Source organism: Panulirus ornatus, chromosome 6 (assembly GCF_036320965.1).
Source record: "Panulirus ornatus isolate Po-2019 chromosome 6, ASM3632096v1, whole genome shotgun sequence".
In the NCBI taxonomy this organism is placed as follows: domain Eukaryota; kingdom Metazoa; phylum Arthropoda; class Malacostraca; order Decapoda; family Palinuridae; genus Panulirus; species Panulirus ornatus.
Genome location: NC_092229.1, coordinates 40,719,841 through 40,864,019, shown reverse-complemented (window position 1 = coordinate 40,864,019; position 144,179 = coordinate 40,719,841). Strand labels below are relative to the sequence as shown.

Below are 144,179 nucleotides of genomic sequence, written 5' to 3'. Positions count from 1 at the left end.
GGGGTGTCTAAATGTGTGTGGATGTAACCAAAATGTGAAAAAAGGAGAGATAGGTAGTATCTTTGAGGAAAGGAATCTGGATGTTTTGGCTCTGAGTGAAACGAAGCTCAAGGGTAAAGGGGAAGAGTGGTTTGGGAATGTCTTGGGAGTAAAGTCAGGGGTTAGTGAGAGGACAAGAGCAAGGGAAGGAGTAGCAGTACTCCTGAAACAGGAGTTGTAGGAGTATGTGATAGAATGTAAGAAAGTAAATTCTCGATTAATATGGGTAAAACTGAAAGTTGATGGAGAGAGGTGGGTGATTATTGGTGCATATGCACCTGGGCATTAGAAGAAAGATCATGAGAGGCAAGTGTTTTGGGAGCAGCTGAATGAGTGTGTTAGTGGTTTTGATGCACGAGACCAGGTTATAGTGATGGGTGATTTTAATGCAAAGGTGAGTAATGTGGCAGTTGAGGGAATAATTGGTATACATGGGGTATTCAGTGTTGTAAATGGAAATGGTAAAGAACTTGTAGATTTATGTGCTGAAAAAGGACTGGTGATTGGGAATACCTGGTTTAAAAAGCGAGATATACATAAGTATACGTATGTAAGTAGGAGAGATGGCCAGAGAGCGTTATTGGATTACGTGTTAATTAACAGGTGCGCGAAAGAGAGACTTTTGGATGTTAATGTGCTGAGAGGTGCAACTGGAGGGATGTCTGATCATTGTCTTGCGGAGGCTAAGGTGAAGATTTGTATGGGTTTTCAGAAAAGAGGAGTGAATGTTGGGGTGAAGAGGGTGGTGAGAGTAAGTGAGCTTGGGAAGGAGACCTGTGTGAGGAAGTACCAGGAGAGACTGAGTACAGAATGGAAAAAGGTGAGAACAATGGAAGTAAGGGGAGTGGGGGAGGAATGGGATGTATTTAGGGAATCAGTGATGGATTGCACAAAAGATGCTTGTGGCATGAGAAGAGTGGGAGGTGGGTTGATTAGAAAGGGTAGTGAGTGGTGGGATGAAGAAGTAAGATTATTAGTGAAAGAGAAGAGAGAGGCATTTGGACGATATTTGCAGGGAAAAAATGCAATTGAGTGGGAGATGTATAAAAGAAAGAGACAGAAGGTCAAGAGAAAGGTGCATGAGGTGAAAAAGAGGGCAAATGAGAGTTGGGGTGAGAGAGTATCATTAAATTTTAGGGAGAATAAAAAGATGTTCTGGAAGGAGGTAAATAAAGTGCGTAAGACAAGGGAGCAAATGGGAACTTCAGTGAAGGGCGCAGATGGGGAGGTGATAACAAGTAGTGGTGATGTGAGAAGAGATGGAGTGAGTATTTTGAAGGTTTGTTGAATGTGTTTGATGATAGAGTGGCAGATATAGGGTGTTTTGGTCGAGGTGGTGTGCAAAGTGAGAGGGTTAGGGAAAATGATTTGGTAAACAGAGAAGAGGTAGTAAAAGCTTTGCGGAAGATGAAAGCCGGCAAGGCAGCAGGTTTGGATGGTAATGCAGTAGAATTTATTAAAAAAGGGGGTGACTGTATTATTGACTGGTTGGTAAGGTTATTTAATGTATGTATGACTCATGGTGAGGTGCCTGAGGATTGGCAGAATGCATGCATAGTGCCACTGTACAAAGGCAAAGGGGATACGAGTGAGTGCTCAAATTACAGAGGTATAAGTTTGTTGAGTATTCCTGGTAAATTATATGGGAGGGTATTGATTGAGAGGGTGAAGGCATGTACAGAGCATCAGATTGGGGAAGAGCAGTGTGGTTTCAGAAGTGGTAGAGGATGTGTGGATCAGGTGTTTGCTTTGAAGAATGTATGTGAGAAATACTTAGAAAAGCAAATGGATTTGTATGTAGCATTTATGGATCTGGAGAAGGCATATGATAGAGTTGATAGAGATGCTCTGTGGAAGGTATTAAGAATATATGGTGTGGGAGGCAAGTTGTTAGAAGCAGTGAAAAGTTTTTATCGAGGATGTAAGGCATGTGTACGTGTAGGAAGAGAGGAAAGTGATTGGTTCTCAGTGAATGTAGGTTTGCGGCAGGGGTGTGTGATGTCTCCATGGTTGTTTAATTTGTTTATGGATGGGGTTGTTAGGAGGTAAATGCAAGAGTTTTGGAAAGAGGGGCAAGTATGAAGTCTTGGGGATGAGAGAGCTTGGGAAAAGAGTCAGTTGTTGTTTGCTGATGATACAGCGCTGGTGGCTGATTCATGTGAGAAACTGCAGAAGCTGGTGACTGAGTTTGGTAAAGTGTGTGAAAGAAGAAAGTTAAGAGTGAATGTGAATAAGAGCAAGGTAATTAGGTACAGTAGGGTTGAGGGTCAAGTCAATTGGGAGGTAAGTTTGAATGGAGCAAAACTGGAGGAAGTAAAGTGTTTTAGATATCTGGGAGTGGATCTGGCAGCGGATGGAACCATGGAAGCGGAAGTGGATCATAGGGTGGGGGAGGGGGCAAAAATCCTGGGAGCCTTGAAGAATGTGTGGAAGTCGAGAACATTATCTCGGAAAGCAAAAATGGGTATGTTTGAAGGAATAGTGGTTCCAACAATGTTGTATGGTTGCGAGGCGTGGGCTATGGATAGAGTTGTGCGCAGGAGGATGGATATGCTGGAAATGAGATGTTTGAGGACAATGTGTGGTGTGAGGTGGTTTGATCGAGTAAGTAATGTAAGGCTAAGAGAGATGTGTGGAAATAAAAAGAGCGTGGTTGAGAGAGCAGAAGAGGGTGTTTTGAAATGGTTTGGGCACATGGAGAGAATGAGTGAGGAAAGATTGACCAAGAGGATATATGTGTCGGAGGTGGATGGAACGAGGAAAAGTGGGAGACCAAATTGGAGGTGGAAAGATGGAGCGAAAAAGATTTTGTGTGATTGGGGCCTGAACATGCGGGAGGGTGAAAGGAGGGCAAGGAATAGAGTGAATTGGATCGATGTGGTATACCGGGTTGACGTGCTGTCAGTGGATTGAATCAGGGCATTTGAAGCGTCTGGGGTAAACCATGGAAAGCTCTGTAGGTATGTATATTTGCGTGTGTGGACGTATGTGTATACATGTGTATGGGGGTGGGTTGGGCCATTTCTTTAGTCTGTTTCCTTGCGCTACCTTGCAAACGCGGGAGACAGCGACAAAGCAAAAAAAAAATATATATATATATATATATATATATATATATATATATATATATATATATATATATATATATATATATATATCTTTCTTTTCTTTCATACTATTCGCCATTTCCCACATTAGCGAGGTAGCGTTGAGAACAGAGGACTGGGCCCTTGAGGGAATATCCTCACCTGGGCCCCTTCTCTGTTCCCTCTTTTGGAAAATTAAAAAAAAAAGTGAGAGGGGAGGATTTCCAGCCTCCCGCTCCCTCCCCTTTTAGTCGCCTTCTATGACACGCAGGGAATACGTGGGAAGTATTCTTTCTCCCCTATCCCCAGGGAACATATATATATATATATATATATATATATATATATATATATATATATATATATATATATATACATATTTTTCTTTTAAACTATTCGCCATTTCCCGCGTTAGTGAGGTAGTGTTAAGAACAGAGGACTGTGCCTTTCTTGGAATATCCTCACCTGGCCCCCTCTGTTCCTTCTTTTGGAAAATTAAAAAAAAATAAACAAGAGGGGAGGATATATATATATATATATATATATATAGCTACCTTGCAAATGCGGGAGACAGCGACAAAGCAAAAAAAAAAAATATACATATATATTTTTTTCTTCTTCTTCTTTCGTACTATTCGCTATTTCCCGCATTAGCGAGGTAGCATTAAGAACAGAGGATTGGACCTTTGAGGGAATATCCTCACCTGGCCCCCTTCTCTGTTCCTTCTTTTGGAAAATTAAAAAAAAAAAGAAAAAAAAAAACGAGAGGGGAGGATTTCCAGCCCCCCGCTCCCTCCCCTTGAAATCGCCTTCTACGACATGCAGGGAATACGTGGGAAGAATTCTTTCTCCCCTATATATATATTATTTTTTTTTTTTTTATTATACTTTGTCGCTGTCTCCCGCGTTTGCGAGGTAGCGCAAGGAAACAGACGAAAGAAATGGCCCAACCCCCCCCATACACATGCATATACATACGTCCACGCACGCAAATATACATACCTACACAGCTTTCCATGGTTTACCCCAGACGCCTCACATGCCCTGATTCAATCCACTGACAGCACGTCAACCCCGGTACACCACATCGCTCCAATTCACTCTATTCCTTGCCCTCCTTTCACCCTCCTGCATGTTCAGGCCCCGATCACACAAAATCTTTTTCACTCCATCTTTCCACCTCCAATTTGGTCTCCCTCTTCTCCTCGTTCCCTCCACCTCCGACACATATATCCTCTTGGTCAATCTTTCCTCACTCATTCTCTCCATGTGCCCAAAATACTTCAAAACACCCTCTTCTGCTGTCTCAACCACGCTCTTTTTATTTCCACACATCTCTCTTACCCTTACGTCACTCTCTCGATCAAACCACCTCACACCACACATTGTCCTCAAACATCTCATTTCCAGCACATCCATCCTCCTGCGCACAACTCTATCCATAGCCCACGCCTCACAACCATACAACATTGTTGGAACCACTATTCCTTCAAACATACCCATTTTTGCTTTCCGAGATAATGTTCTCGACTTCCACACATTCTTCAAGGCCCCCAGAATTTTCGCCCCCTCCCCCACCCTATGATCCACTTCTGCTTCCATGGTTCCATCTGCTGCCAGATCCACTCCCAGATATCTAAAACACTTCACTTCCTCCAGTTTTGCTCCATTCAAACTCACCTCCCAATTGACTTGACCCTCAACCCTACTGTACCTAATAACCTTGCTCTTATTCACATTTACTCTTAACTTTCTTCTTCCACACACTTTACCAAACTCAGTCACCAGCTTCTGCAGTTTCTCACATGAATCAGCCACCAGCGCTGTATCATCAGCGAACAACAACTGACTCACTTCCCAAGCTCTCTCATCCCCAACAGACTTCATACTTGCCCCTCTTTCCAAAACTCTTGCATTTACCTCCCTAACAACCCCATCCATAAACAAATTAAACAACCATGGAGACATCACACACCCCTGCCGCAAACCTACATTCACTGAGAACCAATCACTTTCCTCTCTTCCTACACATACACATGCCTTACATCCTCGATAAAAACTTTTCACTGCTTCTAATAACTTTCCTCCCACACCATATATTCTTAATACCTTCCACAGAGCATCTCTATCAACTCTATCATATGCCTTCTCCAGATCCATAAATGCTACATACAAATCCATTTGCTTTTCTAAGTATTTCTCACATACATTCTTCAAAGCAAACACCTGATCCACACATCCTCTACCACTTCTGAAACCACACTGCTCTTCCCCAATCTGATGCTCTGTACATGCCTTCACCCTCTCAATCAATACCCTCCCATATAATTTACCAGGAATACTCAACAAACTTATACCTCTGTAATTTGAGCACTCACTCTTATCCCCTTTGCCTTTGTACAATGGCACTATGCACGCATTCCGCCAATCCTCAGGCACCTCACCATGAGTCATACATACATTAAATAACCTTACCAACCAGTCAACAATACAGTCACCCCCTTTTTTAATAAATTCCACTGCAATACCATCCAAACCTGCTGCCTTGCTGGCTTTCATCTTCCGCAAAGCTTTCACTACCTCTTCTCTGTTTACCAAATCATTTTCCCTAACCCTCTCACTTTGCACACCACCTCGACCAAAACACCCTATATCTGCCACTCTATCATCAAACACATTCAACAAACCTTCAAAATACTCACTCCATCTTCTTCTCACATCACCACTATATATATATATATATATATATATATATATATATATATATATATATATTCTTTCTTTCTTTTAAACTATTTGCCATTTCCCGCATCAGCGAGGTAGCGTTAAGAACAGAGGACTGGACCTTTGAGGGAATATCCTCAACTGGCGCCCTTCTCTGTTCCTTCTTTTGGAAAATTAAAAAAAAAAAAAACGAGAGGGGAGGATTTCCAGCCCCCTGCTCCCTTCCCTTTTAGTCGCCTCCTACGACACGCAGGGAATACGTGGGAAGTATTCTTTCTCCCCTATCCCCAGGGATATATATATATTTTTTTTTTTTTTTTTTTTTTTTTATACTTTGTCGCTGTCTCCCGCGTTTGCGAGGTAGCGCAAGGAAACAGACGAAAGAAATGGCCCCCCCCCCCCATACACATGTACATACACACGTCCACACACGCAAATATACATACCTACACAGCTTTCCATGGTTTACCCCAGACACTTCACATGCCTTGATTCAATCCACTGACAGCACGTCAACCCCTGTATACCACATCGCTCCAATTCACTCTATTCCTTGCCCTCCTTTCACCCTCCTGCATATTCAGGCCCCAATCACACAAAATCTTTTTCACTCCATCTTTCCACCTCCAATTTGGTCTCCCTCTTCTCCTCGTTCCCTCCACCTCCGACACATATATCCTCTTGGTCAATCTTTCCTCACTCATTCTCTCCATGTGCCCAAACCATTTCAAAACACCCTCTTCTGCTCTCTCAACCACGCTCTTTTTATTTCCACACATCTCTCTTACCCTTACGTTACTTACTCGATCAAACCACCTCACACCACACATTGTCCTTAAACATCTCATTTCCAGCACATCCATCCTCCTGCGCACAACTCTATCCATAGCCCACGCCTCGCAACCATACAACATTGTTGGAACCACTATTCCTTCAAACATACCCATTTTTGCTTTCCGAGATAATGTTCTCGACTTCCACACATTTTTCAAGGCTCCCAAAATTTTCGCCCCCTCCCCCACCCTATGATCCACTTCCGCTTCCATGGTTCCATCCGCTGACAGATCCACTCCCAGATATCTAAAACACTTCACTTCCTCCAGTTTTTCTCCATTCAAACTCACCTCCCAATTGACTTGACCCTCAACCCTACTGTACCTAATAACCTTGCTCTTATTCACATTTACTCTTAACTTTCTTCTTCCACACACTTTACCAAACTCAGTCACCAGCTTCTGCAGTTTCTCACATGAATCAGCCACCAGCGCTGTATCATCAGCGAACAACAACTGACTCACTTCCCAAGCTCTCTCATCCCCAACAGACTTCATACTTGCCCCTCTTTCCAGGACTCTTGCATTTACCTCCCTAACAACCCCATCCATAAACAAATTAAACAACCATGGAGACATCACACACCCCTGCCGCAAACCTACATTCACTGAGAACCAATCACTTTCCTCTCTTCCTACACGTACACATGCCTTACATCCTCGATAAAAACTTTTCACTGCTTCTAACAACTTGCCTCCCACACCATATATTCTTAATACCTTCCACAGAGCATCTCTATCAACTCTATCATATGCCTTCTCCAGATCCATAAATGCTACATACAAATCCATTTGCTTTTCTAAGTATTTCTCACATACATTCTTCAAAGCAAACACCTGATCCACACATCCTCTACCACTTCTGAAACTGCACTGCTCTTCCCCAATCTGATGCTCTGTACATGCCTTCACCCTCTCAATCAATACCCTCCCATATAATTTACCAGGAATACTCAACAAACTTATACCTTTGTAATTTGAGCACTCACTCTTATCCCCTTTGCCTTTGTACAATGGCACTATGCACGCATTCCGCCAATCCTCAGGCACCTCACCATGAGTCATACATACATTAAATAACCTTACCAACCAGTCAACAATACAGTCACCCCCTTTTTTAATAAATTCCACTGCAATACCATCCAAACCTGCTGCCTTGCCGGCTTTCATCTTCCGCAAAGCTTTTACTACCTCTTCTCTGTTTACCAAATCATTTTCCCTAACCCTCTCACTTTGCACACCACCTCGACCAAAACACCCTATATCTGCCACTCTGTCATCAGACATATATATATATATATATATATATATATATATATATATATATATATATATATATATATATATATATATATATTTCATTCTTGTTATTTTCAGTTCATACAATTTGTTACTGTTGTTGGGTCTTTTAAAATATTACGATTCTCTCTCCATTTTTTAGCTTTGTTAAAATTAAGAAATTCTTTTTGTTTAATTGGGATATGTAACTTTGATGATTTATTCAGTTTTTATGGACATTGTAAATTTTATAACACCTTCCTTGTGTATAGTCATTGAATGTTTTTTAATTCATTGCTGTTTGCTGGACTTTGTAATTCACTTCCTTTTGCTAGGCCTTGTTAGTTTTATAAGTCACTCTTGGTTGATGTGCCTTTCTTGTTTTACCAAATAACTTTTTCCACCCTAACAAGATAGAAGTAGAAACAAGTCTCACATGCTCATGTATGTTCTGTAGCTACCTGTTTGATGCACCAAAGCCATATCCTACCATCCTCAGTCAAGCATCTCAGACATACTACATTGTTTACTTTGCTGCAAATATTCTGGTTCAGCATATGGAAAGATTGATTCCCCCTGGTACCACATTGGTGCATATCATTCTGTTCAGTGCATGCCACACACCCTCTCTAATTTTCAGGTCTCAGTTCTCCAGGACCTCCTTCATTTTATCTTTCCGTCTCCATCCCTTTTCTGCCTCCACTTTTGACATAAAAGACCTTTTGATCAGTCTTTTGTCACCAGTTCTCACAATAGTCAAACTACTTCAGTCAGACTACTTGGTACCACACCTCACATGCACTGTCATTCTTATATAATCAACTTGCCACAAATGAAAAATTATAGGCCTTGTGCATAACTTAGTACTATCTTTATAGTTATATCTTTGATGCCTGTTCCCTCTGGGAACTCCCACCAAGAAGGTGACTACGACAAAAGAGTCTCCATTTTTTATTACAAGTATGTTATCAGGATTAACAAATCCAACTTTACATGAAAGGCCATCTACAAATTCATTTGCACTAGTTGTCCCAGAAAATGGTTGCTTTGACTGTTCTGTCACATGCATGAATGAATAGGATATTTGCAGAATCTTAGGGAAGAGGATGCAATGGGTGAACCATGGCATATTACTTTTCATTTTTCATGTTGTCTAAATATACTTACACAACCAACTGCCGGTATCAGTCAGCAACTGATTCACAACAGGGTCAAATAAAGTTTCACAGTCACCCACAAAACGAGGCCACTCCATTAACATGGTGCACATAACCTTGCACAACATATATGTGATGGATTTAACCAACCACACAGTACTTGTGGCAATCGATGTCAGCAAAGCATTTAACATTTTTCCTCATCACTTCCATACACAGAAGATACATGACACCTTCCTCAACAATAAGTGACAAAAATGGTTACCCACAAAGGCTTCACCTCCAAACTCCTCAAGGTCTGACATGCATACCATAGTATGAAAGTTTTCTCCTCCGCTAATGACCTCACAGTAAGAGATACAGCACCCGAACACTACTCATGCACCAACAAACATTCAAAACTGTGTCATGCAAATGGAATATACCTGAAATGAAGTTGTGGAGCACATGTACACAAATCAAAGGTCTGAATCAGCCTGTATTTACTCTTGAAAAAAAGTTTTAAGATGCATCACTTACTTGTACTGTATATTTTTTTGGGATTACATAAATTTTATGTGAGAATTACATTGAGAAATCTTTCCTATGAATGTAAAATCCCTTTCTCCCCTTGACTTGGGTTTCACTATATGGAGATTTCACTGTGTAATGTTTACCAGGAATGTATCTCCAATGTAAAGTGGTGACCAGAAATGGTTATTTTGAATGGATCAGAAGAGACTATAGATGCCCACTAAATGCTGAAGGAAATGATAAGAGCACATTTCCTAATTATCATGAGGAATGAGTTATAAATGTAGAAAAAGATTTTTTATATTTAGAAGTAGATTCAGACATGATATAAATACACAAGGGTAAGCTTTGGATCCAAAAGTAGTTAATGCTCTTTTTGCTCTAATAATTCATGATAACGAAATTTTATACCTGTGAAATGTATCTTCAGGAAGTTCTTTTTTATTTTTAGAAGATACTTCAAGACATTAGTTTTGTTATATAATAAACTATCTCAATCTGTCTGTATCTTTGACACCTGTTCCCTTCAGGAACTCCCTCAAAAGAGTTTTCATAACTGGTGAACTCCAGTGCCTCACCCTTAACAGGCCACTGGCAGAGAGTAACTCAAATGTAGTGTTTTTAGAGGCTCTTATCTAATGAGTGTACCTAATGTTCCAACCTATTACTTTTACATAATGCTCCCACCTTCTGTACCTGCTACTTCTACCTAATGCTCCTGTCTAATGTTCCTACCTACATAAGTTAGTTGAGATTGATAGATTGTTAAAAGTTTATTTTGCCAAAATCATGTGCTATTAAGACTAGGAAAGTTCAGTTAGTTGCTAGAGATGGTTTATGTGCTCTGCTTATAAGTCTATGATGGATGAATGTTATGTAGTACATGAAAATTATTGTATATTTTTATCCTTAATTCATATATATCAAGTACAGAAAACAACAAACTTCTACCTTGCTTGATCTTTCATACTGTCTACTTCATCTTCATTGCTGAGCACCTTTATCTCTTTTTGCTGACTGAAGAGGAACTTGTTGAAGATATGTTAGTGTTTTTGCCCTTCATTGTGCTCCAACATATGATAAGAAGGCAAGACTGGAGGCAATTTACATATCAATTTCATTAGCATCAGTTAGATCAAAACAAACCTGTTGGCTAGCTCACAAACTACAGGGGTTCGAAAGTTGATGTACTTTTCTGATAAGTTTTAAAGAAGTTTATGAATGCACAGAATGTTTTGCAAAGTTGATTTCGGGTTATGAAACACTTGAATGTCCATTGATATTTGGCTTTACTTGGTAGGTGTGCAATGCAGCATGATGTCATGACCTTTAGAAGGTGCTGTGCATTAGGTTCCATATTCAAAAATAATTAGAAGAGGTCATATATAGTTTTAAAGGATTTTATGGTCCCCTAGCTGCCCCCCTATTTTTCATGTGTGTAGAAGGAAAGCGTTTTGAAGGCTCTTATACAAGTATTTCACTAAATATCAAGTAAGTGTTAGTCCCATAAGATGTTAATATAATGAATTCAACTGTATTAAGTATGTAGATATTTGTGTTTTATATTGTGTTTGTTCCTTTCAGCTGGCAGATTTTGGCTTGGCACGAGCCAAATCTGTGCCAACCAAGACATACAGTAATGAAGTTGTCACGTTATGGTACCGACCTCCTGATGTCCTTTTAGGTTCCACAGAGTACTCCACACAAATTGATATGTGGTGAGTGGTTGGTTATGCTTGAGTATATGATCTGTCTTTTTATGGCATAGTGAACTTTACCACAATACTTTTTGTCATGATTTTGTGTGCCAGATATTGTAATAATTTTTCATGATGGATGAATTGCCAGCTGCATAACAATCTTCATAGTGCCATGTCTCGTAAGATGCATAAGAGTTCATTCCTCTTTAACTGACTGTATACATAACCCCTTACCCCTTGAACTGTGCAGTTAATTCTAAGGGACCCTCTTGTGTGGAAAAAATTCAAAAAATAATATCAGATTTTTTCTTTTAATACATTTGAATTTTATTTTCAAATAAAAAAATATCCTAGAAAAGTTGTATACATTCTTTTATGTTGGTATGGTGGCAGGTGCTTTTCCAGGATTTGGTTGGGGGGTAGGAGGAAGTGATCAAGTTAACAGTGAAAAGCTCAAAATAAAGAGGGATATGTAAGAATACTTTGTACTGTTTAAAGGTGAAAACTTAATGCTTTTTGAATTATTTGCATGTTAAATGAAACCACATTTGTCAAATTTTGATAAAAGTCAGTTAGCTTTTATACAGATAGCAATAGTGAAGGGAGTTATGGCTTATGAACCAAATTAATATGCTTTTGCAATGAGCGAACATCTTATTGTTATAAACAAGTCATTATTCTAGGAAGGTGAAGTAACAGACAACATTTTTCCCGATCAACATCACATGAGCAAAACATGCCCGAGATTCCATTTCAGTGAAACAAAAAAGGAAAAGAAAATGAAAGTAGAAATTAGTCAGGGCTTTGCAGATGTTTGTGGACATGACTCTTTAAGAAAGAAAGATTATTTGAAGAGGGAAAACATAAGAAGGAAGAAGGAGGTTTCATAACCACCAGTCTCAGAGTGGCCAGTCACTGCACACAAGCTATGGGAAGCAGCAGCCAAATGTGTACCTTGTGGGTGGGGACACATACGGATAGCTCATAAAACCAGTGGCCAAGGTAATACATGTAGGTTAGAGTGAAGAGCAGCATTGTGGTGTACAGTGGCTAAGATGATATCTGTAGATCAGAGAGAGGGGAGCAACATTGTGGCATAAAGAAAGGAAAGGTTGAAGAGAGTAGATGTGAGGAGAATTAATAAAAGGGAAGGATTTTGATACCATCCTTGTTGAAAGGTGGAGGATGAACCACCCCAGGTGTGTGAGCAGTACTTCATACTTGTGCAAATAAAATCCATTAGATATGAAATGGCTACTTACGAGAAAAATATTTGAAAATAGTTACAGCTTTTGCAAAACAGAGTTTATGATGCTGATTTTGTGGGGTTTCCTTATAGATTGGTGAATATAGTTATCACCAGCATGCTTATGATATTACAGAATTTAATTGTGGTATTTTGAAACTGAAAAGGAGGAAACGAGATATTCTTAAATGGAGATGTATGGAGAAATTTCATTTTAACTATATTGAATTTCACAGGTTTATTGCTTCCCTTCACTGAGATGCTGCACATGTCTGAAGTAAATAAGGAATGAGAACAAGTATTTAAGGGAGAAGGGAAGGGAAAGTGAGATGAAATATGGAAAGTGGAATCAATAGCATTAGAATGAGAATGGTTAAAAGTAGAAGAGGTGTCATATGTTGAGAGAATAAAGAGAGTAGGCAGTAGGACAGAACCCTGAGGAACACCAGTGTTTTTAGAATAGGAGGAAGAAGTGGCCCAGAGAAGAAACTGTGAGTCGGAGAGTTGAGAGAAGCAGAGAAACCAAAGGAAGGAAGTTATTGCAATGACTTATGCTGCACTACATTAGATGTTTTAGAGATGTTGAAGGCTTTGACAAAAGTTTCACCAGTATCTCTTGAGAGAGGAGGGCCAGAGATGAGTCACTAGTAGACTTAGGACTGCAAAATCCATGTTGGTGATTAGAAAGAAGGGAATGGGATTCTAAGCTAGAGAAAGTGAGAGTTTCATAGACTTTGGAGACGGCAGAAGTGAGAGCAATGGGGCTATAGTTAGAAGGGTTAGAGCAGCCTCCTTTCTTAGGATATAAAGCCCCAAAGCATGCTTCAAAGGAGAAAGAAAGTTCTGGATTTTTAGATTGTAACTAGCTCAGAGGCATACTTCTTTAGAACTTGAATAGGTATGTCATTTGAATTATACACCTTCACCACTTGGAGCAGGAAGACTACTTGTAAGACCCTGCACAATATGATCATACAAGATTTCACTGTTTCAGTGGGAAGGTACAGGGGCAGAGGATTAGAAGCATCAAAAAGGTACCTTAAAGAGAGGCTTTTTCAGTTGTAGAGTTAGTGATAGATTGATCAGGTTAGAAGGAAGAGGAGAGGAAAGCTTGAATCACAGAAGTTGTTGGTGATGTTTTTGGGAAAGGGACTAAATGATTTGTCACTAAAAGTCATGTCAGCACCCTTCATTTTTATGAAGGTGTGTTTGACTTTACACAAACAACTTTGTAGTGATTCCAGGCAGAAATGAAAGTGGGGTGGGTTTCATGGGACAGAAAGAATTGAATGGCCCAGCGTTCAGTTAATCTGATGTGATAGGCATCAAAGCAATTGTGAACAAGCAATGATTGGGAGGAAAAGGATTCAGAATATGGGATGTAGGATGTCTTCCATGCGTTCAGCAAAACCCATTCCAATAAAGAAGCTGAGTATAGATAACCACTTCGCTTTCCCAAAGTGCCAAAGCTGGCATTTTGAAGGAGGGATAGAGGATGGGCATACCCTATTAGAAGTAACATAAATGAGAATGTGGTTAGAACCCCTAAGGGGGCAGAAATGGAGCATGAATAGTGGGAGGATTTAGAGGTAAAAAGAGATGATAAAAACAGACTCAGGGTCCTACATTATGGGTAAGAAGTATGGGATTTGAATACTATCACTTTATCAGTCCTTAACACTGAAAAATCCCAATATATTTTTCATAACTTGGACATACTTTGTCTGCTTTGCACCTTTCAACTAATTCTGTTTTACTGCCAGATGTATGAGGCACTCCAGGAGGCCTTCCAGGCATACTGGTAGGCATTATGGACTTAGGTGAAAGGGAGGCAACTACTCCTTCAAAATCTTGGCAGACTTAGTCATTTTGGCAAATTTTTTCTCAGATTTGGGAAAGATATGGAAGCAGTAATTCATTTTAACAATTTGCAGTGTTCACTTGCCTCAGAATTTGATTTACTTGTCTCTTTCTGTCTATCTATATCACTGATGCCTGTTCCCATGGGAGTTCCCATTCTGCCACCATTTCTCTCCCTCCTTCTCTACCCTCTTTTCCCATGTCACAGTTGGCCTTCTGCCTGCACCAACACCTTTAAGTATACTATCATACATTCTCCTTAAAAACTCCCAGTCTTGCATTCTTTCCACATTCTCAGACCACCTCAAAGTATTACGTTTCACCTATTCTACCACTCCACAATTCCTTTGCTCAACTTCCACTGGTACATTCCTATTGAGTAATCTACCATATGCCTTTTTCTTTTCTTGCACAGCATTTCTGATCTTTCTGTCCACCATGTAATGCCCTTTTATTTCTTTATCTCAATACCATGTATCCAGCTGGTGATCCTGCAACCTTTAAAAGTATTTTTCTAAACTTTTTAAACATCTTATTCACACATGACTGCATTCTTACATTAACTGCACTTCCACCTAAGCTTTCATTTACATTCCTTTCATACTCTTCCCAGCATTTTTCTAATTAATCTTCTTGCTTCCCAACACATTTACCTTTCCATTCTTCCTTACACCATACCTCTACTTCTCCCTGATCCTCATCCCTATAAGAACCGCGAAATGGTCAGTCTCCAAAGAATCCTCTCTCGACTTTAGCATCTAGCACGGCATTTTTCAATTTTTGCATCCACTTTCGCATAGTCACTCAAAGCCTTTTGCTCTTCTCTTCCATGATTCCTCATCCATGTATATCTGTGGATCATCTTGTGCTGACAAAAGATGTTTGCAAGGAATAAACCCCTCTCAGCACAAATATCCACAAGATAACTTCCACTCTCATTTTTTCCAGGCTTTCTCCATTTACCAACTACCTCCTCAATCTCATCACATCCTTTTTTTTGCATTCATATCGCGTGATATGACTACGTTTCTCTCATTCTCAAAACCATTTATGCAGTCATTCAAATTTCTCCAGAAAAGCTTCATTTCAACCTTACCTTGTATAGTCTTCATATTCACAGGTGCATATACACATACCCATACGTACTTCACAATGCCAATCTTTCCTTTCACCCACACTATTCTTGATCTATTCCACCCATGCTGTGTAACACCCTTACTCTTGGTGATAGCAGAATTGCACATCCTTCTTTTCCTCTTCCCTGATAATTTTCACTTATTCCTCTCTGTACCACACCTTCCATGGCCTACTATAACTTGTATTCAACATTTCCTTTTTCACTCCACAGACACTGCCCAAGGATATAGGTTGTTTCATCTATCCAGATATCCTGATTATGCATGACTCTTTTGTAAAATGGGCAACTAAGGTTTAAGGGCTGTCTATACCCTGTTCTTCATGCTGTAAGTCAGAAGCAGGTGCGATATGTGATAAAGGTTGTACCTCTCTAACCTGACACTCTGTGGTCTGACAACTTCCATGGTCTGGCTTATTTTGAATCTGCTGCCATTAGTTTGTGTATCTGCTACCAGGGCAGCACTTTTAGCAGTGCTAAGGTACCATAATCAGAAAATGAAAATGAAAATAGCCAGAAAGTTTTTAAATTTTGGAAAACTGAAATGTGCCAGAAGTACAGAATTAGACAGTGCACTTATAAAGTGGTTAGTGCTCAGACATAATGAACGTATAAACATTTCTGGGGAGATGCTTATCGAGTAGGCCAAAGTTTTCAAAGAGAACTAAAGCTAGACTATGACTGAATATTTGTAAGGATGTTTACACAAGATTAAGTGGAGACAAAATTTCAGCACTTAGTGTGTATGGAGAACAACATTTTGCTGACATGGAAGCTTTTAGTGTAAAGTTGTATGAAAAGAATTGATAAAAACTCTAATTCTCTATGAAACATCTAACAGCATTATGTACAGGGCGATAGAGAGTGTATCAGCTGGCTGCCTGGCTGGAACTGATGCAGCCTTGATGATAATAAAATAATAGTAGTAACAAGAGTCGACCAAACTACCAACCTATAGTCGCTCATTACATTCACTATTTGTCATAAAGCTGCGACAAAGTCTGTGAATGAATTTGCAAAGTTAGTGGCAGAAGAAAACAGCCCCTGAACAAGTGTATAATGTTAACAAATCTGCCATTTACTAGCGTTGTATGCCACAAAAAAATGTTAACAAATCTACCCTTTACTAGTGTTTTCTGCCACAAAAAACCCTTTCCCAAGATATTGAGGGGTCTCCATGTGGGGATACTTCTGATGCAAACTGATGTAACAATAAAAACCTTGTTTAAAAGATTTGACAATTGTATTATTTTCTATTTTAAGCTTTCTTCTACCTTTGATAATACAGCAATATGTATGTGGATTGAGCTGCATAGTGGGGTTCCCTTAGGTGTCAATTTTTGTTTTCTAGCATTTTCTGCGGTCTGAAAATGGCTGCTGGACGAAAGAGGTTCAACCTGTATTTTTCTTTCACTTTATTCTTGAGTCATTTTTCCACTTATATTTCTCATTCCATTTTAGTTATTTTCACATTTTCAGGCTGAGCATCTTGGTTGTTACATGTTATACCACTTGTGCATAGATTGATTAGTATTATTATTCTGATTTGGCCGTTTTTGTCATGTTGAAACTCACGCAAGTTTTTGCTCTGCCCCCAAAAAAAGGAAAAAGAAAAAGAGAGAGAGAGAGAGAGAGAGAGAGAGAGAGAGAGAGAGAGAGAGAGAGAGAGAGAGAGAGAGAGCATATGCATGTTGGCATATATTGCAAGATATGTGGTATTTCTTGAAGTGTTTTTGTTGGAAACAAACATACCAAGGGTTTTCATTACTGATACCTGTGATAGTGTTGGAGTTTTGCAGATTTATACATAACATGAGGTTGCAGGCCTTGTATTGGCTTCCTTCACATTATGTGCTGGTAAATATATTTAAAAAGAATTGGACTGTAGCATCTGGTAATAATGCAGAGGTAGATGTTTCAGCAATTATTAACATATGCATATACTACAGTTGAAGTAGACAGAAAATACTACTGAGGCATATAAGTTCCAGCCACATTTAAAGGGTTCATTAAGTTTTGATACTTTCTTGGACCTTAGAAGAAAAGGGAATCCAAAATATTAGGAGGAAACCAAAGAGCAATAATAACTCTTCTCATGCTAGTAAAATACTCTTGAATACCAACGGAGGTAAAATGATGTAGAGAGGAAATGAATTACAAACTGATTTGCTAATTCAAAGAAGAAAAAAGTCAGAGCCAGATGATCTAGAGATTGCGATCTTAACTGAAGGATTTGACTATTTTCCTCTGCTGAAGTGAATGACCTCTAAGAGACCCTGACTTTGTAACACCTGATTAGAAGCTTTTAATGCTGTTTTAACCTCCATACATATGTAACGTACATCAGTAATGGATCTGTAAATATTATTTGAGCAGATATTTGCACTACCTCGCAAACGTGGGAGACAGCAACAAAGCAAAATAAAGTAATATAATAGTATTAGAATGTTGAAACATTTTTTTTGGAGTGATCCCACCCATTGAACTTCTGTAAGGTATGAGAGAGCATGAGCAAAAGTTCAGTGTTCACCGTAGGGAATGGTTCCTCCCATATAGAGGGTGGGGGGAATGAAGCTCTCAGGTTCTCCATTCTCATTGATCGAGAGCAAATTACCCTACCCATGTTCCTAACCAATTTAACCATTTTCCTAATATATTGGATTTGTTTTTCACCTCTTATCCATCCCATTGTTACTACATAGTCTTGCTCCAGTTGGTTCATCTGATCACACACTTGTAAATGGATCTATTTTAGTGGCACCTCCCTCTCTAGCAGCCCCTTCTAAGCATAAATATTGGTGCCTCCATAAAATTTCTTTTTTTGACTTTCCTTGGGTAGATTACTCTCTCTTATGTGGAGATGATTCTCTCTCTGCCAAATGCATAGCAGAGGTTATTGTTTTGGTAATGGAAGCTTTTGTCCCCTCTTCCTCTAAGATAACCTCTTCTGCCAATCCATGATTCAACCATTCCTGTTCTAAGGTCATTTAGGCAAGGGATTAGGTTTATTGGGCTTGAAAAAACTTTCCTTCCTCCATTTCCCATTCAGCATTATTGGCTTCTTAATTAATGCATGTACATTATCCATGAGTTATAGAATTGCTTTATACAAAGGATGTGCAATAACCTCTCCTTGTCATCCACTAAATATGTCTTTCCAGTCTTTAGCTAAGGGCATCGCTAGCAATTTGCTTCACTCTACCTTTTCTTCACTTTTCCGTTCTGACATTGCTATAGCTGTCTCTCCCATAGACAAAACAACTCTCTTTGGTTCCCATTTCTCCTCAAACTTCCCCTTGAATGACTTCAACACCCCTGATGCTCCTTTTACTAATTCTATGCCCTTCCTCATAATCTCTTTTTAGACTGTCAGAAAAGCACTTCTCTCTCTGGACACAAGCAAGACTTAATAGTCCTGATGGCATTCATCCCCATGTACTGAAAAAGTGCATGCATTGGTACAACCCATCCCAAAGAAGTATGTTCTAACTCTTCAAACAATCTTCTTGTTGCTTTGACATATAACATTTCCAGTCTTTGAATCCTTCCTCAACTCCTATATCCTTAAACATTTTGAATCTTACAGCCATCTCTCAGATCACTAGTATGGCTTCCATAATGTGAAATCCACTGTTGATATTCCTTCCCATTTTACTAATGTCTGGTCATCATCCCTGGAAGATTTTGATGAATCCTATCTGGTTGACCTTGTTGATGGATCAGCGTTTCCCATTTCTCTATCAACAGTGGTGTCCCTCAAGGTTTTCCTTGTCCCCTAAACTATTTCTCTTTTCTGTCAGTGATTTCCTTTCTTTTTGCAAATAACCAAACACACTCATATGCTGACAGCTGTACACTGCATTCCTCCTCGTGTCCTTCAATTCTGCTCCTTCTTCTCTCACTTGATCTTTTATCTTGTTTCGACACAACTTCCTCAGTAAACTCAGACTTGGACAGGACATCTTAGTGGGTTAGACAGAAGCTTGTAAAGTTTAATGCCTCCAAGACCCATTTTCTACCCATCCCTCTTTTGAAAACTCCTCAACATTCTTCTCTCCTTTGACGGTTCTGTAATTCCACCTCTTGAATTGGTGAACATACTGTAACATCCACTCTCTCTTGAAAGCCCCGCATTATGTAAATAGCTAAGTCTGCCTCTAAGAAATGGGGAGTCTTGTTTAGATGTCAGAATGTCTTTTCTTTCGAACTATTGCTCAATTTATACGAAGGATTGATCCATCGTTGTATGGAGTACTGCTCTCACATCAGGGATGGTTCTTACTTGACAGAAGTAGTTGAAAGCATTGTAACTTATAAACACTTCCAGGATAACTGCAGAACTTGATCAGCTTGCCATAGGTCACAATGTTGGTTCACTTTCCTTTTTCTGTAGATATGATTTTGGATTTTTGGTGTCAAGAGCTGGCTGCTTGTGTCCCACCTCAAGTTAGCCCCTGCAATACTCAGCAAGCTGCCACTCACATGATTGCTGTATGGCCATTGACAGCTTTAGGTTGGGCTGTTTTGATAACCGTTTCTTTCCCTACAACTCTAAGCTTTGTAATTCTCTACCTCTATCTCATGTTGTTCCCAGTAACTATGACCCAGCACATTTTAAAAGATAAGTTTTTCACTTCCTCCAAAATTCATGAATACTTTCCTTTGTCTCTTGTTTTTCACTTTCGTAATCCTCTTTATATTTCAAGTAAGGCCCAGCCTTGATGTGCACTTTTGTCCATGACTGGAACCTCCAAAAAAAAAAAAAAAAAAAAAAAAAAAAGACGTTTTTTTGATATTGTGAAAGGGATGCAAATTTTGTGAAAGAATTTATACTTGTTGACTTTGTAAATGAATTGTGAAATGACAAATAACTACAAGATTACACAAAGGGCCAGTGGTAGTAGGACCTTGAAAATAGACCCCATAATTCTCAGCTCCATAATTCCTCAGCTGAATTATGTGATGAGAGAAATAAGAAATTGGTGTTATGGAAAAGGCATTATCTTTTCTAAGTGAAAAGAAAATTGAAAGGATTCCTGGTTTTTATGTAATCTTTGTCCTGTTTTTTAGAGGATCTACCCCTATGAGAAAGACTAGGACGTACCTCTCTGGGAGAGTCTGGGCCCTGCCTTTCTGATTGAGGTTAGGACCTACCTCTTTGGTAGAGGTTATGACCAACCTCTCTGGTGGAGGCTTGGGCCAACCTCTTTGGTAGAAGCTAGGACCTACCTTTGAGGTAGAGGCTTGAACCTACTACCTCTCTGGTAGAGGCTTGTAAAACTGAATTTTCGCTTATCTCTCCCATCCTCTGTCCATACTGAATTACTTTGCATAAGTAATTACTTGATTTCTCATATTTGATACTGTACAGTATGAAGCATTTTGGGGAGTTATGTGCTTTTTCTTTTTTTAATGGTGGATCAGCAGATGTTTCCATTATTAAGAGGAACAGTTTTGGCTTTTACTTGGAATACAAGGATGGAATGGCCACTTTTAGTTTTGTCCACAAATTGTTTCACTTTTTTCATGATCAAGCATTACCTCAGGCATTTTTCATATTGTAAGAATAATTACTTGCACTTTCTTCAAATGGCACTGGTATGAAGATATGTACTGCATAGCTGAAATTTGTTCAGCTTGCTCTTACTGTGCAATTTAAGATATTACATTAGTCATGAAACAGTTAAAAAGACATGAAGTACTAGTTGAATAAATGCTTTACTCTTTCAGGGGAGTTGGTTGTATTATGTACGAGATGATCAGTGGACGACCGTTATTCCCTGGTGCCACGGTTGAAGATGAACTTCACCTAATTTTTCGTACTTTAGGCACTCCTACTGAAGCTAATTGGCCTGGCATCAGCGGCAATGAAGAATTTTCTCAGTATTCATTTCCCACTCACACAGGAGAGCCACTACTGGCACGAGCATCCAGATTGGCTCATGATTCTGCATTGGGACTTTTAACAAAATTTCTATTAGTAAGTCATTGATACAGTGATTTTTTTATGATGATGAAGCAAACCTTTGGAGTAACAAAGTATTGTGCATGAAGGAATGATTAGTGTATCAGGAACAGATGCTAGTGTTGCATAAGAAATAAGATTTTATTGCAGATACCAACATAGGCTGAATTTATGGTGCAACAGTAATAGATCAGTTTGAATAGGGTTATTATAGATTTTGTTCAAAGTTATTTTGATTCATTTGTTGTTCTTGTACCTTTTCAGGTATTAAAGAAACTCCTTGTTTATTTATATGGCTCAAAAGATAGTGTTATTTGAGTTTTTGTGATTATGTTATGATATGGGTATTGGATATTTTGTTTTTTAGAATTTTCTTTTGCAACATATACATACAATAGAGATTGAAAAGCAGCTCCATAGTGATTCAATGTATTTCATTCTAGTATGAAGCTAAGAAAAGGATCTCAGCAGCAGCTGCAATGAAACACCCATTCTTTGAGTCTTTAGGACATACCATACACACGCTTAAAGACCGTAAGTAGTGAGTTAATTGTGTTTTATTCCTGTAAAGATACATATGAAATTTTTATTTATTTATAATTACCCCAGGACCAATTTCTTAGAAAGAATCCAGAGTCTTCTCCCATGGCCCAGTTGTAGGGAAATGTGAACTCCTGTGGAGAGAGACGATCTTTGACAAAACTGTACTTCTAGTGATACAGTCTCACCAAAAGTGACTTTTCTATCATGGTGTAACTTCAATCAGGTGGAGTCTAGTAACACCTTAAGGCACAAGGGTTGGAAAAGAATGTGACCAAGAGTTGGGGTGAGTGAGTATCAATAGATTTCAGGGAAAATAAAGTTTTGGAAGGAGGTTAATAGTGTTAGAAAACCAAGAGAATGAATGCAAACATTGATGAAGGGAGCGAATGGGGAAGTGGTAACGGGCAATGATGAGGTGAGGAAAAGTTGAAGTGAGGATTTTGAAAGATTGTTGAAGGTGTTCGATGATAGGGTGGTAGATGTAGGGTGTCTGAGTCAGGGAGTTATGCAAGGTGAGAAAGTCATGGAAAATAGTTTAGTGAAGAGGAGAAATGGTGAAAACCTTGCACAAGATGGAATGTGGTAAGATGGCTGCAGTGCATGGTACTGCAGTTGGATTTCTTAGAGAAGGAGTGACTTTGTTGCTAATTGGTTCGTTCTAATTTTGAGTGTGTGTAGATCATGGTGAGGTACCTGAAGATCAGCAGAATTGATATGTAATGTTACTATACAAAGGCAAGGGGCACAAAAGTAATTGATAAAACTACAAACTACAGAGGAATAAGTTTGCTGAGTATACCTGGTAAGTTGTATATGAGAGTGGTGATTGAGAGGATGAAGGCATGTAGAGAGAAGCATATGAAGTTTTTTTATTTAGAGGGTGAAGGTGTGTAGAGAGAAGCATATTGAAAAGTTTTTTGATTTAGAGGGTGAAGGCATGTACAAAGAACCATATGGATAAAGTTTATGATGTGGTTTATAGAGATGACTTATAGAAGTCTTAAGACTTGAGTATATAGTTTAGGAGAAAAGCTGCTGAGAGCAATAAGAAGTTTTCATTAAGGGTATAAGGCATGTGTCTGAGTAGGAAGAGAGGAGAGAGAGTGGTTCCCAGTGAAAGTTGGTCTGCCGCAGAGTTATGTGATATTCCCATGGCTGTTTAATTTGTTTATTAATGAGGTGGTGATGGAGGGAAATGCAATGGTCTTTGAGAGAGGGGTGAGTTTTTAGTTTTAGGTGTTGAGAGACATGTTAGCTGGGGTGTGAGTTTGAATGGAGCAAATTTGGAGTAAGTGAAGTGTTTTTGATACCTGGGAGTGGATTTGGCAGCAAATGGAACCATGGATGTGGCAGTGAATCATAGTTTGGGTGAGTGGGCAAAGTTTCTGAGAGCATTGAGGAATATGTGGAGAGAGAGATTGTTATCTGGGAGGGCAAAAGTAGGTGTGTTTGAAGGTATTTTGGTCCCAGCAATAGTGTATACATAAGGATGTGATGAGGAGGGTGGATGCATTAATAACTAAGTTGGTATTACTTCAGTCAGTACAATGATCATAATTTTTAACGTTATTAAACAATGCATTTGATTCTTGTCCTGGTCTTATGCAATATTTCTGTTGCTTAAATCTGAAATCAGATCCATACCATTCTGCCCAACATAAAACATTTATATTTTATTTATTTTACTTTGTCGCTGTCTCCCGCGTTAGCGAGGTAGCGCAAGGAAACAGACGAAAGAATGGCCCCACCCACCCACATACACATGTATATACATACACATCCACACACGCAAATATACATACCTATACATCTCAGTGTACACATATATATATACACACACAGACATATACATATATACACATGTACACAATTCATACTGTCTGTCTTTATTTATTCCCATCACCACCCCGCCACACATGGAATAAGAACCCCCTCCCCCCTCGTGTGCGAGGTAGCGCTAGGAAAAGACAACAAAGGCCCCATTCGTTCACGCTCAGTCTCTAGTTGTCATGTAATAATGCACCGAAACCACAGCTCCCTTTCCACATCCAGGCCCCACAGAACTTCCCATGGTTTACCCCAGACGCTTCACATGCCCTGGTTCAATCCGTTGACAGCACATTGACTCCGGTATACCACATCGTTCCAATTCACTTTATCCCTTGCACGCCTTTCACCCTCCTGCATGTTTAGGCCCCGATCACTCAAAATCTTTTTCACTCCATCTTTCCACCTCCAATTTGGTCTTCCACTTCTCCTCATTCCCTCCACCTCTGACACATGTATCCTCTTGGTCAATCTTTCTTCACTCATTCTCTCCATGTGACCAAACCATTTCAAAACACCCTCTTCTGCTCTCTCAACCACTCTTTTTTTCCACACATCTCTCTTACCCTTACATTACTTACTCAATCAAACCACCTCACACCACATATTGTCCTCAAGCATCTCATTTCCAGCACATCCACCCTCCTGCGCACAACTCTATCCATAGCCCATGCCTCGCAACCATACATCATTGTTGGAACCACTATTCCTTCAAACATACCCATTTTTGCTTTCAGAGATAATGTTCTCAACTTCCACACATTCTTCAAGGCTCCCAGAATTTTCGCCCCCTCCTCCACCCTATGATTCACTTCCGCTTCCATGGTTCCATCTGCTGCCAGATCCACTCCCAGATATCTAAAACACTTTACTTCCTCCAGTTTTTCTCCATTCAAACTTACCTCCCAATTGACTTGACCCTCAACCCTACTGTACCTAATAACCTTGCTCTTATTCACATTTACTCTTAACTTTCTTCATTCACGCACTTTACCAAACTCAGTTACCAGCTTCTGCAGTTTCTCACATGAATCAGCCACCAGCGCTGTATCATCAGCGAACAACAACTGACTCACTTCCCAAGCTCTCTCATCCACAACAGACTGCATACTTGCCCCTCTTTCCAAAACTCTTGCATTCACCTCCCTAACAACCCCATCCATAAACAAATTAAACAACCATGGAGACATCACACACCCCTGCCACAAACCTACGTTCACTGAGAACCAATCACTTTCCTCTCTTCCTACACGTACACGTCTTACATCCTCGATAAAAACTTTTCACTGCTTCTAACAACTTGCCTCCCACACCATATATTCTTAATACCTTCCACAGAGCATCTCTATCAACTCTATCATATGCCTTCTCCAGATCCATAAATGCTACATACAAATCCATTTGCTTTTCTAAGTATTTCTCACATACATTCCTCAAAGCAAACACCTGATCCACACATCCTCTACCACTTCTGAAACCACACTGCTCTTCCCCAATCTGATGCTCTGTACATGCCTTCACCCTCTCAGTCAATACCCTCCCATATAATTTACCAGGAATACTCAACAAACTTATACCTCTCTAATTTGAGCACTCACTCTTATCCCTTTTGCCTTTGTACAATGGCAACTCACATATTAAAACATATTAAACATATTAATTTTACATGGTACTCTTTAAATTTAAATGCAACCCACAGAACTTTCTGGTGAGTTCCTGATTAAGATATTCTTTATAGTAATGTTGTTGCTGAGGGCATCAATTACTTTAAAGGATTTAAGCAACCAGGGAAGGAAATGTTGCATTCAACAACAACAATACTTTAAAGAATATCTTAATCAGGAACTCACCAGAAAGTTCTACGTCTCTTCGTTGTAAGAGAGAGATGTGCTAATAAGAAGAGTCTGGTTAATAGAGCTGAAAAGGATATGTTGAAATTGTTTGGACGTTTGGAGAGAATGAGTCAGGAGTTGTTTTAAAAGATGTATGTGTCAGAAGTGGAGGAAACTAGGATAAGGGGGAGGGAGACTAACTTGGAAATAGAAGGATGGAGTGTAAAAGATGCAGTGTTTGTGGCCTAAACATGCATGAGAATGAAAGGCATGCATGGGACAAAGTGAGTTGGAGCAATGTGGTATATAGGGGGCGATGCTATCAATTAATTGATCTAAGGCATATTAAGCAGGTGACAGAGATCACAGAAAAGTGTGTGTTTTCAGGACCATTACATCAACAGTCAGTTGATATACAAGGAAGATGCCATTGATAAACAAGTGTTACCCAAATGGTGGAAATTGGGTTGGTGCGTTTTGAGTCCATCAACATGTGTATCATAAAACTTTTTATTATGTGGACAAGAAAGGGAACTATTTAAAAATTTTATCAACAATAAAGCTATCCAATTTATATAAACCTTCACTAATATTGATGTTACAATTCTTTGTGTATTTAATAATAGAAGATTCAATGATATTTCTTGTGGTAAATGGAGTTAAGAGTTAATAACTAAGTTGGTATTACTCCAGTCTGTACAATGATCATAATTAAACAAGGCATTTGATTCATGTCCTGTTCTTGTACTGTATTTATGTTGCATAAGTCTAGCATAAAGATTCTTACCATTCTGCCCAACATAAAACATATTAAAATTTTTACATAGTACTCTTTAAACGTAGCCCGCAGAACTTTCTGGTGAGTTCCTGATTAAGATTTTCTTTATAGTATTGTTGCTGAAGGCAACATTTACATTAAGGGATTAAAGCAATGTGGGAAGGAAATGTTGCTTTCAGCATCAACAATACTATAAAGAATATCTTAAATAGGAACTCACCAGAAAGTTTTACATCTCTTTGTTGCATATCTTCTTCTATTCCTTATCGTCCTTGATGATATGATCATTACATGAAAGTGCACTTAGGAACTTATCGTGTTGTTTCATTTCCCTGTGGTAAGGACAGAATATATTTGAGCAGGAGTTGCGAGAGTATACGATAGAGTGTAAGAAAGTAAATTCTGGACTGTTGTGGGTATATTAACTGGCCATCATATTTCTTTCCCTTATCTCCTCTGATGATGTGATCATTACATGAAAGTGCACTAGGGAACTTGTCATGTGTTTCATTTCCCTGAGGTAAAGACAGAATGTATTTGAGCAGGAGTTGTGAAAGTATGTGATATAGTGTAAGAAAGTAAATCTAGCATACTTAGGGTGCAATATATATAGTGTAAGAAAGTAAATCTAGCATACTTAGGGTGCAATTAAGAATATTGATAAGATTGAAACAAAATCTTTGGCTCATTCATGTATGCTAGAAATGTAATGGATGTGAGACAGCCTGTGATTAGGGAAATGAAATTTTTTTCACGATCTGAATGGAAGATCAGAAATAGAAACAGACATATGATCTGAGGGAAGGTTTCCATTATAATATAAATCTTCTACAAAAGTAAGTGCACTCTTTTCTTTGGCAGGAGTGAAAAAGGAGGACTTTCCTGTTTTTCCTATGTACTATGAACTATTTTCCTAGAGACATCCCTGTGCATAGTAGGGGAAGGTTGTAAAGGAGGGAAGATGGCTGTTTTGGATTTTGAGGACATTGACATCATGTAATTTAAATTAATGAGAATTTTGGTTATCTTTTATATTCCTGTAATTATTTAGTTTTATAATGTATGCACATTTTTTTTTTACAGAGGATTCAATCTTCTCGTGCCCAGGGTTGATGCTTACACGTGACCACAACTACAAGGCTACAAATGGTGGCCAAGCTAAAACTCGACGCCAAAGTATGCACTTTTGAACCAACCCTACCTAAAGAGTTTTTCATACATTCTGGCTCAAGGACCAATGGAGTGTTAGAAACATATGCTATCAAAAGAATAGAATTTATACCTAAAATCAAACCAAACTGGAGTTATTTAAGTGAAGAAAAACAATTGAAAGTTTGGTATCAACTTTCCTGAAGAAACACTTATGAACATAAATGATTCATGCATTCCTCATTACAAGGAATATTGAAAATATGAAACACCTGCTGTATGCTGTATCGTGTATTGATTAGAAACTCATCCATTGATGTGTTGTCAATGGAATGATGCTTCTGTCAGACAAAGAGCCCTTTATCCATTTTGGTGAGGTGATTGTGTGGGAGGAAATTCTAGGTGTTCACTACTGTATCAGTAGACTATCTTTGCCAGTCTAGCAGGGTTTCTAGAACCTTTAGTTTCAACATTGTAGTCTTTCAATTATATTTAGAAATTTAACTCCTAAAATCTTTTCAGTTTATACATGGATTTAACTAGCCCCATGATAAAGATTGAGTATAGGGTAAATTATAACTGATGGCTTTCAGGTAATCACCTTGAAATAAACCTGGTCATGAACTTTAGGTAGTTATCTGCTGGTCAGATTTTATGGCTACCAACTTCCACGTGTGTGATTGTGTCTTCACTTACCAGAGGAAGAAGATATATGACATGATCAGGATCCCATTGTGTTGGATTTTTGTTGTAATGGATATGTCTGCAGTAACACAAGTGGAATATCTGTGATGATTCGCTCAATGTACTTTGAAAATTCAGCTCATGACACCATTCTTTTTATCAGAGAAACAAATGGCAGTTACTTTAAAAGTGGACACAGTAACATATCATTTAGGAAAAAAATGATTTTTGATTGTCTAGAAATGTGACGACTGGCTTGTGAATAAAGGGCAATAAAACACTTCTAGCTACAGCATTGAATATGCCACAGGGACATGGATCTCTTAACAGTGAGCAGGAAAATCTGTGATTGGGTTAAAATAGCAATTTGTGCCCCATTACCCTCAAGCTTCCCAACTTCATTTTAACTATGTGCAATGTATAGTACTTCATTGTCATAATGTTGGATACTTATGCAAATTCCATGCAAGTGTCTCTCATTCTTCATTTTGTATGGTTGCCATATAGGCTTTTCCTAATTAGTTAATAATATGTTGAAGATTATGTGATATATGACTTAATACTTTTTAAAGTTTTCTGTTATATGACACCTTGACAGTTATTTTGATATCTATCCTTTATTTTTTTGTCAAACTAGGTTTCCTGTTTAAAGAAAATTCCAGTTCTGTAGGTTATCTTGTACCTGAAGAAATCTCATGTGCCAGTGAATTGGTACAGTCTGACTGCTTCCTGGTTGTCATCAGCTGCACCTCATTTGCAATAACTCATGGGTTGTTACCTTACCATGAAGGTAAAGATTGAAAGTGTAAAGTAAGAACCATTTGAGTACCTCCATGCTCAATGTTAGGTCTTTAGTAACGCTAGTCCCAGATTGAGCATATGAGAAGGTTTAGTGGACTTAGTTTACAGTTGCATCCTGTGTCATGCCTGAGTGTATCTAATGAAAACTAGGTTATATAATTAAAAGAAATGGGTTTCATGGTTGGATCAAGGAGTCTGGCATGGTAGATAACTAACGAGACCATAAAGCATTCCAAACAGTAATATGAATTCCGTAATACAATATTTAAGCATTTAATTTGCCTCTTTCCATGCTCTGTTAGAGATAATTGTGAGTATTGTGTTTTCATGGTTGAGGGAGTGCTATAGTGCTCTCTCTATGCACTACTAAGCATTTCTATAATTTTCAGAATGAGAATGTCAAAATTACTAATAACAGTTAAATACCCTGAATGAATTGTATGAAATGTGGTCAAAGAATGAGTTTGAAACTGATTCCCAGAATTTGATGCTTATGCATTCGTTTTGTTAAAAAAAAATGACTTTCCAAAATTTGATGTCCCAAAACATTTGATTTATCTATTGATGCTTATTTCATTGTTGATTTTATAAAAACTGAAATAAGCATTGTTATGTAAATCTCATGAGTAACTGATGAATTCATTTTATTGTTCAAGATCAAAAACAAGGTATAGGGAATTTTACACAAAATTTTTAAGATATTCTGCAAGAGCTGCAGAGAAATTCCTGTGTTTGACTTAGCAGTCAGGTGAAGTCATCAGCACTTCGCTTTTGGGCTTGAATTTTCTATTCACAAAGAATCATTCTCCACCAGTAACAAAGTAAAGGATTGGTCCAGTAACTCTAATTGATATTGAACTTTTTAAAAATTTTAAACAAACTTCTTCAAGCAAAGAACACACCTCCATGTTAGTTTGCCATGTATGTTTAGAAGCGAACCGATTCTATTTTTGAACAGGTGTCAACTATGACTATAATGTATATTTTCAACTATTTCTATCATAGGTTGAAGAACAGCTTGACATTGTGTCAATGATGTGTCCAAAATGAATAAAGAAAACTTAAAATAAGATTATTCTTTTTTTTTTTTTGCTCCATTCTGGGTAGTATTTTGGGACTAGGCACATCAAACTAAAAGTGGAAGAGTAGCTTCCTTCACTGAATTCATAAGGCAGGCTAAGAGAGACTTTCAGGTTGTTGATTAACCTGTTCAAATTGATTTTGAATTACATTACTGGTGACTGGGAATACCTGGTTATGAGAGAGGAGAATGAGATTTTTCGGAAGGAGGTTAATAGAGAAAAACGAGAACAAATGGGAACATCAGTGAGGATGGCAAATGGAGAGGTGGTAACATGTAGGGATGAGGTGAAGAGATGGAGTGAGCATTTTGAAGGACTGGTGAATGTTTTATGATAGGGTGTTTAGGTCGGGGAGGTAGGAATGGATTGCACTGATGACGACTTAAGAAATGGGATTACTTTAACGCAGATTGGTTGGTTAGTATTTTCACTGAATATTTGGATCATTGTGAGTGCCTGAGGACTGACAGAATATATGTATAATGCCATTGTAAATGCAATGGTGAGTGTTCATATTGTAGTGATATAAGTTTATTAAGCATATCTGAAAAGGTGTAAGGGAGAATGGTGCTTGACAGCATGGCTGGGGAGGAACAATGTGGTTTCAGGATAAGCAGAAGTGTGGATCAGGTGTTTTCCTTGAAGAATGTTTGAGAAATGCAGACAAAGGATTTATATGTGGCATTTATGGATCTGGAGAAAGCTTATGGTAGGGTTAATAGAAATGCCTTTTGAAAGATCTCAAATATAAGGTGTAGAAGGAAAGTTATTGGAAGCAGAGAGAAGTTTTTTATCAAAATTGTAAGGCATGTGTACAAGTAGGAAGAGAAGAAAAGGAGTGTTTCCAATTGAAGGTTGGTCTGTAGCAGAGGTGTTTGATGTCACCATGACTTTTTTGATCTGTTCAGGGATTGAATGATAAGGGACCAGGAAGTGTCAGTTGTTGTTTGCACTGGTGGCAGATTCAGGAGAGACACTGCAGGATGAAGTTAAGAGTAAATGTGAATACAGAAAGGGTATTAGGATTAACAGGTCAGAGGAAGTTGTCTGGAGATGAGTTTGAATGGAGAAAATTTGGAAGTGAAGGTATTAGGAACCTAGGAGTGGACATGGCAGTGAATGGAACCATGGAAGCAGAAGTAAGTAATATGGCGAATGAAATGATGAAAGTTCCAAGAGCACTAAGGAATGTGTGGAGAGGGAGGTTGTTATCTTGGAGGGCAAATTTAGACGTCCCTCACACATGAATCCCCTTGACCCCCATTATGTGCAAATGATTGTTAAACACCCAGACTCATTCATGATTTGGGGTTACTTCAGTGGAGAGTTAGGATGTGTGGGAGTTCGTGTGCTTCCCAAGAACATCACAATGAATGAAGAACGCTACATTGAAATTCTTCGTGACTACGTGATGAATTTTTATGATATCCATGCCTGCAACTTCTTTATGCAAGACATTGCACCATGTCACAAGGCAAAGGTCGTGAATTGGTTGTCACAAGCAGGCGAACGTCTTTCAGTAGCCTGGGAATTCTCCATTAAGGAGCTGTGGTCTTATGAAACTTAAACTTCAAAAAAGTAACATCTCTTCAGTTCCTTGCCTTTTTGAAGCCATCAGAGACATCTGGTTGAATGATACTGACTTCATGCCATGATGCATAAAAGCTGTTTTGAAGGCACATGGGGGCCACATTGGGTACTAAAATAAAGGAAATGAAAGTTTTTGTTTTTTACCCTTTCCTCACACTTTCTGAGTAAATAACAAAAGGGTAAGAGAGATTATATTTGTTCATATTTTATTTTGCTTTGTCGCTGTCTCCCGCGTTAGCGAGGTAGCGCAAGGAAACAGATGAAAGAATGGCCCAACCCACCCACATACACATGTATATACATACACGTCCACACACGCAAATATACATACCTATACATCTCAATGTATACATATATATACACACACAGACATATACATATATACACATGTACATAATTCATACTATCTGCCTTTATTTATTCCCATCACCACTCAGCCACACATGGAATAACAACCCCCTCCCCCCTCATGTGTGCGAGGTAGTGTTAGGAAAAGACAACAAAGGCCCCATTCGTTCACATTCAGTCTCTAGCTGTCATGTAATAATGCACCGAAACCACAGCTCCAGGCCCCACAGAACTTTCCATGGTTTACCCCAGACGCTTCACATGCCCTGGTTCAATCCACTGACAGCACGTCGACCCCGATATACCACATCGTTCCATTTCACTCTATTCCTTGCATGCCTTTCACCCTTCAGCATGTTCAGGCCCCGATCACTCAAAATCTTTTTCACTCCATCTTTCCACCTCCAATTTGGTCTCCCGCTTCTCCTCGTTCCCTCCACCTCTGACACATATATCCTCTTGGTCAATCTTTCTGCATTCATTCTCTCCATGTGACCAAACCATTTCAAAACACCCTCTTCTGCTCTTTCAACCACACTCTTTATTTCCACACATCTCTCTTACCCTTACATTACTTACTCAATCAAACCACCTCATACCACACATTGTCCTCAAACATCTCATTTCCAGCACATCCATCCTCCTGCGCACAACTCTATCCATAGCCCATGCCTCGCAACCATACAACATTGTTGGAACCACTATTCCTCCAAACATACCCATTTTTGCTTTCCGAGATAATATTCTCGACTTCCAAACATTCTTCAAGGCTCCCAGAATTTTTGGCCCCTCCCCCACGCTATGATTCACTTGTGCTTCCATGGTTCCATCCGCTGCCAGATCCACTCCCAAATATCTAAAACACTTTACTTCCTCCATTCAAACTTACCTCCCAATTGAATTGACCCTCAACCCTACTGTACCTAATAATCTTGCTCTTATTCACATTTACTCTCAACTTTCTTCTTTCACACACTTTACCAAACTCAGTCACCAGCTTCTGCAGTTTCTCACATGAATCAGCCACCAGCGCTGTATCATCAGCGAACCACAACTGAATCACTTCCCAAGCTCTCTCATCCACAACAGACTGCATACTTGCCCCTCTTTCCAAAACTCTTGCATTAAACAACCATGGAGACATCACACACCCCTGCTGCAAACCTGCATTCAATGAGAACCAATCACTTTCCTCTCTTCCAACACGTACACATGCCTTACACCCTCGATAAAAATTTTTCACTGCTTTTAACAACTTGCCTCCCACACCATATATTCTTAATACCTTCCACAGAGCAACTCTATCAACTCTATCATATGCCTTCTCCAGATTCATAAATGCTACATACAAATCCATTTGCTTTTCTAAGTATTTCTCACATACATTCTTCAAAGCAAACACCTGATCCACACATCCTCTACCACTTCTGAAACCACACTGCTCTTCCCCAATCTGATGCTCTGTACATGCCTTCACCCTCTCAATCAATACCCTCCCATATAATTTACCAGGAATACTCAATAAACTTATACCTCTGTAATTTGAGCACTCACTCTTATCCCCTTTGCCTTTGTACATTGGCACTATGCAAGCATTCTGCCAATCCTCAGGCACCTGACCATGAATCATACATACATTAAATAACCTTACCAACCAGTCAACCATACAGTCACCCCCTTTTTTAATAAATTCCACTGCAATACCATCCAAACCTGCTGCCTTGCCGGGTTTCATCTTCCGCAAAGCTTTTACTACCTCTTCTCTGTTTACCAAATCATTTTCCCTAACCCTCTCACTTTGCACACCACCTCGACTAAAACACCTTATATCTGCCACTCTATCATCAAACACATACAACAAACCTTCAAAATACTCACTCCATCTCCTTCTCACATCACCACTACTTGTTATCACCTCCCCATTAGCCCCCTTCACTGAAGTTCCCATTTGCTCCCTTGTCTTACGCACTTTATTTACCTCCTTCCAAAACATCTTTTTATTTATTTATTTATTTTGCTTTGTCGCTGTCTCCTGCGTTAGCAGGGTAGCGCAAGGAAACAGACGAAAGAAAGGCCCAACCCACCCACATACACATGTATATACATACACATCCACATACAGCACATATACATACCTATACATCTCAATGTATACATATATATACACACACAGATACATACATATATACCCATGTACATCATACTGTCAGCCTTTATTCATTCCCATCGCCACCCCGCCACACATGGAATAACAACACCCTCCCCCTCATGTGTGCGAGGTAGCGCTAGGAAAAGACAACAAAGGACCCATTCGTTCACACTCAGTCTCTAGCTGTCATGTAATAATGCACCGAAACCACAGCTCCCTTTCCACATCCAGGCCCCACAGAACTTTCCATGGTTTACCCAGACGCTTCACATGCCCTGGTTCAATCCACTGACAGCACATCGACCCTGGTATACCACACCGTTCCAATTCACTCTATTCCTTGCACGCCTTTCACCCTCCTGCACGTTCAGGCTCCGATCACTCAAAATCTTTTTCACTCCATCTTTCCATCTCCAATTTGCTCTCCCACTTCTCCTTGTTCCATCCACCTCTGTCACATATATCCTCTTGGTCAATCTTTCCTCACTCATTCTCTCCATGTGACCAAACCATTTCAAAACACCCTCTTCTGCTCTCTCAACCACACTCTTTTTATTACCACATCTCTCTTACCCTACTATTACTTACTCGATCAAACCACCTCACACCACATATTGTCCTCGAACATCTCATTTCCAGTACATCCACCCTCCTGCGCACAACTCTATCCATAGCCCATGCCTCGCAACCATACAACATTGTTGGAACCACTATTCCTTCAGACATACCTATTTTTGCTTTCCTAGATAATGTTTTCAACTTTCTCACATTCTTCAAGGCTCCCAGAATTTTCGCCCCCTCACCCACCCTATGATTCACTTCCGCTTCCATGGTTCCATCTGCTGCCAAATCCACTCCCAGATATCTAAAACACTTCACTTCCTCCAGTTTTTCTCCATTCAAACTTACCTCCCAATTTACTTGACCCTCAACCCTTTTTTTTTTTCATACTATTCGCTATTTCCCGCGTTAGCGAGGAAGTGTTAAGAACAGAGAACTGAGCCTTTGAGGGAACATCCTCACTTAGCCCTCTTCTCTGTTCCTTCTTTTGGAAAATGAAAAACGAGAGGAGAGGATTTCCAGCCCCCCGCTCCCCTCCCACCCAGCTGCCCTCTACTACACACAGGGAATACGCGGGAAGCCCTCCCTCTCCCCCATCCCCCATACATATACATATATATATATATATATATATATATATATATATATATATATATATATATATATATATATATATATTATTTATTTATATTTTTTTATTATACTTTGTCGCTGTCTCCCGCGTTTGCGAGGTAGCGCAAGGAAACAGACAAAAGAAATGGCCCAACCCACCCCTATACACATGTATATACATACGTCCACACACGCAAATATACATACCTACACAGCTTTCCATGGTTTACCCCAGACGCTTCACATGCCTTGATTCAATCCACTGACAGCACGTCAACCCCGGTATACCACATCGCTCCAATTCACTCTATTCCTTGCCCTCCTTTCACCCTCCTGCATGTTCAGGCCCCGATCACACAAAATCTTTTTCACTCTATCTTTCCACCTCCAATTTGGTCTCCCTCATCTCCTCGTTCCCTCCACCTCCGACACATATATCCTCTTGGTCAATCTTTCCTCACTCATCCTCTCCATGTGCCCAAAGCACTTCAAAACACCCTCTTCTGCTCTCTCAACCACGCTCTTTTTATTTCCACACATCTCTCTTACCCTTACGTTACTCACTCGATCAAACCACCTCACACCACACATTGTCCTCAAACATCTCATTTCCAGCACATCCATCCTCCTGCGCACAACTCTATCCATAGCCCACGCCTCGCAACCATACAACATTGTTGGAACCACTATTCCTTCAAACATACCCATTTTTGCTTTCCGAGATAATGTTCTCGACTTCCACACATTCTTCAAGGCCCCCAGAATTTTCGCCCCCTCCCCCACCCTATGATCCACTTCCGCTTCCATGGTTCCATCCGCTGCCAGATCCACTCCCAGATATCTAAAACACTTCACTTCCTCCAGTTTTTCTCCATTCAAACTCACCTCCCAATTGACTTTACCCTCAACCCTACTGTACCTAATAACCTTGCTCTTATTCACATTTACTCTTAACTTTCTTCTTCCACACACTTTACCAAACTCAGTCACCAGCTTCTGCAGTTTCTCACATGAATCAGCCACCAGCGCTGTATCATCAGCGAACAACAACTGACTCACTTCCCAAGCTCTCTCATCCCCAACAGACTTCATACTTGCCCCTCTTTCCAAAACTCTTGCATTTACCTCCCTAACAACCCCATCCATAAACAAATTAAACAACCATGGAGACATCACACACCCCTGCCGCAAACCTACATTCACTGAGAACCAATCACTTTCCTCTCTTCCTACACGTACACATGCCTTACATCCTCGATAAAAACTTTTCACTGCTTCTAACAACTTTCCTCCCACACCATATATTCTTAATACCTTCCACAGAGCATCTCTATCAACTCTATCATATGAGAGTTGGGGTGAGAGAGTATCATTAAATTTTAGGGAGAATAAAAAGATGTTCTGGAAGGAGGTAAATAAAGTGCGTAAGACAAGGGAGCAAATGGGAACTTCAGTGAAGGGCGCAAATGGGGAGGTGATAACAAGTAGTGGTGATGTGAGAAGGAGATGGAGTGAGTATTTTGAAGGTTTGTTGAATGTGTTTGATGATAGAGTGGCAGATATAGGGTGTTTTGGTCGAGGTGGTGTGCAAAGTGAGAGGGTTAGGGAAAATGATTTGGTAAACAGAGACGAGGTAGTGAAAGCTTTGCGGAAGATGAAAGCCGGCAAGGCAGCAGGTTTGGATGGTATTGCAGTGGAATTTATTAAAAAAGGGGGTGACTGTATTGTTGACTGGTTGGTAAGGTTATTTAATGTATGTATGACTCATGGTGAGGTGCCTGAGGATTGGCGGAATGCGTGCATAGTGCCATTGTACAAAGGCAAAGGGGATAAGAGTGAGTGCTCAAATTACAGAGGTATAAGTTTGTTGAGTATTCCTGGTAAATTATATGGGAGGGTATTGATTGAGAGGGTGAGGGCATGTACAGAGCATCAGATTGGGGAAGAGCAGTGTGGTTTCAGAAGTGGTAGAGGATGTGTGGATCAGGTGTTTGCTTTGAAGAATGTATGTGAGAAATACTTAGAAAAGCAAATGGATTTGTATGTAGCATTTATGGATCTGGATATATATATATATATATATATATATATATATATATATATATATATATATATATATATATATATATATATATATATATATATATATATTGTCCCTGGGGATAGGGGAGAAAGAATACTTCCCACGTATTCCCTGCGTGTCGTAGAAGGCGACTAAAAGGGGAGGGAGCGGGGGGCTGGAAATCCTCCCCTCTCGTTTTTTTTTAATTTTCCAAAAAGAAGGAACAGAGAATTGGGCCAGGTGAGGGTATTCCCTCAAAGGCCCAGTCTCCTCTGTTCTTAACGCTACCTCGCTAATGCGGGAAATGGCGAATAGTTTGAAAGAAAGAAAGATATATATATATATATATATATATATTTTTTTTCTTAAACTATTCGCCATTTCCCATGTTAGCGAGGTAGCGCTAAGAACAGAGGACTGGGCCTTTTTTGGAATATCCTCACCTGGCCCCCTCTGTTCCTTCTTTTGGACAATTTAAAAAAAAAAAGAGAGGGGAGGATTTCCAGCCCCCCGCTCCCTCCCTTTTAGTCGCCTTCTATGACACGCAGGGAATACGTGGGAAGTATTCTTAATCCCCTATCCCTCAACCCTACTGTACCTAATAACCTTACTCTTATTCACATTTACTCTCAACTTTCTTCTTTCACACACTTTACCAAACTCAGTCACTAGCTTCTGCAGTTTCTTACATGAATCAGCCACCAGCGCTGTATCATCAGCGAACAACAACTGACTCACTTCCCAAGCTCTCTCATCCACAACAGACTGCTTACTTGCCCCTCTTTCCAAAAGTCTTGCATTCACCTCCCTAACAACCCCATCCATAAACAAATTAAACAACCATGGAGACATCACACACCCCTGCCGCAAACCTACATTCACTGAGAACCAATCACTTTCCTCTCTTCCTACACGTACACATGCCTTCTAACAACTTGCCTCCCACACCATATATTCTTAATACCTTCCACAAAGCATCTCTATCAACTCTATCATATGCCTTCTCCAGATCCATAAATGCTACATACAAATCCATTTGCTTTTCTAAGTATTTCTCACATACATTCTTCAAAGCAAACACCTGATCCACACATCCACTACCACTTTTGAAACCACACTGCTCTCCCCCAATCTGATGCTCTGTACATGCCTTCAACCTCTCAATCAATACCCTCCCATATAATTTACCAGGAATACTCAACAAACTTATACCTCTGTAATTTGAGCACTCACTCTTATCCCCTTTGCCTTTGTACAATGGCACTATGCCAAAAAGGATAAATGTGTTGGGAGTAGATGGGACAAGATGGTGAGGGTAACAAAAAAAAATTGGAGGTGGAAGACTGGACTGAAAAATCAATGGAGTGGTTGCGGCATGAGCATGCAATTGGATGAAAGGCAAGCATGGGCTCGAGTGAATTGGAACGATGTGGTATACATGGTGAAGTACTGTAAATGGACTGAATCAGCATATGTGAAACTGCCAAGGAAGCCATGGAAAGGCTTATTGTGGTTTCAGTGCAGTCCCCATGACAGTTAAAGAATGAATGTGAGTGAATGCAGCTTTTTTTTAACTGTTCCTAACATTACCTTGCTAACACGGGAAACAAAAGAGAAGTTTGAAAATAAAATGAAGTTGTGCATCATACCCATGGCAACTATCACATCCATACTAAATGTATTTGCAGGTCTGCTGTGTGTTCACATACATGAAAATGTAAAAACTACTTACATCAGTTCCAATTAAGGAAATAACCTGAGAAACACTTGTCAATCCAGTAGCCTGTTAACAAGAATTTGGTCAAATTTTAGGTATACAGATTACTTTCTCATGTTACATTCTGCCTCCACCCCTTACATTAAATTTAGGGTGTATAATTTTTTTTTTTTTTTTTCCAAAAGAAGGAACAGAGAAGAGGGCCAGGTGAGGATATTCCCTCAAAGGCCCAGTCCTCTGTTCTTAACGCTACCTCGCTATCGCGGGAAATAGCGAATAGTATGAAAAAAAAAAAAAAAAAAAAAAAAAAAAAAAAATTAGTCCATAGGCCCACCAAAACAGATAACTGAAATAACAGCTTCTGCTAAGGGTGAGATTTGGGCTAGACACAGATTCCCTTAGCAACTCATGACTAACTGTAAGCTTAATAATCCAACTATAATCTTGTAACAAAAGACCCACCTTGTTAAACGTTGGTTTACATTTTTCATTTTATGCAAAAATGCAAGGGAATTGTGATCCATAAACACATGGATCAGCCTACCTACTCCTCTCAATGATTCAAAATGATTCAAATGAAAATCAAAGCCAATGTTTCCTTTTCAATAGTACTGTAGTTTTTCTGAGAGGATAGAAACTTCTTTGAAAAGTAACAAATTGGAAAATCAATATCATCTTTCTCCTGCATTGACTCCACCAACCCCAAAATCACTTTCATCTATATACAATTTAAATGGTCTGTCATAATTTAGAGTAGAAAGTATCTATTTCAATTTCTTAAAGGCCTCATCACATTGATTACTCCATATAAATTTGACTTTGAAAATAATTTGGTTAACGGTAAAGCAATGATTGAAAAATTCTTACAAGATGTATGATAATATCCAGCCATACCCAGAAATCTCAATAATTCTTTCTTATTTGTATGTGCTGGAAATTTTACAATACTTTCCACCTTAGCAGTGATTGGTTTTACACATCCCTAACCAATAATATAACCTAGATATTCTACAGTTGCTCTAGCAAATTCACTCTACAAGTTTTACCCTTAAATTTGCTTTGTCAAACCCATTAAACACTTCCCTCATTAAGTACAAATGTTCTTCCCAAGTTTTTAATACAATACTATACCATCTATATATACAGAACAATACTTGATTTACTAATCGTTGGAAAGTACTACCACTGTTTTTCATACCAAAAAGCATCACTTTATACTGATACAAACCATCCATAGTTACAAATGAAGAAGTTTCTTTTGCTCTTTAAGTCAAAGGTACTTCCCAATACCCTTTCAATAAGTCTAACTTAGTTACAAATTTAGCATCTCCTACCTGATCAATACAAACATCTACTCTTGGAATAGGATATGAGTCAGCTTTAGTTATCTTATTTACCTTTCTGAAATCAGTACAAAATCTGTAGGAAATACCATCAGGTTTATTTACTAACACACAAGGTGAACTCCAAGGACTATTACTTTTTTCAATCAGATCATTATCAAGCATATACTGTACTTTTTTCTCATTATCACTCATTTCAGGATTCACTCTATAGGGGTGCTGCTTGATAGGTCATGCAGTAATACATCAGTTCTAGGAACATCAGAAAACAAACAAATTCATTATTTGTATGATCTCATCTCTTCTCTCAGTTTCTAAGTGATCAAACTTCTTTTTCAAATTATATAACACATTTGAATTTTCTAACTATTTGTCTTCACATATATTCTCACTTCCATCCACAACCTCTGCATCATCAGACATAACACATGCATAATGCACATTTGTAACCTCATCATCATTTGTAGAATTTCTATCATGATAAGGTTTTATCACGTTCATGTGACACAATTGGCTTGGATTGCATCTTTCTGTAGTTCAAATCATCCACTCTTTTCTCAAAAACCCAGGGACCATGAAACCTTGCTCTCAGAGATTTTCTGTCTGAGGCAATGATTACAACAGTCAATCATCTGGTTTGAACTTTCTGCTAGATTTTTTGTCAAATACCTTCATGTCTTCTTGACACCCTTTCAAATTTTCTGTAGCAATCTCTCTAGCTCTACACAATCTGCTTTTGAAATCTGATACATACTTCAATAATCCAGGAGAATCTCTTTCAACATACTCAATAGATCTCTTATTTCACATCTATACACTAACTCAAATGGACTAAAACCTGTAGACTTGTGTACTGTATCTCTAATGGCAAACAATTCAAAAGGTAGACCCTTATCCCAGTCTACTAACAATTCCTCACAATACATTTTCAAAAAGTCAGATGGAATCTCTCCACAACTCCTTGGCTCTGTGGGTGATAAGCACTTTACATCTTATGTGTTATATGTAACCCTTTTAATATTTTCTTAAATATTCCTGAAGTGAAATTACTTCCCTGGTCTGATTGTATAATTTCAGGCATACCCACTCAGGAGAAATATTTCATTAACTCTCCTACATTATTTTCTGGAAATCTGGTAGATGCACACATCATTGTAACATACTGATTTCCTTTACGTATTTTAGGTAGAGGACCTACACAATCAATTTTGCTAAAAGGTTTGCAAAAAGCAGGGATTGGCTGCAATGGTGCTACCTACTCTCTGACATAATTCATGCCTTACAATACTAGGACACATCTTTCTTCATATTTGGCCAATAAAAATGAGTTAATATTCTATCATTTGCCTTCCTAACTCCCAAATGTCCAGACAAACAAGAAATATGAGACAGAGCAATTACATGCTCCCTATAATTCTTTGAAACTACAATTTGCTTTCTGACCTCCTAGTGATCAGATGCTGGAACATAAGCAGGCCTCAATTTTCTCATTAACACACCATTTTGTACATAAAATCCAACTGACACATCACTCTCACTCCCATTTCTAGCAGCTTCACTCCAACATTCTTTTAAACTCTCATCATTCTTCTGTAACTTTGTCAGCTCTTCCTTGTCCACAACAAAATCTGGAAATACATTAATTTTTAATTCCACTTTACTCTTCTCATTTCCAATTTCTATTGTATTATTTCTAATTACATACTCTTCATTAAATAATTCGCTGTCATAATAAATTTCTTTTACCATTGACTGGTCACAACACAAGCTGGATTAACCATTTCACTACACTGTACATTACTATCAGTCTGATTCTCTACAGTTTTATCTGTCATATGGTTTACCTTTACAATAGTATCTACAAATGGATTACTGTTCATAATAGGCTCTGGGACTAATTTGTCAGTCAAATAGCATGAGTACTCCAGGCTTAGCAAATTCCTCACATATCCCAACCTTTACACGGCCACTCACAATCCACTCTCAAGATTTATATAATGCAATGGGATAGGCTTGCCTAATCATAACCCTTTTACATCTATTTTTTCCCCAGAGTAAGACTCCTTTGTCCACTATAATACGTCTTTCACAATTAAACTCTGACTAGCCCCAGATCCCTCAATAACAAAATTTTCTTCTCAGGACTACCTTTAATTCCAACCTTTCCTCTAGTAATATATGGCTCATAACTTAAATATTTTGATTTACTCACATTATACTGATTACTTCTTACCTCACTAATATCATGTTTCTGTTCCCAAGCAACATTTAATCCTATAGTCTTTTGTGACTTTTGACACATATTTACCATGACCAAATTCTCCACATCCCAAACATTTCATTAGTGGTCTCTCCTGTCTACTAACATAAGGGTTATGACTAAACTGAGGTCTTGAATATCTGTATTGTGTATGTCTTTGGAATCTATTTCCTGCATTGTTTTGTGGCTTATAGTTACGTGAACCTCCCACAAAGTAATGTTGACTAGGCTGTTTAACATTTGAATAAGGTGGATATTTTATAAGGTTTATCATAATTCCTTCTATTACTCTGCTTTGAATAACGTGGATATTTATAAGGTTTGTCATATTTCTGTCTTCTATTCTGTCTTATCATACTTCATTTCCATATTTCTTTCTTACAATATTTGTTACCTAATTCTAATTGGTCTGCCATCCTGGCTGCTTGTCATTTTTCACTCTTGCATATTTCATAATATATTTCAGGTTGTATGCGACTTTTGAACTGTTCCAACAGGATTAGTTGCCTTTGCTCCTCCACTGTTTCTTCTTTTTCTGATTAACACCATCTATCAAATGTCATTTCACATTCACTAGCCATCTCCAGGTGAGTTTGTCCGCTAATTTTCTTGACACCCCTCAACCTTCTCCTGTATGCTTCTGCATCCAATTCTACAGTTTTTAATACTGCTTCCTAAACAGCATTATAATCTACTGATTCCATTAAACTAAGACATGCATACGCCTCTTTAGCCTTACCCTTAAATTTACTCTCCATCAACATAGCCCAGTCAATTTCATCCCATTCTTTAATAGTTGCAAGTTTTTCAAATTGAATTAAGAAGTCCTCAGCTTCTTTTTCTATAAAGTCAGGTAACTGCCTTACTCTATCATCTTTATCTCCAGTTCTGCTTAAACCTGTTCTTTCCTCTATTTCTAATTGTCAAACCTTACTTCTTTTCTGCTTCTGCCTATATTCTCTCCTTTTCAGCCTCTATTTGTATTTTCTTAAGCTCAAATTCTAATCTTATATCTCCATTGCAACTTTTTCACAACTTTTTTCCTTCAATATTGATTAGGACATCTGCATGTCACTTTTAACACGTGTCAGCAGAGAAATCCCTTAATTAACTGCCACCTAGTTCAGTTCATCTTTATTACACTGCTACAGAAAATGTATATCCTGGGTTTCAGTAAACTTTTTAACGTTATCTGCCATGTTTAAACACACTATATTTACAAGTATGAACACTTACTCATTCAGAGAAATCATATATTTCAAGAGATCACAGTAGTGTACTAATCCACAACACTTCAGCCAGCTTGAATTACATACACTTGGTTTCACAATTTCATCTCCCTGGACTGTGTCTTCACATACTCATATCCTGGACAGCAGGCTTACACATATTCAGCTCTCAGCCCTGTGGATTTCACAGTTAAATATCCCGGACGGGCCCCCATGTTACGTTCTGCCATCACCCCTTACATTAAGGGGTGTATAATCAGGTATAAAACAGGTAACTCTGAAATAACGGCTACTGTTAAGGGTGAAATTTGGGCTAGGCAGATTCCTTTACCATCTGGCTAACATCTCCTGACAGCTGAAGGCCGTAATTATATACCTGCTTTTCCATTCTTCTCAATTGGTCAAATATCAAACACATAAAAACATGTGAAAGTATATCTATAATGGCAAAAATAAACATGGTTCTCTCGTTACATAAATAATACAATTTATACTTGATACATAGATCTCTCTTTCACTGGCCTCAATCATATAACTGAAATGATTGAGATGTGTACAGCTTACACATTTACCAACAGCTTTTTATCACATCCTTCCTCTTATGGCCAATCCTGAGAGAGAGGCTTAACCTTGGCCATCTAATTTCTATGCAATCTCTCAAAGAAAACTGGGTAACTGAGAGAGAGGCTTAACCTTGGCCATCTAATTTCTATGCAATCTCTCAAAGAAAACTGGGTAACTATAACATTTATGGGTAAAATAGACGTATCGCTCCCGCCTACTCCGCTGGGTCCCGGGTAGTTCGAGCCTGGCTGGTGAAGGTTTGTGTTCTTTGAAAGTGCGCGTTCATATGCACTGTATTCGTATATATATATATATATATATATATATATATATATATATATATATATATATATATATATATATATATATATATATTTTTTTTTTTTTTTCATGCTATTCGCCATTTCCCGCGATAGCGAGGTAGCGTTAAGAACAGAGGACTGGGCCTTTGAGGGAATATCCTCACCTGGCCCCCTTCTCTGTTCCTTCTTTTGGAAAATTAAAAAAAAACGAGAGGGAAGGATTTCCAGCCCCCCCGCTCCCTTCCCTTTTAGTCGCCTTCTACGACACGCAGGGAATACGTGGGAAGTATTCTTTCTCCCCTATCCCCATATATATATATATATATATATATATATATATATATATATATATATATATATATATATATATATTTTTTTTTTTTTTTTTTATACTATTCGCCATTTCCCGCGATAGCGAGGTAGCGTTAAGAACAGAGGACTGGGCCTTTGAGGGAATATCCTCACCTGGCCCCCTTCTCTGTTCCTTCTTTTGGAAAATTAAAAAAAAATAATGATAAGGGAGGATTTCCAGCCCCCGCTCCCTCCCCTTTTAGTCGCCTTCTACGACACGCAGGGAATACGTGGGAAGTATTCTTTCTCCCCTATCCCCAGGGATAGGGGAGAAAGAATATATATATATATATATATATATATATATATATATATATATATATATATATATATATATATATATATATATATATATATATATATATATATATAATACTTTGTCGCTGTCTCCCGCGTTAGCGAGGTAACGCAAGGAAACAGACGAAAGAATGGCCCAACACACCCACATACACATGCATATACATACAAAATATGTATATTTTGTCTTTTCCTAGCGCTACCTCGCACGCGTGTGGGGGGAGGGGGTTGTGATTTCATGTGTGACGGGGTGGCGACGAGAAATGAATAAAGGCAGCAAGTATGAATTTATATATATATATATATATATATATATATATATATATATATATATATATATATATATATATATATATATATCCCTGGGGATAGGGGAATAAGAATACTTCCCACGCATTCCTCACATGTCGTAGAAGGCGACTAAAGGGGACGGGAGCGGGGGGCCAGAAACCCTCCCCTCCTCGTATTTTAACTTTCTAAAAGGGGAAACAGAAGAAGGAGTCACGCGAGGAGTGCTCATCCTCCTCGAAGGCTCAGATTGGGGTGTCTAAATGTGTGTGGATGTAACCAAGATGAGAAAAAAGGAGAGATAGGTAGTATGTTTGAGGAAAGGAACCTGGATGTTTTGGCTCTGAGTGAAACGAAGCTAAAGGGTAAAGGGGAAGAGTGGTTTGGGAATGTCTTGGGAGTAAAGTCAGGGGTTAGTGAGAGGACAAGAGCAAGGGAAGAAGTAGCACTACTCCTGAATCAGGAGTTGTGGGAGTATGTGATAGAATGTAAAAAAGTAAATTCTCGATTGATATGGGTAAAACTGAAAGTTGATGGAGAGAGATGGGTGATTATTGGTGCATATGCACCTGGGCATGAGAAGAAAGCTCATGAGAGGCAAGTGTTTTGGGAACAGCTGAATGAGTGTGTTAGTGGTTTTGATGTACGAGACCGGGTTATAGTGATGGGTGATTTGATTGCAAAGGTGAGTAATGTGGCAGTTGAGGGAATAATTGGTATACATGGGGTATTCAGTGTTGTAAATGGAAATGGTGAAGAGCTTGTAGATTTATGTGCTGAAAAAGGACTGGTGATTGGGAATACCTGGTTTAAAAAGCGAGTTATACATAAGTATACGTATGTAAGTAGGAGAGATGGCAAGAGAGCGTTATTGGATTACGTGTTAATTGATAGACGCACGAAAGAGAGACTTTTGGATGTTAATGTGCTGAGAGGTGCAACTGGAGGGATGTCTGATCATAATCTTGTGGAAGCAAAGGTGAAGATTTGTGGGGGTTTTCAGAAAAGAAGAGAGAATGTTGGGGTGAAGAGAGTGGTGAGAGTAAGTGAGCTTGGGAAGGAGACTTGTATGAGGAAGTACTAGGAGAGACTGAGTACAGAATGGAAAAATGTAAGAACAAAGGAGGTAAGGGGAGTGGGGGAGGGATGGGATGTATTTAGGGAAGCAGTGATAGCTTGCGCAAAAGATGCTTGTGGCATGAGAAGCGTGGGAGGTGGGTTGATTAGAAAAAGTAGTGAGTGGTGGAATGAAGAAGTAAGATTATTAGTGAAAGAGAAGAGAGAGGCATTTGAACGATTTTTGCAGGGAAAAAATGCAAATGAGTGGGAGAGGTATAAAAGAAAGAGGCAGGAGGTCAAGAGAAAGGTGCAAGAGGTGAAAAGAGGGCAAATGAGAGTTGGGGTGAGAGAGTATCATTAAATTTCAGGGAGAATAAAAAGATGTTTTAGAAGGAGGTAAATAAAGTACGTAAGACAAGGGAGCAAATGGGAACTTCAGTGAAGGGGGCAAATGGGGAGGTGATAACAAGTAGTGGTGATGTGAGAAGGAGATGGAGTGAGTATTTTGAAGGTTTGTTGAATGTGTTTGATGATAGAGTGGCAGATGTGGGGTGTCTTGGTCGAGGTGGTGTGCAAAGTGAGAGGGTTAGGGAAAATGATTTGGTAAATAGAGAAGAGGTAGTAAAAGCTTTACGGAAGATGAAAGCCGGCGAAGCAGCAGGTTTGGATGGCATTGCAGTGGAATTTATTAAAAAAGGGGGGTGACTGTATTGTTGACTGGTTGGTAAGGTTATTTAATGTATGTATGATTCATGGTGAGGTGCCTGAGGATTGGCGAAAAGCTTGCATAGTGCCACTGTACAAAGGCAAAGGGGATAAGAGTGAGTGCTCAAATTACAGAGGTATAAGTTTGTTGAGTATTCCTGGTAAATTATATGGGAGGGTATTGATTGTGAGGGTGAAGGCATGTACAGAGCGTCAGATTGGGGAAGAGCAGTGTGGTTTCAGAAGTGGTAGAGGATGTGTGGATCAGGTGTTTGCTCTGAAGAATGTATGCGAGAAATACTTAGAAAAACAAATGGATTTATATGTAGCATTTATGGATCTGGAGAAGGCATATGATAGAGTTGATAGAGATGCTCTGTGGAAGGTATTAAGAATGTATGATGTGGGAGGTAAGTTGTTAGAAGCAGTGAAAAGTTTTTATCGAGGATGTAAGGCATGTGTTCGTGTAGGAAGAGAGGAAAGTGATTGGTTCTCAGTGAATGTAGGTTTGCGGCAGGGGTGTGTGATGTCTCCATGGTTGTTTAATTTGTTTATGGATGGGGTTGTTAGGGAGGTGAATGCAAGAGTTTTGGAAAGAGGGGTAAGTATGTAGTCTGTTGTGGATGAGAGAGCTTGGGAAGTGAGTCAGTTGTTGTTCGCTGATGATACAGCGCTGGTGGCTGATTCATGTAAGAAACTGCAGAAGCTGGTGACTGAGTTTGGTAAAGTGTGTGAAAGAAGAAAGTTAAGAGTAACTGTGAAAAAGAGCAAGGTTATTAGGTACAGTAGGGTTGAGGGTCAAGTAAATTGGGAGGTAAGTTTGAATGGAGAAAAGCTGGAGGAAGTGAAGTGTTTTAGATATCTGGGAGTGGATCTGGCAGCGGATGGAACCATGGAAGCGGAAGTGAATCATAGGGTGGGGGAGGGGGCGAAAATTCTGGGAGCCTTGAAGAATGTTTGGAAGTCGAGAACATTATCTCGGAAAGCAAAAATGGGTATGTTTGAAGGAATAGTGGTTCCAACAATGTTGTATGGTTGCCAGGTGTGGGCTATGGATAGAGTTGTGCGCAGGAGGGTGGATGTGCTGGAAATGAGATGTTTGAGGACAATATGTGGTGTGAGGTGGTTTGATCGAGTAAGTAATGTAAAGGTGAGAGAGATGTGTGGAAATAAAAAGAGTGTGGTTGAGAGAGCAGAAGAGGGTGTTTTGAAATGGTTTGGTCACATGGAGAGAATGAGTGGGGAAAGATTGACCAAGAGGATATATGTGTCAGAGGTGGAGGGAACGAGGAGAAGTGGGAGACCAAATTGGAGGTGGAAAGATAGAGTGAAAAAGATTTTGAGTGATCGGGGCCTAAACATGCAGGAGGGTGAAAGGCGTGCAAGGAATAGAGTGAATTGGAGCGATTTGGTATACCGGGGTCGACGTACTGTCAACGGATTGAACCAGGGCATGTGAAGCGTCTGGGGTAAACCATGCAAAGTGTGTGGGGCCTGGATGTGGAAAGGGAGCTGTGGTTTAGGTGCATTATTACATGACAGCTAGAGACTGAGTGTGAACGAATGGGGCCTTTGGTGTTTTTCCTAGCGCTACCTCGCACACATGAGGGGGGAGGGGGTTGTTACTCCAGGCGAGGTGGCGATGGGAACAAATAAAGGCAGACAGTATGAATTATGTACATATGTATATATGTATATGTCTGTGTGTGTATATATATGTGTACATTGAGATGTATAGGTATGTATATTGTGCATGGGTGGACATGTATGTATATACATGTGTATGTGGGCGGGTTGGGCCATTCTTTCGTCTGTTTCCTTGCGCTACCTCGCTAACGCGGGAGACAGCGACAAAGCAAAATGAATAAATAAATATATATATATATATATATATATATATATATATATATATATATATATATATATATATATATATATATATATATATAATTCATACTTGCTGCCTTTATTCGTTCTCGTTGCCACCCCGTCACACATAAAATGACAACCCCCTCCTCCCACACGCGAGCGAGGTGGCGCTAGGAAAAGACAATAAAGGCCACATTCGTTCACACTCATTCTCTAGTTGTCATGACCCTCGTCCTCCATGTCAGGTCTGTCCGTGCTCGCGTTTCACACAACGATTGGGTCAAGCACGCCAGAGGCACTCTTCCCGGGGAGCATAGCATTCAACATCAACTGAGAAATCCCGGTAAGCTAACACCTCGATTTGTTACACCTTTTGTAACAAATCGAAGTGCTAGCTTACCGGGATTTCTTAGTGGATGTTGAATGCTATTCGCCCCTGGGCTGGGTAACTGTCTCTACTGGGGTAGGATACTCACTGACACCGAGTGACTGCGTCTCGTCTGTGTACTGCGTGACCCGGAATCACGTTGGTTTGCCAAGGCGATCTATGTAAGTTTCCCTGGTTAATTACTTCACTATGTTACGTTGTCACTTTTCCAGTTCACTTGATATATTATCGTGGTGTCATTATTTGAAACTGTATAACTTATTTCGTATCTGAGCGCCGTAAAGAGTAAAGTTTTGCGCTTGGCTTAATCTTACTTGGGAACTGCTACGGACGAGGACATGCCCCTTGAGATTAACAATTTAATTTCTATAATAAACTTACAGCTATACTCATGATACACTCCATGGGCTATTTTACGTGCTAATTCCTTACAATATTCTTACAATATTATAATTTGCTCCTTACTAGCTAAACAATATTAAAAGAAAACCCATGATTGGCATTCCCCCGCGGGAGGACTGTAATGGGGGGTCAGTGGGTGGCTGTCGGTCCCTCTCTGTTGACCCTAAGCACCAATCAACACCCTATGATTCCCTTCTGCATCCATGGTTCCATTCGCTGACAAGTCCACTCTCTTATATCTAAAACACTTCACTTTCTCCAATTTTTCTCCATTCAAACTAACTTGCCCCTCAACACTGCTGAACCTAATAACCTTGCTCTCATTCACACTGACTTAGCTTTTCCCTTTTCACACACTTTTTCAAATTCAGTCACCAACTTCTGCAGTTTCTCGCTCGAATCAGCCACCAGTGCTGCTGTATCATCGGCGAACAATAACTGAGTCACTTCCCAGGCCCTCTCATCCCCAACAGACTGCCTCTCTCTCCAAAACTCTTCTTCTTACCTCAATAACCACATTGTCCATAAACAAATTAAACAACCATAGTGACATCACATACCCTTGCCGCAGACAGACCTTCACTGGGAACCAATCACTCTCTTCCTGCTCGTGCACATGCCTTACGCCCTTGATGAAAACTTATCTGCTTCTAGCAGCTTACCTCCCACACCATATATTCTATCAACCCTATCATATGCCTTCCCCAGATTCATAAATGACACATACAAATCCATCTGTTTATCTAAGTATTTCTCTCATACATTCTTTAAAGTAAACAAACACTGGATCCACATATCCTCTACTACTTCTGAAACTACACCGCTCCTCCTCAATCTGATGCTCTGTGCATGCCTTCACCCTCTTGATTTATTAAATACCGTCTCATACAATTTTCCAGGTATACTCGAGAAACTTATGCCTCTGTATTTTGAACACACACCTTTATCTCTTTTGCCTTTGTACAGTGGCATTATACATGAATTCTGTCAATCCTCAGGCACTTCGCAAACAACTCAGTCACCCTCTTTCTTAATATAGTCAACTGGAATACCATCCACTCCCACCGCCTTGCCAGATTTTCTTCCGCATGGCACTCCGCACAGCAACCCGACCAAAACACCCTATCATCAAACACATCCCACAGTCCTTCAAAATACTCACTCCATCTTCTCCTTACTCCATCACTACCTGTTATTACTTCACATCCAAAGCATTTTTTTATTCTTCCTAAAGTTTATTGACACTATCTCACCCCAATTCTCATTTGCCCTCTTTTTCAACCCTTGCACCTCCTCCTGACCTGCTGCTTTCTCTTATGGATGTCCCACTCATATGAAGGATTGGTGAATGGGTTGGAAAGGTATGCGAAGTGAGTCATGGCAAGTGGGTTGGTGAAAAGAAAGATGGTGAAAGCCTTGCAGAAGAAGTGTGGCAAAACATCCGGAATGGATAGATATCTAAAGAAAAAAAATGTGTTGTTTTAGATAAGAATTTTGATACATGTATAGCTCGTGGCGAGGTTTTTGAGGATTAGTAGAAAAAAAGGCAAAAAGGACAGAAGTTGATGTTCAAATCAAGGAGGTAAACGTTTGTTAAGAGTACCTCGAAAGTTGTATGGGTGAGTAATGACTGAGAGGGTGGTGGTCTGCACAGATATCTTGATTCGAGAGAAACATATGGTTTCAGGAGGGGTAAAATGTGTGGGTCAGCCATTTTATTTGATGGATGTGTGTGAGAAATACTCAAGAAATATAAGGATTTGTATATGCTTATAGATCAAAAGAAAGCGTATAACAAGGATGATAGAGATGCTCTGTGGAAGGTTTATGAATACACATAGCGTGCAAAGGATGCTACTAAAAACAGTGAGTTTTTATCACGAAAGTAAGGTGTGTGTGTGCCTGTAGAAAGAGTGGGAAGGGTGAGTAGTGTTAGGTGAGGGTTGGTCTACGGCAGGGGTGTGTGATCACCATGGCTGCTGATTTGTTTACGGATGTGGTGGTGAGGAAGGTAAATGTAAGGATCTTGGAAAAAGGAACAGGAATGCAGTTTGTCGGGAGAGGTGCGGTTTGGAAGGCGAGTTCGTTGTTGCTTGCTAATGACGTGGTGCTAGTGACAAATTCGTGTGAGAAACTGCCGAAGTTGGTTTTCGTTTTTGGAAGTGTTTGAAAGGAGAATGTTGAAAGCAAATGTGAATAAAGAGAGACAGGCTGGTTGAGGTGTGAGTTAGAATGGAGAAAACTTGGAGAAAATGAAATGATTTAGATACCTGGCAGCGAATGGAACAATGGAAACGGAGGCGATCCACAGGCTGGGTGAGGTAGGGGGTCGGGGGTCGGGGGTCGGTGAAAGTTCTAGTAACATTGAGGAATAAGTGGAAATAGAGGTCGCTATCTGGGAGGACGAAGATGGCGTCTGATGAATTAGAGGCATGGGCTATAGATGAGAATGTACGGATGATGATTCATGTGTTGGAAATGAAACGTCTGAGGATAATATGCGGTGTATTGATCGAGTAAGAAACGTAAGGGTAAAGGAGAGGTGTAGTAGTAGAGTATGGTTGAGAGAGCAGAAGAGGGAGCGTTGAACTGGACATATGGAAAGAATGAGTAAGGAAAAGTTGACAAAAAGGATATATGTGTTAGAAGTGAAGGTTTGTGGGGCCTGGTTGTAAATAGGGAGCTAAGGTTTCGGTGCTTATTCAAGACAGCCAGAGAATGGATGTGAGCAGATGAGGTCATTTCTTTGTTTCTTAATGGCCCTAACTCACTACCGCAGAAAACAACGATGTAAAATAAAACAATGCATCTATATATATGAATGTAGTTGTATATGTATATATACAGTTGACACTTCAGTTGTATCTGAATTTTATATCCATTTCTTTCATATTCTCCTGGATCCAGGCATCCATACGTGCATCGAGGTCCGGTGAAGCCACGCCCTTGAAGCTTCCTGTCTGGCCCTTGACGAAGAACTTTCCCCGAATCTCTTTGAAGACAGGCAGCTTGTCGCCCCGGCTCTTCATTTTGTCGAATGATGTCACTTCAAGCGTCCTGACAAGATTATAACATAAACTTTCATATGATTCTGAAGTGCACCTGAATCTTTTGTTTTTCTATGGATGATGATTCACAATGAGCATCATAATATAAACACAGTACTTCGATATACGTCAAGACCCCTGCACCAACCACTTACTTCCTCAGCTGATCGTCGGTGAGATCTAGCTTCAGGAAGTCGTTGAGCTTCCTCACTTCCTCCAGACCATCAGCCTTCATGTTCTCGAAGAACACAAAGTGTAGGTTTGGGTGGTGCCTCATCCGCCAGGCCTGGCGGATGTGCTCCCAGTAAGGACTGTACAACACCTGGTCACTCATCAAGACATCCAAAAACTCAGCGAACTCGCCTACGAAATCACGTGTCTCGCCGCGAGTTACTTTCGTTGTGAAATTGTAGAAAGAGAGGCTTACATCCTTGGGGTTGCGGACCACGTAGATGACCTGGGTAATGCGGATGGGTCGTAAAACGTGTAACATGTTAAATCAGAAACCGTGACCTCAACATAAGTAATACTGTGGGATTCCATATACTAAGGGGTTTCATATACTGAGGGATTCCATATATAAAGAGGTTCCACATACTGAGGGGTTCCTTATACTAAGGGGTTCCGTATACTGAGGGATTCCATATACTGAGAGGTTCCATGCACTGAAAGGTTCTACATACTGAGGTATTTCATATGCTGAGAGGTCGTATATACTGAGAGGTTCAATATATGAGGGGTTCCATGTGCTGAGGGGTTCCATATACTGAGGGGCTATTATACTGAGGGATTCCATATGCTGAGGTTTCATATACGGACGGGTTTCATATGCTGACGGTTTCATATACTGAGGTGTTCCATAAACTGTGAGGTTCCATATACTATGAGGTTCCATATAGTGAGGGACTTCATATACCTAGGAGTTCAATGTACAGAGGGGCTCCATATATTGAGAGATTCCTTATACTGAGGGGTTCTACGTACAGAAAGGTTCCATATACTAGGAGGTTCCATGAACTGAGGCGTTCTATATACTTGGTGTTCCACTCATTGAGACGTTCCTTATATTGAGGAGTTCTATATACTGAGGGGTTCTATATATTGAGGAGTTCCATTATTTTTGAGGTTCCATATCCTCAGGTGTTCTATATTCCGTGGGTTTCCAAATACTGAGAGGCGCCATATACTAAGGAGATCCATTTACTAACAGGTTCCTTATACTGAGGGGTTCCATATACTGAAGAGTTCCATATACTGAGAAGTTCCATATACTGAGGTGTTCCATACACTGGGAGGTTCCATACACTGAAGGGTTCCATATAATAAGGGGTTTCAGATACAGGGGGCTCCATATACTGAGAGGTTCCATATACTGAAAGGTTCCATATACTAAGGGGTTTCCTATACTGAGGGGTTCTATATACTGAGGGGTTCCTTATACTGAGGGATTCCATATACCGAGGTTTCATATACTGACGGGTTCCAAATGCTGGCGGTTTCATATACTGAGGTGTTCCATAAACTGTGAGGTTCCATATACTAAGAGGTTCCACATAGTGAGGGGTTCCATATACTGCGGGGTTCTATGTAGAGAGGGGTTCCATAAATTGAGAGGTTTCTTATACTGAGGGGTTCTATATAAAGAAAGGTTCCATATACCGAGAGGTTCCATGTGCTGAGGCGTTCTATATACAGAGGGGTTTCATATACTGAGGGGTTTCTTATATTGAGGGGTTCTATATAGAGGAAGGTTATATATACTGAGGGGTTCCATATACTGAGGGGTTCTATATACAGAAGGGTTGTATATAGAGGGGTTCCATATAATGAAGGGTTTCATACACAGAGGGGTTCCATATACTGAGGGGTTCTATATACAGAGGGGTTCTATATACAAAGGGGTTCTATATACAGAGGGGTTCTATATACAGAGGGGTTTTATATACAGAGGGGTTCCATTGTTAAAGTTTGATTTGTCTCTGGGAATTTAATGAAATTTAATTATAGCACTAAAGTCTCGGTCACAATCGCTTAACTTTCGACCATCATGACTAGGATCGTCTCGTGCTCTAACACCACACGCAGAATGGCGGCTCCTCAAGGACGATGTTTCAGCCCCACGTTACCTGGTCGCACACCAGGTGTCACATGGAACATATAAAGCATACCAGCGAATTACGTTGATGACTTCATGGGAAAGGTAACACAAATGCTTTGGAATGATAGTTTAACCCTCTGAGGTATAACATCAACACCAAGAGCGCAGTTGACTACACTGTAAAAAATATTTCTTTTTTTTTGTTCCTGGTTCATGCTATTTTTTTTTCATTGATTATATCTTAAAAAGTATAGAAAATGGCTATTATTCCCTTGAAACTTTGCTTTTGTGATCAGGACAGTGATATCTCAAGAATTTGGCGGAACCCACTGACCACTCAAGCAACTGCTACTTCTGCATGGTGGACCCTTCCAAACGTCGGACTGGCAAGACTGCACCTATCACGTACCTGGACCTTCCATCATCCATCGCCCCGGTGCCACACTGCCTCGAGCTCCCCGTATCCATTCCTCCGGAGAGAGAGAGAGAGAGAGAGAGAGAGAGAGAGAGAGAGAGAGAGAGAGAGAGAGAGAGAGAGAGAGAGAGAGAGAGAGAGAGAGAGAGAGAGAGAGAGAGAGAGAGAGAGTGCAGCCGTCGTCAGAACCGACCAGCAAGTCAGACGGGAAGACGCTGTAGATCTAGATTACAATTTCAGAGTTGAAGCTGAGGAGAGAACCCCATGCTACCCCAGGCAAAAAGACCTCAATGACTTTATCAGAGATCTTGGTCTCACAAAGTCCGATGCCGAGCTTTGGAAGTCTGAGTCTGAGCAGTGGAACTTGTTGGATGAAAGTGGGCATATCGCAGGTTTTTCCAGCTTCATCAACTGTCAAGATGGGCTCTGCTTCTGCCACAATGTAATCAGTTTATTCGAGGTAATCGGAATGGTCTGTAACCCGAACGAGTGGCCCTCTTTATTGAAAGCCTCTGGCTCACTCGGTGCACCCCAAAGAAGAATACAACAGTATGATGGGTACAGTTGGGAGTTCATCGGAGACTTCAAAATGGTAGTATTACTATTGGGTCTCCAAGGCGGTTTTACCAACAGCCAAGCTTCCCCACTATCTTTTGCCTTTGAGACTGGCCACAGCGGACCGAATTCTCTATGTGGATGAACAATGTCAAATGGAAGCCACTGGTGGACCCCCCAAAGGTGTTGATGTCACTACTGCACATAAAAGCAGGCCTTATGAAACAATTTGTGACAGCTCTAGATGAGGAGTCTGCAGCCTTCAAGTGCCTTCAAGACTTTCTCCCTAAGCTGTCTGAGGCAAAGGTCAAAGCTGGTGTCTTCGTCGGACCACAGATAAAGACCCTTGAGTGCAAGGAATTATCCAAGAAGCTCACTAGGAAGGAGAAAGTAGCTTGGTACAGCTTTGTCGCAGTGGTGTGGAGCTTCCTGGGCAATTACAAGACCGAAAACTATGCGGAGCTAGTTGAGACTATGGTGAAGAATTACGGCAAAATGGGTAGCAGGATGTCCCTCAAAGTCCATATCCTTGACGCTCATCTTGATCAACTCAAGGAGAACATGGGAGCGTATTCGGAGGAACAAGGCAAGCGCTTCCACCAGGATATACTGGACTTTGAGTGCCACGAACGAGAACATGAAGGGGGATTATATTTGTGTTTTGATTCGTGAAAGTGATTTAAAGTACAATCGTAAATCTCGAAAAACTGCTTGCTTCTAAATCTTTTGTGATCACTTTTGTTTAACATTAGTGAAAATACATGTTAATTTTGTTTCATATGTTGTTGATTTTCTAGCTTTATGTGAATAGATATGTGCCAATTCGCCCGTTGTCATATTGGAAATAGGTAAATTTCACTGCCCTGGTCACGAAAGCAAAGTTTGATGTGAATAATAGCCTTTTTCTCTACTTTTTACGCATAAACAATTAGGAAATAGCTTACTATCCAGGAAGAAAAATTTGTTACTCAGTGTAACAACTTTCTTTTATGCATAACAATACTTCTATCGTGCTATTGTGCACAGTAATAGCCAGTTAAATACTTGACTGTCTGCGTACAATAACAACACTGGTAGATGATAACTCACAGTACTATAATTATCGGTTTCGCACGAGAATTTTACCCACTGCGTACGATACTCTCATCTTTGGAATACGACAATGCCTCCATCTTCTACGTCCACCTCTCGTGCACATATGAAAGATTACCTTGCAAGTCTCCAGTATATCAGGGTTGTTGAGCTGGAGGGGAATGTGTGTCATCAAGACCCGAGGGCTTTCCTCGGAAGCGGCCAACTTTAGGTATACTCCGTCGTCGACGCTGTTGTCTGGAAACAACTCTCGATATCTTCTTATGGCAACACTTGTTTGATCCTCGGGGTCAGCAGGCAACACGATGTCCTAGTGGAAAATTTGATGCGGAAGTTCTCTAGATTGATAAATACAGAAAATATAATCAGCTGAATCAGCCTTGTAAAGAAGAGTATTATTTAAATATTATGACTTGAAACATAAACCAAAACACGTAGGTTTGGGATAAGAAACCAGCCCTAGACATTGAGGGTAATGTTCGTCATTTCTCGCGTTAGCGAGGCAGCGCCCCACAGACCTTTCCAAGGTTTACCCCGACCGTTTCACATGCCCTGGTTTAGTCCACTGACAGTATGTCGACCCCTGTATACCACATCGTTCCAATTCATGCTGTCCCATGCATACCTTTCACCCTCCTGCATGTTCAGGCACCGATCATTTGAAATCCTGCCATCTCCAGTTTGGTTTTTCCCTTTCTCACGTTCCTAACGCGGGAAATAGCGAATAGTGTGAAAGAAAGAATATATATATATATATATATATATATATATATATATATATATATATATATATATATATATATATATATAGAGAGAGAGAGAGAGAGAGAGAGAGAGAGAGAGAGAGAGAGAGAGAGAGAGAGAGAGAGAGGATGTGTGGTAAAGGATGTGTGGATCAGATCAGATTTGCTTTGAAGAATGTTTGTGAGAAATACTTAGAAAAGCAAATGGATTTGTATGTAGCATTTATGGGTCTGGAGAAGGCATATGATAGATGCTCTGTGGAAGGTATTAAGAACATATGGTGTGGGAGGCAAGTTGTTAGAAGCAGTGAAAAGTTTTTATCGAGGATGTAAGGCATGTGTACGTGTAGGAAGAGAGGAAAGTGATTGGTTCTCAGTGAATATAGGTTTGCGGCAGGGGTGTGTGATGTCTCCATGGTTGTTTGATATGTATATGGATGAGGTTGTTAGGGAGGTGAATGCAAGAGTTTTGGAAAGGGGGGCAAGTATGCAGTCTGTTGTGGATGAGAGAGCTTGGGAAGTGAGTCAGTTGTTGTTCGCTGATGATACAGCGCTGGATGCTGATTCATGTGAGAAACTGCAGAAGCTGGTGACTGAGTTTGGTAAAGTGTGTGAAAGAAGAAAGTTGAGAGTAAATGTGAATAAGAGCAAGGTTATTAGGTACAGTAGGGTTGAGGGTAAAGTCAATTGGGAGGTAAGTTTGAATGGAGAAAAACTGGAGGAAGTGAAGTGTTTTAGATATCTGGGAGTGGATTTGGCTGCGGATGGAACCATGAAAACGGAAGTGAGTCATAGGGTGGGGGAGGGGGCAAAAATTTTGGGAGCGTTGAAGAATGGGGGCAAAAATTCTGGGAGCGTTGAAGAATGTGTGGAAGTCGAGAACTTTATCTCGGAAAGCAAAAATGGGTATGTTTGAAGGAATAGTGGTTCCAACAATGTTGTATGGTTGCGAGTTGTGCGGAGGAGGGTGGATGTGCTGGAAATGAGATGTTTGAGGACAATATGTGGTGTGAGGTGGTTTGATCGAGTAAGTAATAATAGGGTAAGAGAGATGTGCGGTAATAAAAAGAGTGTGGTTGAGAGAGCAAAAGACGGTGTTTTGAAATGGTTGGTCACATGGAGAGAATGAGTGAGGAGAGATTGACAAAGAGGATATGTGTGTCAGAGGTGGAGGGAACGAGGAGAAGTGGGAGACCCAATTGGAGGTGGAGGGATGGAGTGAAAAAGATTTTGAGTGATCGGGGCCTGAACATTCAGGAGGGTGAAAGGCGTGCAAGGAATAGAGTGAATTGGAACGATGTGGTTTACCGGGGTCGACGTGCTGTCAGTGGATTGAACTAGGGTATGTGAAGTGTCGGGGTAAACCATGGAAAGTTCTGTGGGGCCTGTGTGGAAAGGGAGCTGTGATTTCGGTGCATTATTACATGACAGCTAGAGACTAGGTGTGAACGAATGTGGCCTTTATTGTCTTTTCCTAGCTCTACCTCGCACACGAGGGGGAGGGGATTGTTATTTGTTGTGTGGCGGGGTGGCGATGGGAATTAATAAGGGCAGACAGTATGAGTTATGTACATGTGTATATATGTAAAGGTCTGTGTGTGTATATATATGTATACGTTGAGATGTATATGTAAGTATAGTTGCGTGTGTGGACGTGTATGTATATACATGTGTATGTGGGTGGGTTGGCCATTCTTTCGTCTCCTTGCGCAACCTTGCTAACGCGGGAGACAGCGACAAAGCAAAATAAAATAAATAAACACACACACACACACACACACACACACACACACATATAGGGGATAGGGCATTAAGAATACTTCCCACGTATTCCCTGCGTGTCGTAGAAGGCGACTAAAAGGGGAGGGAGCGGGGGGCTGGAAATCCTCCGCTCTCGTTTTTTTCTAATTTTCCAAAAGAAGGAACAGAGGGGGCCAGGTGAGGATATTCCAAAAAAGGCCCAGTCCTCTGTTCTTAACGCTACCTCGCTGACGCGGGAAATGGCGAATAGTTTAAAAGAAAAAAAAAGATATATATATATATATATATATATATATATATATATATATATATATATATATATATATATATATATATATATATATATATATATATATATATATATATATATATATATTTCTTCTTTTCTTTCAAACTATTCGCCATTTCCCGCATTAGCGAGGTAGCGTTAAGAACAGAGGACTGGGCCTTGAGGGAATACCCTCACCTGGCCCAATTCTCTGTTCCTTCTTTTGGAAAATTAAAAAAAAAAACGAGAGGGGAGGATTTCCAGCCCCCCGCTCCCTCCCTTTTTAGTCGCCTTCTACGACACGCAGGGAATACGTGGGAAGTATTCTTTCTCCCCTATCCCCAGGGATACATATATATATATATATATATATATATATATATATATATACACATATATACACATGTACATAATTCATACTTGCTGCCTTTATTCATTCCCGTCGCCACCCCGCCACACATGAAATGACACTCCCCTTCCCCCGCACGCGCGCGAGGTAGCGCTAGAAAAAGACAACAAAGGCCGCATTCGTTCACGCTCAGTCTCTAGCTGTCATGTATAATGCACCGAAACCACAGCTCCCTTTCCATATCCAGGCCTCACAAAACTTTCCATGGATTATCCCAGACGCTTTACATGCCCTGGTTCAATCCATTGACAGCACGTAGACCCTGGTATACCACATCGTTCCAATTCACTCAATTCCCTGCACGCCTTTTACCCTCCTGCATATTTAGGCTCCGATCGCTCAAAATTTTTTTCACCCATCCTTCCACCTCGAATTTGGTCTCCCACTTCTCGTTCCCTCCACCTCTGACACATATGTCCTCTTTGTCAATCTTTTCTCACTCATTCTCTCCATGCGACCAAACCATTTCAATACACCCACTTCCCACACATCTCTCTTACCCTTTCATTACTTACTCGATCAAACCACCTCACACCACATATTGTCCTCAAACATCTCATTTCCAACACATCCACCCTCCTCCGCACAACCCAATCTATAGCCCACGCCTCCCAACCATATAAAATTGCTGGAACCTCTATTCCTTCAAACATACCCATTTTTGCTTTCCGAGATGATGTTCTCGCCTTCCATACATTCTTCAACGCTCCCAGAATCTTCGCCCTCTCCCCCACTCTGTGATTCATTTCCGCTTCTATGGTTCCATCCGCTGCCAAATCCACTCCCAGATATCTAAAACACTTCACTTCCTCCAGTTTTTCTCCATTCAAACTTACCTCCCAGTTGACTTGTCCCTCAACCTTACTGTACCTAATAACCTTGCTCTTATTAGCATTTACTCTCAGCTTGCTTCTTTCACACACACTTTATTAAACTCAGTCACCAACTTTTGCAATTTCTCACCCGAATCAGCCACGCTTCTCATGCCACAAGCATCTTTTGTGCAGGTCATCACTGCTTCCTAAATACATCAAATTCCTCCACTCCCCTTACGTCCTTTGCTCTCACATTTTTTTCATATATATATATATATATATATATATATATATATATATATATATATATATATATATATATATATTTTTTTTTTTATACTTTGTCGCTGTCTCCCGCGTTTGCGAGGTAGCGCAAGGAAACAGACGAAAGAAATGGCCCAACCCCCCCCCATACACATGTATATACATACGTCCACACACGCAAATATACATACCTACACAGCTTTCCATGGTTTACCCCAGACGCTTCACATGCCTTGATTCAATCCACTGACAGCACGTCAACCCCGGTATACCACATCGCTCCAATTCACTCTATTCCTTGCCCTCCTTTCACCCTCCTGCATGTTCAGGCCCCGATCACACAAAATCTTTTTCACTCCATCTTTCCACCTCCAATTTGGTCTCCCTCTTCTCCTCGTTCCCTCCACCTCCGACACATATATCCTCTTGGTCAATCTTTCCTCACTCATTCTCTCCATGTGCCCAAAGCACTTCAAAACACCCTCTTCTGCTCTCATAACCGCGCTCTTTTTATTTCCACACATCTCTCTTACCCTTACATTACTTACTCGATCAAACCACCTCACACCACACATTGTCGTCAAACATCTCATTTCCAGCACATCCACCCTCCTGCGCACAACTCTATCCATAGCCCACGCCTCGCAACCATACAACATTGTTGGAACCACTATTCCTTCAAACATACCCATTTTTGCTTTCCGAGATAATGTTCTCGACTTCCAAACATTCTTCAAGGCTCCCAGGAATTTTCGCCCCCTCCCCCACCCTATGATTCACTTCCGCTTCCATGGTTCCATCCGCTGCCAGATCCACTCCCAGATATCTAAAACACTTTACTTCCTCCAGTTTTTCTCCATTCAAACTTACCTCCCAGTTGACTTGACCCTCAACCCTACTGTACCTAATTACCTTGCTCTTATTCACATTTACTCTTAACTTTCTTCTTTCACACACTTTACCAAACTCAGTCACCAGCTTCTGCAGTTTCTCACATGAATCAGCTACCAGCGCTGTATCATCAGCGAACAACTGAGTCACTTCCCATAGGGATTGGTTCTCAGTGAATGTAGGTTTGCGGCAGGGGTGTGTGATGTCTCCATGGTTGTTTAATTTGTTTATGGATGGGGTTGTTAGGGAGGTGAATGCAAGAGTTTTGGAAAGAGGGGCAAGTATGAAGTCTGTTGGGGATGAGAGAGCTTGGGAAGTGAGTCAGTTGTTGTTCTCTGATGATACAGCGCTGGTGGCTGATTCATGTGAGAAACTGCAGAAGCTGGTGACTGAGTTTGGTAAAGTGTGTGAAAGAAGAAAGTTAAGAGTAAATGTGAATAAGAGCAAGGTTATTAGGTACAGTAGGGTTGAGGGTCAAGTCAATTGGGAGGTGAGTTTGAATGGAGAAAAACTGGAGGAAGTGAAGTGTTTTAGATATCTGGGAGTGGATCTGGCAGCGGATGGAACCATGGAAGCGGAAGTGAATCATAGGGTGGGGGAGGGGGCGAAAATCCTGGGAGCCTTGAAGAATGTGTGGAAGTCGAGAACATTATCTCGGAAAGCAAAAATGGGTATGTTTGAAGGAATAGTGGGTCCAACAATGTTGTATGGTTGCGAGACGTGGGCTATGGATAGAGTTGTGCGCAGGAGGATGGATGTGCTGGAAATGAGATGTTTGAGGACAATGTGTGGTGTGAGGTGGTTTGATCGAGTAAGTAACGTAAGGGTAAGAGAGATGTGTGGAAATAAAAAGAGCGTGGTTGAGAGAGCAGAAGAGGGTGTTTTGAAATGGTTTGGGCACATGGAGAGAAGGAGTGAGGAAAGATTGACCAAGAGGATATATGTGTCGGAGGTGGAGGGAACGAGGAGAAGAGGGAGACCAAATTGGAGGTGGAAAGATGGAGTGAAAAAGATTTTGTGTGATCGGGGCCTGAACATGCAGGAGGGTGAAATAAGGGCAAGGAATAGAGTGAATTGGAGCGATGTGGTATACCGGGGTTGACGTGCTGTCAGTGGATTGAATCGGGGCATGTGAAGCGTCTGGGGTAAACCATGGAAAGCTGTGTAGGTATGTATATTTTGCGTGTGTGGACGTATGTATATACATGTGCATGGGGGTGGGTTGGGCCATTTCTTTCGTCTGTTTCCTTGCGCTACCTCGCAAACGCGGGAGACAACGACAAAAAAAAAAAAAAATATATATATATATATATATATATATATATATATATATATATATATATGTATATATATATATATTCATCTTCTATTATACTTTGTCGCTGTCTCCCACGTTAGCGTGGTAGCGCAAGGAAGCAGGCGAAAGAATGGCCCAACCCACCCACATACACATGTATTTACATACACGTACATATACACACCTATACATCTCAACGTATATATATATATATATATATATATTTCTTTTTTTTTTCTTTTTTCTTTTATACTTTGTCGCTGTCTCCCGCGTTTGCGAGGTAGCGCAAGGAAACAGACGAAAGAAATGGCCCAACCCCCCCCCCCCCATACACATGTATATACATACGTCCACACACGCAAAAATACATACCTACACAGCTTTCCATGGTTTACCCCAGACGCTTCACATGCCTTGATTCAGTCCACTGACAGCACGTCAACCCCGGTATACCACATCGCTCCAATTCACTCTATTCCTTGCCCTCCTTTCACCCTCCTGCATGTTCAGGCCCCGATCACACAAAATCTTTTTCACTCCATCTTTCCACCTCCAATTTGGTCTCCCTCTTCTCCTCGTTCCCTCCACCTCCGACACATATATCCTCTTGGTCAATCTTTCCTCACTCATTCTCTCCATGTGCCCAAACCACTTCAAAACACCCTCTTCTGCTCTCTCAACCACGCTCTTTTTATTTCCACACATCTCTCTTACCCTTACGTTACTCACTCGATCAAACCACCTCACACCACACATTGTCCTCAAACATCTCATTTCCAGCACATCCATTCTCCTGCGCACAACTCTATCCATAGCCCACGCCTCGCAACCATACAACATTGTTGGAACCACTATTCCTTCAAACATACCCATTTTTGCTTTCCGAGATAATGTTCTCGACTTCCACACATTCTTCAAGGCTCCCAGGATTTTCGCCCCCTCCCCCACCCTATGATCCACTTCCGCTTCCATGGTTCCATCCGCTGCCAGATCCACTCCCAGATATCTAAAACACTTCACTTCCTCCAGTTTTTTTCCATTCAAACTCACCTCCCAATTGACTTGACCCTCAACCCTACTGTACCTAATAACCTTGCTCTTATTCACATTTACTCTTAACTTTCTTCTTCCACACACTTTACCAAACTCAGTCACCAGCTTCTGCAGTTTCTCACATGAATCAGCCACCAGCGCTGTATCATCAGCGAACAACAACTGACTCACTTCCCAAGCTCTCTCATCCCCAACAGACTTCATACTTGCCCCTCTTTCCAAAACTCTTGCATTTACCTCCCTAACAACCCCATCCATAAACAAATTAAACAACCATGGAGACATCACACACCCCTGCCGCAAACCTACATTCACTGAGAACCAATCACTTTCCTCTCTTCCTACACGTACACATGCCTTACATCCTCGATAAAAACTTTTCACTGCTTCTAACAACTTTCCTCCCACACCATATATTCTTAATACCTTCCACAGAGCATCTCTATCAACTCTATCATATGCCTTCTCCAGATCCATAAATGCTACATACAAATCCATTTGCTTTTCTAAGTATTTCTCACATACATTCTTCAAAGCAAACACCTGATCCACACATCCTCTACCACTTCTGAAACCACACTGCTCTTCCCCAATCTGATGCTCCGTACATGCCTTCACCCTCTCAATCAATACCCTCCCATATAATTTACCAGGAATACTCAACAAACTTATACCTCTGTAATTTGAGCACTCACTCTTATCCCCTTTGCCTTTGTACAATGGCACTATGCACGCATTCCGCCAATCCTCAGGCACCTCACCATGAGTCATACATACATTAAATAACCTTACCAACCAGTCAACAATACAGTCACCCCCTTTTTTAATAAATTCCACTGCAATACCATCCAAACCTGCTGCCTTGCCGGCTTTCATCTTCCGCAAAGCTTTTACTACCTCTTCTCTGTTTACCAAATCATTTTCCCTAACCCTCTCACTTTGCACACCACCTCGACCAAAACACCCTATATCTGCCACTCTGTCATCAGACACATTCAACAAACCTTCAAAATACTCATTCCATCTCCTTCTCACATCACCACTACTTGTTATCACCTCCCCATTTACGCCCTTCACTGAAGTTCCCATTTGCTCCCTTGTCTTACGCACCCTATTTACCTCCTTCCAGAACATCTTTTTATTCTCCCTAAAATTTACTGATAGTCTCTCACCCCAACTCTCATTTGCCCTTTTTTTCACCTCTTGCACCTTTCTCTTGACCTCCTGTCTCTTTCTTTTATACTTCTCCCACTCAATTGCATTTTTTCCCTGCAAAAATCGTCCAAATGCCTCTCTCTTCTCTTTCACTAATACTCTTACTTCTTCATCCCACCACTCACTACCCTTTCTAAACAGCCCACCTCCCACTCTTCTCATGCCACAAGCATCTTTTGCGCAATCCATCACTGATTCCCTAAATACATCCCATTCCTCCCCCACTCCCCTTACTTCCATTGTTCTCACCTTTTTCCATTCTGTACACAGTCTCTCCTGGTACTTCCCCACACAGGTCTCCTTCCCAAGCTCACTTACTCTCACCACCTTCTTCACCCCAACATTCACTCCTCTTTTCTGAAAACCCATACTAATCTTCACCTTAGCCTCCACAAGATAATGATCAGACATCCCTCCAGTTGCACCTCTCAGCACATTAACATCCAAAAGTCTCTCTTTCGCACGCCTGTCAATTAACACGTAATCCAATAACGCTCTCTGGCCATCTCTCCTACTTACATAAGTATACTTATGTATATCTCGCTTTTTAAACCAGGTATTCCCAATCATCAGTCCTTTTTCAGCACATAAATCTACAAGCTCTTCACCATTTCCATTTACAACACTGAACACCCCATGCATACCAATTATTCCCTCAACTGCCACATTACTCACCTTTGCATTCAAATCACCCATCACTATAACCCGGTCTCGTGCATCAAAACCGCTAACACACTCATTTAGCTGCTCCCAAAACACTTGCCTCTCATGATCTTTCTTCTCATGCCCAGGTGCATATGCACCAATAATCACCCACCTCTCTCCATCAACTTTCAATTTTACCCATATTAATCGAGAATTTACTTTCTTACATTCTATCACATACTCCCACAACTCCTGTTTCAGGAGTATTGCTACTCCTTCCCTTGCTCTTGTCCTCTCACTAACCCCTGACTTCACTCCCCAGACATTTCCAAACCACTCTTCCCCTTTACCCTTGAGCTTCGTTTCACTCAGAGCCAAAACATCCAGGTTCCTTTCCTCAAACATACTACCTATCTCTCCTTTTTTCACATCTTGGTTACATCCAACACATTTAGGCACCCACTTGAGCCTCGAGGAGGATGAGCACTCCCCGCGTGATCCTTCTTCTGTTCCCATTTTAGAAAGTTAATACAAGGAGGGGAGGATTTCCGGCCCCCGCTCCCGTCCCCTCTAGTCGCTTTCTACGACACGCGAGGAATACGTGGGGAAGTATTCTTTCACCCCTATCCCAGGGATAATTATACATATATATATACACACACACACACACACACACACGCACACACACACACACACACACCCACACACAACATATACATATGAAAAATGTAAGAAAAACAATTTAGAAAACAAACTTTTAGCTTGAAATGAATGAAAAAATGAACGTCACATAATGGTTCCACCTCTGGCTAGGAAAAGGAAATGTACATTTTTTTTTTACACAAACGTCCCTAAGAGTTCTCATCAATTTCACCACTGAAACAATAAGCTTCAATGGGTTAGCTACAATTTCTCCAACTTCACTATTTTCTTGTCAAAACACCATGTGAAATTATCCTCAGTAAAAACAACTAAAAAACCTTTTTCTTCCCTTTTTTAAAAAATTCTGGGGAAGTCTGTCTCGATAAAACTGCGCGAGGCGACGCGAAAAGTGACACAATCACTGCAAAATTTCTTTGCCTCCTCCAAGCGTGTTTTTAGGGAATAATTCCGGGTTGCTGAAGAGCTGTTTTAAAGGGAACACAGCGGCCATACGAGGATATATTCGCTATTTTCCCCCGGTTAGCGAGGTTTGCGTTAAGAACAGAGGCTGGGCCTTTGGGGGGGGTACCCCACCTGGAAATTTTTCTTGTTCTTATATATATAAATTTTTAAAAAAAATATATAATTTATAAATATATATTAATATATTATAATATTTTAATTTATATATATAATTATAATATATAATATAAATTTTTTTTTTTTATTTTTTTGTCCCCCCCCCTGCCCCCCCCCCGGTGGGGAGGTAGCGCAGGAAAAGAAAAAAGGCCCACCCCCCCCCTACCATGTATAAAACACCCCCACACCCCTTTACAACCCCCCCCCAACTTTTCCCTGGTTTACCCCCGACGCTCCCAAAGCCCCGGTTTAATCCATTTAAAACAGTCACCCCGGGATACCAATGTCCATTTCCCTTTTTCTTGCCCCCTTTTACCCCCCTGCTGTTTGCCCCCATCACCCAAAAACTTTTACCCTCTTCCCCTCCAATTTGGCTCCCCTTCTCCCCCTTCCCTCCACCTTGCAATATTCCCCTTGGGCAATCTTTTCCCACCCTTCTCTCCATGTGCCAAAACATTTTAAAAAAACCCCCCTCTGTTTTTCAACCCTCTTTTATTTCCCACTTTTTTTACCCTTTTATTACTTATCGATCCAAAAAAACCCCCACACCCCTTTTAATTCCAGCACATCCACCTCCCGCACAACTCTATCATGGCCCACGCCTCGCAAAACCCTTTAAAATTGTTGGAACCACTTTCTTCAAACTTTCCCCTTTTTGCTTTTTTAAAAATAAGTTCTCGACTTTCCCCATTCTTTAAGCTCCCCGAAAATTTTCCCCCCCCCCACCTATGATTCACTTCCGCTTCCAGGTTCCTCCCCCTGCCAGATCCACTCCAGATATCAAAAAACACTTACTTCCCCCCATTTTTTCTCATTCAAACTACCTCCCAGTTGATTTAAACCCCCCAACCCTACTGACCTAATTACTTCTTTTAAATCCCATTTCTCTAACTCTTCTTTCACACACTTTACCAACTCAGCCCACCAGCTCTGCAGTTTTCACATGAATCAGCTACGCGCTGTATCACAGCGAACAACTAAAGTCCTTCCCATAGGTTTGGGTTCTCAGTGAATGTAGTTTGCGGCAGGGGTGTGTGATGTCTCCATGGTTGTTTAATTTTTTTTATGGATGGGGTTGTTAGGGAGGTGAATGCAAGAGTTTTGGAAAGAGGGGGAAGTATGAAGTCTGTTGGGGAAAGAGAGAGCGGGAAGTGAGTCCCTTTTTTGTTCTCTGATGATACAGCGCTGGTGGCGGGTTTATGTGAGAAACTGCAGAAGCTGGTGACTGAGTTTGGTAAAGTGTGTGAAAGAAGAAAGTTAAGAGTAAATGTGAATAAGAGCAAGTTATTAAAGGGACAGTAGGGTTTGAGTCAAGTCATTTGGGAGGTGAGTTTGAATGGAGAAAAACTGGAGGAAGTGAAGTGTTTTAGATTTTCTGGATTTTGGGTCCTGGGAGCGGATGGAACCATGGGAAACGGAAGTGAATCATAGGGTGGGGTAGGGGCGAAAATCCAGGGAGCCTTTGAAAAATGTGTGGAAGTGAAACATTATCTCGAAAGCAAAAATGGGTATGTTTGAAGGAATAGTGGTCCAACAATGTTGTATGGTTGCGAGACGTGGGCTTGGAAAGATTTTTGCGCAGGGGGATGGATGTGCTGGAAATGAGTGTTTGAGGACAATGTGTGGTGTGAGGTGGTTTGATCGAGTAAGTAAAGGAAAAAGGGGAAGAGAGATGTGTGGAAATAAAAGAGCGTGTTGAGAGAGCAGAAGAGGGTGTTTGAAATGGTTGGGCACATGGAGAGAAGGAGTGAGGAAAGATTGACCAAGAGGATATATGTGTCGGAGGTGGAGGGAACGAGGAGAAGAGGAGACCAAATTGGAGTGGAAAGATGGAGTGAAAAAGATTTTGTGTGATCGGGGCCTGAACATGCAGGAGGGGGAAATAAGGGCAAGGAATAGAGTGAAAATTTGGGGCGATTTTGGTATACCGGGGTTTTTCGTGCGTCAGTGGATTGAATCGGGGGAGTGAAGCGTCTGGGGTAAACCATGGAAGCTGTGTAGGTATGTATATTTTGCGTGTGGGACGTATGTATATACATGTGCATGGGGGTGGGTTGGCCATTTCTTTCGTCTGTTTCCTTTGCGCTACCTCGCAAACGCGGGAGACAACGACAAAAAAAAAAAAAAATTTTATATATATAAAATATATATATATATATATATATAAAAATATTATATATTTTTATATTCTCTTCTATTATACTTTGTCGCTGTCTCCCACGTTAGCGTGGTAGCGCAAGGAAGCAGGCGAAAGAATGGCCCAACCCACCCACATACACATGTATTTACATACACTACATATACACACCTATACATCTCAACGTATAAAATATAAAAATATATAATATTTCTTTTTTTTTTTCTTTTTTCTTTTATACTTTGTCGCTGTCCCCGCGTTTGCGAGGTAGCGCTAGGAAACAGACGAAAGAAATGGCCCCCAACCCCCCCCCCCCATAACACAGTATATACAACTTTCCCCCCACCCCAAAAAATACATACCACACAGCTTTCCATTTACCCCAGACCTTTACATGCCTTGATTCAGTCCACTGACAGCACGTCAAACCCCGGTATACCCCATCGCTCCAATTCACTCTATTCCTTGCCTCCTTTCACCCTCCTGCATTTTTCAGGCCCCGATCACACAAAATCTTTTTCACTCCATCTTTCCACCTCCAATTTGGTCTCCCTCTTCTCCTCGTTCCCTCCACCTCCGACACATATATCCTCTTGGTCAATCTTTCCTCACTCATTCTCTCCATGTGCCCAAACCACTTCAAAACACCCTCTTCTGCTCTCTCAACCACGCTCTTTTTATTTCCACACATCTCTCTTACCCTTACGTTACTCACTCGATCAAACCACCTCACACCACACATTGTCCTCAAACATCTCATTTCCAGCACATCCATTCTCCTGCGCACAACTCTATCCATAGCCCACGCCTCGCAACCATACAACATTGTTGGAACCACTATTCCTTCAAACATACCCATTTTTGCTTTCCGAGATAATGTTCTCGACTTCCACACATTCTTCAAGGCTCCCAGGATTTTCGCCCCCTCCCCCACCCTATGATCCACTTCCGCTTCCATGGTTCCATCCGCTGCCAGATCCACTCCCAGATATCTAAAACACTTCACTTCCTCCAGTTTTTTCCATTCAAACTCACCTCCCAATTGACTTGACCCTCAACCCTACTGTACCTAATAACCTTGCTCTTATTCACATTTACTCTTAACTTTCTTCTTCCACACACTTTACCAAACTCAGTCACCAGCTTCTGCAGTTTCTCACATGAATCAGCCACCAGCGCTGTATCATCAGCGAACAACAACTGACTCACTTCCCAAGCTCTCTCATCCCCAACAGACTTCATACTTGCCCCTCTTTCCAAAACTCTTGCATTCACCTCCCTAACAACCCCATCCATAAACAAATTAAACAACCATGGAGACATCACACACCCCTGCCGCAAACCTACATTCACTGAGAACCAATCACTTTCCTCTCTTCCTACACGTACACATGCCTTACATCCTCGATAAAAACTTTTACTGCTTCTAACAACTTTCCTCCCACACCATATATTCTTAATACCTTCCACAGAGCATCTCTATCAACTCTATCATATGCCTTCTCCAGATCCATAAATGCTACATACAAATCCATTTGCTTTTCTAAGTATTTCTCACATACATTCTTCAAAGCAAACACCTGATCCACACATCCTCTACCACTTCTGAAACCACACTGCTCTTCCCCAATCTGATGCTCCGTACATGCCTTCACCCTCTCAATCAATACCCTCCCATATAATTTACCAGGAATACTCAACAAACTTATACCTCTGTAATTTGAGCACTCACTCTTATCTTATATATATATATATATATATATATATATATATATATATATATATATATATATATATATATATATATATATATATATATATATATATAGCTACCTCGCTAATGCGGGAAATGGCGAATAGTTTGAAAGAAAAAAGATATATATATATATTTATATATATATATATATATATATATATTTTTTTTTTTTTTTTTATACTTTGTCGCTGTCTCCCGCGTTTGCGAGGTAGCGCAAGGAAACAGACGAAAGAAATGGCCCAACCCCCCCCCATACACATGTACATACACACGTCCACACACGCAAATATACATACCTACACAGCTTTCCATGGTTTACCCCGGACGCTTCACATGCCTTGATTCAATCCACTGACAGCACGTCAACCCCTGTATACCACATCGCTCCAATTCACTCTATTCCTTGCCCTCCTTTCACCCTCCTGCATGTTCAGGCCCCGATCACACAAAATCCTTTTCACTCCATCTTTCCACCTCCAATTTGGTCTCCCTCTTCTCCTCGTTCCCTCCACCTCCGACACATATATCCTCTTGGTCAATCTTTCCTCACTCATTCTCTCCATGTGCCCAAACCATTTCAAAACACCCTCTTCTGCTCTCTCAACCACGCTCTTTTTATTTCCACACATCTCTCTTACCCTTACGTTACTTACTCGATCAAACCACCTCACACCACACATTGTCCTCAAACATCTCATTTCCAGCACATCCATCCTCCTGCGCACAACTCTATCCATAGCCCACGCCTCGCAACCATACAACATTGTTGGAACTACTATTCCTTCAAACATACCCATTTTTGCTTTCCGGGATAATGTTCTCGACTTCCACACATTTTTCAAGGCTCCCAAAATTTTCGCCCCCTCCCCCACCCTATGATCCACTTCCGCTTCCATGGTTCCATCCGCTGACAGATCCACTCCCAGATATCTAAAACACTTCACTTCCTCCAGTTTTTCTCCATTCAAACTCACCTCCCAATTGACTTGACCCTCAACCCTACTGTACCTAATAACCTTGCTCTTATTCACATTTACTCTTAACTTTCTTCTTCCACACACTTTACCAAACTCCGTCACCAGCTTCTGCAGTTTCTCACATGAATCCGCCACCAGCGCTGTATCATCAGCGAACAACAACTGACTCACTTCCCAAGCTCTCTCATCCCCAACAGACTTCATACTTGCCCCTCTTTCCAAGACTCTTGCATTTACCTCCCTAACAACCCCATCCATAAACAAATTAAACAACCATGGAGACATCACACACCCCTGCCGCAAACCTACATTCACTGAGAACCAATCACTTTCCTCTCTTCCTACACGTACACATGCCTTACATCCTCGATAAAAACTTTTCACTGCTTCTAACAACTTGCCTCCCACACCATATATTCTTAATACCTTCCACAGAGCATCTCTATCAACTCTATCATATGCCTTCTCCAGATCCATAAATGCTACATACAAATCCATTTGCTTTTCTAAGTATTTCTCACATACATTCTTCAAAGCAAACACCTGATCCACACATCCTCTACCACTTCTGAAACCACACTGCTCTTCCCCAATCTGATGCTCTGTACATGCCTTCACCCTCTCAATCAATACCCTCCCATATAATTTACCAGGAATACTCAACAAACTTATACCTCTGTAATTTGAGCACTCACTCTTATCCCCTTTGCCTTTGTACAATGGCACTATGCACGCATTCCGCCAATCCTCAGGCACCTCACCATGAGTCATACATACATTAAATAACCTTACCAACCAGTCAACAATACAGTCACCCCCTTTTTTAATAAATTCCACTGCAATACCATCCAAACCTGCTGCCTTGCCGGCTTTCATCTTCCGCAAAGCTTTTACTACCTCTTCTCTGTTTACCAAATCATTTTCCCTAACCCTCTCACTTTGCACACCACCTCGACCCAAACACCCTATATCTGCCACTCTGTCATCAGACCCATTCAACAAACCTTCAAAATACTCATTCCATCTCCTTCTCACATCACCACTACTTGTTATCACCTCCCCATTTACGCCCTTCACTGAAGTTCCCATTTGCTCCCTTGTCTTACGCACCCTATTTACCTCCTTCCAGAACATCTTTTTATTCTCCCTAAAATTTACTGATAGTCTCTCACCCCAACTCTCATTTGCCCTTTTTTTCACCTCTTGCACCTTTCTCTTGACCTCCTGTCTCTTTCTTTTATACTTCTCCCACTCAATTGCATTTTTTCCCTGCAAAAATCGTCCAAATGCCTCTCTCTTCTCTTTCACTAATACTCTTACTTCTTCATCCCACCACTCACTACCCTTTCTAAACAGCCCACCTCCCACTCTTCTCATGCCACAAGCATCTTTTGCGCAATCCATCACTGATTCCCTAAATACATCCCATTCCTCCCCCACTCCCCTTACTTCCATTGTTCTCACCTTTTTCCATTCTGTACACAGTCTCTCCTGATACTTCTTCACACAGGTCTCCTTCCCAAGCTCACTTTCTCTCACCACCTTCTTCACCCCAACATTCACTCTTCTTTTCTGAAAACCCATACTAATCTTCACCTTAGCCTCCACAAGATAATGATCAGACATCCCTCCAGTTGCACCTCTCAGCACATTGACATCCAAAAGTCTCTCTTTCGCACGCCTGTCAATTAACACGTAATCCAATAACGCTCTCTGGCCATCTCTCCTACTTACATAAGTATACTTATGTATATCTCGCTTTTTAAACCAGGTATTCCCAATCATCAGTCCTTTTTCAGCACATAAATCTACAAGCTCTTCACCATTTCCATTTACAACACTGAACACCCCATGCATACCAATTATACCCTCAACTGCCACATTACTCACCTTTGCATTCAAATCACCCATCACTATAACCCGGTCTCGTGCATCAAAACCGCTAACACACTCATTTAGCTGCTCCCAAAACACTTGCCTCTCATGATCTTTCTTCTCATGCCCAGGTGCATATGCACCAATAATCACCCACCTCTCTCCATCAACTTTCAATTTTACCCATATTAATCGAGAATTTACTTTCTTACATTCTATCACATACTCCCACAACTCCTGTTTCAGGAGTATTGCTACTTCTTCCCTTGCTCTTGTCCTCTCACTAACCCCTGACTTCACTCCCCAGACATTTCCAAACCACTCTTCCCCTTTACCCTTGAGCTTCGTTTCACTCAGAGCCAAAACATCCAGGTTCCTTTCCTCAAACATACTACCTATCTCTCCTTTTTTCACATCTTGGTTACATCCACACACATTTAGGCACCCCACTCTGAGCCTTCGAGGAGGATGAGCACTCCCCGCGTGACTCCTTCTTCTGTTTCCCATTTTAGAAAGTTAATACAAGGAGGGGAGGATTTCCGGCCCCCCGCTCCCGTCCCCTCTAGTCGCTTTCTACGACACGCGAGGAATACGTGGGAAGTATTCTTTCACCCCTATCCCCAGGGATAATATACATATATATATACACACACACACACACACACACACGCACACACACACACACACACACACACACACACACACATATACATATGAAAAATGTAAGAAACAATTTAGAAAACAAACTTTTAGCTTGAAATGAATGAAAAAATGAACGTCACATAATGGTTCCACCTCTGGCTATGGAAAAGGAAATGTACAATTTATTCACACAAACGTCAATAGCAGTTCTCATCAATTTCACCACTGAATCAATAAGCTTCAATGTCTAAGCTACATTTTTCTCCAACTTCACTATTTTCTTGTCAAAACACCATGCATGAAATCTATCACTCCAGTAACACAACTATAAACATTTACTTCCCCTTTAAAAAGTTCTGGGGAAGTCTGTCTCGATACACTGCGGCGAGGCGACGCGACGCTGACACAATCACTGTCACAATATCACTTCTGCCTCCTTCCAAGCGTTGTTTCAGGGAATAATTCCGGGTTGCTGAAGACAGCCATGTTGAGGAAGCACAGCGGCCACTACGAGGATACTATTCGCTATTTCCCGCGATAGCGAGGTAGCGTTAAGAACAGAGGACTGGGCCTTTGAGGGAATATCCTCACCTGGACCTCTTCTCTGTTCCTTATATATATATATATATATATATATATATATATATATATATATATATATATATATATATATATATATATATATATATATATATATATATATGCACAGTCATATACATATATACACATGTACATAATTCATACTGTCTGCCCTTATTCATTCCCGTCACCACCCCGCCACACATGAAATAACATCCCCCTTCCCCCGCATGTGCGCGAGGTAGCGCTAGGAAAAGACAACAAAGGCCACATTCGTTTACACTCACTCTCTAGCTGTCATGTATAATACACCGAAACCACAGCTCCCTTTCCACATCCAGGCCCCACACAACTTTCCATGGTTTACCCCAGACGCTCCATATGCCCTGGTTCAATCCATTGAAAGCACGTCGACCCCGGTATACCACATTGTTCCATTCACTCTATTTCTTGCACGCCTTTCACCCTCCTGCATGTTCAGGCCCCGATCACTCAAAATCTTTTTCACTCCATCTTTCCACCTCCAATTTGGCCTCCCACTTCTCCTCGTTCCCTCCACCTCTGACACATATATCCTCTTGGTCAATCTTTCCTCACTCATTCTCTCCATGTGACCAAACCATTTCAAAACACCCTCCTCTGTTCTCTTAACTACACTCTTCTTATTACCACACATTTCTCTTACCCTTTCATTACTTACTCGATCCAACCACCTCACACCACATCTCAATTCCAGCACATCCACCTCCTCCGCACAACTCTATCTATGGCCCACGCCTCGCAACCATATAACATTGTTGGAACCACGGTTCCTTCAAACATACCCATTTTTGCTTTCCAAGATAACGTTCTCGACTTCCACACATTCTTCAACGCTCCCAGAACTTTCGCCCCCTCCCCCACCCAATGATTCACTTCCGCTTCCATGGTTCCATCCGCTTCCAAATCCGCTCCCAGATATCTCAAACACTTCACTTCTTCCACTTTTGTCTCCATTCAAACTTACCTCCTAATTGACTTGTCCCTAAACCCTACTGTACATAATAACTTTGCTCTTATTCACATTTACTTTCAGCTTTCTTCTTTCACACACTTTACCAAACTCAGTCACCAGCTTCTGCAGTTTCTCACCCGAATCAGCCACCAGCGCTGTATCATCAGCGAACAACAAGTGGCTCACTTTCCAAGCTCTCTCTTCCACAACAGACTTCATACTTGCCCCTCTTTCCAAAACTCTTGCATTCACCTCCCTAACAACCCCATCCATAAACAAATTAAACCACCATGGAGACATCACGCATCCCTGCCGCAAACCAACATTCACTGAGAACCAATCACTTTATTTTCTTCCTACACGCCTTACATCCTCGATAAAACTTTTCACTGCTTCTAACAACTTGCCTCCCACACCATATATTCTTAATACCTTCCACAGAGCATCTCTATCGACTCTATCATATGCCTTCTCCAGATCCATAAATGCAAACACCTGATCCACACATCCTCTGAAACCACACTGCTCTTCCCCATTCTGATGCTCTGTGCATGCCTTCACCCTCTCAGGCAATACCCTCCCATATAATTTCCTAGGAATCCTCAACTGACTTATACCTCTGTAATTTGAACACTCGCTTTTATCCCCTTTGCCTTTGTACAATGGCACTATGCAAGCATTCCGCCAATCCTCAGGCACCTCACCATGAGTCATACATATATTAAATAACCTTACCAACCAGTCAGCAATACAGTCACCCCCTTATTTGATAAATTCCACTGCAATACCATCCAAACCCGCTGCCTTGCCAGCTTTCATCTTCCGCAAAGCCTTTACTACCTCTTCTCTGTTTACCAAATCATTCTCCCTAACTCTCTCACTTTGCACACCACCTTGACCAAAACACCCTATATCTGCCACTCTATCATCAAACACATTAAACAAACCTTCAAAATACTCACTCCATCTCCTTCTCACATCACCACTACTTGTTATTACCTTCCCATTAGCCCCCCTCACTGATGTTTCCCATTCATTGTCTTGTCTTACGCACTTTATTTACCTCCTTCCCTAACATCTTTTTACTCTCCCTAGAATTTAATGATACTCTCTTACCCCATCTCTCATTCTCCCTCTTTTTCACCACTTGCACCTTTCTCTTGACCTCCCAGTCATTTGTACTATTTCCCTGCAAAAGTCGTCCAAAAGCCTCTCTCTTCTCTTTCACTAATAATCTTACTTCTTCATCCCACCGCTCACTACCCTTTCTAATCTGCCCACCTCCCACGCTTCTCATGCTACAAGCATCTTTTGCGCAAGTCATCACTGCTTCCCAAAATACATCCCATTCCTCCCCCACTCTCCTTATGTCATTTGCTCTCACCTTTTACCATTCTGCAATCAGTCTCTCCTGGTACTTCCTCACAAAAGTCTCCTTCCGAAGCTCACTTACTTTCACCACTTTCTTTTCTGAAAACCTCTACAAATCTTCGCTTTCGCCTCTACAAGATAATGATCAGACATTCCTCTTGGCACTTTAACATACAAAAGTCTCTGTTTCACGCGCCTATCAATTAACACGTAATCCTACAATGCTCTCTGGCCATCTCTCCTACTCACATACGTGTTCTCATTTTCAACCAGGTATTCCCAATTACTAGTCCTTTTTCAGCACACAAATATACAAGGAGTCACGCGGGGAGTGCTCATCCTCCTCGAAGGCTCAGACTTGGGTGTTTACCAAATGCATGTTTACCAAATGGCGTCCTAGCTTCGTCTCTTCGATGTATATCAACTGACTTGTTATATTTCTCTCTTGTGTCTCCCCTGATGATGTGATTATTACACGAAAGTGCACTTGGGAACTTTTCGTGTTTCATTTTCCCCGTGGACTCATAGGAATATCTTGATCACGCGCAAAATTGTGATCCTTTCCAATATATATATGTACACCCGCAGGACGGGAGATATACATGTGGTGTCTAACCGTCCGCTCTCACGACCCTCCGGAAGCATGGCAGGTTGGTTGGTTGGTGAGGGGGCTGAGCCTGGCGAACCGAGGAATGCGTGGGAGGAGAGGTCACGGACTGTGAGGACAAAGATGAGCATGTTTGAGGGTATAGCAGTTCCGACAGTGCTATAGGAATGCGAAGCGTGGGCTGTGAAGGAAAAAAAGCTAGGGAAGAATGTGTGCACTGGAAATGAAGTGACTGAGGACGATATGTGGTGTGAGGACGGCTGATCGAATATTAAATGATAGGTTAAGAAAGAAGTGTGCAAAGAGCAAGAATGGGAGCGACTTACAGGATATACTAAAAGGATTTGGACATACGGAGAGGATGCTGGAGAAGAAGTTGACAAAGAGGATATACATGTCAGAAGCGGAAGGAACAAGAAGGGAAAAATCATGGAGGAGGTGCAAGGATCTGGACCTGAACATGCAAAAGGCAGTGGGCTGAAATAGGGCAATAAAGAGGTCAGGAAAAATCACGGAAAAGTCTGTGATGTTTATCTGTGGAACTCCAGTTTCAGTGCATGAGATGTGACTGCTAGAGAATGGATGCGAGCAAACGAGACCTTTTTCTCGTTTGTTCTTGGCGTTATAGCAAATATCCACTGTGGCCAACAAACAACATTAAGGAATATGCCTTTTGTGCAGTGTGAGATATGACGTCATCATCAGCAAGATTTTTTTTTATAGGTTCTGCTGATTTTCCCACGTATAGTCTACTTCTGCCTATCCAACCCCACATTTTTCATCTTCAGTGTACCTTCCACTTTCGAGCATTTATTGTCATATGAAAAAACTGTTGCAAATAATTAGCTGGAAGTGTAACTATATTTTGGTTAATAATGAAATACATTACCAGAGTTATGGTCCACTCGTCCATAGCCTGGTAACTCTACTGCCTACGTACCTTGTCGATGAAGTGAGCTCGATCGTACACGCCCAGTTGGTCCAGTAGGTGCAGTTCGTCCATGTGAGTCATGACCCACACCGTCTCCGCCAGCCAAGTGGTCCCACTTTTAGGGAAGGACATTACCACTACGTCATCAGTCCTAAACTTAAAGTTGTGATGTTCCTTTGCGAACTTGCGGTATCTGGAAAATATAATATCGAGTAAATTTCGAGGATTATTTCTTTTTTCATGATTAATCTTTTCATCATAAGGAAGCGTAAATACTCAAAGTGCGTAGATATCTATAAGAAAATATGATTAACATACGCCACTGACATATCCTTTTCATTCATTTGGGATTTATGATGATTTTCTTTTTGTAAGTTGGAGGCTCCAGTCACGAACAAAAGTCTACATCAAGGCCGGACCTTATTAGAATACATACAGTTTAATGAAAGGGAAAAATAAGAGACGAGGGAAAGTATTCACGAATTTTGGAGGAATTGAATTGATCATTGCACTCGCAATGATCATGGGCAGTGCTAAAAGCTGAATAGGAGGAAGGAGAGTTTTCCAAGCCCGATATGCCTGATCCCTTGCCTGAATGGCCTCAGAACAGGAACAGTTGAACCATGGCTTGGAAGAAGATAAGATAAGATAAGATAAGATACTTTATTCGTCAAATTGTTATACAAAATGTAATACAAAATGAAATTCGTTTTGGCTTTAGAGCTCCTTAGTAGTTGTAAAAAAAAAAAAAAAAAAACATTAAAATATTAACAAGAAATATTGCATAGGTTATTTCATATAAAATGTTACTTTGCTATTGTGTACATGCGATATCAGCTTGTCACCATCCCTATCATGAACCATCACCTACAGTTATCATGAAACTTAAAGCTAGAAGTTATAGTGATGATAGATGATTGAAAAGCAGAATGCTTTTAGGTACAAACGACTTTTTGTATCTATCGGTGCGCAGCTTGGGCAGAGCTAGCCTTCTACCAGATTTAAGATACCTGTAACAATCATGTAGCGGATGCGTTACATCTTTCATCATTCTGTCTACTTGTTTCATTGTACCTTTTTGATAAAGCTCACCCAGGGATGTGGTCTCTGCATCTAGTTTTCTTGCTTTCTTAACAATCCTTCCCAACTTCTTTTTATCTTTGCAAGTAAGTTTTCCATACCAGGCAGTGATTGAAAAATTTATAACTGATTCTAAAATTGATTTGTAAAATAGGCTAATTACCATTTTATCTACATGTAGGTTATGCAAGATACGTACAAAGTGTAATCTTTGGTTACATTTCCTTGACACCATATCTGTATCAACACTTCCCTTCAACTGGTCATCAATCATAAAGCCCAAATACTTATACTGGTTTACTCTTTCTACGTTTTCTTCCTCAATTGTTAATAGGTCTGGTACGTGTTTATTTTTAGTTCTGAAATCAAATATCATCTCTTTCGTTTTCTTTACATTAAGCTCCAAAAAATTTTGTTTACTCCAGTCAACGAATTTTTTAACTTGAGTTAAATAGCCTTCATAATTATTATTTACAATTTTTCCTAAGATAACTGTATCGTCAGCATATTTTATAATAGTACAATCATCAATTTCACTTCTACAATCATCTGTATACAAGGTGAAAAGAGCTGGGGACAATACACAACCTTGGGGGGCTCCTGTGTTGGTGACTATCACATTAGACAACATTATTTACATTGGTATATTGGGGTCTCTGGGTTAAAAAGCTAAAAATCCATATTAAGATATTTCTATTTACACCCAATTCTAGCATTTTATTGAGCAAAATATGAGGTTGCATTGTATTAAATGCTGAACTAAAATCAATGTATAGTGCTCTAATTTGTGATTTGGGCTTATCTAAATGCTTATTAATATCATTTAATAGTACAAGTGTTGCATCCTGTACACTCCTATCATTACGATAAGCAAATTGCATAGGGTCTTTTAAATTGTTTGTTTTTTCACAGATATAGTTTTTCACAAAGCTTTCTAAACATTTCATAATATTAGATGTTAGTACTACAGGTCTGAAGTCTTAGTGATCTTTTGGGTGATTAATTTTTGCAATAGGTTTCACTTCAGATTCTTTCCATTTATAAGGCACCACTCCCTGATCCAGCGAGTCCTGAAATAATGTGGTCAGTACGGGTGTCAATTGTTTTGCACAGCATTTAAGTACCCTAGCAGGTATCCCGTCTGGCCCTGTAGCTTTACCTGCCCGAATATTCTGCAGGGACTCTGTACGTCTTCTTGCCTAATAATAATTCTTTCATCATTGTTAGATTGAATTTCTGTCATTACCTCATTACACGCATCACTGAAATCATGTCTTTCAAATCTCGCAAAGAACGCGTTCATTTCATTTACATATGTGTTGATATTTTCCGGTTCAGGCACACTTTGTTTCTTCTTTTGCCCGCACAGGGTTTTAAGTCCTTTCCAAGCGTCTTTTACTCTGTTTTAAACAAGCCTTCAACTTTTTCTTTGTATATTCTTTTCGATTCAGTAATTTTTTTATCAATATTACTTTGCAATGTTCTTCTTTCAACATCACTTCCATTTCGCATGAGTCTGTGTTTTTCATTTAGCATAGATTTTAGTTCTTTTTTAATCCATGGTTTATTGTTTGGGTATATCTTTATTGTTTTGGTAGGTACGATCATATCAAAGCAAAAGTGAAAGTATTCATTGAAAATATCTAAGTTAGTGTTGATATCAGTCCTGTTTTCTATCAGGACAGACCAGTCTGTACAGTCAAAACACGCTTGTAATCGTTGTCTCTTGTTATCGTCCCATTCTCTAATTTCAAATTCTTTCGATTTGACTCTTTTCAGTAATTGTTTATATGTAGGTACACAGTATAGCATGTTATGGTCTCCATTTCCAATGTTTGCTCGTTTAAAAACTTTATATCCATCTTTAATATTACAATACATCTTATCCAGTGTCGCTTACCTCTTGTGGGACAGTTTACTGTTTGTTCGTACGTAGGGACTTTTCCTTGAAAATCACAATGATTAAAATCTCCTAAAATAACTATTGCACTGTTCGGGCTCTCATTTTCACAGTTTGTAACACAATTTTCTGGTATATCAGCTGCTATAACTTCGTCCGCATCCGGGGGTATATATACAAGTACTAGGATTATCTTATTAAATTCACGTGGTAGATAAAAGGGTCGACAGGTGAACGCTAAATACTCGATGTTGTTGTCACAGTAGCTCTTCTTAACATTAATTTGTGAACACCATCTGTCATTCACGTAAGCGGCAACCCCACCCCCTCGGTCCTTATCAACACCTTTCCTGTCAGACCGTACCAACACAAACCCATCGATAGCCAGTGTGCTATCCGCATCACGATCTTGCAACCAGGTTTCCGTGAGGGCGATTACTGCACTGTCTCTATATTCTTGAATAAACTTACAGTTGGTACATAACTCGTCCATTTTATTTCTAATTGAGCGTACGTTACCAAAGGTGACGGCTGGCAGCGGAGTCCTCATGCCACGTCTCCTAATTCTCACACGTATACCGCTGCGTCGCCCTCTTCTCCGCATTCAGTGTCTTTTCTCTGCTACATTTTCTGAGTATTCCTTCTCGTTGTAACTTGCCTGTAATTTTTGTAGTCTTCTTACATCATTGAGGTCGTCGAGGAGGAAGAGGGGATAAATGACTCCATTCCCGCAAGAATAATCTCTGCTATGCGTTTGCCAGAGACAGTAACATCACCACATAAGTGTCAGTAATTCACCCAAGGAAAGTCAGAATTTTTTTTCGTAAGTTATTCCAGTCAGCTTTGTTGAGGGGCCGTTATTTACGTTTGGTAGTTGGTTAGTCTGAAAGATTCAAATGACTGCACTCCGAGTAACATACGAAGCTCACTTTCGAAAAGTAAGCCAAAGTTGTGGAAGAAATGAACACTGAACTCCTTTCTTTGTAAGATGGTTCCTCAGGAGCAACTCACTGACAACACCAGTTATGTATGTAACTTACGCATAAAAATTAAGACTTATACATCAAAGGTAATATCAGCATGAAGCTCATGTTGCAGAAGATAGCAAGAGAACCTTGAGGAATTCTATTGTTGTATTAGAAGCAAGATAGTCATTACCCAGACAATTCGTCAGTATCTATTTCTGAAGACACAACTCATACCCCAGGTCCAGTTCCATCGCCAGGAGAAAAAAACAACTTCCAATAGTTGCGCGCTCACCTTGGTTGTGTGTGGACGCGTCTGTGGTTGTTGTTGACTAGCTACTTAGGATCATGCCTTCTGAGTTCGGGGTTCCTCTGCCCTGGAGAGGCTGTGCCTGTCGCTGTAGCAGCTCAGACGAATTTCTGGTGAGTTTACTGATCTTACGGGGAAACATAGTCAGCTGAGGGGGAGGACATGATCAGCTGAGGGAGGAGGAGGAAAGGGGACTTGTTTGTTAGAGACGATCGAAACTAAGAAAACGGAAGGAGGCAGTCAAGGTGAGCCTTATGGCGGGCGGCGTCAGGAAAGAAGCGTTGGAACTCTTTCTCGGTGTCGTTGGATAAGTGTAGTGCAGTACAGTAGAGAGGTCAGTGGTAAGTCCACCCATGAAGAGTTGGACAGAAAAGTGAGAATAATTGTTATTGATGGTGACAGTCAGGTTAGCTACGTGGATGTGGCCTTTTGTAATAGATACAAAAAATCGGAAGAAGTTATGCTTTCCTGATGCCGAGATTGGACGTTATCGAGGGAACGGACGACATTTTGTCTGGTAAAGTGAACAAATACATTGTTTACCTCAGTCCAGGCATATATAAGATAGCTGGAGACAGGATCAGGAACAAAAGTGGAATCACTGTATGTGATATTTTGCATCCTAGACGAGCTGAAATACCTGGTTATGCCTTATGGCATCTGATGAAGTACTTTTCCTTTTACGGAAAGAATGCCATGTAACTAGGGCTAGGATTCATTTATCTAGGGCAGGTATGCTGGCTTTGGCGTAGTCAGTGTAGAAGATTGTAGCCTGGGTTAGTCAGTCTTTAAAGAGCTAGATGATAGCGGAATGGGATTTAGGAAGAGGTATGATAAATTAAGCTTTTTTAAGCAGAAATAAACTTAGGAAAACTGAGAGAGGGATTAGAACTGATAGGTTACGGGGCAGGGTGGCTCAACCAGAAGCCAGAGATCAGATGCAGGTAGGGACGAAGAAGGTAGCAGCAACGGTCAATTCTAAGGTAGGTAAAGGTCACCTCACAGGTTCAGGCGGGAATAAAGCAATGAGGGAACACCACAGGATAGGTGGTCAGCTGGCCCAGGTTGGAAACAAACCAGGCAGGAGAAAAGGCAGAATAGTGTAGCTGAAGATCACTTCCCAGGTAAAAATGAGGGAACAGCTCTGGCACGGACCATATGTAACAAATTTTCAGGGATAGAGACACTGCACTGGACTAGAATTATGATGAAACTTGTATTTTTGAATCTCCGATAGATATCAAAATTATATATTTACTCATCGACTGCTCATTTTCTGAGTACGCTCTATTTATCAGTGGTGGTAGGGAGTAATTAATAAAGTAGGCGGTGACCTACTGTGCAGAAAGATGTTGTAGCTTTTGATAGAATCGACTTCATTGTTATAGAAACTAAAGATGAGCATCGTAAGGAAATAATAGTAGGGTTAGTTTATAGCTCATCTCCCACAGACACAAGAAGTTAATGAAAATTTCAAAGATCACTTAAAAGAAATTTGTGATGAATAAGATTCCTGAATAAGATACCATCTTATTCAACATGCTGGTGTCTAAATGAGGAGAATCCCTTACCGGTCGTGGGCTATACCGAACTTTGATGGTACTTGATTCGATTTGTTAAGAAACTTGCGGCGAGAACATACCAGATTTAATTCTAGCTATGTGAGGGATTCGTTGATAATATCGGAGTAAAGTTTGGTATGTGTTCACCGGCATATTACTTTTGAGTTAACTTTCAACTTTGCTAGTAATGCTTTTCAACATAAACTTGCAAGTTGTCGTTGCCCTTGATTGGCAAATCTTGAATGACAACATTAATGAGAATGATATGGACGTAACTTAGTATAACTTCATTCATACTTTTAGAGTAGCGAAGAAAGTATATGTGACTACGTAGTAGACGGTCAATTCCAAAACGAGGCCGTACTGTTGGAACGATAACAGTAAGAATACGAATGCAAATGAAGTCAGCAACAGACCAACGGGTCATGACGCTGTTTCTGAGGGTAAGAGAAAAGATACTCGTAAGATTAGTGTGCTAAGAGTAGAAAGACGTACATACTTTCCAAGAAGAAAGACATTTAAACTTTTTGTGTAGCCAAAGTGTAAATAATGTTAGTCGTGGAACTGAAGCGGAAGATTTATCAAGCCTATGCTTAACGTAACTATATTACAGTTCTCATCTACTGTAATCGGTGAATCATTCCATAAGTTAACAAATCCCACTGGAGAAAAAGTACTTCGCCCACGACTTTTCATGTGAAATAAGACGGATCTTATCCCTAGGTAGCCCGTTAGATCGAGATTTTTGAAGAATTTACTGACTAGATATTTTATCAAATGACTTCTTAATCTTCTCTTTGTAGGCAAAATAAATCTAATTCCTAAATTATTTTAGCCTCATAGGATTTGTTTCTTAGGCTGGGAATCATCTTTGTCATGCTTAGTAAGTGATGTTGAAAACAACATTGGGTTGTCTATTAGAAGTCTCAACATTGTAATAAGAAAAGCACGAAGACGAGTTCAGAAAAGCACAAGTAGAAACATTTTCCATCACAGTGATAAGTGTAAGAAAGTGAAACATATATATATGTAGAAAGTAATAAGATTAGCAAATTACATGATGAAACTGCTAGCTTAAACTAGGCTCTAGGTACTATTGGCGTTTTGGCCTAACTGCAGATGATTATCGTGTGACTTGTAAACTTTGTTGTCAAAGAACTGGACATAAACTATAACACTATGTGAAAAAATAAATCTAAACAAACCCATCAAGATATGTCACAACACCTTATTTTTGATAACAAAACACCTGAAAATATGTTTCTACTTTTTTCATCCAGTCGGTAAAACTTACCTAAGAAACTGCGTAACGTATGTAATGAAACATCTACAATGAATTGTTTTGTAACCTATGCATTATCAGCCCACTAGGGTCTGACTAAGAACTGTAATCCTTTTGCACTACCACTCACAGGATGAGCATGGGGTGCACAATGAATTTGCCGGGGTTACCGGCACAATTCAGTTGGTAGCTTGTGTTTGTACTCTCTCTACTCTGCCAGCCTTTCCTCCAGCAGAGTAACCAAAACTGAACACATTCAAGATGGGGACGCGCCAGTGAGTTGTAAAGCTTTAGTGAGAATGACTTACCTAGACTTATACTCGAAAAACCTACCAAGTATTCTAAGAATTTTGTTTCCCTTTTTACTGCTTTGGTGTATTGTTTATTAGGTATTAGGTCACCATAGATTGATACATCCAAGTCCTTTTCCTTATTTACCTTTAGTAGCCCAACAGAATACATACTGTGGCTTGTCTTTTAATCTTTACAATCGTTATGTAGAACTTTGCACTTCTTTATGTCAATATTTGTTTGCTACCTTTAAGCCCAGTCCATCATTCTGTCCGTGTCATTTGAAGCTGCTGCTGATTTATTCCCCAATTTAGAATCGCCTGTGAATTTTCCATATCTTCCAATGGAAGCCGATTATCAGGCGATGGGTGGCGATGCTGTTTCTTGTGGAGCGCGGTAGCTCCGAGAATAGATGAAGAGAAAGCAAGTATGAATACGAACATGTGTATACATGTATATATCTGTGTATATGTATGTACATGTGCGTATATGGGTATGTGTTATACCGGGGTCGACGTTGCTGTCAATGGATTGAACCAGGGCATGTGAGGCGTTTTGAGTAAACCATGGAAAATTTTGTGGGGCCTGAATGTGGAAAGGGAGCTGAGGTTTCGGTGCATTACGTATGACAGCTAGAGACTGTGTGAACGAATGTGGCCTTTGTTGTCTTTTCTAGCGCTACCTCGCTCGCGCACCGGGGAAGGAGGTGCCATTTCATGTGAGGTGGGGTGGCGACAAAATGGTTGAAGGCAGCAGGTATGAGTATGTACATGTGTATATGTGTATATGTCTGTGTATATATATGTACGTATACGTTGAAATATATGGGTAAGTATATGTGCGTGTGGGCGTTTATGTATATACAAGTGTATGTGGGTGGGTTGGGCTATACTTTCTTTTGTTTCCTTGCGCTACCTCGCTAACGAGGGAGACAGCGACTAAGTATAATAATAAAGATAATAATAATGATGATATATATATATATATATATATATATATATATATATATATATATATATATATATATATGTATATATTTTATTTTTTTTTATTATAACTTTGTCGCTGTCTCCCGCGTTTGCGAGGTAGCGCAAGGAAACAGACGAAAGAAATGGCCCAACCCCCCCATACACATGTATATACATACGTCCACACACGCAAATATACATACCTACACAGCTTTCCATGGCTTACCCCAGACGCTTCACATGCCTTGATTCAATCCACTGACAGCACGTCAACCCCGGTATACCACATCGCTCCAATTCACTCTATTCCTTGCCCTCCTTTCACCCTCCTGCATGTTCAGGCCCCGATCACACAAAATCTTCTTCACTCCATCTTTCCACCTCCAATTTGGTCTCCCTCTTCTCCTCGTTCCCTCCACCTCCGACACATATATCCTCTTGGTCAATCTTTCCTCACTCATCCTCTCCATGTGCCCAAACCACTTCAAAACACCCTCTTCTGCTCTCTCAACCACGCTCTTTTTATTTCCACACATCTCTCTTACCCTTACGTTACTCACTCGATCAAACCACCTCACACCACATACTGTCCTCAAAACATCTCATTTCCAGCACATCCATCCTCCTGCGCACAACTCTATCCATAGCCCACGCCTCGCAACCATACAACATTGTTGGAACCACTATTCCTTCAAACATACCCATTTTTGCTTTCCGAGATAATGTTCTCGACTTCCACACATTCTTCAAGGCCCCCAGAATTTTCGCCCCCTCCCCCACCCTATGATCCACTTCCGCTTCCATGGTTCCATCCGCTGCCAGATCCACTCCCAGATATCTAAAACACTTCACTTCCTCCAGTTTTTCTCAATTCAAACTCACCTCCCAATTGACTTGACCCTCAACCCTACTGTACCTAATAACCTTGCTCTTATTCACATTTACTCTTAACTTTCTTCTTCCACACACTTTACCAAACTCAGTCACCAGCTTCTGCAGTTTCTCACATGAATCAGCCACCAGCGCTGTATCATCAGCGAACAACAACTGACTCACTTCCCAAGCTCTCTCATCCCCAACAGACTTCATACTTGCCCCTCTTTCCAAAACTCTTGCATTTACCTCCCTAACAACCCCATCCATAAACAAATTAAACAACCATGGAGACATCACACACCCCTGCCGCAAACCTACATTCACTGAGAACCAATCACTTTCCTCTCTTCCTACACGTACACATGCCTTACATCCTCGATAAAAACTTTTCACTGCTTCTGACTACTTTCCTCCCACACCATATATTCTTAATACCTTCCACAGAGCATCTCTATCAACTCTATCATATGCCTTCTCCAGATCCATAAATGCTACATACAAATCCATTTGCTTTTCTAAGTATTTCTCACATACATTCTTCAAAGCAAACACCTGATCCACACATCCTCTACCACTTCTGAAACCACACTGCTCTTCCCCAATCTGATGCTCTGTACATGCCTTCACCCTCTCAATCAATACCCTCCCATATAATTTACCAGGAATACTCAACAAACTTATACCTCTGTAATTTGAGCACTCACTCTTATCCCCTTTGCCTTTGTACAATGGCACTATGCACGCATTCCGCCAATCCTCAGGCACCTCACCATGAATCATACATACATTAAATAACCTTACCAACCAGTCAACAATACAGTCACCCCCTTTTTTAATAAATTCCACTGCAATACCATCCAAACCTGCTGCCTTGCCGGCTTTCATCTTCCGCAAAGCTTTCACTACCTCTTCTCCGTTTAACAAATCATTTTCCCTAACCCTCTCACTTTGCACACCACCTCGACCAAAATACCCTATATCTGCCACTCTATCATCAAACACATTCAACAAACCTTCAAAATACTCACTCCATCTCCTTCTCACATCACCATATATATATCATATATCAACATATATATCAACATATATAAATGTATAGAAGATGTATAAAAGAAAGAGACAGGAAGTCAAGAGAAAGGTGCAAGAGGTGGAAAAAAAAGGGCAAATGAGAGTTGGGGTGAGAGAGTATCATTAAATTTTAGGGAGAATAAAAAGATGTTCTGGAAGGAGGTAAATAAAGTGCGTAAGACAAGGGAGCAAATGGGAACTTCAGTGAAGGGCGCAAATGGGGAGGTGATAACAAGTAGTGGTGATGTGAGAAGGAGATGGAGTGAGTATTTTGAAGGTTTGTTGAATGTGTTTGATGATAGAGTGTGGGAGGCAAGTTGTTAGAAGCCGTGAAAAGTTTTCATCGAGGATGTAAGGCATGTGTACGTGTAGGAAGAGAGGAAAGTGATTGGTTCTCAGTGAATGTAGGTTTGCGGCAGGTGTGTGTGATGTCTCCATGGTTGTTTAATTTGTTTATGGATGGGGTTGTTAGGGAGGTGAATGCAAGAGTTTTGGAAAGAGGGGCAAGTATGAAGTCTGTTGGGGATGAGAGAGCTTGGGAAGTGAGTCAGTTGTTGTTCGCTGATGATACAGCGCTGGTGGCTGATTCATGTGAGAAACTGCAAAAGCTGGTGACTGAGTTTGGTAAAGTGTGTGAAAGAAGAAAGTTAAGAGTAAATGTGAATAAGAGCAAGGTTATTAGGTACAGTAGGGTTGAGGGTCAAGTCAATTGGGAGGTGAGTTTGAATGGAGAAAAACTGGAGGAAGTGAAGTGTTTTAGATATCTGGGAGTGGATTTGGCAGGGGATGGAACCATGGAAGCGGAGGTGGTTCATAGGGTGGGGGAGGGGGTGAAAATTCTGGGGGCCTTGAAGAATGTGCGGAAGTCGAGAACATTATCTCGGAAAGCAAAAATGGGTATGTTTGAAGGAATAGTAGTTCCAACAATGTTGTATGGTTGCGAGGCGTGGGCTATGGATAGAGTGGTGCGCAGGAGGATGGATGTGCTGGAAATGAGATGTTTGAGGACAATGTGTGGTGTGAGGTGGTTTGATCGAGTAAGTAACGTAAGGGTAAGAGAGATGTGTGGAAATAAAAAGAGCGTGGTTGAGAGAGCAGAAGAGGGTGTTTTGAAATGGTTTGGGCACATGGAGAGAATGAGTGAGGAAAGATTGGCCAAGAGGATATATGTGTCGGAGGTGGAGGGAACGAGGAGAAGAGGGAGACCAAATTGGAGGTGGAAAGATGGAGTGAAGAAGATTTTGTGTGATCGGGGCCTGAACATGCAGGAGGGTGAAAGGAGGGCAAGGAATAGAGTGAATTGGAGCGATGTGGTATACCGGGGTTGACGTGCTGTCAGTGGATTGAATCAGGGCATGTGAAGCGTCTGGGGTAAACCATGGAAAGCTGTGTAGGTATGTATATTTGCGTGTGTGGACGTATGTATATACATGTGTATGGGGGTGGGTTGGGCCATTTCTTTCGTCTGTTTCCTTGCGCTACCTCGCAAACGCGGGAGACAGCGACAAAGCAAAAAAAAAAAAAAAAAATATATATATATATATATATATATATATATATATATATATATATATATATATATATATATATATATATATATATATATATATATTTATTTATTTTATTTTATTTTGCTCTGTCGCGACAGAGCAAAATAAAATAAAATAAATATATATATATATATATATATATATATATATATATATATATATATATATATATATATATATATATTTATTTATTTTATTTTATTTTGCTCTTTCGCTGTGTCCCGCGTTAGCGAGGTAGCGCAAGGAAACAGACGAAAGAATGGCCCAACCCACCCACATGCACATGTATATACATACACGTCCACACACGCAAATATACATACCTATACATCTCTATGTATACATATATATACACACACAGACATATACATATATACACATGTACATAATTCATACTGTCTGCCTTTATTTATTCCCATCGCCACCTCGCCACACAAGGAATAACAACCCCCTCCCCCCTCATGTGTGCGAGGTAGCGCTAGGAAAAGACACTCAGTCTCTAGCAGTCATGTAATAATGCACCGAAACCACAGCTCCCTTTCCACATCCAGGCCCCACACAACTTTCCATGGTTTACCCCACACGCTTCACATGCCCTAGTTCAATCCATTGACAGCACGTCGACCCCGGTATACCACATCGATCCAATTTACTCTATTCCTTGCACGCCTTTCACCCTCCTGCATCTTCAGGCCCCGATCACTCAAAATCTTTTTCACTCCATCTTTCCACGTCCAATTTGGTCTCCCACTTCTCCTCGTTCCCTCCACCTCTGACACATATATCCTCTTGGTCAATCTTTCCTCACTCATTCTCTCCATGTGACCAAAACATTTCAAAACACCCTCTTCTGCTCTCTCAGCCACACTCTTTTTATTTCCACACATCTCTCTTACCCTTACATTATTTACTCAATCGAACCACCTCACACCACATACTGTCCTCAAAACATCTCATTTCCAGCACATCCACTCTCCTGCGCACAACTCTATCCATAGCCCACGCCTCGCAACCGTACAACATTGTTGGAACTACTATTCCTTCAAACATACCCATTTTTGCTTTCCGAGATAATGTTCTCGACTTCCAAACATTCTTCAAGGCTCCCAGAATTTTCGCCCCCTCCCCCACCCTATGATTCACTTCCGCTTCCATGGTTCCATCCGCTGCCAGATCCACTCCCAGATATCTAAAACACTTTACTTCCTCCAGCTTTTCTCCATTCAAACTTACCTCCCAATTGACTTGACCCTCAACCCTACTGTACCTAATAACCTTGCTCTTATTCACATTTACTCTCAACTTTCTTCTTTCACACATTTTACCAAACTCAGTCACCAGCTTCTGCAGTTTCTCACATGAATCAGCCACCAACATTGTATCATCAGCGAACAACAACTGACTCACTTCCCAAGCTCTCTCATCCACAACAGACTTCATACTTGCCCCTCTTTCCAAAACTCTTGCATTAACCTTCCTAACAACCCCATCCATAAACAAATTAAACAACCATGGAGACATCACACACCCCTGCCGCAAACCTACATTCACTGAGAACCAATCACTTTCCTCTCTTCCTACACGTACACATGCCTTACATCCTCGATAAAAACTTTGCACTGCTTCTAACAACTTGCCTCCCACACCACATATTCTTAATACCTTCCACAGAGCATCTCTATCAGCTCTATCATATGCCTTCTCCAGATCCATAAATGCTACATACAAATCCAATTACATTTCTAAGTATTTCTCACATACATTCTTCAAAGCAAACACCTGATCCACACATCCTCTACCACTTCTGAAACCACACAGCTCTTCCCCAATCTGATGCTCTGTACTTGCCTTCACCCTCTCAATCAATACCCTCCCATATGATTTACCAGGAATACTCAACAAACTTATGCCTCTGTAATTTGAGCAATCACTCTTATCCCCTTTGCCTTTGTACAATGGCACTATGCAAGCATTCCGCCAATCCTCAGGCACCTCACCATGAATCATACATACATTAACTAACCTTACCAACCAGTCAACAATACACTCACCCCCTTTTTTAATAAATTCCACTGCAATACCATCCTTGCCGGCTTTCAATGGTATGTTACCATTCTTAGATTGCATGATCCATGAGCAAGGAAACAAGTTTAAGTTTAGCATTTACAGAAAAGTTACCAATGTATGCTCATATATCCAGTATTACTCATCTCAACGTGACAGAGTTAAATCATCATCTTTTCAGTCTATATTCCTTAGGGCATTACGTATTTGCTGTCCAGAATATATTGATGATGAGTTTGAGAAGATATATTCAATTGGATCTAAATTAAAGTACCCTAGATCTTTCACTGATAAATCCCTTAACTTAGTAAAAAGATAATTTTATAGAGTTGCGTCTAAACCTCCCATTGACATCAAGAATCTTTTAGTTCCCCCTTTTGATAATAATTTTACTTTATTTCCCATGTTGCTTAAATTCTTTAATGTAAATGTTGCCTTCAGCAACAGTAATACTATAAAAAATATCTTAATCAGGAATTCAACAGAAAATTCTCCTGGATGCATATATAAAGTGCCATGTAGAAATTGTGATAAGTTCTGTGTTAGGCAGACTGGTAAGGATCTTTCTGTTAGACTTAAGCAACATAAATACAGTATAAGAACGGGACAAGAATCAAATGCCTTGTCTAATCACGTTAAAGACTATGATCATTGTATTGACTGGAGTAATGCCATCTCAGTTGTTAAATCTAACGCTATTACCACGAGAAAGATCATTGAATCTTCTATTATTGAATACTCAAAGAATTATAATCTTAATATTAGTGATGGTCTATACAAATTAGATAACTTTGTTGTTGATAAGATTTTAAACAATTCACATTCTTGTCCACATAATAAGTTTATGATACGCTCTTTGTCTGTTTTGGACAATCCCATGTTTACCAAATGGCGTCCTAGCTACTTCGCTTCGTTGTAAATCAACTGACTGCTATATTTCACTCTTGTGTCTCCCCTGATGATGTGATTATTACATAAAAGTGCACTTGGGAACTTATGGTTTATCATTTTCGCCATGGACTCATAGGAATACATCTGTATGTAGGTGGGTTGGGCCATTTTTTCGCCTGTTTCCTTGCGCTACCTCGCTAACACGGGAGACAGCGACAAAACATGATAATATATATATATATATATATATATATATATATATATATATATATATATATATATATATATATATATATAGGGAGCAAATGGGAACTTCAGTGAAGGGCGCAAATGGGGAGGTAATAACAAGTAGTGGTGATGTGAGAAGGAGATGAAGTGAGTATTTTGAAGGTTTGTTGAATGTGTTTGATGATAGAGTGGCAGATATAGGGTGTCTTGGTCGAGGTGGTGTGCAAAGTGAGAGGGTTGGGGAAAATGATTTGGTAAACAGAGAAGAGTTAGTAAAAGCTTTGCGGAAGATGAAAGCCGGCAAGGTAGCAGGTTTGGATGGTATTGCAGTGGAATTTATTAAAAAAGGGGGTGACTGTATTGTTGACTGGTTGGTAAGGTTATTTAATGTATGTATGACTCATGGTGAGGTGCCTGAGGATTGACGGAATGCGGGCATAGTGCCAATGTACAAAGGCAAAGGGGATAAGAGTGAGTGCTCAAATTACAGAGGTATAAGTTTGTTGAGTATTCGTGGGAAATTGTATGTGAGGGTATTGATTGAGAGGGTGAAGGCATGTATAGAGCATCAGACTGGGGAAGAGCAGTGTGGTTTCAGAAGTGGTAGAGGATGTGTGGATCAGGTGTTTGCTTTGAAGAATGTATGTGAGAAATACTTAGACAAGGAAATGAATTTGTATGTAGCATTTATGGACATGGAGAAGGCATATGATAGAGTTGATAGAGATGCTCTGTGGAAGGTATTAAGAAAATATGGTGTGGGAGGCAGTGAAAAGTTTTTATCGAGGATGTAAGGCAGGTGTCCGTGTAGGAAGAGAGGAAAGTGATTGGTTCTCAGTGAATGTCGGTTTCCGGCAGGGGTGCATGATGTCTCCATGGTTGTCTAATTTGTTCATGGATGGGGTGTTAGGGAGGTGAATGCAAGAGTTTTGGAAAGAGGGGCAAGTATACAGTCTGTTGTGGATAACTTGGGAAGTGAGTCAGTTGTTGTTCGCTGATGATACAGTGCTGGTGGCTGATTCGGGTGAGAAACTGCAGAAGCTGGTGAGTGGGTTTGGTAAAGTGTGTTAAAAAAGAAACTGAGAGTAAATGTGAATAAGAGCGAGGTTTTAGGTACAGTAGAGTTGAGGGACAAGTCAATTGGGAGGTAAGTTTGAATGGAGAAAAACTGGAGGAAGTGAAGTGTTTTTGATATCTGGGAGTGGATTTGGCAGCGGATGGAACCATGGAAGCGGAAGTGAATCATAGCATGGGAGAGGGGGCGAAAGTTCTGGGAGCGTTGAAAAATGTGTGGAAGTCGAGAACGTAATCTTGGAAAGCAAAAATGGATATGTTTGAAGGAATAGTGGTTCCAACAATGTTATATGGTTGCGAGGCGTGGGTTATAGATAGAGTTGTGCGGAGGAGTGGATGTGTTGGAACTGAGATGTTTGAGGAAAATATGTGGTGTGAGGTGGTTTGATCGAGTAAGTAATAATAGGGTAAGAGAGATGTGTGGTAATAAAAAGAGTGTGGTTGAGAGAGTAGAAGAGGGTGTTTTGAAGTGGTTTGGTAACATGGAGAGAATGAGTGAGGAAAGATTGACAAAGAGGATTTATATTTAAGAGGTGGAAGGAACGAGGAGAAGTGGGAAACCAAATTGGAGGTGGAAAGATGGCGTGAAAAAGATTTTGAGTGATCGGGGCTTAAACATGTAGGAGGGTGAAAGGTGTGCAAGGCACAGAGTGAATTGGAATGATGTGGTATACCAGGGTCGACGTGCTGTCAATGGATTGAACTAGGGGATGTGAAGCGTGTAAGGTAACCCATGGAAAGTGGATGTGGAAAGTGAGCTGTGGTTTCTGTGCATTATACATGACAGCTAGAGACTGAGTGTGAACGAATGGGGCCTTTGTTGTCTTTTCCAAGCGCTACCTCGCACACATGCGGGGGGAGGGGGGTTGTCATTTCATGTGTGGCGTGTTGGAGACGGGCATGAATAAGGGGAGACAGTATGAGGTATGTACATGTATATATATATATATATATATATATATATATATATGTCTGTGTATGTATATATATATGTATACGTTGAGATGTATACAGTGGAAATAACCGGTGTAGACCCCGTTGCTCACCAATGTGAGACGAAGGTTATTCGAGTACATAGTATTCGAATAGATATTTATTATTAGCCAGGCCTAGCAGTAGCATTCCCGCCTGTGGCACAGGGGTCCAGGGTTCGATCCTGGCTGTTGGGGGTTTGTGTATTCTATGAAGGTGCGCGTTCATATGCACTTTATTCGTATTCATATACCTCCGCGTTGTACAGTTAGATTCGGTAAAATGCTATCTGCTGGCTATGTGCGCCTGTTGGGAAATAACCGGTGTAGACCGCGATGCTCACCAATGTGAGACGAAGGGTATTCGAGTACATAGTATTCGAATAGTTATTTCCTATTAGCCAGGCCCATAGCCTAGCGGTAGCATTCCCGCCTGTGGCACAGGGGTCCCGGGTTTGATCCTGGCTGTTGGAGGTTTGTGTATTCTATGAAGGTGCGCGTTCATATGCACTTTATTCGTATTCATATACCTCCGCGTTGTACAGTTAGGTTCGGTAAAATGCCATCTGCTGGATATGCGCGCCTGTTGGGAAATAACCGGTGTAGACCCCGTTGCTCATCAATGTGAGACGAGGGGTATTCGAGTACATAGTATTCGAAAAGTTATTTCCTATATAGCCAGGCCCATAGCCTAGCGGTAGCATTCCCGCCTGTGGCACAGGGGTCCCGGGTTCGATCTTGGCTGTTGGAGGTTTGTAGGTTCTATGAAGGTAAGCGTTCATATGCACTTTATTCGTATATATATATTATTTTGTCTCCCGCGGTAGCGAGGTAGCGCAAGGAAACAGACGAAAGAATGGCCCAACCCACCCACATACACATGTATATACATACACGTCTGCACACGCACATATACATACCTATACATCTCAACGTATACATATATATACATACACAGACGTATACATATATATACATGTACATAATTCATACTGTCTGCCCTTATTCATTCACGTCGCCACCCCGCCAAACACGAAATGAAAACCCCCCTTCCCCAGCATGTGTGCGAGGTAGCGCTTGGAAAAGACAACAAAGGCCACATTCGTTCACACTCAGTCTCTAGCTGTCATGTATAATGCACAGAAACCACAGCTCCCTTTTCACATCAAGGTACCACATGCCCTTGTTCAATCCATTGACAGCACGTCGACCCCGGTATACCACATCGTTCCAATTCACCCTATTCCTTGCACGCCTTTCACTCTCCTGCAGGTTTAGGCCCCGATCACTCAAAATCTTTTTCACTCCATCTTTCCACCTCCAATTTGGTCTCCCACTTCTTCTCGTTCCCTCCAATTCTGACACATACATCCTCTTTGTCAATCTTCCTTCACTCATTCTCTCCATGTGACCAAACCATTTCAAAACACCCTCTTCTGCTCTCTCAACCACGCTCTTTTTATTACCACATATCTCTCTTACCCTTTCATAGCTTACTCGATCAAACCACCTCACACCACATATTGTCCTCAAACATCTCATTTCCAGCACATCCACCCTCCTCCGCACAACTCTATCTATAGCCCACGCCTCGCAGCCATTCCTTCAAACATACCCATTCTTGCTTTCCATGATAACGTTCTCGACTTTCACACAGTTTTCAACGTTCCCAGAATTTTCGCCTCCTCCCCCAACCCTATGATCCACTTCCGCTTCCATGGTTCCATCCGCTGCCAAATCCACTCCCAGATGTCTAAAACACTTCACTTCCTCCAGTTTTTCTCCATTCAAACTTACCTCCCAATTGACTTGTCCCTCAACCCTACTGTACCTAATAACATTTACTCTCAGCTTTCTTCTTTAGCACACTTAGTGACTGAGTTTGGTAAAGTGTGTGAAAGAAGAAAGTTAAGAGTAAATGTGAATAAGCGCAAGGTAATTAGGTACAGTAGAGTTGAGGGTCAAGTCAATTGGGAGGTAAGTTTGAATTGAGAAAAACTGGAGGAAGTAAAGTGTTTTAGATATCTGGGAGTGGATCTGGCAGCGGATGGAACCATGGAAGCGGAAGTGGATCATAGGGTGGGGGAGGGGGCGAAAATCCTGGGAGCCTTGAAGAATGTTTGGAAGTCGAGAACATTATCTCGGAAAGCAAAAATGGGTATGTTTGAAGGAATAATGGTTCCAACAATGTTGTATGGTTGCGATGCGTGGGCTATGGATAGAGTTGTGCGCAGGAGGATGGATGTGCTGGAAATGAGATGTTTGAGGACAATGTGTGGTGTGAGGTGGTTTGATCGAGTAAGTAACGTAAGGGTAAGAGAGATGTGTGGAAATAAAAAGAGCGTGGTTGAGAGAGCAGAAGAGGGTGTTTTGAAATGGTTTGGGCACATGGAGAGAATGAGTGAGGAAAGAATGACCAAGAGGATATATGTGTCGGAGGTGGAGGGAACGAGGAGAAGAGGGAGACCAAATTGGAGGTGGAAAGATGGAGTGAAAATGATTTTGTGTGATCGGGGCCTGAACATGCAGGAGGGTGAAAGGAGGGCAAGGAATAGAGTGAATTGGAGCGATGTGGTATACCGGGGTTGACGTGCTGTCAGTGGATTGGATCAAGGCATGTGAAGCGTCTGGGGTAAGCCATGGAAAGCTGTGTAGGTATGTATATTTGCTTGTGTGGACGTATGTATTTACATGTGTATGGGGGGGGGGGGGGGGGTTGGGCCATTTCTTTCGTCTGTTTCCTTGCGCTACCTCGCAAACGCGGGAGACAGCGACAAAGTATAATAAAAAATAATAATAATAATATATATATATATATATATATATATATATATATATATATATATATATATATATATATATATATATATATATAAAAGGGTGTGACTGTATTGTTGACTGGTTGGTAAGGTTATTTAATGTATGTATGATTCATGGTGAGGTGCCTGAGGATTGGCGGAATGCTTGCATAGTGCCATTGTACAAAGGCAAAGGGGATAAAAGTGAGTGCTCAAATTACAGAGGTATAAGTTTTTTGAGTATTACTGGTAAATTATATGGGAGGGTATTGATTGAGAGGGTGAAGGCATGTACAGAGCATCAGATTAGGGAAAAGCAGTGTGGTTTCAGAAGTGGTAGAGGATGTGTGGATCAGGTGTTTGCTTTGAAGAATGTATGTGAGAAATACTTAGAAAAGCAATTGGATTTATATGTAGCATTTATGGATCTGGAGAAAGCATATGACAGAGTTGATAGAGATGCTCTGTGGAAGGTATTAAGAATATATGGTGTGGGAGGCAAGTTGTTAGAAGCAGTGAAAAGTTTTTATCGAGGATGTAAGGCATGTGAACGGGTAGGAAGAGAGGAAAGTGATTGGTTCTCAGTGAATGTAGGTTTGCGGCAGGAGTGTGTGATGTCTCCATAGTTGTTTAATTTGTTTATGGATGGGGCTGTTAGGGAGGTGAATGCAAGAGTTTTGGAAAAGGGGGGGGCAAGTTTGCAGTCTGTTATGGATGAGAGAGCTTGGGAAGTGAGTCAGTTGTTGTTCGCTGATGATACAGCGCTGGTGGCTGATTCATGTGAGAAACTGCAGAAGCTGGTGACTGAGTTTGGTAAAGTGTGTGAAAGAAGAAAGTTAAGAGTAAATGTGAATAAGAGCAAGGTTATTAGGTACAGTAGGGTTGAGGGTCAAGTCAATTGGGAGGTAAGTTTGAATGGAGAAAAACTGGAGGAAGTAAAGTGTTTTAGATATCTGGGAGTGGATCTGGCAGCGGATGGAACCATGGAAGCGGAATTGAATCATAGGGTGGGGGAGGGGGCGAAAATTCTGGGAGCCCTGAAGAATGTTTGGAAGTCGAGAACATTATCTCGGAAAGCAAAAATGGGTATGTTTGAAGGAATAGTGGTTCCAACAATGTTGTATGGTTGCGAGGCGTGGGCTATGGATAGAGTTGTGCGGAGGAGGGTGGATGTGCTGGAAATGAGATGTTTGAGGTGGTTTGATCGAGTAAGTAATGTAAGGGTAAGAGAGACGTGTGGAAATAAAAAGAGTGTGGTTGAGAGAGCAGAAGAGGGTGTTTCGAAATGGTTTGGTCACATGGAGAGAATGAGTGAGGAAAGATTGACCAAGAGGATATATGTATCAGAGGTGGAGGGAACGAGGAGAAGTGGGAGACCAAATTGGAGGTGGAAACATAGAGTGAAAAAGATTTTGAGTGATCGGGCCTAAACATGCTGGAGGGTGAAAGACGTGCAAGGAATAGAGTAAATTGGAACGATGTGGTATACCGGGGTCGACGTGCTGTCAATCAGGGCATGTGAAGCGTCTGGGGTAACCATGGAAAGTTGTGTGGGGCCTGGATGTGGAAAGGGAGCTGTGGTTTCGGTGCATCATTACATGACTGCTAGAGACTGAGTGTGAACGAATGTGGACTTTGTTGTCTTTTCCTAGCGCTACCTCGCACACATGATGGGGGAGGTGGTTGTTATTCCATGTGTGGCGGGTTGGCGATGGGAATGAATAAGGGAAGACAGTATGAATTATGTACATGTGTATATATGTGTATGTCTGTGTGTGTATATATATGTGTACATTGAGATGTATAGGTATGTATATTTGCGTGTGTGGACGTGTATGTATATGCATGTGTATGTGGGTGGGTTGGGCCATTCTTTAGTCTGTTTCCTTGCGCCACCTCGCTAACGCGGGAGACAGCGACAAAGCAAAATAGATAAATAAATAAATAAATAATATATATATATATATATATATATATATATATATATATATATATATATATATATGTATATATATATATATATATATATATATACATATATATATATATATATATATATACATGGCACCATTTGATGTCTGACTGTTTGTTATTTTTATGTCCAGTCGGTTAATTTTGTAAACATTGAAATACAACTTCGTCCATATCACGTGACTTAACATTTGCTGGTAACCTTTCATATGGAACTTTATCGAATATTTTTTGAAAATCTAAATAAACAAAATTTACCTAATTACTTTCATCACACATGTTGATTTTATCATGAAAGAAATCCAGTTGATTTGTCAGAAATTAGCCATATCGTTGAAGAATATGCTGAGAATTGTTTATTGAATGGTTTTCTTCTTAATGGTTTACAATCTTATGATGATGCCTAAAACTTATTTAGGTCTGCCGTGCCATATACTTTTATCCCGTTTAGTGCTGACACTATATCTTTATATATCTATTGTAATAGACTGCAAAACGTTTTCTTCTGTTAGCAATGGAGGTGGATTATGTACATATATAAATTCAAAAGCAGAAAATCGTTTAGAATGTTTTTAATGACTTTAATGTCTTGAACTGTCACCAGTTCTGTAATTAATGTCCCAGTTCACTGGGTCATGACTTTCTTACTTCTAAAATTACTATGATACTGTTTAGGATTTCTCTTGCTATTCTTTTTTTTCCTTTTTTTTCAATATATGCTCCATACTTACTTTTAGCTATATATGCTTCATACTTTTAGCAATTTATGCTTTATACTTACTTTTAGCAATATATATTTCATATTTACTTTTAGCAATATATGCTTCATACTTTAGCAATATATGCTTCATACTTTAGCAATATATGCTCCATACTTACTTTTAGCAATATATGCTTCATACTTACTTTTGCTTTGATTTATAAGTACCAGTTTTCTACAGAAATTTGCATAGTTTACCCTATCTTGCTGTTTATTGGTCTCTGAATTATTCATGTGCTACCTTAAAGATAACAACAACAAAAACATCAAGCACTTCTTTGTGCCTCTGAGATTTACAGTTATGTTAAAAGTGAAAGAGCCATTACCCAATCAACTGAGCTAGTAATTTCAAAAAATGGTGACGATTCAGGACAACGAAGCCATGGCGAAGATCTTAAACGATCTTTTTCCCCAACATATCGACATAATAGTATGAGAGTAAATAGAACGCCAGGCCTAGTTAAGTTTCATCCAAGGACACTGAATGAGGCACTAGATGAGGCACTGAACGAAGCGAAAAATGATATAATGAAACCTTTAGCTGCTCTTTTCAGTAAGTCAATTGCTACGATGAATGAAAATTCGTAAATGTAAAACACATTTAAAGCAGGTAATAAAGCATTGCCTCGAAATGATCGTGCATTTGGTGTAATGTCTGCAGTTGGTAAACTAATGGAAACCATCATTCAGGATGAGATTGTAGACCATTTAGAAGACAACTACTTGATAAACGATTCTCAGTATGGGTTTTGCCGAAATCGATCGTGTCTGACAGATCAGCTTGATTTCTTTTATGAATCAACATGTATGATGAGAGCAAAGCAGCTGATGTCATATGCTTAGATTTACAAAAAGCATTCGATAAATGTCCTCATCATTGGTTATGAATAAAAGTGAAATGATATTGTATAGATGAGATTGCACTTCGACGGTTTGGAAATAGACTGACAGGCTGTAAACATAGGGTTGCGATTGATGGTCAACGTTCATAAAGATCAGACGTAACAAGTGGTTCTCTTTTTCATGTATATATCAACGATAATGATGATGGGCTTCACTGCAAAATCTCAAAGTCGCAGATGATACTTGAGTTGGGTTTTAAATCTACAACAGAAACTGAACGTTTGCATTTCAGACTGACATAGATAAGTGATGGTCTAGGCTATCATGATGTGGCAAATGGATTTTGATACTGATAAGTGTAAAGTTTTACAAATCGCAAATAAGTGTGAGAAGGCAAGCTACAATGGGAATTTTGTTGAGTTACAGAAATTGATAAGGAAAAGGACTCGGGTATAATAATGTCTGGTGACTTAAATCCAAGTAGGCGGTGCACAGAAGCAGCAGCAAAAGGGGCGTACGTCGAATTTAAGTCTAAGGAAATCATCCTCACTCTAGAAGTTACTGGTGCGTTCCCATCCTGAATATTGTGTTCAGTTTTGGTTACCATACTTAAGGAAAGAAATAGACACAATGGAAAGAGTACGGAAGCGAACTACTGAAATGATTTCCGGTCTGAGAAATAAATTCTATGAAAGTCGACTAAACGAAATAAGTATACTTTGGAAAGAGAAGGTTGAGAGGTCATCTAATGCAAGTATGTAGAATTATTAAAGGCTTCAGTAATCTCGATCTAACGAACTACTCACATGGGCAAACGTTTAATCTTGAATGAGGCGAAGTGTTTTTTCTTCATTTGCATTGTTAACATAGGAATCATTTACTAAGTAAAGTAGTTTGAAAGCAGTATCATTGATACGTTTAAGCACAGACTTGAGAAATAATTCATTTTAAATCTACAAGTGACATAATTTGCACCTCCTTAGCTACACAATAAGTTTACAGGTGTTCTTTGAATGATCTATGTGTCTTTCTACTTCTACCACATTAATCCTTAAGTTTCTGTTCTTTTCCATTATCACAAATAACCTAATCCGACCAAGTGATATGTTGCTGTATTCATTTGCAGTTATTGTATTATTCCACTTCGGTCTTGTTTGGAAGATACCCTCTTATAGGCACCATCACATACGTTCCCTTCGTGCATATCGTTTCCATTAAAGACAGCATCCCAGGTTTGCCTGTCATAGAGCAGTGTGTAGATCACTAAAGTTTGTGAATTTAAAACCTGCTATTCTTTCCATGACTTCCGTGTTGATCAGCAACATTGTCTATGATGATTACCTCTGAAGTGACGTGCCGGCGATCACTTGCACTTGCACTATGAACGAAATGCTCGTATGTAGTTAGAGGTTATTACAGTAGGTTTCCCAGCCATTTATTGAGGCAATACTAAACAAATTTAGGTACAGCCCACTCCCAGTGCTGCTGGAAAGGTATTTTCCACACTTAGGTAATGGTATGTTAAAATCTCCCAATATGATCTCATCTAGTTCATTACAATTTTCTGCAAACTGATCACAGTGTCTCGCCTACCTCTTGTGTCTATTCTGGGAACCTATTAACTACTCCTACTGCATCTTTTTTTATATAGATTATTTCTAGTTTCAATAACTTTTCTTTTTTTTTTTAGTACGGGATTAAAATGAGATTTAACGAAGAGCAAAGAATCACCGCCTTCTTTATTTCCCTATCACTATCAACAAACTGTATCTAAGAACTGTATAATTCGGCGGGAAAAACTATTTTCAAAGCTTCAAAAACACCAGCCATATTGTATCACAGTTCTCCTTCAAGTCAATTGTTTCTTTGTTGTTACGAACGTTTCGATCATCAACACAAAATATTTTGATTTTTGACTACGAATTTTCGTCACCGATGGGAACCTCGATTTGACCTTCTTCCTTCCCTGTTCGGTACCACCCTTGTTCCTTACTTGTACCTGGGACGTGACCTATAGCTGCCTTATTCGTAGGAAGCTTATAATATCGGAATTGCTGCAAGGGTATGACGTTGGTCCCTGTACCCTCAGTAGAATGTTGGGGATAAACAGTAGAATCAAAGCTCTGTGTAGGGAAGAGGATAGTGTGTTAAGTATAGACCTGTGGGACCATTGTAGTCATGATAGATCTCTGTACGATAGGGATGGTCTTCACTTAAACGGAATAAGGAAAGCCCGCCTTGGCAGAGTACTGGATTAGAATAATAGTTTTTTTTTTTTTTCAATAGAGATGAATTATTCAGGAGAGCAAAACGCTGTCTGGTTAACGAAGGAACTAGGTGAGTGGGGGAGGGTGAGGGAGTCGCTGTGGTTGGTGCGAGGGCAGGGGGTAGGGATATCATTATGAACGGTATAAGAGGAACAAGGCGTCCAGTGTAACCACTATAATGGTAGCGGTAGAGGATGGATGGGACCTTAGCGGCAGGGATCCTCGGGGAGTAGCTGTAACCTCACAGGCAGAGGAATTAGCAAAGAAAGGTTAAGTAGCGTCAGTTGGGGACAACTCAGGCAGTATAAGTATCGGGTCAGAACAGTTACAGGTAACTTTTAGGAACAAATTCTGGTAGGGTCCAGTGAGCCCAAAACAGAGAACCGTTTCTCTCCCGCTGCTGCACACGCAGACATTAACAGTGATAATAAAGACACACATCATACCGACAGTAGAATAAGGCAAATTCAGTCTAGAAATAACTCCAAAGAAAATAAGATTAATATAAACAAATATTAGGAGCATCATTACGAAACGCGATACCTTATATCCTATGCAGTTACTGAACAACCGAACATTATTGCAATCTCAGAAACATGGGAAACTGGGAATAAACACAGTCGCCAAGTTAGCAGTACCCGGATACAAACTATTTACGAAAGATGGCTTGTACAGGGTAGGTGAAGGAATTTTGATCCACGTTGATAACAATCTAAGCGCTGTTAAGATAAGCAAAGTAGACACACATACGACTCTCTTTATGTTGACATTACCGACAAATCCAAAAGTAAACTACGTCTGAGCGCTATTTACACATCTCCTAAGCAAAAAGACGACGACGATGAGATTGTACAATGAAATCAGAACTATAGTAAACAGTAAAGAGATTATAATAGTAGGAGACTTCAACAGTCCAGACATTAACTGAAACACATCAGCAGGTGACTGAAAGGGAACGAGGCTAACGGAACTGATTGAAGACGTTTTTCTAGTACAACTAATTCAAAATCCAACCAGAGGTAAAAACATTCTTGATCTTGTCCTCACTAGTGACGCAAACTTGATCTACTCCTGTGAAGTAAGCGAAAGTTTGTCAAACAGCGATCACAGTTTGATTAGATCAGAGATGAATGTAGATTATGAAATAATTGACAACAAAGTCTTGATCCCAGATTACAGACAAGCAAATTTTGAAAACAGACATGAAATTCGCAGTACCAATTGGACAAAACTTTTCGACGTTCGCACAGTGGAGGAAGCGTGGCATAATTCTAAAAACACGCTACTCGAAACTGAAAATAAACATATTCCACGAATTACGAAGAAAACTTGCAATATTTCAAAACCATCAAGACAAGGACTAATTCGCCAAAAGAAGAAAAGTTATAAGAAATTCAAATCAATGGGAACCGATGAAAATCGCCAGAAATTAATACAAATCCAGAGTGTAAAACGGTCATAAGACAGAGTAAACACGACGAAAAAAGATTTCTCTAAAAGTTAAGAATAATCTTTAGGAATTCTTCAAATATATAAGACAAAGGAAGACAGTAAAACAAGGAATTAGAGCATTACAAAACGAATATGACACAGTTACTACTGATGATAAGGAAATGGCTGCCATACTGAATTATTCTTTTAACTCCGTATTCACAACTGAAGAAACATCTCGAATACCGCAACCACTGAAAATGTTTCAAGGATATGATGAAGAAGAGTTGAAGGTTAGAGAAATAAAGAGCTCTGACGAACTTGAATACCTGGGCCGATAAAATCTTAACAAATCCTACTTAGTTCCAAGATTTTTAAAGGTCAGGGGACAGTGATAGACCTCATAACAAAAATATTCAACAAACCTCTACCGGAAGGTCATGTACCAACTGACTGGAAACTAGCAAACGTTACTCTAACATGTAGAAATGAGACAAAAAGAGTGCCTTCAACTATCACCCAATTAGCCTTACGTCATTGTTGGGTAAAATGATGGAAAAAATGATGAGATAAAATTGTCACGTTTCAACAAAATCATATCGGAAAACCAACACGGTTTCCGTAATTGCTGGAGTCTTTTAATGTTTTGATTAGCACTGGGACAAAAAATTTATTTGTCTGATGTAGTATACTTAGATTTCCAAAAGGCTTTCGATAAAGTACCGCACAAGCGACTTTTGAATAAACTCAAAGCACACGGAATCGGTGAGAAACTCTGTACTTGAATCAGAGATTGGCTTACTGGAAGAGAACAACGTATAGTATTTAACAATGAAGCTTACAGATTGGCCAGACGCAACGAGTGGTGTGCCACAGGGGTCGGTCCTAGGCCCAATTCTTTTCATAATATACATTAATGACTCAGTTTCATATATAAGATCTCCAAATTTGCTGACGATACTAAATGAGGTAGAGCTGTAAACAGGCGGGACTGCGAAGTGATTCAAAGAGATCTTCACTTACTAAAAGAGTGGTCAGACAGATGGCAGATGAAGTTTAATGTAGACAAGTGTATAGGTATGCACTTTGTATACAAACTGTTCGGAATCTCTCTAAATAAAGTAAATGAAGCAAAGGATCTTGGAGTTGTCATTTGCAACAATTTGAAGTGCACTAAACAGTGTCAAGCAGCAAGTAAAAATAGGCAACCAAATGTTAGGTTTCATAGCCAGGAACATAGAATACAAGACGCCAGAAACAATTCTCACACTTTATGATTAGTAAGACCACACCTTGAATATGCAGTCCAGTTTTGGTACAAAGATGCGCGACGACATTGATCCCATAGCGTACAAAGAAAGGCTAAAACGATTGGATCTCTTCTCCCTTAAAAACGGTCATCAAATGGAATAAGACTCAGATTTAAATGATGTCGTACGGACGTGGGAAAAGCTTCTTTTCTTATAGGTGTGTTGAGCACTGGAATAAGTTACCTTCAGACGTAGTGAATGCTAAGACTATAGATATATTCAAATGTCGTTTAGACAAATATCTTATGAATTCCTCTGTACTCTGAAAAAAGCGCAAGAAATAAACTCATAAACGACAGTGGTAACAGGGACACTTGTCTGTGGTAGCTTGAAAAACTGCTGAGCGGAATTACATTTTCTTGTTATCTTTTCATTTCTTTTTTTTTTTTTTTTTCATAAAACCAGACAACCCAGTCGTGGGCCAATCAGGCCTCCTGTTGTCTGCCTTTCTCATTTAACGTTGTCTCTTGTAAACGTAAACGCTCCCTACCTGCTATCTGGGAAGTGACTCGTTAGCTGCTCCGCTCTTCCCTGTTTCCAACCTCCCTTCCCTTCACTTGATCTCTGACTTGTAGTTGACCAACCCTACCGTTCCCTGTCACTCTCCAATTCCTGTGTTCATTTTTCTTAAGTTTATCAATTAGAAAAAAAGAAGTGCACCATACTTCTTACGTGATCCCATAACACTGTCATCTAGCTATCAAAGCCTAGATAAGTGGACCCCAGCCCTTCAACATTCTGTTGTTTAAGAACGTAGCATACACAAAACTCAAGAAGACCAACAACCACCATGATAGAGTAGATTTATCAAATCTGTGTTAAAAACTAAGATTCTTATATGTCAAATTCAATGTCAGAATGAAGCGTATATTGCTGAAAATAGCGAAATAAACCATGAGGAGTTTTATAGTTATGTAAGAAGTAATAAAGTTATTACCCAGTCAACTGGCCCGTTGATTACGGGAAATGGTGACTTGGTTCAAGACAACAAGCCTTGACAAAGATCTTCAGTAATCTTTTTAACTTTACCTACTTGTACTTATCTGCATTTATAACTTACATCTCACATCAGTTCTACTTATAAGAGAGGACAAATCTAGCCGCAACATATCTACATACAAGATAGATGGAATAAAAGTAAGTAAAACCTTTGGCTTCAGTTTTATCCGAGGGCAATGAAAGAGGCAACAATAATTTAGTTAAACCTTTAAATGACCATTGCCTTTGTTACAGAAAAAGTTCCACTTGAACGGAAGTTTACCAGTGTAACACCAATAATCAAAACAGTAATAAATCACTGCCCAGAAATTATCGTCCACCTGGCTGTACGTGCTAAGCTTATGGAAACCATCCAACTGTGACCACTACATAATAGATCAGTCTTAGCATGGGTTTCGACGATATATATATATATATATATATATATATATATATATATATATATATATATATATATATATATATATATGTATATAAAACATACAAACCCCCAACAACCAGGATCGAACCCGGGACCCCTGTGTCACAGGCGGGAATGCTACCGCTAGGATATAGGCCTAGCTTAGGATATAGCTATTCGAATACTATACTTGAATACCCTTCGTCTCACGTTGGTGAGAAATGACCGGTGTAGACCCCGGTCATTCGAATAGTTATTTCCTAAGCCAGGCCCTTAGCCTAGTGGTAGCATTCCCTCCTGTGGCACAGGGGTCCCGGGTTCGATCCTGGCTGTTGGAGGTTTGTATGCTCTGTGAAGGTGCGCGTTCCTATGCACGTTGTTCGATATATATATATATATATATATATATATATATTCCTATGAGTCCACGGGGAAAATGAAACACGAGAAGTTCCCAAGTGCACTTTCGTGTAATAACCACATCATCAGGGGAGACACAAGAGAGAAATATAACTGTTCCTTCTTTTGGAAAATTACAAAAAAGCAAAACAAAAACGAGAGGGGAGGATTTCCAGCCCTCCGCTCCCTACCCTTTTAGTCGCCTTCTACGACACCCAGGGAATACGAGGGAAGTATGCTTTCTCCCCTATCCCCAGGCATGTGAATACGAACAAAGTGCATATGAACGCGCATTTTCATAGCACATACAATCATACAAACGCGGAGGTATATGAATCCGAACAAAGTGCATATCCTGTTACGCAGAGGTCCCGGGTTCGATCCTGGCTTTTGGAGGTTTGTATGTTCTATGAAAATGCGCGTTCATATGCACTTTGTTCGTATTCATATACCTGGGGATAGGGGAGAAAGAATACTTCCTACGTATTCTCTGCGTGTCGTAGAAGGCGACTAAAAGGGGAGGGAGCGGGGAGCTGGAAATCCTCCCCTCTCTTTTTTTTTTTAATTTTCCAAAAGAAGGAACAGAGAAGGAGCCAGGTAAGGATATTCCTTCACAGGCCCAGTCCTTTGTTCTTAACGCTACCTCGCTAACGCGGGAAATGGCGAATAGTATGAAAGAAAGAAAAAAAAGAAATATATATATTTTTTTTTAATGTACTTTGTCACTGTCTCCCGCGTTAGCGAGCTAGCGCAAGGAAACAGACGAAAGAATGGCCCAACCCACCCACACACACACACACATATACATACCTATACATTTCAACGTATACATACATATACATACATAGACTTATCCATATATACACATGCACATATTCATACATGCTGCCTTCATCCATTCTCGCTGCCACCCCGCCACACATGAAATGACACCCCCATTCCCCGCGTGCGCGCGAGATAGCAGTAGGAAAGGACGACAAAGGGCACATTCGTCCAAACTAAGACTCCAACTGTCAAGTGTAATGCACCGAAACCACAGCTCCCTTTCCACATCCAGGCCCCACAAAACTTTCCATGGTTTACCCCAGATGCTTCACATGCCCTGGTTCAATCCATTGATAGCACGTCGACCCCGGTATACCACATCGTTCCAATTCACTCTATTCCTTCCACGCCTTTCACCCTCCTGTTATGTTCAGGCCCCGATCGCTCAAATTTTTTTCCACTCCATCCTTCCAACTCCAATCTGGTCTCCCACTTCTCCTCGTTCCCTCCACCTCTAACACATATATCCCCTTTGTCAATCTTTCCTCACTCATTCTCTCCATGTGACCAGGCCATTTCAATACACCTTCTGTTCTCTCAACCACACTCTTTATATAACCACACATCTCTCTTACCCTTTCATTACTTACTCGATCAAACTACCTCACACCACATATTGTCCTCAAACATCTCATTTCCAACACATCTGCCCTCCTCCGAACAACCCTATATATAGCCCATGCCTCGCAACTATATAACATTGTTGGAACGACCATTCGTTCAGACATGCCCATTTTTGCTCTCCGAGAAACGTTCTTCCCTTCCACACATTTTTCAACGTTCCCAGAACCTTCGCCCCCTCCCCCGCCCCGTGACTCACTTCCGCTTCCATGGTTCCATCCGCTGCCAAATCCACTCCCAGATAACTAAAAAACTTCACGTCCTCCAGTTTTTCTCCATTCAAACTTATCTCCCAATTGACTTGTCCCTCAACCCTACTGAACCTAATAGCCTTGCTCTTATTCACATTTACTCTCAGCTTTCTTCTTTCACACACTTTACCAAACTCAGTCACCAAATTCTGCAGTTTTTCACCCGCATCAGCCACCAGCGCTGTATCATCAGCGAACAACAACTGACTCACTTCCCAAGCCCTCTCATCCACAACAGACTGCATACTTGCCCCTCTCTCCAAAACTCCTGCATTCACCTCCCTAACAACCCCATCCATATACAAATTAAACAACCATAGAGACAGTCACTTTCCTTTCTTCCTACTCATACACATACCTTACATCCTCCATAAAAACTTTTCACTGCCTCCAGCAACTTACCCATATAGCATCTCTATCAACTCTATCACATGCCTTCTCCAGATCCATAAATGCTACATACAAATCCATCTGTTTTTCTAAGTATTTCTCACATACATTCTTCAAAGCAAACACCTGATCCACACATCCTCTACCACTTCTGAAACCACACTGCTCTTCCCCAATCTGATGCTCTGTGCATGTCTTCATCCTCTCAATCAATACCGTCCCATAAAATTTCCTAGGGATACTCTGTAATTTATATGAACCATACTTACATTGAATATTCGCACTAACTAGTCAAGAACACAGTCACCCCCCTTTTTTAATAAATTCCACTGTAATACCATCCAAACCCGCCGCCTTGCCGGCTTTCATCTTCTGCAAAGCTTTCACTACCTCTTCTCTGTTTACCGAACCATTCTCCCTGACCCTTTCACTTCGCACACCACCTCGACCAAAACACCCGATATCTGCTACTCTATCATCAAACACATTCAACAAACCTTCAAAATACTCACTCCATCTCCTTCTCACTTCACCACTACTTGTTATTACCTCCCATTAGCCCACTCCATCGATGTTCTCATTTTTTCTCTTGTCTTACGCCATTTATTTACCTCCTTCCAAAACATTTTTTATTCTCCCTGAAATTCACCGATGCTCTCTCACCCCAACTCTCATTTGCCCTCTTTTAAACCTCTTGCACCTTTCGCTTGACCTCCTGCCTGTTTCTTTTATACATCTAGTCATTTGCACTATTTCCCTGCAAAACTCGTCCAAATGTCTTCTTCATCCCACCACTCATTACCCTTTCTAATCTTCCCACCTCCCACCTTTCTCATGCCACAGGCATCTTTTGCGCAAGCCATTACTGCTTCCCTAAATACATCCCATTCCTCCCCCATGGGGGTAACTGGAGAATGTTGGGGTGAAGAAAGTGGTGAGGGTAAGTGAGCTTGGAAAGGAGACTTGTATAAGGAAGTACCAGGAGAGACTGAGTGCAGAATGGATAAAGGTGAGAGCAAATGACGTAAGGGGAGTGGAGGAGTCTTGAGAAATGATCATCAGTTAGTACAATTCATTGGTGTCTCCACTTGAATATTGTGTTCAGTTTTGGTTAAACTAAGTGAAAGAAAAGACAGAATGGAGAAAGTGCAGCCTCAAGCTAACAAGATGAGTCCTGGACTGAGAAACAATTCCTACAAGAGTGGACTGGACGACTTAAACTTATTTCGCTTGAATGTGTAATGTTAAGAGATGATCTAATACAAAATTATCAAAGATCTGATAATCTCAGTCTGAGCAGCTATTTGAGGCTAGAGATTTGTCTGATTTTACTGACATTAACGGATACGCACTAATGGGCAAGCGTTTAACTTCGAAAGAGGCGGATTGCTTTTCGTCTTCAAACATGACTGTTAACAAATAGAAATATTTACCGATGACAGTAGTTGAAAGCGTTAATGGGATGGCCTGTTACCCGCGCCGTTTCATCTAACATAAAAAAAAATACTTTGCTTCAGATCCACCACTGACTGTATTTGCACTTTCTTAGTTACAAGCAAAAGCTACTGGTGTTTCTCTTTCAATCACCCACTTTTCTCCTTTTTCTACACTGATTTCTGATTTTTTTTTAATTCTCTTCCGTTTTCTATTAGAAAAGACTGTGTTCCAAGCAATATATTTGGCTCACCTGCTCTACTGAAAATGACTGCATTCCCAACATTTTACGTTGCTCATCTTTACCGAAAATGACGTACAAAGTTGAAAATCAAAGCTCAACAAACATCATGTGATGTGAGTTTACAATACATATTTCCCATGGTGTAAGTTTCCAGCAGTCCCTTTCCCTGGAGTAGTTTTATAACGGTCCTTACCTTGGTGTGAACCTACAGACAAAGTAGTTTTCCCCTGGTGTTTTTACCGCAAACATTCCCCTTGGTGTAAGTCTGCAACATATAACTTCCCCTGATATCAACATACACTTGTACAAGAGACTTCGCTTCTGGTGCGAGATTACAACATAACAAACAATTCCCCTGAGTTGAGGCAACAACGCAAGAAACACTTCCCCTGCTTCGAGTTTGCTAGCCAACAACATTCTCCCATGACATAAGTTTATAACAAATGTGTGAGTATGGTTAGTAAAAAGTGAGGGAAATATCGAGGAATATAGTATCATCTCTACGGGTAGCCTAATGTAGTTACGACATTCGTCTGACTAGTTTCCTGCACAACCCTACCCCCTGCCTGTGTGCCCCCACCACTGGCTAGACCACGAAGTACTGGGCAAGCTGCTGCGTCACATGATTACGGTGTGGCCGTCGGCAACTCGAGGGTGGGCCGTTTTCATAACTGGCTTTTTCCTACACGTCGAAGCTCTGGAACTCCCTACTCTCTCACGTCTTTCCCAGTAACTATGACCTGGCACATTTCAAAAGGCAGGTTTTTCAATTCCTCGAAAATTCGCAAATAGTTTCCCTTGTCTCTCCTTTTACCCTTTCATAATTCTCTCTATATTTCAATTAAGGTCCGGCCTTCATGTGGAGTTTTATCCGTGACTGGAGCCTCATTGTAAGAAAAAAGAAAAAAAATCCTTGTTGAGGTGGGACGAGAAGTTGCCTTGATGCTGCTGGCAACAGTCCTACTGTGGTTCACTTCCACCTCAGAGTAAATACTTTTACACCCTCAACTGAAGTTAGTGTACTTCGTCAGCTGAGGCCAGTGTACTCCCTAAGTTGATGCCAGTGTACCCCCTTCAGCTAAGGTCAGTGAACCCCCTCAGCTGAGACTGAGGCCCGTTTACATCCTTACTTGAGGCTAGTGTACCCCCTCACTTGAGGCCAGTGTACCCCCTCAGCTAAGGTCAGTGTACTCCCCTTAGTTGAGGCCAGTGTACCCCCTCAGCTGAGGCCCGTGTAACCCCTCAGCTGAGACCAGTGTACTTCTCTTGCTGAGGCTAGTGTACCCCCTCAGCCGAGGCCAGAGTAACCCCTTAGCTGAGGCCCGGTTACACCCTCAACTGAGGCTAGTGTACCCCCTCAGCTGAGGCTAGTGTACCCCCTCAGTTGAGGCCAATGTGCTCTCTCAATCGAGGCCAATGTACCCCCTCAGTTGAGACCAGTGTACCCCTTCAGGTGAGGCCCGTGTACCCCCTCAGCTGAGGTCAGTGTAATCTCTCAGCTGAGGACCATCTACCCCCCTCAGCTGAGGACTATCTACTCCTCTCAGCTGAGGCTCGTGTACCCCCTCAGCTGAGGCCGTTGTAGCTCCTCAGCTAAAGCCACTGTACGCTCTCAGCTAAGGCCACTGTACGCCCTCAGCTAAGTCCAGTGTACCTCCTCAGATGAGGCCAGTGTAACCCCTCAGTTTAGGCCTGTGTACCACCTCAGCTGAGGCCCGTGTACCCCCTCAGCTGAGATCAGTTTACCCCATCATCTGAGGTAAGTGTACCCCTCAGGTGCTAGTGTACTCCCTCAGCTGAGGCCAGTGTACCTCCTCAACTGAGGCCAGTGTATCCAATTCGATGACACCAGTTTACTCCCTCAGCTGAGGATGTGTACCCCTCAGCTGAGGCTAGTGTACCCCTTCAGCTGAGGTCAGTGTACCTTCTCAGCTGAGAACCGTCTACCCCCCTCAGCTGAGGCCGTTGTACCCCCTCAACTGAAGCTACTGTACCCCTTCAGCTGAGGTCAGTATACTTCCTCACCTGAGGCCGGTGTGCCCCCTTAGCTGAAGGCAGTGTACCGTCTCAGCTGAGGCCCGTGTACCCCCTCCGCTGAGGCCCGTGTACCCCCTCAGCTGAGGTCTGTGTACCCCCTAAGCTGAGGCCATTGTACCCCCTCAACTGAGGCCAGTGTACCTTCTTACCTGAGGCCAGTGTACCCCCCTCAGCTGAGGTCCGTGTACCCCCTCAGCTGAGGGCAGTGTACATCCTCAGCGAGGCCAGTGTAACCCCTCTGCTTAGGCCCGTGTACCCCCTAAGCTGAGGCTCGTGTACTCCCTCAGCTGAGGCCAGTTTACCCCCTCAGCTGAGGCCAGTTTACCCCCTCAGCTGAGGCCAGTTTACCCCCTCAGCTAAGGCTAGTGTTCTTCCTCAGCAGAGGCCCGTGAATTCTCTCAGCTGAGGCCAGTGTATCCACTCGGATGACACCAGTGTACCCCCTCAGCTGAGAACTCTGTACCCCCTCCGCTGAGGCTAGTGTACCCCCCCTCAGCCGAGGCCAACGTACCCCCTCAGCTGAAGCCAGTGTACCTCCTCAGCTGAGGCCAGTGTACACCTTCAGCTAAGATCAGTGTACCACCCTCTGCCGACGCTAATGTACGCCCTCAACTGAGGCCAGTGTACCTCCTCAGTTGAAGCCAGTGTACCAGCTACGATGAGACCAGCGTACTTCCTCAGCTGAAGACCGTTTACCCTCTCAGCTGAGGACCGTGTACCCCCTCAGCTGAGGCCAGTGTACCTCCTCGGCTGAAGCCCGTTTACTTCCTTAACTGAGGCTAGTGTACCTCCTCAGCTGAAGCTAGTGTACCACCTCAGTTGAGACCCGTGTACTTCGTCAGGTAAGGCCAGTGTACCCCCTCAGCTGAGGCTAATGCACCCCCTCAGCTGAGGCCCGTGTACCCCTTCAGCTGAGCCCCGCTTACCTCCTCTGCTGAGGCCAGTGTACCCCCCTCAGCTGAGGCCAGTGTAACCCATTAGCTGAGGCTAATGTACCCCCTAAGCTGAGGCCAGTGTGCCCCCCCTCAGCTGAGGCCAGTGCACCAAGATGAGACCAGCGTACTCCTTCAGATGAGGCCAGTATCTTCCCTCAGCTGAGGCCCGTTTACACTCTCAACTGAGGCTAGTGTACCCCATCAGCTGAGGCCAGTGTACCCCTCAATTGAAGCCCGTGTACTCCATCAGCCGGAGCTAGTGTACCCCCCTCAGCTGAGACTAATGCAACCCCTCAGCTGAGTTCTGTGTAACCCCCACAGCTGAGCCCCGCGTACCCCCTCAGCTGAGACCAGTGTACCCTCTCGACTGAGGACCGTGTACCTCCCTCTGTTGAGGCCCGTGTACCCTCTCAGTTGAGACCATTGTACCCCCTCAGCTGAAGCCAATGCACCTCCCTCAGCTGAAGTCAACTTACTCCCTCACCTGAGAACAGTGTACCGCCTCAGCTGAGGCTAGTGTGCCCCCTCAGCTGAGGCTAGTGTGCCCCCTCAGCTGAGGCCATTTGACAGTATTTCATCATATATGCGACTTACGATTCCAGCAGCAGAACGCGGCCGGGGTGAGCATAAACCATATTGGTAAAGTTCTTGCAGCCTCGGCTGATCATCTGAGCCACCTCCTCCTCACCCACCGTCTCTATCCTTGGCTCGGTTCTCCCGTCCACTGTCTCTATCCTTGACTCAGTTTTCCCGTCCACCCTCTCCATCCTTGGCTCAGTTTTCCCGTCCACCGTCTCCATCCTTGGCTCGGTTCTCCCGTCCACAGTCTCCACCCTTGGCTCGGTTCTCCCGTCCACCGTCTCTATCCTTGGCTCGGTTCTCCCGTCCACCGTCTCCACCCTTGGCTCGGTTCTCCCGTCCACCGTCTCTATCCTTGGCTCGGTTCTCCCGTCCACCGTCTCCATCCTTGGCTCGGTTCTCCCGTCCACAGTCTCCACCCTTGGCTCGGTTCTCCCGTCCACCGTCTCTATCCTTGGCTCGGTTCTCCCGTCCACCGTCTCCACCCTTGGCTCGGTTCTCCCGTCCACCGTCTCTATCCTTGGCTCGGTTCTCCCGTCTACCGTCTCTATCCTTGGCTCGGTTCTCCCGTCCATGTTCCTGTACACTCTCGCTCTTCTGGAAGTCTTCTGACTTTAGATCACAGTATAACCTTCCTGAAATGTTCATTTCATTATTAGCGAGGCAAGTTTACAGAAGGAAAATGAATCTTTATTATTTCAGTGACATAATTTACATCTAAAAGGTGGGATAGTGCAAGAGTTACCTATGCTATACTGACATAAGTATTACGTATTATCAACCTCATTTTGGTCACCCAACATGGGGCTCATAGAAAGTTGTCATAACACTGGTGCAAAACTTTTGTAACGTGCAGGAATCATCTTAATCATGTCGTTATTTATCATTATGAATTTGTTCTTTAAGATTAGTTATTTCATTGTTCCTGTATGGTTAGGTAGTCATACAGCCTAATACATAATGTTCTCGTGTGTGCCCGTCCCTCGATTGACATAATCGGTACGGTTAACTTACCTGCCAATAATATTTGTGTTTCAGTCTTATTCCCATTATAGCAGTATCTACAGATATCAAGTTAGTCCTGTGAGTTAAAGTAGTGCTTTGTAACATGCATATAATGCTGTACACACTCACTACATCTTATCATTTCATTCTTTATCATTTCTGTACTTACATCACTAACAATATCTGAATGCATCTTTTATTAGGCTTTTCTGGCCTACTCGTCAGCCATTTGCTTCATTGTAATAGATCCCCAAGAGCGATGGAATCCATACAAATTGCATCTTATTTCTTGCAACTATGACCAGGGTTACATGGACCTTCACTCCGCAAAATTTCAGCACACCTTTATTGTTAACAAAAATATGCCTTTACATTTATCTGTAGCAATTTGAAGACCTTCAGAAGCTGTATGTAGTTCAGCCATCGTGGAAGAAGTGTTGTCTGTAATTCTTTCACTAACTGTTTCATTTGCGAAACTTTCATCGCTGAATCACTCTAATGAAAACACCCAATCCCGCCCGCCTTTCAGTTAGCAGTGAGACATTACACATGCGGGGAGTGCTCATCCTCCTCGAAGGCTCAGACTGGGGTTTCTAAATGTGTGTGGATGTAACCAAGATGAGAAGAAAGGGGAGATAGGTAGTATGTTTGAGGAAAGGAACCTAGATGTTTTGGCTCTGAGTGAAATGAAGCTCAAGGGTAAAGGGGAAGAGTGCTATGGGGAATGTCTTCGGGGTAAAGTCAGGGGTTGATGAGAGGACAAGAGCAAAGGAAGGAGTAGCACTACTCCTGAAGCAGCTGTGGGAGTATGTGATAGAGTGTAAGAAAGTAAACACTGAGTTGATATGGGTAAAACTGAAAGTGGATGGAGAGAGATGGGTGATTATAAGTGCCTATGTACCTGGTCATGAGAAGAAAGATCATGAGAGGCAAGTGTTTTGGAAGCAGCTGAGTGAGTGTATTAGCAGCTTTGATGCACGACAGCGGGTTTTAGTGATGAGTGATTTGAATGCAAGGGTAAGTAATGTGGCAGTTGAGGGTATTCAGTGTTGAAAATGGAAATGGTGAAGAGCTTGTGGATTTGTGTGCTGAAAAAGGATTGATGATTGGGAATACCTGGTTTAAAAAGAGAGATATACATAAGTATAGTATGTGAGTTGGAAAAGTGGCCAGAGAGTGTTATTGGATTACGTGTTAATTGATAGGAGTGTAAAAGAGAAACTTCTGGATGTTAATGTGCTGAGAGGGGCAGCTGGAGGGATGTCTGATCATTATCTTGTGGAGGCGAAGGTAAAGATTTGTAGAGGTTTTCAGAAAAGAAGAGAGAATATGGGGAGAAGAGAGTAGTGAGAGTAAGTGAGCTTGAAAAGGAGACGTGTGGGGAATTACCAAGAGATATTGAGTGCAAAATGGCAAAAGGTGAAAGCAGTGATGGCTTGCGCAAAAGATGCATTGGCATGAAAAAGTTGGGCAGATTAGAAAGGATAGTAAGTGGTGGGATGAAGTAAGATTGTTAGTGAAAGAGAAGAGGCGTTTGGACGATTTTTGCAGGGAAGTGGTGCAAATGATTGGGAGATGTATAAAAGAAAGTGGCAGGAGTTCAAGAGAAAGGTGCAAGAGGTGAAAAAGAGGGCAAATGAGAGTTGGGTTGAGGGAGTATCATTAAATTTCAGGAAGAAGAAAAAGATGTTTTGGAAGAAGGTAAATGAAGTGCGTAAAGAAGGAGAACAAATAGAAACATCGGTGAAGGGGAAAAATGGGGAGGTAATAACAAGGAGTGATGAAGTGAGAAAGAGACGGAGTGAGTATTTTGAAGATTTCTTGAATGTGTTTGATGATAGAGTGGCAAATATTGGGTGTTTTGGTCGAGGAGGTTTGCGAAGTGAGAGGGTCAGGAAGAATGGTTTGGTAAACAGAAACGAGGTAGTAAAAGCTTTGCGGAAGAAAGCCGGCAAGGCGGTGGGTTTGGATGGTATTGCAGTGGAATGTATTATAAAAGGGGGTGACTGTGTTGTTGATTGGTTGGTAAAGATATTCAATGGACCATGGTGAAGTGCCTGAGGAATGATGGAATGCATGCATAGTTCATTGTACAAAGGCAAAGGGGATAAAGGTGAATGTTCAAATCACAGAGGCATAAGTTTGTTGAGTATTCGTGGGAAATTATATGGGAGGGTATTGATTGAGAGGGCGAAGGCATGTACAGAGCATCAGATTGGGAAAGAGCAGTGTAGTGGTATATGAGAAATACTTAGAAAAGCTGATGGATTTGTATGTAGCATTTATGGATCTAGAGAAGGCATATGATAGGGTTGATAGAGATGCTTTGTGGAAGGTTTTAAGAGCATATGGCGTGGGAGATAACTTGCCAGAAGCAGTAAAAAGTTTTTACCAATGATGTGAGGCATGTGTATGAGTAAGAAGAGAGGAAAGTGATTGGTTCCCAGTGAATGTCGGTTTGCGGCAAGGGTGCGTTATGTCTCCATGGTTGTTTAATTTGTTTATGGATGGGGTGGTTATTGAAGTGAATGCAAGAATTTTGGAGAGAGGAGCAAGTATGCAGTCTGTTGTGGATAAGAGGGCTTGAGAAGTGGGTCAGTTGTTGTTCGGTGATGATACATCGCTGGTGGCTGATGCGGGTGAAAAACTGCAGAAGTTGGTGACTGAGTTTGGTAAAGTGTGTGAAGGAAGAAAGTTGAGAGTAAATGTGAATAAGAGCAAAGGTTCAGTATGGTTGAGGGACAAGTCGATTGGGAGGTAAGTTTGAACGGAGAATAACTGGAGGAAGTAAAGTGCTTTAGATATCTGGGAGTGGATTTGGCAGCGGATAGAACCATGGAAGTGGAAGTGAGCCACAGGAAAAGGTTCTGAGAGCGTTGAAGAATGTGTGGAAGGCGAGAACGTTATCTCGGAGAGCAAAAATAAGTATGTTTGAAGGAATAGTGGTTCCAGCAATGTTATATGGTTGCCAGGCATGGGTTGTAGATAGAGTTGTGCGGATGAGGGTGGATGTGTTAGAAATGAGATGTTTGAGGACATCATGTGGTGTGAGGTGGTTTGATCGAGTAAATAATGAAAGGGTAAGAGAGATGTGTGGAGGAGAGGGCGAACGTTTTGGGAGCGATGAAGAGATATTACCTCGAAGAGCAAAAATGGGTATGTTTGAACAAATAGTAGTTCCAACAATGTTATATGGTTGCGAGGCATGGGCTGTAGATAGGTTTGTACGGAGGAGGATGGATGTGTTGGAAATGAAATGTTTGAGGACAATATGTGGTTTGAGGTAGGTTGATCGAGTAAGTAAAATAAGGGTAAGAGCGATGTTTGGTAATGAAAAGAGTGTGGTTGAGAGAGCAGATGATGCTAAAAATTTTGGACACATGCAGATAATGAGAGAGGAAAGGTTGACAAAGAGGATATATGTATCAGAGGCGGAGGGAACAAGGAAAAGCGTGAGACCAAATTGGAGGTGGAAGGATGGAGTGGAAAAGATTTTGAGCGATCGGTGTCTGAACATAAAAGAGGGTGCAGGAACTGCAATGAATAGAGTTATTTGGAACGATGTGGTATACCGGGGTCGACGTTTTACCAATGGACTGAACCATTGATGTGAAGCGTCTGGGGTAAACCATGGGAAGGTCTGTGGTTTCGGTGCATTACACATGCCAGCTAGAATGTGGCCTGTTTGTCTGTTTTCGTAGCGCTACCTCGCTGAAGCGGGTCATATCTATCTATCTATCTATCTATCTATCTATCTATCTATATCTATCTATCTATCTATCTATCTATCTATCTATCTATCTATCTATATATATATATATATACATATATATGTTGGCAAGAATCACAAATTTGCTCGTGATCAAGATATTCCTATGAGTCCACGGGAAAAATGAAACACGATAAGTTCCCAAGTGCACTTTCGTATAATAATCACATCATCAGGGAAGGCACAAGAGAGAAATATAACAGTCTGTTGATATACATCGAAGAGACGAAGCTAGGACGCCATTTGGTAAACATGCGATTGTCCAAGACAGACAACGAGCGCTCATAAACTTATCATTTTGCAAACTTAATCAACAATAAAGTTATCTAATTTGTATACACCATCACTATTGTTAAGATTATAATTCTTTGTGTATTTAATGATAGAAGATTCAATGATATTTCTCGTGGCATTACTCCAGTCAATACAATGATCATAGTTTTTAATGTGATTAAACAAGGCATTTGATTCTTGTCCCTTTCTTGTACTATATTCATATTGCTTAAGTCTAACAGAACGATCCTTACTAGTCTGCCCAACATAAAACTTATCACAATTTCTACATGGCACTTTATAGATGCATCCAGGAGAATTTTCTGATGAATTCCTGATTAAATATTCTTTTTAGTATTATTGTTTCAACATTTACATGAAAGGATTTAAGCAACATGGGAAGTAAAGTAAAATTATTAGTAAAAGGGAGAACTAAAAGATTCTTGGTGTCAATGGGAGGCTTGGGCACAACTCTATAATACGATTTCTTTGTTAACTTAAGGATTTATCAATGAAAGATCTAGGGTACTTTAACTTAGATCCAATAGAATATATCTTCTCAAACTCATCATCAATAAACTCTGGACTGCAAATATGTAATGCCCTAAGGAACGTAGATTGAAATGATGATAATTTAACTCTGTCATGTTGAGATGAGTAATAATGAATATATGAGTGTTGGCGCCAGACGTATGAAAGTTGACTGCGAAAATAATGGAATGACGCATTTAATCCATTGTGGACCCGTCAGTCTGTAAGATGCCTTATTGAATGTATAAGATCCCATTGTCAGTCTGTAAGATGCCTTATTGAATGTATAAGATCCCATTGTTGTTTACTGGCCGGAAGAGATCATGTTTACTCAGCGAAGTAAATAAACTCAGTGCACCACGAGTCTCGAGCTGTTTGATACCCCCCATGTGTTGCTCCGCCTCGCGAGTTATTTTTCATCGGTTTCTCCTCCTATGGGACTTGTGTGGGAGGAACAAGTGGTGCCCAGACCCGGGAGCAGCCTTTACGTGCTCAAGCGAACTAAACTTCTGCATATGTGCAGCAAGCTGTGGTGATTACTCGTGATGGCGGAGAAGCAGCAACTTGAAAGAGGACGGGCGGCTGCTCGAGGATGGTGTACGAGAGCCTCCAAGGCTTTACAGACTTTGCTTGAACTGCCAACTGTGTCCAGGGTACTGCTGGAAGACGCTATAGCGGTTTTAGATAAGCGTCTAGACACCTTGGACCGAGTTCAAGCGGAATATGAACTGACAATAAGTGACCCTGAGTTGTTGGAAGCAGATCTGGACAAAGCAGATAGTTTACGCAGTGGTGTTAGAGCTGTTCGGGTGCAGGCTGGCGAACTGTTGGCGAAACTGGATAAGACTGCCGTCCATGAAGGGTCGGGAAGTAGGGAAGATAAGTCTGCAAGTGCAAGCGCAGTGTCTACTAGTGCCAGTGTGAACCTTCCACGGCTCGACTTGCCGAAGTTTAGTGGTGAACTAACCCAGTGGCAGTCATTCTGGGATATGTTCGTGGCCATGGTAGACGACTCTACTCTACCAGCCATCAGCAAGTTCACCTATCTGCAGGCCTTATTGGAAGGTGAGGCCAAGTCTGTCATCCAAGGCTTGTCACTTACTGCAGTTGATTATGTAATCTGTTGAAGGAGCGGTATGGGAAGCCAGAGAGGATTATCTTCGCTCACATTCAAGCTCTTCTTGGCTTGAGCCTGCCGTTCAAGCCTCAAGGATCTACGACTTATGTGTCCGCCTTGAGGGAGCTGCAGGATGACCTCCTGATCCACATCAGGAGTTTGGAGGCACTGGGGGTAAGTGGCAGTGAATTTGGCCGCTTCCTCACCCCAGTGATTTTTTCTCGTCTGCCGAGCGACATCCGTTTGGAGTGGTCGCGGGAAGGATCGGGCCACGAAAGGGATCTCGCATGGCTGCTGGATTTTCTTAGGAATGAGATTGAGCGCCGTGAACGCTCAGACTCCTTTAAGGACGTGACTACTGCTGCAGGGACAGACGGCCGCAGTGTGAGGGAGTCTGAGAGAAGAAAGAAGTCTCCTAGTTCTGCATTTGCTCTTCAGACAGTCTCAGAGACATATTCAGGTGGGTGTGGATTTTGTAATAAGTCCCATTCCAGTGTAAAGTGCTTTAAAGTTATCAAACTTCCACGTGCAGAACGACTGGAAAATATTCGTTCTGCTGAGCTGTGTTTTAAGTGCTTAAAAAAGGGGGCACGTAGCTAGAGGTTGCAAGGCAAAGTGCTCTAAGTGTAAAGGCAACCATAATGTCCTTCTCTGCTCAAAGGATAATGTTTCACCTAAGGGCAGGGCTGTTAGTCAGCCGGCCAAGGAGAGTGAAGGGGAAACGGGAGATACCAATGTTGTGCCTGGTGATCTAGTTGGTGTTTCTCATTCTTCACAGTTTAAACAAAGGTGTTGTGTCTTGCCGACAGTAAAAGTTAGTGTATGGAAGGCATGACAAGTACAGTGAAGCTACCTTGTTGTTCGACTCTGGGGCAGATCGATCCTATGTGTCGAGTAAATTTGTAAGGAAGGTTAGGCCTACATGGGTATCTTCTGAACAGATGTCCTATTCTGCCTTTGGGGGAAGGAAGAGTTCTAGATCTACCCAGTGTAATATTTATGACCTGAAGTTAGTGGATGTTAATAATGAAGTAGTGTGTTTACTTGCAGCTGAAGTGCCCACAATATGTGCTCCATTATTACGTCCTTGTGTTCCAGCTGAAACCCTACTGCCCTTTAAGTCTGTGCAGTTAGCAGATGAGTATGAGCGGGACAGGAAGGTAAATGTTGACATTTTGATAGGACTCGATGCCTATTGGAAATTTGTAATCCCCAACAAGAATTTGCAGGTTGAGGGACTAGTGGCTCAAGAGACGGTGTTTGGTTGGATCCTGTCTGGGATTTGCGCTTCGGCATCCACGGGAAATGTTAAGTTGTCTCAGATGTTATGCATTAACAATATCAATGAAAATGAGTTACATAAGTTTTGGGATTTAGAGTCAGTGGGAATTTGTAACAAGGAAGTATATCCTGATGTTAGCAACCATCCTGTGTTAAAATCCTTTTCAGAGACAGTTGAGTTTAAGGATGATAGATATGAGGTTGCTCTTCCCTGGAAATCAGAGCGTCAATGTAGCCTCCAAAATAATGAAAGGCTTGCAAGGAAAAGGTTGTTATGTTTGATACATAAATTTAAATCCAATCCTAAACTTCAGGAGGAGTATGATGCCGTATTTGAGGGTTACGAACGGGAAGGCATCATTGAAGAGATACCTGAGGGTGAGATGAACAGCCCATACCCCACATTCTACCTTCCTCATCATCCTGTCGTCAGGGAAGCCAGCAAAGTAAGACCAGTCTCTGACGCATCTGCAGTGAGCTATAATGGAGTGTCATTAAATCACTGTCTTGAGGTGGGTCCCCCTCTTAACCCACAGTTGGTAGAGGTACTTATGAGGTTCAGAAGGTGGAAGGTTGCCTTAACTGGTGATATCACTGAAGCTTTCCTCCACATTAATGTAAGGAAAGAAGACAGGGAAGTGCATAGATTTCTTTGGAACTATAATGGTGACATTCGGATAATGAGATTTACTAGAGTTCCATTTGGTAATAAAAGTAGTCCATTTCTGTTGAACGCAACTGTTAAACATCATCTTAAAAGCTTTCCTGATTCTGAAGTTATTGCAGAGCTAAAGGATAACCTATATGTGGATGACTGGTTGTCAGGAGCTGACAGTGCAGAGGAAGCCTTTGCTAAGTTTGATGAGGCACGGTCAGTTCTATCCAAGACCAGTATGACACTTTCAAAGTGGAACTCGAACTGCAATGCCTTAAAAGACAGATTTAATGACTACTTAGAGCCCAGCAAGCATGCAGAGACAAAGATTCTTGGTTTACAGTGGTGTTTGACTAGAGATAGTTTTTCATTTGATTGCTTAGAATTGAAGGATCTTGAGGTAGCATCCACAAAGAGAGCAGTTCTCGGTGTCATCAGTAAATTGTTTGATCCTCTTGGCCTTCTATGCCCAGTAATCATGATGGCAAAAATTATGTTCCAAGATATTTGGAGACTTGGACTTTCTTGGGATGAGATCTTGCCTACAGAATTGCAACACCGGTTTCAGAAGTGGGTTCAAAATATAAAAGTTCTTAAGACATGGCAAGTTAATCGTTGTTACTTTCCAGAACTTGTATGGAACAAGCTACAAAATGTAGAACTGCATGCCTTTGGAGATGCTTCCGAGAAGGGGTATGGTGCCTGTGTATATTTGAGAGTTCCTGATAATGACGGGTCATTTAAGGTAATCTTAGTTCTAGCCAAAGGAAGGGTAGCACCTATCAAGAAATTGTCGGTGCCGAGGTTGGAATTAATGGGTGCTCATTGTGTGCTTGGCTGTCTGTATTTGTGAAGACTTCCCTACACTTAATTGATGTACAAATGTACTGCTGGACTGATTCTAAAGTAGCATTGTCATGGATAAAGGGAGACCCTAATAGATGGAAGACTTTTGTAGCGAATAGAGTAACTGAGATTCAGAGTTTAATCCCCCAGTTCAGTGGAAGCATATTCCTGGTAAAGATAATCCAGCAGACCTTATTTCCAGAGGTGCCTTTGCTGAAGACTTAATTTCCTGTACCTCGTGGCTGAATGGTCCTGCTTGGCTCTCTGAACACTTTACTCCCATGCAACAGGATGAGGTACCAGCAGCACTGCCCATTGTAGAGGAGGTGTTCCCTGACAGCCCAGTGACATGCTTAGTGTCCGAGCATCCATCAGTAGGGATTGACTACGCCCGCTGGGGGTCATTTTACAAAAGCTATTAAGTGTGTAGCTTGGGTAATGAGGTTTGTGAACAATTGTAAACCTCATACTGTTAAATGTTTTGGGCCCTTGTCTTATACAGAGTTAGATCAAGCTAAGACAAAGTTAATAATTTGTGTTCAGAGAGAAAGGTACAGCCAAGAGATCAATGCCTTAATGCTTGGAAAGTCACTCCCTAAGAGTTCTGACATTAGGAAATTCAATCCTTTTATGGATGAAAATGGTCTTTTGAGAAGCAAGAGTCGGCTGGACCAGGCTGAATTAAGTTATGATTGCAAGTATCCTATGATTATTCCAGCAGGTCACATTGCCAAGCTGTTAGTTAGTTTCCAACATGTATTTCTGCAACACGCTGGTGTTTCCACTTTAATTTCAACATTAAGATCTTGTTACTTAATTGTCGGATTCAGAAAGCTTGCTAAGGTAGTCTGTAGAGAGTGTATGATTTGTCGTAGACATCACTCACAAGCTTGCCGTCAGCCTGTAGCTCCTCTCCCAGGACTAAGAATTAACTCTGCTCCTCCTTTCACTGTGACAGGTGTAGATTATACTGGACCACTGTTTTGTGTTGATTTTCCATGCAAGAAGCTGTACATTTTGTTATTCACTTGTGGAGTTGTCCGTGCAGTACACTTAGAGTTGACTAACTCTATGTCTTATGATGATTACTTACTTGCCTTTCGTAGGTTTTCTGCCAGAAGAGGCCTTCCATCAGTTATTTACTCTGACAATGCCAAGACTTTTATTAGTATGTCTAAACAAATGCATCAGTTCTTTGGCACCCTTGCTCCCCAGTGGAAGTTTGTTGTAGCCCATGCTCCATGGTGGGGAGGTTGGTAGGAAAGATTAGTCAGATCTGTTAAATTAGCTCTGAGAAAGACTCTTGGTATAAAATGTTTAACAAGATGTGAGCTAGAGACTACCTTACATGAAATTGAGGCATGTGTAAATTCCAGACCCTTAACTTTTGCCACAGATGATCCTAATTCTGTAAGCCCTTTAACATCTCATTTTTTAATTGGACGCACTGCTGGATTTCATAGAGAGCTTAAAGGTGATTGCCAGGTTCCTGAAATGTCACATAAGGACCTATGTGAGCGAGAAAGCCTGAGACATCAACAACATGATAAGTTTTGGAATGTGTGGGTGTCTGACTATTTATTGAATTTACCCCCTATCATTACAGGTTTCATACCCAGATGTAAACTGGAGAGGGGATCTGTTGTGCTGGTTCGGGAAGATAATTCTCCTCGTTTGCAATGGCCCCTTGGAGTGATTGTTGAGCTATTCCCTGGGAAGGATGGAATAATTCGTAGTGTCAAAGTTAAGACTGCAAAGGGGGTAATTAGTAGGCCAGTGCAAAAACTGCATAACTTGTAGCTTTCATCTGCAGGGGAGGATGCTACAACAGATGAAGCTCATAGTCCCTTACCACCAACAGATGCCTTTCCAGCATATGCTCAAGGTTCTGATGAGGCTCACTCCATGACACCGTCGTCAACTTATGTGTCTAGAGCAGGACGAACTGTAAAGCCTCCTCAGAGACTGAATATGTGAGATTGGAGGGTTTGAGATGTATTGTAGATTTAGGTTGATGATCAGTAGAGTCCCTTTGGGTATTGTTTATTGTTTTATTGTATCATTTGCTTCCCAGGGTGAGGGTTGAGTTGACTCTTAGTGAGACATTTGTATTTATACATCCTGATGACATATGATCATGTTGTTGAGAGTAAGGATAGGAGTTATTAAAAGGTACTCCTATGGTGGGGAGATGTTGGCGCCAGACGTATGAAAGTTGACTGCGAAAATAATGGAATGACGCATTTAATCCATTGTGGACACGTCAGTCTGTAATATGCCTTATTGAATGTATAAGATCCCATTGTCAGCCTGTAAGATGCCTTATTGAATGTATAAGATCCTATTGTTGTTTACTGGCCGGAAGAGATCATGCTTACTCAGCGAAGTAAATAAACTCAGTACACCACGAGACTCGAGGTGTTTGATACACCCCATCTGTTGCTCCGCCTCGCGAGTTATTTTTCACCGGTTTCTCTTCCTATGGGACTTGTGTGGGAGGAACAATGAACATACATTGGTAGGTTTTCTGAATATGCTAAACTTAAACTTGGTTCCTTGCCTATGGATCATACAATCTAAAAATGGTAATATACCATTATTTTCATTTTCTATAGTAAATTTGATGGAAGGTACTAAATTGTTAAGTAAAGGGAGAAATATTTGTAAATTTTCATTTGTTGGCCAAACACAAAAAACATCATCTACATACCTAAACCAAACTGCATTAGATGGTAAGATATCCTTTTGTAAATTTATTCCAAAAATTTCCATATATTAGTGATGGTCTATACAAATTAGATAACTTTATTGTTGATAGAATTTGTAAAATGACAAGTTTATGAACGCTCGTTGTCAGTCTTGGACAATCGCATGTTTACCAAATGGCGTCGTAGCTTCGTCTATTCGATGTATTATCATCTGAGTGTTATATTTCTCTCTTGTGTCTTCTCTGATGATGTGATTATCAAACGAAAGTGCACTTGGGAACTTATCGTGTTTCATTTTCCCCGTGAACTCATAGGAATATCTTGATCACGCGCAAGCTTTCTCCAAATCGTTAATCAAGGCCCACCAACTGAAGTAACGATTTGGATTCCTTGATGAACAAGTGATACCAAGATCTGTCCTACCCAAGCGATTGTTGCAGCTGTCTGGTCGACCATTTGACCAATTCCAAAACATCATTTCAAAGAAACACATTGAATTAAAGAAGATTGAAATGGACTAGGCTTTACAAGAGAGAAGAAATGTGGCTTGCAAATGGCAATAAGACATATTGGAAGAACCGGATGTTGGACTATTGCTGTAATAGATTAAGAAATGAACGCAATAGGCTACGAATGACACTAAATGGTAAGTTGGACCATCTTATTAAAAACAGCGACTGGCCTGAAAACACAAACCCTTCTTTTGTGACAAACCTGTCTAATAAACAACTAGATAAGGATTCCTTGTGTACATTAGGATATGGATTAAGTTTTGTGTGCTCTAACAGGGAAGCCAGCTGTGTTGATGTCACAAAGTCTTTTTGTAATTTAGAGAAATACAGTGATTTAACTAATGATGAAATTAATATTTATAAGGGTTTAATGTATGTAAATTTGTTAAAACCAGTGGAACCTAACTGCCCAAAAAGATTTATAAGAGCTATTAACACCTTCAAAAAAGACAAGGATATACATATTACTGAAGCAGATAAGGCTAACACTGTTGTGATTTTAGGCAAAAGTAACCGTTTATCTAAAATGAATGATCTTTTGAATGATGACACAACATATTCTAAACTCAGTAAAAATCCCCTAGAAGCAGTTAATTCCCATTTCAATATAGAAATGAAGTTGTCGTTCAAAGGTAATGGTTCTCTTATCAAATGTCTGTCATCTTTGTCCCCTTCATCGCCATATATGTATGGACTTAACAAAACACATAAACAGAATTTTCCAGCAAGACCTATAGTGAGTTCAGTAGACTCTATCATATATAAATTGCCAAAATGGTTAGTTTCTGTATTTAACACTTTAGTGGGTAAGGTATCAAATTCTAATATCATGAACAATGTAGATTTAGTCAACAAGCTTAACAATATCAATGTTAATTTTGATTTCAAACTAGTTGGCTTTGATGTTTCCTCACTTTTCACAAAAGTTCCAGTTGATGACCTTGGATGATATTCATTTACCTGTTTTAAAGTCTGTTTTCATTGAGCTGATAAAATTGTGTATAAGAGACTGAGTATTTCAGTTTAATGGAGATTATTATACTAAAAAAATCGGTATAGCAATGGGTAACCCTTTCACCTGTACTAAGTAACCTTTATATGGAATTTTTTTGAACAAAATCACTAAAGGATATCTTACCTTCTCATGCAATTTGGTTTAGGTATGTAGATGATGAAAATTTACAAATATTTCTCCCCTTACTTAACAATTTAGTACCTTCCATCAAATTTACTGTAGAAAATGAAAGTAATGGTATGTTACCATTTTTAGATTACATGATCCATAGGCAAGGAAACACGTTTAGTTTAGCATATACAGAAAACCAACCAATGGATGCTCATATATCCATTACTACTCATCTCAACATGACAGAGTTGAATTATCATCATTTCAATCTATGTTCTTAGGGCATTAGGTATTTGCAGTCCAGAGTTTATTGATGATGAGATTGAGAAGATATATTCTATTGGACCTAAGTTAAAGTACCCTAGATCTTTCATTGATAAATCCGTTAAGTTAGCAAAGAAATCATTTTATAGAGTTTAGCCCAAACCCCCTATTGACACCAAGAATCTTTTAGTTTTCCCTTTTAATAATAATTTTACTTTACTTCCCATGTTTCTTAAATCCTTTAATGTAAATGTTGCCTTTAGCAACAATAATACTATAAAGAATATCTTAATCAGGTATTCACCAGAAAATTCTCTTGGATGCATCTATAAAGTGTCATGTATAAATTGTGATAAGTTTTATGTTGAGCAGACTGGTAAGGATCTTTCTGCTAGACTTAAGTAACACGAGTAGAGTAAAAGAACGAGACAAGAATATATATATATATATATATATATATATATATATATATATATATATATATATATATATATATATATATGTATATATATATATATATATGTATATATATATATATATATATATATATATATATATATATATATATATATATATATATATATATATATATATATATATATATATATATATATATATATATATATATATATATATATTTTTTTTTTTTTTTTTTGCTTTGTCGCTGTATCCCGCGTTTGCGAGGTAGCGCAAGGAAACAGACGAAAGAAATGGCCCAACCCACCCCCATACACATGTATATACATACGTCCACACACGCAAATACACATACCTACACAGCTTTCCATGGTTTACCCCAGACGCTTCACATGCCCTGATTCAATCCACTGACAGCACGTCAACCCCGGTATACCACATCGCTCCAATTCACTCTATTCCTTGCCCGCCTTTCACCCTCCTGCATGTTCAGGCCCCGATCACACAAAATCTTTTTCACTCCATCTTTCCACCTCCAATTTGGTCTCCCTCTTCTCCTCGTTCCCTCCACCTCCGACACATATATTCTCTTGGTCAATCTTTCCTCACTCATTCTCTCCATGTGCCCAAACCATTTCAAAACACCCTCTTCTGCTCTCTCAACCACGCTCTTTTTATTTCCACACATCTCTCTTACCCTTACGTTACTTACTCGATCAAACCACCTCACACCACACATTGTCCTCAAACATCTCATTTCCAGCACATCCATCCTCCTGCGCACAACTCTATCCATAGCCCACGCCTCGCAACCATACAACATTGTTGGAACCACTATTCCTTCAAACATACCCATTTTTGCTTTCCGAGATAATGTTCTCGACTTCCACACATTCTTCAAGGCTCCCAGAATTTTCGCCCCCTCCCAGACCCTATGATCCATTTCCGCTTCCATGGTTCCATCCGCTGCCAGATCCACTCCCAGATATCTAAAACACTTCACTTCCTCCAGTTTTTCTCCATTCAAACTCACCTCCCAATTGACTTGACCCTCAACCCTACTGTACCTAATAACCTTGCTCTTATTCACATTTACTCTTAACTTTCTTCTTTCACACACTTTACCAAACTCAGTCACCAGCTTCTGCAGTTTCTCACATGAATCAGCCACCAGCGCTGTATCATCAGCGAACAACAACTGACTCACTTCCCAAGCTCTCTCATCCCCAACAGACTTCATACTTGCCCCTCTTTCCAAAACTCTTGCATTCACCTCCCTAACCACCCCATCCATAAACAAATTAAACAACCATGGAGACATCACACACCCCTGCCGCAAACCTACATACACTGAGAACCAATCACTTTCCTCTCTTCCTACACGTACACATGCCTTACACCCTCGATAAAAACTTTTCACTGCTTCTAACAACTTGCCTCCCACACCATATATTCTTAATACCTTCCACAGAGCATCTCTATCAACTCTTATCATATGCCTTCTCCAGATCCATAAATGCTACATACAAATCCATTTGCTTTTCTAAGTATTTCTCACATACATTCTTCAAAGCAAACACCTGATCCACACATCCTCTACCACTTCTGAAACCACACTGCTCTTCCCCAATCTGATGCTCTGTACATGCCTTCACCCTCTCAATCAATATCCTCCCATATAATTTACCAGGAATACTCAACAAACTTATACCTCTGTAATTTGAGCACTCACTCTTATCCCCTTTGCCTTTGTACAATGGCACTATGCACGCATTTCGCCAATCCTCAGGCACCTCACCATGAGTCATACATACATTAAATAACCTTACCAACCAGTCAACAATACAGTCACCCCCTTTTTTAATAAATTCCACTGCAATACCATCCAAACCTGCTGCCTTGCCGGCTTTCATCTTCCGCAAAGCTTTTACTACCTCTTCTCTGTTTACCAAATCATTTTCCCTAACCCTCTCACTTTGCACACCACCTCGACCAAAACACCCTATATCTGCCACTCTATCATCAAACACATTCAACAAACCTTCAAAATACTCACTCCATCTCCTTCTCACATCACCACTACTTGTTATCACCTCCCCATTTGCGCCCTTCACTGAAGTTCCCATTTGCTCCCTTGTCTTACGCACTTTATTTACCTCCTTCCAGAACATCTTTTTATTCTCCCTAAAATTTAATGATACTCTCTCACCCCAACTCTCATTTGCCCTTTTTTTCACCTCTTGCACCTTTCTCTTGACCTCCTGTCTCTTTCTTTTATACATCTCCCACTCAATTTCATTTTTTCCCTGCAAAAATCGTCCAAATGCCTCTCTCTTCTCTTTCACTAATACTCTTACTTCTTCATCCCACCACTCACTACCCTTTCTAATCAACCCACCTCCCACTCTTCTCATGCCACAAGCATCTTTTGCGCAATCCATCACTGATTCCCTAAATACATCCCACTCTTCCCCCACTCCCCTTACTTCCATTGTTCTCACCTTTTTCCATTCTGTACTCAGTCTCTCCTGGTACTTCCTCACACAAGTCTCCTTCCCAAGCTCACTTACTCTCACCACCCTCCTCACCCCAACATTCACTCTTCTTTTCTGAAAACCCATATATATATATATTCCTATGAGTCCACGGGGAAAATGAAACACGAAAAGTTCCCAAGTGCACTTTCGTGTAATAATCACATCATCAGGGGAGACACAAGAGAGGAATATAACAGTCAGTTGATATACATCGAAGAGACGAAGCTAGGACGCCATTTGGTAAACATGTGATTTGGACAATCACATTTGGTAAACATGTGATTGTCCAAAACATGTTTTGGACAATCACATGTTTACCAAATGGCGTCCTAGCTTCGTCTCTTCGATGTATATCAACTGACTGTTATATTCCTCTCTTGTGTCTCCCCTGATGATGTGATTATTACACGAAAGTGCACTTGGGAACTTTTCGTGTTTCATTTTCCCTGTGGACTCATAGGAACATCTTGATCACGCGCAAAATTGTGATCCTTTCCAATATATATATATATATATATATATATATATATATATATATATATATATATATATATATATATATATATATATTTATTTATTTTTTATTCATTTTGCTTTGTCGCTGTCTCCCGCGTTCGCGAGGTAGCGCAAGGAAACACGAAAGAATGGCCCAACCCACCCACATACTCATGTATATACATGCATACACGTCCACACACACAAATATACATACCTATACAGCTCAATGTACACATCTATATATACACACACACACATATACATATATACACATTTACATAATTCATACTGTCTGCCCTTATTTACTCCCATCGCCACCCCGCCACACGTGGAATAACAACCCCCTCCCCCCTCATGTGTGCGAGGTAGCGCTAGGAAAAGACAACAAAGGCCCCATTCGTTCACACTCAGCCTCTAGCTGTCATGTAATAATGCACCGAAACCACAGCTCCCTTTCCACATCCAGGCCCCACACAACTTTCCATGGTTTACCCCACACGCTTCACATTCCCTGGCTCAATCCACTGACAGCACGTCGACCCCGGTATACCACATCGTTCCAATTCACTCTATTCCTTGCACGCCTTTCACCCTCACGCATGTTCAGGCCCCGATCACTCAAAATCTTTTTCACTCCATCTTTCCACCTCCAATTTGGTCTCCCACTTCTCGTTCCCTCCACCTCCGACACATATATCCTCTTGGTCAATCTTTCCTCACTCATTCTCTCCATGTGACCAAACCATTTCAAAACACCCTCTTCTACTCTCTCAACCACACTCTTTTTATTTCCACACATCTCTCTTACCCTTACATTACTTACTCGATCGAACCACCTCACACCACATATTGTCCTCAAGCATCTCATTTCCAGCACATCTACCCTCCTCCGCACAACTGTATCCATAGCCCACGCCTCGCAACCATACAACATTGTTGGAACCACTATTCCTTCAAACATACCCATTTTTGCTTTCCGAGATAATGTTCTCGACTTCCCAACATTCTTCAAGGCTCCCAGAATTTTCGCTCCCTCCCCCACCCTATGATTCACTTCCGCTTCTATGGTTCCATCCGCTGCCAGATCCACTCCCAGATATTCAAAACACTTTACTTCCTCCAGGTTTTCTCCATTCAAACTTACCTCCCAATTGACTTGACCCTCAACCCTACTGTACCTAATAACCTTGCTCTTATTCACATTTACTCTCAACTTTCTTCTTTCACACACTTTACCAAACTCAGTCACCAGCTTCTGCAGTTTCTCACATGAATCAGCCACCAGCGCTGTATCATCAGCGAACAACTGACTCACTTCCCAAGCTCTCTCATCCCCAACAGACTGCATACTTGCCCCTCTTTCCAAAACTGGCATTCACCTCCCTAACAACCCCATCCATAAACAAATTAAACAACCATGGAGACATCACACACCCCTGCTGAAAGCCTACATTCACTGAGAACCAATCACTTTCCTCTCTTCCTACACGTACACATACCTTACATCCTCGATAAAAACTTTTCACTGCTTCTAACAACTTGCCTCCCACACCATATATTCTTAATACCTTCCACAGAGCATCTCTTATCAACTCTATCACATGCCTTCTCCAGATCCATAAATGCTACATACAAATCCATTTGCTTTTCTAGGTATTTCTCACATATATTCCTCAAAGCAAACAGCTGATCCACACATCCTCTACCACTTCTGAACCACACTGCTCTTCCCCAGTCTGATGCTCTGTACATGCCTTCACCCTCTCAATCAATACCCTCCCATATAATTTCCCAGGAATACTCAACAAACTTATACCTCTGTAATTTGAGCACTCACCTTTGTCCCCTTTGCCTTTGTACAATGGCACTATGCAAGCATTCCGCCAATCCTCAGGCACCTCATCCCGCCACACATACACATAACCTTACCAACCAGTCAACAATACAGTCACCCTCTTTTTTAAAAAATTTCACTGCAATACCATTAAAACCCGCTGCCTTACCGGCTTTCATTTTCCGCAAAGCTTTTACTACCCTTCTCTGTTTACCAAATCATTTTCCCTAACCCTCTCACTTTGCACACCACCTCGACCAAAACACCCTATATCTGCCACTCTATCTTCAAACACATTCAACAAACCTTCGAAATACTCACTCCACCTCCTTCTCACATCACCACTAATTGTTATCACCTCCCATTAGCCCCCTTCACTGAAGTTCCCTTTTGCTCCCTTGTCTTACGCACTTTTATTCTCCCTAAAATTTAATGATATTCTCTCACCCCAACTCTCATTTGCCCTCTTTTTCACCTCTTGCACCTTTCTCTTGACCTCCTGCCTCTTTCTTTTATACATCTCCCACTCATTTGCATTATTTCCCTGCAAAAATCGGGGATAGGGGAGAAAGAATACTTCCCACGCATTCCTCACGTGTCGTAGAAGGCGACTAATGGGGACGGAAACGGAGGGCTAGATATCCCTCCCCTCCTTGTATTTTAACTTTCTAAAATGGGAAACAGAAGAAGGAGTCACGCGGGGAGTGCTCATCTTCCTCGAAGGCTCAGATTGGGGTGTCTAGATGTGTGTGGATGTAACCAAGATGAGAAAAAAGGAGAAATAGGTAGTATATTTGAGGAAAGGAACCTGGATGTTTTGGCTCTAAGTGAAACGAAGCTCAAGGGTAAAGGGGAAGAGTGGTTTGGGAATGTCTTGGGAGTAAAGTCAGGGGTTAGTGAGAGGACAAGAGCAAGGGAAGGAGTAGCACTACTCCTGAAATAGGAGTTGTGGGAGTATGTGATAGAGTGTTTGAAAGGAAACTCTAGATTGATATGGGTAAAACTGAAAAAGGATGGAGAGAGATGGGTGATTATTGGTGCATATGCACCTGGGCATGAGAAGAAAAATCATGAGCGGCAAGTGTTTTGGGAGCAGCTGAATGAGTGTGTTAGTGGTTTTGATGCACGAGACCGGGTTATAGTGATGGGTGATTTGAATGCGAAGGTGAGTAATGTGGCAGTTGAGGGAATGATTGGTATACATGGGGTGTTCAGTGTTGTAAATGGAAATGGTGAAGAGCTTGTAGATATATGTGCTGAAAAAGGACTGGTGGTTGGGAATACCTGTTTAAAAAGCGAGATATACATAAGTATATGTATGTAAGTAAGAGAGATGGTCAGAGAGCGTTATTGAATTATGTGTTAATTGACAGGCGCGCAAAAGAGAGACTTTTGGATGTTAAGGTGCTGAGAGGTGCAACTGGAGGGATGTCTGATCATTATCTTGTGGAGGCGAAGGTGAAGATTTGTAGAGGTTTTCAGAAAAGAAGAGAGAATGTTCGGGTGAAGAGAGTAGTGAGAGTAAGTGAGCTTGGGAAGGAGACTTGTGTGAGGAAGTACCAGGAGAGACTGAGTACAGAATGGAAAAAGGTGAGAACAAAGGAGGTAAGGGGTGTGGGGGAGGAATGGGATGCATTGAGGGAATCAATGATGGCTTGCGCAAAAGGTGCTTGTGGCATGAGATGCGTGGGAGGTGGGCAGATTAGAAAGGGTAGTGAGTGGTGGGATGAAGAAGTAAGTTTATTAGTGAAAGAGACGAGAGGGGCATTTGGACGATATATATATATATATATATATATATATATATATATATATATATATATATATATATATATATATATATATATATATATGTATATATATATATATATATATATATATATATATATATATATATATATATATTTTTTTTTTTTTTTTTTATACTTTTCATACTATTCGCCATTTCGCGCATTAGCGAGGTAGCATTGAGAAACAGAGGACTGGGCCTTTGAGGGAATATCCTCACCTGGCCCCCTTCTCTGTTCCCTCTTTTGGAAAATTAAAAAAAAAGTGAGAGGGAGGGATTTCCAGCCTCCCGCTCCCTCCCCTTTTAGTCGCCTTCTACGACACGCAGGGAATACGTGGGAAGTATTCTTTCTCCCCTATCCCCAGGGATAATATATACCTCGCAAACGCGGGAGACAGCGCCAAAGTATAAAAAAAAAAAAAAAAAAAAAAAAAAAAAAAAAAATATATATATATATATATATATATATATATATATATATATATATATATATATATATATATATATATATATATATATATATATCCATGGGGATAGGGGAAAAAGAATACTTCCCACGCATTCCTCACGTGTCGTAGAAGGCGACTAATGGGGACGGGAGTGGGGGGCTGGAAACCTTCCCCTCCTTGTATTTTAACTTTCTACAGGGGGAAACAGAAGAAGGAGTCACGCGGGGAGTGCTTATCTTCCTCGAAGGCTCAGACTGGGGTGTCTAAATGTGTGTGGAAGCAACCAAGATGAGAAAAAAGGAGAAATAGGTAGTATGTTTGAGGAAAGGAACCTGGATGTTTTGCTTCTGAGTGAAACGAAGCTCAAGGGTAAAGAGGAAGAGTGGTTTGGGAATGTCTTGGGAGTAAAGTCAGGGGTTAGTGAGAGGACAAGAGCAAGGGAAGGAGTAGATCTACTCCTGAAATAGGAGTGGTGGGAGTATGTGATGGAGTGTAAGAAAGTAAATTCTAGATTGATATGGGTAAAACTGAATGTAGGTGGAGAGAGATGAGTGATTATTGGTGCATATGCACCTAGGCATGAGAAGAAAGATCATGAGAGGCAAGTGTTTTAGGAGCAGCTGAGTGAGTGTGTTAGTAATTTTGATGAACGAGACCGTGTTATAGTGATGGGTGATTTGAATGCAGTGATTTGTGGCAGTTGAGGGAATAATTGGTGTACATGGAAATAATTGTTGTAAATGGAAATGGCGAAGAGCTTGTAGATTTATGTGCTGAAAAAGGACTGGTGATAGGGAATACCTGGTTTAAAAAGAGAGATATACGCAAGTATATGTAAGTAAGAGAGATGGCCAGAGAGCGTTATTGGATTATGTGTTAATTGATAGGCGTGAGAAAGAGAGACTTTTGGATGTTAATGTGCTGAGAGGTGCAACTGGAGATACGTCTGATCATTAATTTGTGGAGGCGAAGGTGAAGACTTGTAGAGGTTTTCAGAAACGAAGAGAGAATGTTGGGGTGAAGAGAGTGGTGAGAGTGAGTGAGCTTGGGAAGAAGACTTGTGTGAGAAAGTACCAGGAGAGACTGAGTATAGAATGGAAAAAGGCGTAAAGGGAGTGGGGGAGGAATGGGAAGCAGTGATGGCTTGCGCAAATGATGCTTGTGGCATGAGAAGCGTGGGAGGTGAGCAGATTAGAAAGGGTAGTGAGTGGTGGAATGAAGAAGTAAGATTATTAGTGAAAGAAGAGAGAGGCATTTGGACGATTTTTGCAGGGAAATAATGCAAATGACTTGAAGATGTATAAAAGAAAGAGGCAGGAAGTCAAGAGAAAGGTGCAAGAGGTGAAAAAGAGGGCACCCACGCTTATCCCCTTTGCCTTTGTACAATGGCACTATGCAAGCATTCCGCCAGTCCTCAGGCACCTCACCACCTTACCAACCAGTCAACAATACAGTCACCCCCTTTTTTTTTTTAATAAATTCTACTGCAATAATATCCAAACCTGCTGCCTTGCCGGCTTTCATCTTCCGTAAAACTTTTACTACCTCTTTTCTGTTTACCAAATCATTTTTCCTAACTCTCTCACTTTGCACACCACCTTGACCAAAACACACTATATCTGCCACTCTATCATCAAACACATTCAACAAACCTTCAAAATACTCACTCCATTTCCTTTTCATATCACCACTACTTGTTATCACCTCCCCATTAGCCCCCTTCACTGAAGTTCCCATTTGCTCCCTTGTCTTACGCACTTTATTTACCCCCCTTCCAAAACATCTTTTTATTCTCCCTAAAATTTAATGATACTCTCTTACCCCAACTCTCATTAGCCCTCTTTTTCACCTCTTGCACCTTTCTCTTAACCTCCTGCCTCTTTCTTTTATACATCTCCCACTCATTTGCATTTTTTCCCTGCAAAAATCGTCCAGGGAAAAAATATATATCTATATATTCGTCTGTTTCCTTGCTCTACCTCGCTAACGCGGGAGTCAGCGACAATGCAAAATAAATAAATAGATAAATAAATAAATAATTAAATAAATGAATATATATATATATATATATATATATATATATATATATATATATATATATATATATATATATATATATATATATATTTTTTTTTTTTTTTGCTTTGTCGCTGTCTCCCGTATTTGCGAGGTAGCGCAAGGAAACAGAAAAAAGAAATGGCCCAACCCACCCCCATACACATGTATATACCCACACGTCCACACACGCAAATATACATACCTATACATCTCAATGTACATATATATATACACACAAAGACACATACATATATACCCATGCACACAATTCACACTGTCTGCCTTTATTCATTCCCATCGCCACCTCGCCACACATGGAATACCATCCCCCTCCCCCCTCATGTGTGCGAGGTAGCGCTAGGAAAAGATAACAAAGGCCCCATTCGTTCACACTCAGTCTCCAGCTGTCATGCAATAATGCCCGAAACCACAGCTCCCTTTCCACATCCAGGCCCCACACAACTTTCCATGGTTTACCCAAGACGCTTCACATGCCCTGATTCAATCCACTGACAGCACGTCAACCCCGGTACACCACATCGATCCAATTCACTCTATTCCTTGCCCGCCTTTCACCCTCCTGCATGTTCAGGTCCCGATCACTCAAAATCTTTTTCACTCCATCTTTCCACCTCCAATTTGGTCTCCCGCTTCTCCTCGTTCCCTCCACCTCCGACACATATATCCTCTTGGTCAATGTTTCCTCACTCATTCTCTCCCTGTGCCCAAACCATTTCAAAACACCCTCTTCTGCTCTCTCAACCACGCTCTTTTTATTTCCACACATCTCTCTTACCCTTACATTACTTACTCGATCAAACCACCTCACACCACACATTGTCCTTAAACATCTCATTTCCAGCACATCCACCCTCCTGCGCACAGCTCTATCCATAGCCCACGCCTTGCAACCATACAACATTGTTGGAACCACTATTCCTTCAAACACCCATTTTTGCTTTCCGAGATAATGTTCTCAACTTCCACACATTTTTCAATGCTCCCGGGATTTTCGCCCCCTCCCCCACCCTATGATTGACTTCCGCTTCCATGGTTCCATCCGCTGCCAGATCCACTCCCAGATATCTAAAACACTTTACTTCCTCCAGTTTTTCTCCATTCAAACTTACCTCCCAATTGACTTGACCCTCAACCCTACTGTACCTAATAACCTTGCTCTTATTCACATTTACTCTTAACTTTCTTCTTTCACACAGTTTACCAAACTCAGGCACCAGCTTCTGCAGTTTCTCACATGAATCAGCCACCAGCGCTGTATCATCAGCGAACAACAACTGACTCACTTCCCAAGCTTTCTCATCCCTACCAGACTTCATACTTGCCCCTCTTTCCAAAACTCTTGCATTTACCTCCCTAACAACCCCATCCATAAACAAATTAGACAACCATGAAGACATCACACACCCCTGCCGCAAACCTACATTCACTGAGAACCAATCACTTTCCTCTCTTCCTACACGTACACAAGCCTTACATCCTCGATAAAAACTTTTCACTGCTTCTAACAACTTGCCTCCCACACCATATATTCTTAATACCTTCCACAGAGCATCTCTATCAACTCTATCATATGCCTTCTCCAGATCCATAAATGCTACATACAAATCCATTTGCTTTTCTAAGTATTTCTCACATACAGTCTTCAAAGCAAACAGCTGATCCACACATCCTCTACTACTTCTGAAACCACACTGCTCTTCCCCAATCTGATGCTCTGTACATGCCTTCACCCTCTCAATCAATACCCTCCCATATAATTTACCAGGAATACTCAACAAACTTATAACTCTGTAATTTGAGCACTCACTCTTATCCCCTTTGCCTTTGTACAATGGCACTATGCACGCATTCCGCCAATCCTCAGGCACCTCACCATGAATCATACATACATTAAATAACCTTACCAACCAGTCAACAATCCTGTCACCCCCTTTTTTAATAGATTCCACTGCAGTACCGTCCAAACCTGCTGCCTTGCCGGCTTTCATCTTACGCAAAGCTTTTATTACCTCTTCTCTTGTTTACCAAATCATTTTCCCTAACCCTCTCACTTTGCATACCACCTCGACCAAGATACCCTATATCTGCCACTCTATCATCAAACACATTCAATATATATATATATATATATATATATATATATATATATATATATATATATATATATATATATATATATATATTTTTTTTTTTTTTTTTCATACTATTCGCCATTTCCCACGATAGCGAGGTAGCGTTAAGAACAGAGGACTGGGCCTTTGAGGGAATATCCTCACCTCAAAAAATGAGAGGGGAGGATTTCCAGCCTCCCGCTCCCTTCCCTTTTAGCCGCCTTCTACGACACGCAGGGAATACGTGGGAAGTATTCTTTCTCCCCTATCCACAGGGATATATATATATATATATATATATATATATATATATATATATATATATATATATATATATATATATATATTCATTTATTTGATTATTTATTTATTTGTTTATTTATTAATTTTGCTTTGCTCTACCTTAGCGTTAGCGAGGTAGAGCAAGGAAACAGACGAATATATATATATATATATATATATATATATATATATATATACGAATAAAGTGTATATGAACGCGCACCTTCATAGAACATACAAAGCTCCAACAGCCAGGATCGAACCTGGGACCCCTTGTGCAAGAGGCAGGCATGCTAACCGCTAGGCTAAGGGACTGTATTCAAGGAAACAACTATTCGAAATACTGTTCGGAAAAAACCGATAAACCCCGTTGCTTACCATTGTGTAACGAAGGGCATTCGAGTACTTAGTATTTCGAATAGTTGTTTCCTTGAATACAGTCCCTTAGCCTAGCGGTTAGCATGCCTGCCTCTTGC

At 40.9% G+C, this 144,179-nt stretch overlaps 2 protein-coding genes across 2 annotated transcripts in view; one reads left to right on the top strand and one right to left on the bottom strand.

Annotated features, from left to right (window-relative positions):
* The window catches only part of LOC139748915 (cyclin-dependent kinase 16-like), a 652,185-nt gene extending 621,963 nt beyond the window's left edge, over window positions 1-30,222 (top strand). The window contains exons 7-10 of the mRNA XM_071662277.1: window positions 11,215-11,348; window positions 21,302-21,551; window positions 21,980-22,070; window positions 27,600-30,222. Of these exons, the coding sequence (XP_071518378.1) occupies window positions 11,215-11,348; window positions 21,302-21,551; window positions 21,980-22,070; window positions 27,600-27,706 (582 nt within the window). The 3' untranslated portion in view covers window positions 27,707-30,222. The remainder of the gene's footprint in view (window positions 1-11,214; window positions 11,349-21,301; window positions 21,552-21,979; window positions 22,071-27,599) is intronic.
* Window positions 30,223-49,637: 19,415 nt separating this feature from the next.
* LOC139749161 (sulfotransferase 1E1-like) lies at window positions 49,638-118,276 on the bottom strand. The gene is made up of 5 exons (XM_071662813.1): window positions 117,636-118,276; window positions 80,056-80,239; window positions 57,654-57,845; window positions 53,531-53,832; window positions 49,638-53,385 (listed from the first exon to the last, which is right to left on the bottom strand). The coding sequence occupies exons 1-5, from the start codon at window positions 118,193-118,195 to the stop codon at window positions 53,184-53,186; spliced, it is 1,440 nt and encodes a 479-aa protein (XP_071518914.1). The 5' UTR covers window positions 118,196-118,276; the 3' UTR covers window positions 49,638-53,183.
* Between the last annotated feature and the right edge of the window lie 25,903 nt (window positions 118,277-144,179).

Excerpts from the sequence above, each read along its gene's own strand:
- LOC139749161 (XM_071662813.1), bottom strand. The coding sequence starts at position 118,195 with ATGGACGGGAGAACCGAGCCAAGGATAGAGACGGTAGACGGGAGAACC. Across the intron at positions 80,240-117,635 it reads CGCGTTCTGCTGCTGGAATC|ATACCGCAAGTTCGCAAAGG; the intron begins GTAAGTCGCATA and ends TATATTTTCCAG. Across the intron at positions 53,833-57,653 it reads ATATACTGGAGACTTGCAAG|GTCATCTACGTGGTCCGCAA; the intron begins GTAATCTTTCAT and ends CGCATTACCCAG.